The following is a 139,202-nucleotide window of genomic DNA, read 5'->3' as shown; positions in this document are numbered from 1 at the left end:
AAGCATTTACGCAAGAGAGAGCTGAGTCAGCATTAAGTCACACTCAAGACCCATCATTTATACAAGTTTGGAATGTGTTTTCCTAAATTAAGCTCTTCCAGTCTCTGTTAAACAGAAACAGCTTTTGCCTGAATTTCTTCTGACATTAATTCAGCTGACAGGCAACTGCAAAACATTCCTCATTTGGACTAGTTAAGCCGAAATCTAGACAGTCCTGAGAACTGGAAAAGCAGGAAAGCTCACCCTCATTTTCCGGGAGGTAAATTCGAGTCAGTTCTACCGCAGAAGAGACGTTACTGACTTCAAAAGGCACATCAGGGAGGTATCTGTGCCGTCAGTAAGTGAACTCTTTGAAAGTCTGGCCCGTGATGACCACAAGTAAACTTTTAATCCCAGTGTCTATGAAGTCAATTTTAAGTGAAAAATAATTCAGGGAGAAAAGCCCCGCAAGCTAAAGGCGCAGGCAGCAGCGCTGCAGAGCCCCCCGCTTCCCCCGCGCTCCTCTCAGGGCCAGCGCTGCTTGAATAAAGAGTAGCACACCATTAAAACACATTGATGGAATTCTAATTTCTGCCCAAAAGAACCTTAATATAAAACCTACAAAACACTGAGTTTTATACTAATAGTTTTTACTATTAAAAAAGTTTGATGTCTTTATTATTTTTATTCTTTCAGGAATTTTCTGTCTACGTAAGTGTCATGCTGCAGAGTTACTCAGATGTGTGCACAATTACGATGGCTCTTACTAGCAGACAGTCACTACTACCTAACATAATGCAAAAAGCATGTTTGGGTCCAAGTCAGTATGTTTTAATGTCTATTACCCAAGGAATATGTAGAGAACAAACCTCATTAAAGCAGCCAGGACATAAAAAGGTAATGCACATGTTTATTTAAACTGTTTCTCCTGCTGTTGGATCTACATCTAGATAAAGCTGCAGATTTAAGTTATATGGATCTAAGTCGCTCTCCTCTCAGAGCACCTGGCAGCAATTCCACCCAGCAAAACACAACTAGGAAAACAAACCAGTTTTGTCAAAGTAAAAGAACCACAATGGACAAGGCCTGAACTCCGCAGCACGTCACTAAGGCAGCAGCTCCTGCTGCTTCTCACATCCCTTCATGCCTGGAAAGGCGGCAAAATAATTACAGATGCACTGACCAATTTGGGTTATTTTCATCTCCTGGTTTTTCAGGCCTTTTTTTCCTAAGTAAGCACATGAAATAGATCAGCAAATTCCACCATTTACTCATAACACGTGAAGGTAGATTTGGCAAAATAGGCTGGTAAAGCTTCATATCGCATTAATGCGTGCCAAGGGTATCCTTTCTGAACTCTATTTCATGAAGTATCACTTCCAGTTCACGGAAGAGTGATCAGCTCAGATTTAACAGCAACTTAGAACCGTGTAATTGCAAATATTTCGTGCCGGTTCTCCACGTTCACCACACTAACTATAATTTTCTACATGTATGTGCTCTAAGACTGAGATGACCCTCAGTTTGGTACTGACTGGCGTGAGTGCTTGCAAACCTCAGAGCAGGCAACGGCTGGCCCCAAAGGGGGGACTTTGGGGTTCGTTCCTCCCAAAAGCCAGAAAGGCAAGGATCAAATTAAACAAAAAAGCAGCAAGGAAGCGTTGTGGTTCAACCTCAGTATCTGAACCAGCCTGGGATTAATTCCCAGAGCTCATTTACTCTGCACTCCCTTTCACAGCCTTGGTATGTTTGTCAAGATCACAACTGGTTTCCTTACCCCTCGTCTCCACTCTGAGCATTGTCTGTGCTGTAGATAAACTGGTAGTGTTAGAATGGCTAAAAACTGTTCCTGTGATTGCTATTCATTTTCATCCTCCTTAGGAAAGGCAGGTTACCCCCATGGAGAAATGGCGCTAGATGTAATTTGTGACTCATGCAGCAATTCCAAGAAACACCTGCGCTGCCTGAAGCCGGATCCCTCACATCGGAGGAGTCTGCAGTCAAATACACATACTTTTAACAATCCAAGATGTTTCTAGTAAAGGTCCACACATACCTGGCTTTGACGGTATTGATATTGAGGGCACATTTGGTAGTGGTACTGTCTCGGGACCACTTATTTCCAGCAAGTTTTTGTCTAGTTCTTCTTGTTCTAGTTCCTCTAGTTCTGCCATGAGTTCATCCTAGTTTTTTAAAGAAGGAAAACAAAGCAAAAAGAATAAACTAAGTTGTATTTATTAGCAAGTAGATTTAGGTGGTCATATTATTAAAGAAAATAGCTTCAACACATAGGATCAAACTGAGGAGATGGGGAGTCCGAATCTTCATCTGAGTTCATTCTCAGATCAGGCCATCCAGACCATTCCCAGCACGAAGCCGGGTCAGAGCAGCTGCCTGCACTGGCACAACAGCCACTAACAGGTTCTACGAGAGATTTTACACCCTCAGTACTACACCAGACACACACAATATGCAGATATGAACATCCCCAATGAGTCACCACCCCTGGAGGTGTTCAAAAGTTGTGCAGACGTGGCACTTAGGGACACGGTTTAGTGGTGGACTTGGCAGCGTTGGGTTAATGGCCAAACTCTATGATCTCAGGGGTCTTTTCCACCATAATTAATTCCGTGCTATAAACAGAGGCGGATTTAAAGCATACCTCATCAAATTCTTCCCCAAATCCTACTGGCTTTGAGATGGCTGTTGAAATCTCATCGGCCAGCTCCTGCTGTTCTGCAATGTCCTGCATTAATTCATCTACTTTATCAATATCCCTGTAGAAGAAAGCAAAGAGTTCAATATAATTAGGCACTCTCCCAATCAGCCCTTATGACTGTATTTCCTGCGTTTTGTAGCAATGCCACACCACCGTGACATTTTACAAGGTCCTTTCCCAAAACATATATTGCATGCAAGCCTGAATTTTATCCCCAGTCTCAATAGAATTATGCACGTATTTTTTATGTTTTTCTTAAAAGCTTAGCTCACAGAAGGTATTTACAGACACTTCATATGAAGGGGTTGTGTTCTGCATTACTGCTATTAATAATTTGCTCTGTTCCCTGATCCAGCATTATCACATTATGTCTACAATACTTGCTTTTGGAGCAAGTACGACATTCCCACAATGCTGTATTATTGCTACATACACCAACTCCGCTGCACAGAAAGACGTTTAAGCCTCCCCTTGAGGCTTAAAATTCTTGCTGCCACCAGGCGGATCTGGGACTGGTGCACCCTCCCCTTTGCTTTAGGCTACACCGGTGCTGGTTCTCTGTCGGACAAAGGCAGCGGCTTTTGTGCCATATAAAATTATGTCAAATTGAGAAAGCACCCATAGATGTGTATTTTGTTCAATATGACCGTATATCTAGTATTTCGGTTTAAGTTACAGCCTTTGAAAAGAAGATTTTGCTACTCCAGCTCTACCTTTGGTTACAAACCACCTGGCATTGAGCAGATCAACCAAATCACAAACTAAAGTTCATACAGAAAGACGCAGAAGGGAGCGACTTACATGTTGTCATGAGCAGCTTTCATAGCTTTAGCAGCATAACCCATATTCTTGAGCACTTCAGTGTTAGTGTTGGCATTCTCAAGGGCTTCCCTCTGGAATTCGATGGTTGATAACGTGCCATCGATCTGCGCAAGCTGCTTCTCATACCTCTTCTTACGCTTTAGGGCCTGAAGAGCAGCTGAACAACAAAGAAAAGAGCAGGATTTGTGAGATTTGTGCCCAGAACAGCCATTCACATTTTGTACCAAATGCCACTCGGTACAGAGAAATGTTCAGCACGTTCCGTTGTGTGGTGTTCACCTTTTGTCCTAGATAAATGAAGTTGCCTAACCCTTGCGTTTGCCTCCTTCAACACAGTTGTCGGAAGGTGGCCAGGCCCCTGCTGTCCATCCCCTGCAACGTGAAGGATTCAAGCCCAGAAGCAACTCAATGACCAGTCGCCCGGTCCCTTGTAACACACCACAAAGCAAACCACGCTGCAGCGAACAGCTGCCTGCCAAGCGCAAGCTGGTCCACATTAATTGAAGTCGTGTATCCTTGCTCTTTGTGAGAACTGTGGTCACAGTGGGCAGTGTGCAGGGGACAGTCCTCAGGACCCACACCCTTAATTATGCCTTTTCTGCTCCCAAGACAGTAATTACACAGGCAGGCAATGTAATTTAATAGCCAGCTTTAATTACTGTGGAACTGCTTTTGCAGGACCTGTAACTGTATATTAAGCTTAAAGCATTTATTCTCTAACGTAGCCAGAATTGCCCACAACCTGGTGCTAGAGGGATCAGCAGCACATTTATTTGTCTAGAAACAGCTGATTTAAGTCTTCCAAGAGTGCGATAATTTCCTTATCTTGGAGCAAAAAGCTGCATGAGATTACAAGATCCCTGGGCCAGACTCTTGCAGCGGCTTCTGCAAAGAGCCTGATACTCAGAGGCTTGAAATGAATAGAGACTTGTGCTCATTCTCACCATGCCATGGCCGTGTATTTCTTACGGAAATTTCTTATGCCCTCCCTGATCGTTCCATTTTCTTATTTACAGTCTTCAACTGAGGAACTGCAGCATACCATTTTAAATTTCACATTGATTCGACTTTCTGTGATGGTCCTCCCTGGAACTCCAGCGCAAGTTCCACGCTGACCGTTGGACCGCGGTGAATAACAAGACACCGAGGGTTTCACCGTTACACCCAACCTGATAAGCGGGAACTCGCGTCAGGGTTTTCGGTCACTTCTCTGTCTGACTCACGAACGCTCACAAGTGAAAAGGTGATACACTCATTTGTGCACAATATCCTCCGTCAGCACTCAGCCTGAACAGCATGACTGCTCACCCCAATAATGTCACTTTGTTCTCAAGAAATGCGAGCTGTAAGAATTTAATTTCATGGGGTTTTAAGTATTTCAACCTGTATAGAAGCAAATTATTAATACGGCTGTTGTAAGCCTTTTTTTTCCTTGCGGTCTGTACAGCAGTTTGTCAGTGAAACGGGAAAGATGTTCACTACACTAAAAAGTCAGCAGACTGATAAAAATACAGTTTTCCCATGTAGTACTGCAAAAACCAACAGCCCTCCTGCAAATAATTACCGCTTACACACGTGTAGGACAAGTGGTGTTAATTGGATATATACGTATATAGCGATTCTATTGAATTGTTTTAAAATATCATTAGTAGAAAAGTATAGATTGGCACATTAAACCCACAGAAGAACGTAAGCCTGTGTTCTTCTGCACACCTGCAGCTCCACGTTTTGCCAGCGAAGACATATCTGAGGAGGAGCAGCAGGACTGGTTCAGAGCACTGGGAACAACCGGGAACGCAATCTGAGAGTTCCACTCAATCCAGAAACACACTTGTTACGAAGGTTCACGTGTTTTGTGAACCCAGAGAGTTTGTCCACAAGTGCCTATCGACCTCCTGCCTCTGCGAAAATCTGCTAAAAGTCACACCGATACCTATAATAGAAAGAAAGGGTTTTCACCCAGAGGAAGACACCCGGGTTAATAGCTCTCATTACTCCAACTGAGGGGGAAAAGTAACTTATCTCACCTCTAATTCCTACATTCTCTCTCTGGCAAATGAGAGAAGAAACGGCAGCAGCAGAGACACCACTGCGAAAGGATGTAACTGTCTGAATATGGGATGAAAAAGATCCGCAGCAGCCACAAAAATAATGGAGACCAAATGCCAGCCACGCCAAGATAAATACTGCGAGATAAGTGCAGAGGAGTTCCCAAACGGGGTCTCCTGGCCCTCCAGCAGAAATCCCAGACACTAGAGATGATTAAGATAATCAGCTTAATACCGGCTGGCTGTATTGCGCATCATATTGTGTATCCATCTCTAATTTGCTCAACAGAAAGAAGTGTCATTATTTTTGCTGCTTCTGAAAACACTTTTCCACCTTCTGGCACTTGTCTCGGCAGCAAATTTAATCACCAGCAACGTCCTTGTTGTCCTTGAATTGGGATAAATAAGAGGCACCAGTAGGTGTAAGAAGGAATTTGCCTTTGCCTGCAGTAGAGTAGCTTCATCTTGGGCTGCAACTGCTCATCCCTCCTTCTATTGAGAATTAGCAAACTGCCTACAATATCTCAAAGAAGTTCCCGAGAAGGACAAAGGTAATTTAAAGAAATTCAAATCTAAGAACTCTGTTGAGGCCGTCATAATATTCAGCATTTCTCTTATGTCTCATCTGCTGAGGTTATGTTATTTTGATATGTGAACATTTAAACTTATTTTCCTGAAAGCTCAGATTCCAGCACTAACGACTAAGGGGAAAAAGTTGAAAACACAAACCTTTAGAAACCCAAAAGTTATAAAACAAATAAAACAAAAAGTTGATACTTCTTGAATCAACCCCTATGAACTGCCAACACCGCAGCACGTGTCTCCGGGCCAGAACCGACTTTCATTCTGTTAATGGTGATCGCAGGCTCTGGGGCAGGAGCCGGCTGAGCAATAGCAGCATCACCGATAGCACTGCCAGGGAAGCACTTACCACAGCAACTTTCTGCCACGCAGTTTTCTCCCAGGACATTGCACATGCTGAGCCCACCATGGGGATGCTAAGAAGTGATTTCAATAAGGTTTCACCTTCAGGGAAGCTGGAATGACTGTGCACAGTTCCCACTCAGCCCATTATGAAGTTTTCATTTGTATGGACCTGGTTTATTTCATAACATGCAAGTTTCTGAATGTCAGTTGCTGAACCTGTCACCCTGGCATTTAAGTGTCTTTTCAGCCCCACTACATCTGAGCGACCTCTGTGCCGTCACCTGGAAGTAAACATGACATTAAACTGGAATGAGCTCCTGCTGAGCCACAGAGAGCACAAATATGCATGTTCAGTAACAACACACCCCCACAGCAGTGAAATAGCTGTATCAGAAAGGGGGACTCCAAAAAGACAGGTTTTATGGTGAAATATGTTGCAAGGTGGAAGGTGGATATAAACTCCTGAGTGGACTTACACTAGTGGCACCCGGCACAGCACCAGGTTTCCCTCCCTGCTGTGATCTTCACATGGAGCCAGAACTTGAGCTCTGGGTTTCCATCAGAAGAGATAACGCTGAAACAGATTCTGGAATGGTTATATATCCAACACAGTCAGAGAGGAAGGAATTAACCCATTGCTTTTGCTGTGTCTCTGTGCTATTTCTCTGGCTTTGTGAGCCAGCTCTTGTAGGATGAGGCGACAGCCACAAGGAAAGGAATAAAACTGGAGCAGCAGTGATTAAGATCAGCTTGAGCTACCCTGAAACCAAATACTAAGGCCAAGAACTCCATAACCGCAGCAGTTCGATTTGCTCCATGAACATTAAGTGCCTGATAAAACATCCCAGCTTGGATCCAACAACGTCACGTGGGCAAACTGGAGCGGAATAAAAGGATGGAGCAGCAGCTCAGTGCTTCCAAACCGTCCAGCCCACGGCTGCACGCCGCTTTTGTTAAAGCAAAAGTTATTTTCAGGGCAGATTTAAGATCCAGTAAGATACCGGCTGACTGGCATTCAAACCATGCTGTACTACTGCGACTTCCACCTGCGAATTTCACCAAGTCCACTACCCACAAGCTAAAGCACAAGTGTTGAAGAGCCTCTTGAGGAAAAGAAATAAAGGGAAAAAACCAAACACCAGAACACAGGCTGTTTGCAAAAGAACAGGCTGAACATCTCCATGAGGTAACAAAACACAAACATAGCCCAGCTTCTCAGAAGGGCAAAATAGTAACTTCCACGTTTCCAATGCTGTGTGAAGATGATCAGTCTTCTCCGCAGTAGTTTTTCATCCCACGGACAAAAAACGACACGCACATTAAAACCAGAACAGCTGGTCTCCCCAACACGCTCTAGAAACAGCGCAGGTGCCCTCACACCAACCCAACACGTGGAGATTGCTGCCCGGTCCCTCTATGGGAGCTACTTTGATACCGTGGACTAATGTGAATGAATTGGTAGAGTGAAGGGAAAAAAATAAAATTACTGCTTATTAAAATGACTGGAGTTCCTTCAGAAGGCACGGTGATCACAAAATTGCCATGTCTGTGCAACAGAACAGAAAGACCCTGAAAAAAGGAGCTTTTTATGAAGAGTTTAAAACCTCTCTTGCCAAGAAACAACATAGACTAAGGAAATTGATACTCATTAGTTACTCATTTTAACTTTGGAATTTCATGAGGAGTTACGCAGCCTGGATATCCTAAATGCCAGTTATGAAAAATACACAAGGAAAGTAAGTTCACAAAGTAATAAAAACCTGCATGTGCTTGGGGCAGGCACAAGAACTAGAGGCCTGTAAGTTTCTGTGCTGCGGGAATTGGTCAATGAGCCTTTAGAAACCCCGCTCGCTTGGCACCGAAACAATCGCCCAGTGTGCTGGAGAGCAGAGACCGTTTCCTTCTGTCACCCTGAGCGCGCCAGACGCTCGTCCTTCCTCTGGGAAAACCACAACGCCACGCCAGCCTTCCCGAGGCGGCTGCGATTCCTCAGGTGAGCTCCCCCCTGCTGCAGACACGTCTGCTCTTCTGCCAGCTGAGCAGGGCAACCCGTCCACAGGACGCTTCTCTCTGAATGCAGCGATACACAGAAATCCTCAGAGGGAAAACCTGCAGTGCTGGAGAACTAAGAAAGCTTCAGGATTCTTCAAGCTGCCTTTTTAAAAATTTGATCCAACGCTTTAAAAAAACTGAATCCCGAGCTTTTGTTCGGTTTTACTTAAAACACTCAACTATATCGAAGTATTTCCATTAAAAAGACTGTGATTTGCATCAAAATTACATAATTTCTGAATTATAAACCAGCTGGAAGTCAGAGGGGGAAAAATCCAAACAACTGCATACAAAACAATGCAATTTGCAATGCTCAGCTGATGACCGACATGTTGAACCCAGAATGAACGAGCAGTCCATCAGTCTGTCCCGAGGGGAGCTCAGTGCCCAGCCAGTGAGCAGGTAACCAGCTGCCTTTCCTCACAGCCCAGGAATAAAAGTTGGCCTTTTAGTTTCAGAAATCCTCTGGAAAAAAAGAAAACCATCCCTAGCCCTTCTCCTTTCCACAGCTCCCTAATTACTCATCAGGATCTTGTCCTTCTGTGAGACCTCAATTAGTGTGACCCAGAATCCCAGCAGTGAATGGGCAGGTTTTTCTCCTTCCTCCACCTCCAGAGAAATTCAATCTCTCCACTACCCGAAGCGCCCAGAGCACACGGACGGGCAGCACGCACAGAGCTGCTATTACAACAGAGCCAGACAAGGACTTGGGCAACCAGGTGGCACAAAGAGAAGTTCAGGAGAAGTTAAGCAGGACCAGCATAATGCAGAGAATGCAGAAACTGCAGAAGAGGAAGGCTAGGAAAAAAAATGTATTTTAGTTCTCCTTTTAAGCTCATTACCAAGTTAGGCCAAAAAAAACACACTGGAAACTCACGCTTATTAAAGCTGTTGTAATAAATTTGATTTCGAAACTAACTTAGTGAGGCTCAAGTCGGGCTCTGCTGCGGACCTTCAGGAGACACCTGTGGCAGCAAGTGAGGCCATGAAGCCACCGGGCACCCCGAGCTCGCGCCATTCGCACCGTCACCCAAACACAGCGCGACCGGGAAGCCCTGGTGCAGCAAACTGCTCTGAGCTTTGAAAGGAGCCTTAAAACGCTGACTAAAGTAGTGACGTGAAGCAGAAACTGCTAGTGGTAGTTACCGTAAATTAACCCCAGCTACTTGACCGCCGGTTGTGTATCAGCGGCTCTGCACCTCCTGCTTCAAGCTCTGCCCTCCTGCTGGAACCCAGCACAGCAAGGGCAACATCAACACAAAAATCTGAATTACACTTTCCTGAAAACGCCACTTTTAATGATGGCCATAAAACAAGCAAGAAGCTCATCAGAGCACCCAGATACACACCCTGACAACTTCTTACCTTCAGGCTGATATTCATCAATATCCAGCACTGCCTGCAAATACATCATTAGACCTCCCTGGAAGGGCCCAGTTCCACCTGCTGAACACCAGTCTCTAATATCTAAGCTACCTATAGCTTTAGGACACCCTAACAACAACGAAAATATACCTAACTAAATCCTTATATTAAGCAGGGTCTTGGTAAAGAGATGTGTTTGTTAGAAGAAATAAAAAAACAGCAGTAAAGCCATGCTAAAGCCCCAAATTAAGTAGAGTCTTGGTAAAGAGTTGTGTTTGTTAGAAGACAAAACAACGAGCAGTGAAGCCGGGCCTTAGTGCTCGCCAGTGCGCGGCTTTCCCAGCGCCCCCGGCCACAACCAGCGACTCCCCCGCCTCTGCTTCGCAGCGTGTCCCCGGCAGGATCCGCACACGGACAGACGGGCCGAGCAGCGGTGACACCGACATCACGCGGGCGTGACGCGGCAGCCGCGTTACAGCCCCCGGGCGCCGGGCGGGGAGGCCGCGCTGGGGCGAGCCGGGGAGCGGCCGCGGGCCCTGCGGAGGGGCCGCCACAGCGCCCAGGCGGGAGACGGAAGAGAATAAACGCAATAAAGTACAGAGCGCAGCGGCACACGGATGTCTGAGCTGCGCACAGGGCACAGCGCCCCGCAGGCCGCCCCCCCCGACCTGTTGCCCGGGGCCCGGCCCGGCCGCTCACCGCGCTTGTTCTTGGTGCCGTGCTTGCGGGCGGCCGCCAGCTCTTCCTCGATCTTCTTCTCCAGGAAGTCCTGCTTCTTGCTGAGCAAGTCCTCGGTTTCGCGGAGCTTCTGGATCGCATCCTGCGGGGACGGGCCCTTCCCGGCGCCCTTCCCGGCGCCCGTCCCGAACAGCTTCCCCAGGAGCCCCGACATGGCTGCGCCGGGCCGGGCCGCCGAGGCCGCGCTGTGAGGCGAGGACGGCCGTGAAGCACCAGTGCCCGCTCCCCTCGCAGACCGTCAGCCCACCGGCAGAGCCCGGGCCGCCGCCGCTCCAGGACTCCCCGCACCCCGCCCGCCGCCCCGCCCCGCCGCGCCGCCCCCGCGCCGCATACAGCTCCCGGCGTGCCCCGCGGGGCCGCGCCGCGCCGGCAGGCGGTGTCCGCCCGCGAGGGCTGCTGGGAAATGTAGGCGCGGCCGGAGCGAGGCGCGGGGCACGCCGGGAAGGGCGGGGAGGTGCGGTCTCCCGAGCGGAACCTGGAAGCGGCGTCACGGGGCGCGCTGACGTCACGGCAGCGGTGGCTCTGGGGGCGGGAGGAGCCGCCGCCGTGGCGGGCAGGGGCAGGGTCCTAGCGCCGCCGTTGCGCTCTGCCGGCCCGGAGGCGGGAGCTGGGGAGCACACGGCCGGGGCAGCAGGGTCGTTCCCGGCCGGCGCCTCAGCGGTCTCCTCGGGCCCGCGGGGCCGTAGGAAGGGCTGGGAGGAAGCGGGCGGGGAGAACGAGGCCGCTGCCGCCTCCGCTTCCCCCACGGGCTTTCCAGGGCTCCGCCCGGGGCGGGACCCCAACCCACGGAGATGTGGGGCCGCGTGTGCTGGGCGCGGCAGCAGGTGGAGCTGAACAGAGCCCGGGCAGGCGGCTCGGGATAAACGGCACACTGAACAGTCCGCCTGTCCGGCCAGCGCCCGGGAGCGGAGTCTCCTGATCCCCGCGGTGGGTCTGGGTGCGACTCCCGGGACGGCGCCTCCTCCCCAGGCTGCTCCGCCCGGCAGTGGCCGCACGGTGCTGGGACAGCCCCCGTGTGCCGCTCAGGCTGCCACCTGCACATAGCCCGCTACGGTGTCCAGATGGCAAAGTGAAATCTGTTGGTGAAAACTTCCCTTTCTCAACTTGCCAACTTTACAAAATCAGGCGCAGTTGCTTAATTGGTGGTGACTCATCGCAAGCTCTCTATTTCCTGGACACTAGTCACACATTCTGATTAGTGGATGCAGGATGGATATAATTCTGCACTATGTGACCAGAGTGTCCAAAGTCCAATGAATAAATCAAGTTTTAAGTGCCGCAGCCTGGTACCAACCTTTACAGGCTACTTGCAACTTCTGTTTCTTTGTGCTTGGCCCCTGTAAAAGTAATAAACAACCTCCTTCCCAGTCAGAGTGGTGGTGTGAAAACAAGTTAATAACAGGCTCAGATAATACTGTTTACCACTAGAAATCACCCCCCAAAAATTGTTGCTTTTGAGCAGGGTCGGATGAGTTAGCACACTGCAAAACAGGCCGAGACATACACACCAAATGGCAAACAGGAAAAGTGAACCAAAAACCTGCTTATGGGGCAAAAGAACCTGTTTGTGCCCCCAGCAACTGAGAAAAAGCGCTGCCTGGGTGATACAAAGAGCCTCTGTATGTACGAGGTGGGAGTCCAGCAACAACGCTGGGTAATGGAACGAACTCTACCTTGCTAATATAACAGCAGATACGCAAGGAAGACAAAAAATACACAAGAAACACATAGAAACAACTCCAGGCAGGAAATGGAGGAGTGCAAGGGGAGGCAAAGCTGCCACCCGCCCTGTTCTCACAACCACACAAGCATCTGTGGTCAGAAGTGGAGGCTGAGCACCATGGAGCTCTGTCCTGATCCAGGACCGGCTCCAGTTCTGCCAGGGGATGGCTCTGGCCTGGGCTTCTCCAGGAGCTCTCTATTTGAATTCTCTTTCCCATGTGAAAATTTAATCTGCAGGCAGTATTGTTACATAGGGGAGGGGTGTTCTTGTTGTTTTAAATAACTGCATTATTTTTCTGTTCCGCAGCAGGGGCAGCGAGGCTCCAGGAACCTCCTCCCCAGCACCTCCCCAGCGCTGCAGGGGTGCCAGGACCTGCCGTTGCTCCCGGGGGACAGCGGCCACCACGCCTGCAGGCCGTCCCATCAGTCCCATCCTCTCCTCTGCCCGTCCCCTGGGGCTGCGGCGTCTGTCACACACGCAGGACTCACATCCACAGAGTTTCCAAAGGCAAGAGCTGCGCAGCCTGTCAGCCCGGCTTCTCTTCTGATCGGAGACCTCCTTGTGTTATCTCACACATAATTGCTCTGAGGTTAATGCTAGGAGGACAATCATTATGTTCAAGCTAAAACTGGTATCGCTTCAACATTACCATGCATGCAAACACGTATCAAGCAAACAGGGCGCCATCTTTCAGCTCCTGTGTCGCACAGTCACAGATGAGGCTGTTTTGTGGCTCTGCTTCTATTCCTTGAATTACACTCAGCATAGCCAGTAGAAACCAGCATCTCATTTGGACCGGCTGGCCAGCGCGCAGAGCTGACGGAAAGCAGTGGCCAGGAAGGAAAGCCAGACCTCTGAGCGGGAGGAGTGCTGCACCCACACAGCACTGGCTCAAAATAGACCCGACTGCAGCACCGCAGCGAGCGCCAGGGACCACATAATGACACCGTACAGTGTGGGGACAGAGGGGCGGGAAATAGGAAAAGTATATTTAGCAAACTATTTCCTGATACTGTTCCCCTTCTGTGAGAGACAGGTACTTAAATATTGTGGGCAAATGGACTCTGCCCTTCGAAGCAGACAGGGCATTTCACGGAAGCACAGAAACACCTAAGCAGGAAGGGCCAACCGGAGGTCCCCAGCCCAGCCACACGTGTCCACCCAGAGCAGGATGCTCTGTCAGAGCTGGTACTGAGATCTCAGGGACTCTTTGCAGCCTCCTTCCTTTGACCACAAGTTATAAGTTGCCACGTTCCAAGATGGTGAAAGTCTGGAGCACAACTCTTATGACGCTGAGGGTTGGATCGTGGGAACAATTTCTTCCCCAAGGGGCTGTGGGGCATTGGAACAGGCTGCCCAGGGCAGTGCTGGAGTCACCAGCCCTGGAGGGGTGAACAGACGGAGAGGAGGTTCTCAGGGACATGAAGTAGTAGGAGGGCTGGGTTAATGGCTGGACTCAATCTTGAGGGTCTTTTTCCAACCAAATGATTTATATATCCCTGTTACCTCTCGTCCCATCCCCGGGCACGTCTGAGGAGTCTGGCTCCACCTTCATGCCCTCCTGTCAGGCAGCTGGAGGCAGCAGCAAGACCTGTCCTAACTCTGCTAAAGCCTGACCACCCCCTCCTCCTTGGGAGCCCCGCACCCCATCTCCTAACACCCACCAACACCAGGAGGTACAGAAGCATCAGAAAAAAGTGAAACGGGCAAAAAGCGAGTTAGGTGAGTGAGCGAAGTCAACTGGTGGTGGGACCCATCCTGACAGGAACCGTGTGACAGTCCTCTGGGGTGACAGTAACCCCCGTATCATTAGACGGGGTGCAGCCTGGGAGCAGGTGCTGCCAGGAGGACACACCACGATGGACGTGGCACTAGCACGCTGTCTCTGCAAGCTGCTATTTTTAACATCTTAATATTTTTAAGATTTGAGCAGAGATACCTCCTGGGTTTGGAGCTCCTACCTGGGAAATCAGAGAGGAGAAGCCAGAAATGGTTCCAGTCACACCAGATTTTTCTTGCTACCCAACCACACCAATTCCCCACCTGCCAGACTAACAACTGGCCAAAAAGAACGGAGCTCAGGGTACATATAAGCTGAGGAGCGGCTGAACGACTTGCACAGAAGGACCCTGCAGCACCTGGTCCACAGCTGATGCTGGAAAACTGGCTCCTGGATGCATCACAGGTCTCCTGTGTGACCCTGGATACGTCACTGCACCCAGGCCTCAGTCTCCCTTGCTGTACACACGTGTCACATTTAACTGTCACAAGGACTGACTCACTGATGTCTAAGGCACTTGGAGATCCTTGCATATGGAGAAAAACCATGAAAAGAACACACACTGTGGAGAGAATGTTGACCCAAGAGATGGGCCGACACGCACCTGTGCTCCCACCCACCAACTCCACACAGCACATGAGGTCCACGGTGTTTATAACACATGTAGTACAGACAAGGTGATCTTTCTACTGCTAGAGACAGAGAGGAGAAAGATACCAGAGATGAGTCTATCAGGGTATTTCTGAACAGTGTTCCCAAAGGATCTCAGGATGAACTTGCTTCCACTAGGAAGGATCAATTGTTTGCTCTCAGAAAGGCCACCCAAATACTGGGCAATACAGCTTTTAGGCCGGAAAAACCACAGATGGGACAGGCTGTGATTTGCAAAGCCACTTGATTTCAGCAGCTCCGTTTGTTGCAAGTCTGCACGCTCCTCCTTCTTACCCTGATTCAGGGACCTTAGTCTTTCTTGCCCTAGGCTGGCCAGTGACACAGAAGGACAAGAAATAACGGAGCTATTCTCTTCAGTGCCTTGTAGCCGTCAGTGGCTTCCAAGCAGTTCTCTGCCCAAGGACGGGAAGAACAAGTGGAGATGAAAACCATTCTCTCCCATGTCCATCTATCTCCAACAAGAGCTTTGGTCTTTTTCACTGGGATAGATTTCAGCACCGAGTGTGACAGCCCCAGCAGCAGCCCTCAGCCACACAGTGGCTCTACGCATTGTCACTCTGTCGTTTGGATGTAAACAGGGACAGCCAGCATGGTGCAGGGGCCGTCGGAGGCAGCCTGCAGCTCTGTTAGGGCCAAATTGGACGCCATGCTGTCGGGCTGCCCAGGAACAAGGTCCGAGTCTGCAGCTCCTGACCCACCAACCACGATGGACAGGACTGCGTCCGACTCCTGGAACGGTTCTTTGTTTGGGCCGCCATCAGGGGGACTTTCCCCAGCAGCACCGTCCTTCAGCTCTGCCAGAGCCAGCTGGCTGGGCAGGGACAGGCCCGCCTTGCGCCCCCGCGCCACCCGCTTCTTCTGGGGCTTCCTGAGCTGCAGCTCCTTGTCCTTGGGTGATCCCAGCCGGCACTTGTGGTCCTTCATGTACTTGTGGCGCGTGAAGCCTTTGCTGCAGGTGGGGCAGCGGTATTTGTAGTTGCCGGTGTGCGAGCGCTGATGCTCTATCATGTGGGCTCGTCGGCTGAAGGACTTGTTGCAGTACTGGCACTTGTGGATCTTCATCCCTGCACAGAGCATTGGAGGAGAGAGCTCAGTTAGAGACCCTGCGCCCAAAACCTGCACCGCACCGAGGGACCACATGGCAGCTTCAGCTCCTCTTCCAAGGAGATGGTCCCTGATAGAAGGGAGGGGATTTTGTGCCTGGCAAACTCGCAGTCAGAAAAGGGTGCGTGGCTACACCTTGAATCTCCGTGTTTGCAAAGGGCTAAAACAATAGTTCTTACCTCAAGTGAGAGGATTAAATATCACCAGAAAAAAAAGTGTCGGGTAATTGTCATGAAAATGCCAAACAACCTTAAACTCTGATTTTTTTTCAAGTGCATTTGGCAAGTAAAACAAATCTGCTTTTTTTTTCCCTCTCAAGTATGGGAATGTAGTCTGAAATCAACCACCCACTGCACTGTCAGCACAGTCTCATCTGATCACGCTTTGCAGGGCTTTAGACATGACAGGCACAAGAAAAGACTTTCAGTGTTACCCCAAGAAACAAAAGTCTGAACGTTCCCTAGGGCACGGGAATAATTTGTCTTTATTAGGACTGGGAACACATAGAGAAGGGAATCAAATCCCAGGAGATCTCCTTTTGAATGTGAGATCATATTGAGGAGGAGTGGACAGAGCACTCTGGATATTCATTTGATAGCAAACACCGTAAGTAATCCAGCTCTGCTTCTGCATCTTGCCAGCAGGTGCTGCCTGCAGATTCATATTGCCTTAGAAAACAGACCCAAGCTTAAACACAGCTGTAAGTGCAAGCTCACTTAAACAGCCCTGCCACAATAGAGATAAAAAAACCCCTATAGCTAATAAATGATGTGAAGAATTAAGGCTATATATATCCAGGAAACACTGTACCACACATGGTGGAAAGTTCTCCCCAGGGAACCACAGAGCAGTGGTGTTTGCTGAGCGGGGGGTAGGGGACGCTCCAGGGAAAGCACCTGTAAGAAGCACCTTGTGCTTCTGGGGGTGTAAAGCAGAATCAGAGTTTGCTGTCTCTTGTTTCTCAGGCTTTCTGTCTGTAACACACTCCTGTGGCACCACTGTGAATCCCGGCCACTTTGTCCCCAGCCCCTGGCAGCACGGGCAGAGCTGCACTTACCTGAGTGGGACAGAATGTGGGCCTTCAGCTTGTCGGGCCTGTTGAACTCCTTATTGCAGCCCGTGTGGCTTCTGTAATGACAGTAAATGCTGGTGAGCAGCATGAATCAACTGAAGATCAATGTATAAACAGATCCACAACCCTCCTGTTTACCAATACCCCATGGGTCCCTCAGTGTGGTTTCGGTAGGAGCTCCACTGTTTCAGCCCTTCTGGAGAAGGGCAAGAAGTAAACAGGCTGCTACAGGGATACATGGCTTCTATAATACACATGGTGTGTGTCTCACTACGAATCCTCCTAAAAACTGCAGGTTCAAGAACCCAGATGGTGACAGAAGTACTTCGGAAGGAGCTACAAGGTGGCTGGAGCAGGGAGAAGTCAGTCAGCCTGGGCCGTCTCAGCGGGCCCACGGCTGTGCCACGGATTTGGGAAGGCACCTTACAAACCTGGTGTTCTCCGGCTGCTGCGTTAGCTCGTGTGTTGCCAAGTGGTTTTTAAGACATGGTAACTGGGGAGAGCCCATCGTTCAGGCAACCCTGTGCCTTGTGGTCAAATAATACTCCTCTTCCCCAGTGCTTCCCAGGTGCAGCCCTCCCAAGCCTCCCATGAAGGCAGGCATTATTTTACAGGGCTTGATGAACTGAAATGAAATTATGTGGCCCCGCAGGAAGTCAACATGAAAGAACGGGGACTTCTGGGCTCCCAGTTTGACAGCACGCAGCATTCCTGCCTCCCCAAGAAGCAGCGCATTGGTAGATGCCACATGTGCACCCTGTGGTACCTGCAGGAGACTTGCCTTCCATGCCAAACCCCATCCCAACCCCATGAAGACATGCTGCCATGCTGGAGACATGCTACGTACGAGAAGGGACATTTGTATTTCTTGAAAGGCTCATGGATCAGCATATGTCGCTTGAGTTTGTCTTTCCGATTGAAAGCTGCATCACACACTGAGCACTTAAAGGGCTTTTCACCTGGATAAAAAAGAAGAAAGAAACCAAGAGTCAAGGAGAGTCCAGTCAGGCTAAACACGAGCCAGAAGTGTGACAAGGTGGCCAAGAAAGCCATCAGCACCCTGGCTTTTGCCAGCACTGCTGTGGCCAGCAGGCCCAGGGCAGTGACTGTCCCCTGTACTGGGCAATGGGGAGGCCCAATCTCAAATCCTGGGGTCAGTTTTGGGCCCCTCACACCAAGAAAGCCCTTGAGGTGCTGGAGCGAGTGGAGAGAAGGGAACGGAGCTGGTCAGGGGCTGGAGCACAAGTGTGATGGAGCGGCTGAGGGACCTGGGGGTTCAGCTGGAGAACAGGAGCTGAGGGGAGACCTTCTGATCTCTGAACTGCCTGAAAGGAGCTTGGAGCCAGGGGGGTCGGGCTCTGCTCCCCAGGAACAAGCTCCAGGAGCAGAGGAAACGGCCTCAAGTTGCGCCAGGGGATGCTGAGGTTGGATCTTGGGAATAATTTCTTCCCCAAAGGGCTGTGGGGCATTGGAACAGGCTGCCCAGGGCAGTGCTGGAGTCACCAGCCCTGGAGGGGTTGAACAGACACAGAGATGAGGTTCTTAGGGACATAGCTTAGTGACAGCGTTGGGTTAACAGTTGGACTCAATCTTGAGGGTCTTTTCCAACCAAGATGATTCTGTGATTCCCTAGAACTCGTATTACTACAAATGACTTATACAGTCAACTCTGTTACTCTGGTTATCAGGAGAATGGCGAGGGCATCACAGTACAGACCAAAATACAGAACCAGAGAGCACCGCAGTGTCGCGGAGCCCGTACCCGAGTGGATGTGGGCGTGCAGCTTGAGGTAGTGCTCCCGGCGAAAGAACTTCTTGCAGATCTGGCACTTGAACTTGCTGCCCCCGCCATGCGTGGGGATGTGGCGCCGCAGGTACCTCTCGCAGGGGAACACCTGTTAACACGCAAAACCAAAACTAAGAGCCAGCACCGCACAAGGGACACCGCTGAGCCCGCGGGGCATGGGAGGTATGGTCTGTACATAAAGCACCAGAAGCTCACAGTAACTGCTTTTTTGGAAATGACATGCTGAGGAAACCTTTAGTTTGCATAAGGAAAATCCAGATAGAGCTTAAAAAACAAACAAAACCCAAACAAACAGAAAAAAGCACCACCTTCCTGTCTTTAAGAAATGCATCAGATGAAACCTTGCTGCTAAATTTTGTACCACTATACTGCTGAGGACCAGCACCCCAAACAGACACCCAGTCTCCCACTGGAACCAGCAACAGGGTAAGGACCCCCAATAGTCAGTACCTTCCACTAGTACCCGCAGTAGTTAGTACCTTCCCATACTGTTAACTTCAATTACTGCTTCTTGATTATCTATTACCAAAGGCCTTTATAAAGCCAGTATGAACGGTGCCTTTGGCTAACGGGGATACTGGAGACACCCAAGCTAAGTGAATTCCCAGCAGCTCCATGTGTGTCCTGTGCTGAGGACCCAGAGCTGGACCAGCACTGCGGGGGGGGGTCTCACCAGAGCCAGGCAGAGGGGCAGGATCCCCCCCAAACCTGCTGCCCGTGCTGCTGGCAATGCTGCCCAATGCATCGTTACATACACGTCCTAGACTGGCTCAGGCAGCTGTCACTCACCCACCTTCTGGCAGTGAGGGCAGGGAAAGTTGTGCGTTGCCGTCTGCAGATGGTGCTCCAGGGCTTCTGGGGTGGAGTACTTATTTACACACTTCACACACCTGAATGCGGAGAGAAAGGACACAGCCTGTGAATGAGGCTGCGGCCAGCAAACCACACACGGCCGGCAGAGCCCAGGCAGGGCTGCCCAGCTCACCAGCCACCTTCCAGGTTGGTTTTTGACAGGGTCAGTTTGGTACAGACAACACCGCCACCACCCAGGTGCTCTGAAACCTCAGCAGCCCCCATGGCCAGAACACACTCATACTTAACATCCTTCACCAGGGGGAGATGCTGGGAAACTGGGGAAGTTTTCAAATTGCTAGTGCTCTTCCACACAGCCAGCCATGGGAGCACCCAGGCATATATTCCACATTGCTTCCTCACGGAGACAAGCCCTAAGTAACTACTTCACCTTACTTAAAACACCTCATTTCATCTGCATTGCACAGAGAGCAGCTCCCAGTGAAGTGGCTGAGAGGGGGGTTACAGCCCAGCAGCCATGTTACCCATGGCTGGGGCAGCCACAAGGTGACACTCTCCCGTGTGGGGTCTCCAGCATCTGACAAAGCTTCAGCTCATGCCACCACCTCTCCCACTCTACCTGGGCCTCCTCCACCAACCTCACCTGTTCTCAAACATCCTGGCAGAGTTTCTGGCAGAAACCTCTGCCAGAGCCGCCTGACACTGGTCAATGGGGACATGCACCATCGACGGTGAATGCAGAGGCACTTGCACAGCGTATCTGCTGTGAAACCCCTTTTCCTTAGATCAAACTAAAACCTCCTCAAACAGAAGCAGTGTTCTCATCTCAAAGATTCCTGCTAGCAAGCTGTAGGATGAAGCTCCAGAGTGTAAGGATAACTAGAAGTCATGGACTACGCAAGAAGTAGCAAATTATTTATTCCATGAAGCTCCAAGGTGACTTCAGGATCCTTTGGGCTTCCTACTCTTCCTGTCTGTCTCTACAGGCACTTCAAAAGCTCCAGATGGCTCTTTGTGAACTCCTCACCCCTTCCCTCTATACTAACAGAAAGGTCTTCCCTAGTAAAAGACCCCGTGGCAGCAAAGGGATAGGAGAAATAACTCATTTTACCTGGGCACAGCTCCTACAACCCACACACCCTTTGCTGCAGGTGTTTACGAGTCGTAGAAAACAGGCTGGGAACTGGCCTTCCTGGGTCTCTTGCCCAGCCCAGCACACATTCAGTTGTGCCCATCTCATTCTTGACTGGTGATAAGAGCATTTATAGTCCTGATCTCACCCTTTCACTGTTGTTCTGAAAGGTTCCTTGCACTCAAAGTGCTTTGCCCCAGCAGCCTAGTGCAGGGGCTCCCCAAGTGCCACCTGGGTGCCCAAAAGAACCGTGGATGCTGGACACTCCCCTCTTCCCTTTAATGTCCCCACCGCTCTCAGCCAAACACTCTCTGCACCCACTCACTCCTACAAGCCTTGTGAGCACCGATTGCTACTGTACTTGTACACGGCCACATCCTTCTTGGGGCTGTGCTGGGGCAGCAGGCTGTGGGAGTACTGGTGGACGCCCAGCTCATACAGGGAGGGGAAGTCCTTGCTGCAGAGGTGGCAGCGATAACTCAGCTCCTCCTGGTGGCTCTTGATGTGCTCAAGGAAGGACTCCAGCTTCTGGAAGGTCTGAGCGCAGGTTTTCACCACACACTTGTACACCTGGGCGAAGAAAGGAGAGTGACCGCAGCAGCACACTGTGGGAACAAGCAGGGAAAATCCTCTGCCTCCTTTTTGGAAATCGTTGCCACTGGGTCATTTACAAAAAGGGACCACTGTCCCTTGAGCCACTGTGCTGGAGGACAGCTGAGCTGATGTTACGAACGAAGCAGCATTGCAGTTCCTGGAGCTTCCCAGCGCGGCCACGGGGCTGTTGGCACCCTGTCAGGACACAGCAGTGAAGCCCTGCCCTGCGCTGCAGCACAACACGATGTGCGGGTAGAACATCCCCTTCCTCTGAGGAACAGTCTTTAAAGAGCAGTGCGGAGCAGCTCAGCGTCAAAATGTGGCTGACACCTCCAGCTGAAGACAACAGCAGAACCTCCTGGGAGCTGCATGTTCTGCAAAGGCGGACTGCCAGGGCACTCCCCCAGGACACCACAGTGGGAGAAAGGGGTGTCGGTATGAGTGCCTAAAACCACTCAAGCGGGTCCACAACATCCCAGCAGTGACTGTTGCACAACCTGACAGTTGCCACCTACGCTGAAAATTTTGGACTTTGCTTCTTCTCTAGCCACCCAAACCTGCTCGGCTGACTTCTCACTCAGCAGGGCGGAGGCAGCGGAGCTTTTCAAAGCCACACTGACCACACAGCTGCAACCCAGACATGCAGTGAGCCAAGCAGCATGCGAAGTGCCGGCAGCTTTGCAGAGCAAGAGGCTCAGGACAGACCCTGGGAGCTGGTGTGCTATATGAAGCCCGTCCCAACCCCACCACCAACACAGCACACCCTCTGTCCCTACCTGCTCGTTCTTGTGCTGTGTCATGTGCGATTTGAGCTGGAAATAGGTGTTGAATTTGCTGGGGCAGAACTGGCACTGGTAAGAGCTATCGATCAAGACAACCTGCTTGGCTTCCAGTTTGCCTGCCTTGCTCTCATCCAAGGGGCTCATGTCTTGGGGTGGTTCTGCTGGGTTCGTTGAGGGCTGAGTCAAACCTGGAGAAAGGGAGAGACAAAGTCACAGCCTGACCATGAGACAGCTCGGAAAGCTGCTGTGCAAGTGCCACGCTGCCAAGACACACGAGGCCTGACTCTGGGGACAGGCTCTTCCTTCTTAAGACAGATTCTTTAGATCAGACAAATCTCACTCTCTAACAGGGTCGCTTTAAATCTTGTCTACAGATTCCCAAGGGCTCTGACTACTCCGTCTTCCTCTGCTTGACCCATTCTATTTTTCCAGGGACGCAACTGTGGAGCAGTCAGCGGGGCAGGCCCCTGACAGGGAACCAGAGCTGGATTCACTCCCATCTCCGGCAGGAGACAGGAGGTCACATCCAGCCAGCAGCAAACAGTCCGTGACGTCTGCACAGAGCAGCTCCAGTGGGGCCTTTTCCTCAATGTGACATTGTCCTCTTCCCCACCACAGCTGGAGGCACCCAAGGATGTACCTGCTAGCTGAAGTTGAGCAAATGTGACTCGCTTCTCTAGTGTGTGCTGCTAAACCCCATGGGAGGAACACAAACAGCTCCTGCCTCCCCTCCCGCCCTGTGTGGAGGTGCAGGGATGTGCAGACTCCTCACACCACTGCTCTGCCCCCGGCATGTGCCATCCCCAGGCAGCAAACCTGCATTCTCCTCGTCCTCTGGCTGGCTGGGATTCAAGGCCATGACCTGCACCGTGATGGAGTTGCGGGAGATGGTGCACCCCAGCCCTGGAGGCCACACTTTATGGGTTTGCATGTGCTTCTTCACATTGGACTTCTGAGCGAACGCTCGGCCGCACACAATGCACTGGAAGGGCTTCTCGCCTGTGTGACTGGAGGCAGAAGGCAGCATGTCAGCCGCGGGCAGCGCGAGGGCGCAGCACCAAGGCAGGGACAGGGTGGCTGCTGCAGGACTGTGCTGAGCACTCTGTTCAACCGATCAGCACCCAGACCAGCCAAACAAGGGCTTAAAGACTTGATTAATCAGAGTTAGTGGATTGTCAGAAGCCTGGGGAAACAAGCCTGGTGCACAGGCAAAACACTCGCAGTCTGGGGGTGACAAGGAATCAAAGGAAGAAGTGGGAGAGGAAGACAGCTCTGCAGCATCATGACATTCACTGCCAGGGTTTCCACACAGATCTCAGGGACTCCACCACTTTCTCAGAAGTACAATCCTTCTTCCCTGTCACTCCTCCTTCCCCTGCACACGTCTATTCTAGCTTGCAGCCCCTGATCTCCCTGAATTTGCTCTTCCCTGTCTGCAGCAGAAAGGTCTTTCTACCCTGCCCTTTTGCTGCAGGAGAAAACACAGACTCTAACACACAGAGTCTGTCATGTGAAGAGTCCAGGCTGGGAAGGGGAGCAAAACCACCACTTGTTTGTTCTCATCTGTCCCAAGACCAACAAGTGCTGCAGAGGGAAACTGAAGATTTCACCTGCCTCCTGCCAGACAAGAGCTCTCTTGTCAGAGCTCCCGATATAGACATTGAGCTTGGCCTACGGTTGGCTAACACCATCAAACATGAAGACCGCAGCTTGCTAGGGAGGGAGAGGAAAGGGCAAAGGCAAGCAGCAGAGATGCTGCTGCTCCAGAGACCAGGTGACAACAGGTCTGGCTTTCAAGGTCTCATCAGTGAGGAAAACAAGTCTCCAGTCACGGCCCGTAATCAGCAAGAAGATTACATCCGCGATTCAGCCTTCACCCAGCCACTGGGAAAAGGTGTCCCGGAGGAAGGGGGATGAAGGATCACCTCCCAGCGCTGCCCAGATTCTGGGACGTGACAAACACAAGGTCTGCTGGACTGTGCAGGCTCCCTCAGAGTCTGGGCTAGTAGCACTGTTACCTTCTGATGTGCTGCTGCAGGTCGAAGTTCTTGGTAAAGGCCTTGTCACAGTAAGTGCATTTCAGCTTGGGGGACTTGGGTTTGCCTGAAAGAACAAGAGCGCACACAGAAATGAGAACACGTGGCACAGCACTGTCACCTCAAGACACGCCTATTCAAGGCCAAGAATAAAGGGCTTATGAAAGGATAAGATCTGCCTGGCCAGACTGGGTGGAGGTTACAGGCATAAATATTTATTTAACATAGCCTGAGCTAACTCTAGAAGTCCTGAGGAAAGTAGTAGTGGAAGAACAGGGCATCCCCTGCAGGCACTAACTGCTCCAGGGACCCTTCCAGTTGTGCTACACAGCACCTACTTCAAAGGCATGTTAGGCATTGGGAAAAGACACAGGATTAGCAAGAGGAAGGGCCCCAGGTCTGTGTGTCTCCCATGAGCTCCCCAAGGTCAGCCATCAGCCAGCACACAGGCATCCACAAGATCGGTCAGTCCCATTTTCTAGCTACTGTGATGGGGTATAAACCAAGGGCCTGCTGAGCCCTTGGGAAGAGTCTTCAGGGCCAGGCCACATCCAGCCCACCTCCTGTGGCCAGGCAGATGTCCATGGGTTACACAGACCAACCTCTAACACTTTATTTGACAGGATCTCCCCACTTCAGGTGTGATCCCACAGGTGTGCAGCTGCACAGATTTAGCACAAGCTTGCCCACGTGGTAGCTCCGTGAAAGTCCTTCACATGTGCTCAGAGGTGACAGACAAGAAGCACGGCCACACTTTCACCTGCTCCTGATAGCCTGGGGCAGAGTATCGTGCTCCTCCTCCAGTGCCACTGCATTGCACCTGGAGCGCCTGTGGCTCAGCAGCCCACTGCAGGACACGCACAGACGGGTGCAAAGTGCTGTAAGGACACCTACCTTCCTGCAGCCCGCTCTCGTTTTTGCAGCGCCGACTTTTGGCAGCAGAGGCAGAATCAAAACCAACCACGCCGCCTCCTCCTGCGCTGGTCAAAGGTGTGGGGGTGCTGGTGCTTTTGGGCTTGAACCCCTGTTTCCCAGGGCTGTACACAGGAGGGGAAGGGTACACAGGACTCTCCACACACTGGCTTGGTACCTGCAAGAGTGCCATTTATCAGAGGAAACAGCTTTGCTACACAGAGTCACATCGTGCCCTGCCCTCCATCCCACTGCCACACCAGACTATCAGTCTGCGTGAGTTTTTCTGCCTCCTGCCAAACTGGATCAAATTTCTGGTTCCCTAGTCCAGCTACTTGTCTCTAACTAAAACAAACACCCTGCACAGTGTGAAACTCTCCTGCTGAAAATCACAAAGTATCCAAGAGTTATTACAGCAGGAACACAACAGCAAATAAACACTCTGAAGGAGCGGTGGAGTCCCTCATCTATGTCCTATGCCTAGAAGAGTTTCTCATGCCTCTGGAGGTTACCAGAATGATCAGCCCTGACCCCGTGGGTTGATGTGGTTTGAGGGAATTTCTGTTGCCCACCCCAATAAATTAACACACAGCATGAAGCATCAAACATCCCCGTCCATTTCTGACACTGACACTGCCAGATCACATGCCAGCCACAAAGATAAGGCAGACAAACCTCTGTCATGCTGTTTCTGTTGTGAATGGTAAGGTTAATGCGGAGGCTGTGAATAGCTGACCCACTGGTAAATCCAGCCCTGCCTGTGTCTCTCTTTAAGAACAGCTGCCTTGTCAAGCCTGTTAATATTTAGACTGGCTTTTTTCTCTCCACTTAAGCCTGCAGTGCACAGGGCAGTGCTCTGCAGCGCCCTGGGACGTGAGACACTCTCCTCAGCTCCCTCTCACTCCCTACACCTGCACGTATCTCTCGACCACAGGTCTCCTAAGCCCACGCCAGCCAAGCTCTCCATCCCTCTCAACCATTTCTCTTGGTCTCAGGAACCTCTTGCCAACATCCTTCTGTTCAGCACCCTCTCCCAGAGGAAACAATCATTGTCAAATCACCTAATAGATTTTCCCAGACTCTAATTCTGCATTTCTAGTCCAGGTGGCTCTCGAGCAGCCCTGCTTGTCGGCAGAGACCCAGGAGGACCGAGCCCGCGCAGACAGCCCCCAGCCTTACCTCCATGGGCGGGTAGGGCGGCATCCCCAGCGTCGGGATCTCCACGGCGCTGTTTGCTGCCAGGGGAGCCGGCGCGCTGTACACCTCCACCACGCCGCCGCCAGCGCTGGGCTGCCCCGGGGCCCCCAGGCTTGGGGGAGGAGGTGGTGGAGGCTGAGGAGGGGGTGGCGGCGGGGGAGGCGGCGGCGGGGGGGGCTGGGACAGGTAGCCAGCCCCAGCGTGCATACTCAAGCTGCTCTGAAACCAGAACGGGGAGAGAGACAGACAGATAAAATGTTGAAAATGCAGCAGTAATGGGTTGGAGGGGCTGCTCCCTCACACACGTCCCCAATCCCAATTCAAAACAGCACAGTGACAATGTCCTGACAACGCAGCCCTGTCCAACGGCCAGGCTGGACCACACTGTGCTGGCATGACCTGCCAGTAGACATCATCTCACAGAATCACAGAATGCTAGGGATTGGAAGGGACCCTCTAAGGATCATCTAGTCCAATCCCCACCATGAGATCTACTCCAAAATCCAAGCGCTCAAGCCGCACTGCTTTTTTTATTGCTTTGTTTTTAAAGCTTTTAATCCTTCTGGTTACAAAGAAGATTTTCAGAGTGTGGCAAGTGCATACAGCCTGGCCAGCCATGGGGGGAACCCAAAACAACCATCCCAGGAGGAGAGGAATCTATGGGCCAAACCGACTAGGGCTCTGGAAGCCAACCTTTGTATGGGGGTGCAACAAAAAGCTGGAGAGACCATGTAACAAAGATTTGGGCATCCAGCAACAAGGACACCAGGACAGAGCAGGACCTGGAGCTGTCCTGTCACCTACTCATCGCTCCTTCCCGGGCCTGGCTGTCACCTCGGGAGGTGCCCAGGATTCAGCATGGAAGCAGATCTGTCAGTCTGACTGACCAACAGGACTCTCCTTTGCAAGCGTGGCCTCACGTGTGCCCCTTACCTGCACCTGGGGCTGCACTGTCGGCATGGGCTGGTCCAAGGATGTAAAAGCAGACATGGCAGACATCAGCACCTCATCGCTAACTAAGATGTTCCCTTGCACCAGGGTCTGGATCAAAGGTGATGGAGGAACGGTGATATACGTAGAAATTTGCTGAAAGGGAAAAAAAGATGCACTGTTGACCAGCAACAGGACAAAATAATAATCAAAAAATGATTGCACTGCTTTTCACTGAACCTCGGAGTCTCTTTGGTGAGCCACAGTAATTATCTACAGCTTCCTGCTGAGTCCACGGTAGTTTCTAGCTGCAACAGTAAGGCAGCTCCAGAAAAATTATTCAGAAAAGGAGGTAAAAAAGATCATAGTGGCTTGGGAACGTGGCCACTGGTTACAATTCAAATCAGGGGTTATTAAACAAGATCTGGAGGACAAACTGGTGGCAGACAAGTTCAGACTTTTCCTGGGTGCTTTCCCCAGCTAGGGATGCTGGAGAACTGAGGGAGGCTGCTCTGGCTGCAGACACTGAACATCAGGCTCGTCTCTTCAGGCTGGAGCCAGATTATAGGAGGGGAAGGAGACTGTCCCATTTTCTGGGTGGAAACAACCCACTTTTGCAGCACCATCCACTGCCACTATGTTAATTCGGAAAAAACCAGCTGGTTCAAAAGCACTTTGGAAACCACCACGCCTGCAGGCACGGTACATCAAGCACAAGTGACTCTCTCCTGAGAAGTCTGTTGGGAAGAAGAGCTACTCCAGAGAGGATAATTGCTTAACGCACGTCACACCACATTACCTGAGCTTATTTGCGGAAGGCTGAGAGGGGGGATGCGGGGATGAGGCTGCCAGATGCTGCCTCCTCTCCAGCCCACGAGCCGGATCACAGCCCAGGGCACAGCAAGGGCCGTTCCACCCCCAGCACCACACAGCGAGCACACAGGGATGCGGCCAGCCTGCCAGGCCATGACACCGGGGCTGTCCAGTACAGCCAAAGCCTGGCTGTAACACAGACACGATACAAACCCCTCCTGTTATGAAAAAACCAGCTATCAGAGGATACCTCACTGCAGAGGACCCACCAGATTTAACCATGAGATGCAAAACCAACAGGACCGCAGCTGAGCCTCCCAGAAGAGAGGTCAGTCATGAGGTGTCCCTGATCTAAAAGTGATGCCCAGAGCTCCCCCCTCCCCAAACCATGGCAGTGGCACAGTCTCTGCCCACACCACGGTACCTGCCGGCTGGCGCTTGGAGCCTGCTGCACCGACGTGATGGACGGGGTGTACACACTGTTGTTGGCCAGCGAGACCGTGGCGAGGGAAGGGGCGTTTCCCTGGCACTGCTCTCTCTTGTGGGTCATGAAGGCAGGCAACGAGTTGAACTGCTTCTTACACTTCCCACAGAGGAACACGTCTTCGTCATCTGCAATTAAGAGGACCAGATCACTGCTCAAGGCTTTCTTCTGCATTCCCCAGTGCTATAACTAGTAACCAGAGCCATAGGAGAACAGACACCTTTTGGATCTTAGCACCTCCAGGACATCACCATCAGAAGAAATAAGCTGCACAGGCCAAACTGTCCCTCCTCCCCAGTCCCAAACTCTCCCTAACACCACCTGATGCGATTTAGCCCGTCTCTCAAAATCCACCATCTCCCTGTGACAAACTGAATCCCATTGTCTGTCTTCTCATCCCAAAGACATGAACAACCAACCCAGTTCCTGTAGCATCCTCTGCTTTTAGTCAAAACAGTTTCTTTCCAAAGCACCTGCCTTATGCCAGCTGACGCAGATTTTATTACTCAGGTTGCACAAAGGAAGAGCAACAACTTGGATCAGGGCGCAGCTTTGTGTCAGACTGCTAGTCTTTGGCACTTGCACTTGACATTGGAAGCAGAAAGAAGACAACCCAGTTACCATGTCCTAGATGAAATTCGCAGTGTTCGCAAACCACACAAGCACACACCATTCTGCACTTCACGAGGCTCTACCTCCTGCCTGACTCACGGCTCCAGCAGAACATTTTTGGGGACACAGACTGTAACTCCAGGGGATAACTTGGTACCCACCCAGCGAGTCCTGGTCGAGCACTGTGAGTTTTCACGTACACATGAACAACCAGCTCCCGTATTCATTCACACAGGTGAGGTACTTAATGACTGAAGTCGTTGTACATCCCCAGAGGATAAAGGATTACATTAAAAATGTGAACAGTAACAAGCACTAGTGGCAGAGAGAGTGGCTGCTCCCTCCTTTCATGCCTTTATTAGAAAAGTGCAGTCAAGTCTATTGTCATGACCATCTCCAAAAGCATCTCTGCTCGCTGGGGCACTTGCCCTCTTCCTCCTGCACTGCCAGCTGCTCTGACAGTCACAAGTGTATGCTGTAGGAAGAAACCTGTGGCTCCTACCCCTCTTTGCTCTCTCGTGGTGCCACCAGGACTCACCCATCGACTGAATGGCAGTGGACGAGCTGACATTTTGAGCAGATGGATCCGCTACACCTCCCTGACCGTCCAATAAGGACTGCACAGCCAGCACCGTCTGATTGTCCATTCCTGAAAGGAGACACAAGCACGGATGGTAAATTGGGCACAGCCCAAACATGGAGCGCTCACGAGTCATGGGGGAAGCCGCTCACCAGCTGCTGCTGTCTTCTCCGCAGAGCCACTCTCACCTTCTCATCGCCCTTTGCTCCACAGCATTAACTGTAACCTAAAGCAACACCCCCACCTGCCTCTGCACGCTCCTTTGATATATGGGGGGAAGGCCCAAAGAGGGCTCGGGTTCAAGCATCTGCTGCAGAGCAGAAGGATGCTTACAAATGGGGTATGAAAAGAGCTAGGAAGTAGATATTTGGGATGTCACGGACCAGCTGGGGTAGCATCCTGTGTGGATCTGCCTGGCAACAGTGTGACACAGGACAGACACCGCTGATTTTGCTGATGACAAAATCCTTGGTGTGCAGCGACTCTCTCTCAGCAGCAGTGTTAGAAAGGCCGCCCAGTTTCCAAGACCAGCATTCCTGGATCTGATCAGACACAGGGATATGAACTACAGGAGGATTTAAAAACAGCTTTAAGAAGGAAATACTAAATGTGGGTTCTTGGGAGATGCTTTGGGGGGGAACCTGCTCAGCCACCAGTTGCCACCCAGTATTGGGACACGCAGGAGAGCAAGACTGTGGCTCCCCCACGGGCTCCTCTGAAGCAAGAGCTGCTGGTTGCCCTCTCTTGTTTCTGTTTCCCTTGGGACTCCAGGAGAGCACACACATCCAGCCAGATTTGTTGTCAGAGTCAGCTCACTTGCTCTGGCACAAATATTTTTTTGCTACAGCTGAAGTGTCCTAAAATATTCCAGACAAATACAGGAGATGGGGACTGCTCATCTAGGGAGACAACCTGGCCAGCAGCACCTAACTGATGGATCAAGTCCGACACACTCTATTTAGAAATCAGATGTAAAGACACATAGAACAACCTGATTACAGAAAAAAAAAATAGTGAAAAGGTTTTTATGCACCACTCCTCCCTACCATTCTTTTAAGACATGGAACCCAAGAATAAAATAAATTGCATGTGAGGGTTGTATGTTCTACCTTGAAGGTGAAAAGAAAGGTGGAGGGTTCCTAGGTTGTCTTTTACTTTTCTTCAAGATCTTTGCAGAACAAAACTGTAATGCTCTCAACTCAGAATTATGTGCCACAGTAGAAAGAAAAATCGATCAGTCCGATCATTTCCGAGTAGCGAGGCGAGGGCAGCTCCTGACGAGAGGCCGCTCGGCAAACGGCACCAGGAAGGGCAGTTAAACGCCGTAACAGGTGACAGCAAAAAGGAACCGCAGCAGCAACTGCTTCATCCTCCCATCGCACGTTCCTCTTGTCATTTTAAACTTGCTCCCAGGCAAGCAGGACGTTACGTTCCCAACAGGGAACACCCATATAATCCACAGCATTTTAAAGATACTCTAAATGCTCACTTCTCCTACATCTCCAGTGTGAAGCAAGTAACACTATGACTCCTTGAGCACCTTTTTTATCATTTCACCAGGAAGAGGTTGCAAACGCTGCTTGTGGCCCTGGCAGGGAGGCGAGCGCTGCTCTGCAGCTGCTGGGGAGCAGAGGGCACGAGCAGCTACTGGAAAGCAGCGGATGACGCTGCTTCACATGCTACCACAAAATTCCCCCTGTGCCTATGGGAACCCTTCCACATAAATCACAGGGAGGCCCAGCAAAGCTGCAGGTCCAGTTCTGCAAGCCCTGGCTCGCACAGAGCGCTGCAGCCACCTCGCAGCACAGCCCCGCCGGCAGAACAGCACTGGAGCACTCCTGGGGGGATCTTCTGACGCCGATGGAAGCCCTGCTTTCAAATGGACTTCCTCTCCTACAAAAACCCTCCTGTTCGACTGCAAAGGCAGCGCTGCAGGCTCTTGTTGGCACAGACGAACCAGAGAGTGAAAGAGAGCAGTCATTCTGCAGTAGAAATAAGCCAGCAGGACACAAAAGAAAAAGGAGGATCAAAAATTCAAGTTTCGTATATTATGGGGATAATTAAGAACAGCTTGCATCGACGCTTGCACTCTTGCTGTGCCTGGCACTGGACAAGTGGGTTTCCTTCTGGAACACAGCCAGATCTTCCAAATAAAAAAGCCACATGATGATCCTGCTCGCAGGAAGAAGCTTCAGGAGAGTCCAGGACCTGAAGACAGGTGACAACGGCGCAGCAGCATTGTCAGTGTTACATTCAACCTTCTGCCGGAGAATAGTGGCCCAGGACAACAGAAATACGTTGCACTTCATTCATTCGGCAATTTGTGCAAATGTCCGTGGAGTCCCTGCAGTTTCACAAGGTAAACACATGACGCCACGCTTAACAGAGGGAAATCGCCAAGTTCAAGGTTCAGTAACCCACGAAGGCAGTTATTTGGTTACACGGATGCCGTTCACGGCCATCCACGGATTCCAGGAGAAAGCTTTGGATCGATCTTGCACTCACATCTCTCAGTTTAGAGAGAGAAACAAGCCTGTCTGTTTCACCTAGGTGCTACTTTCCCCTCATGGCCTTAATTTTATGCATCAAGTCCTTTTTTCCTGCTGACACGAGCACCAGGTGCTTTAGTGGCGACTGAAGGCGCGTCTCTCCCCTACCGCACTTGCTGAGGCCACGGCTGCTCTCAGCACCGCACACAAATGCCAAGTCACCATTGACTTGTAATTGAATCAACAAAACAAAACAAACAAGCTCAGCTACTAAAAGCTGCCAATTACTGTGGGCTTAAAAAAAAAAACACGCTTTTTTTCTTAATTTGATGAAATGTTTCGCGCTCCTGAATTCTGCGATGAAACTCACACAATGAGGAGCTGATTGCAAAGAGGAAATAAGGAACCTGATTATACACAGTGCTGCCAAATGCACCAAGTAACCTGACAAAATAGAGAGAAACATTTCTTCTTTGCTCTTCTTTCTGCCGTTGCTATCGCAGGTGCAGTTTGCAGAGCACAGGGTGACGATCACAGTGCAAGGCCTTTCCGCTAGCAGTGTTCCCACATGTAAAGGGAAATACGTGAGTAATCCAATTTAGGAAATAAATGCCTTGTGATATAGATTTTCTCCAAATGGGCTGACTCTGAGCTCAGTATCAGGCTGCCACAGCTTAGCGCATCCAAGAGTCTCCTTCTGATGGCACCTGTCTGTAACACACAGTGTCCCAGTGCTAAACTGAGAGGAACACAAGCGTGACTCATTCACCTACACAGCAGACAGGTGCGGGGAGGATCAGGGACCCCAGTACACAGGGCACGGTGGGGTCCCAGAGAGCTGAGCACAGGGACTGATGGGAGGGCAAGGGGCACATGAGTGATGGGGGTGTCCTGGGGACTGGTGATCCCCTTCACTGGGCACAGAGACAGGGGGGACAGGAGTGCCACAGTGTGCAGGGCACAGGGGCAGGGAGGTGATGGGCTGCCCTGGGGTGGGGGCACAGGAGCAGGGAGGCCATGGGGCGCCTAGGGGTGCAGGGAGGTGATGGGGTTCCCAGGGTGGGGGCACAGGAGTAGGAAGGCAATAGGGTGCCTGGGATGGAGGCCACAAAGGCAGGGAGGTGATGGGGTGCCTGGGATGGGGGGTACAGGAGTAGGGAGGCGATGGGGTGCCCGGGATGGGGGGTACAAGGCAGGGAGGCGATGGGGTGCCCGGGATGGGGGGTACAGAGCAGGGAGGCGATGGGGTGCCCGGGATGGGGGGTACAGAGCAGGGAGGCGATGGGGTGCCCAGGATGGGGGGTACAGAGCAGGGAGGCGATGAGGTGCCCGGGATGGGGGGTACAGAGCAGGGAGGCGATGGGGTGCCCGGGATGGGGGGTACAGGAATAGGGAGGCGATGGGGTGCCCGGGATGGGGGGTACAGGAATAGGGAGGCGATGGGGTGCCCGGGATGGGGGGTACAGGAATAGGGAGGCGATGGGGTGCCCGGGATGGGGGTTACAGAGCAGGGAGGCGATGGGGTGCCCGGGATGGGGGGTACAGAGCAGGGAGGCGATGGGGTGCCGCGGGGCACCGGGCTATCGGGGCTGCTCGGTGTGCAGGGCACTGGGCCGGGCGGTGCGGGTGCCCCGGCGCACGGGGCGGGGGTGGCGGGGGTGGCAGGGGTGGCAGGGGTGGCAGGGGCACACGCCGGGGCAGGGGGGTGACGGGGTGCCCCGGGTGCCGCCGGGGGATGCCCGATGCGCTCCCGCCCCGCCCCCGCCGCGCGCACCGCCCGCCCGCCCGCCCCGGGGCCGCGCCGGTGCGCGCCGCCGCCGCGGGGGGAGCGAAGGGGGAGCGGGGCGCGGTCTCGCGCTGCCGGGAGCCCCCCGCGCCGGGCCAGGCCTCACGGGGCGGCCTCACCGCGGGCCCTCGTCCCGGGCGGCGGCAGCGCGGTGACGCGACGCTGGGCTGGGGGGCGGCGAGCAAGGACAGGCGCATCCCCGCTACCGGCCCGGCGCAGCCCAGCCGTGCTCGGCGCGGCGGCCCCGTTACCTTCCAGCGCCTCGAAGATCGCCTGCGCCATCTTGGAGCCGGGACGGCCGCGACCCGCCAGCCGGAGCGGGCACCGGGAGCGGTGCTGCCGCCCGCCGCCAGGGGGCGCCCTCCGCCCGCGGCAGGGCCCGGGGAGCGCGGGAGGGGCGAGGGAGCGGCCCGGGGTGGGGACCCGCGGCTCTGGGCACAGACACACCGGGCTGCGCGGCGGAGCCTGGCGGGGCTCTCGCGTTTAACTGGGGCCGCGGCGGAGCCGTGCTTCTGGCAGCGCCGCGAGGGCCCGCGGAGGCCGGGCCCCGCGGAGAAGGGCGGGAACTACACGGCGGTCACACCTGCCCCGCTCAGGCTCCCGGCGCGGCGCCTGCGAGTGCCCGCCAAGCCCCCGCCCCGCGCCCGGGCCGCGGGAGGCGCGCGCCCCCGGCCCCATGACCCGCTGCGCTCACACCCCGCGGCGCCGAGAGCGGCGAGCGCAGCCCCGCCCCCTCAGCGAGGGCACATGGGCGGGGCACTCCGTGCCCTCCGCATTGGCTGCAAGGTACACGCTCCCCACCAATCAGCGCTTTAGATGTGTTGCCTATTGGCCAAGAGCGCCGATAGACAGCCAAGAGAGCCTATACGCGCGGTGGGCGGGTCCCCGCTCCCGGAAGCGTGCTCGCTGCCGGCGGCGGCGGCCGGAGCAGCGGGCGATGCGATGGCCGGGAGCAGTGAAGCGCTCCGTGCGCTGCTCCGCGCCGCCAACGCGCTCCTGCAGCAGCGCCGGTACCGCGCCGCGCTCTCCGTGCTCAAGGGCTTCCGCAACGGGGCCGTGTGAGTGCGAGGGGGGGCGCGGGGCGCGGGAGGGGGAACGCGGACGGTGTCTCGGTTCTGCTCAGTCGCCCGGAGGGTCGCGGCAAAGCCATCGTGTGCCCTCCTGTCCCGTGAGGAGCCTGGGGCTCTTGTGGTACAGGTTCAGGAGAGGCGTTTCCACCTTCTTCACCAATAACCCGGTTGTAACGAGGTTTGGGGTCCCCTTTGGGCCTGGCTTGTTGGGGTGCGTGTTCTGTTAAGCCACGGCGCCTAGTTTGCTGTGCTGCTGGGCTGACTTACTTTAAAGTAACATATAGTTACTTAAGCAGCATCTTCGATCTGTCAATAGAATATAAATACAATCGCTTGACAGCAAAATACAAAAAGTTTGTATTATCTGTTCCTTTTTGCAGTTATGGAGCAAAAATTCGTGCCCCACATGCCCTGGTGATGACGTTCCTGTTCAAGAGTGGAAGGTACAAACCCTGGTTCTGTATTTTTGTGTTGCTGCTTAGAAGGTTTTCATTCAAACATTCCATTCTTTGTGTTTCCAGAGGGCTTAAAGAGCAGAAAGATGCATGAGCTGTGGTTGTAGCCCGTTGTTCTGATGGTTACACGTATGCACACACATACACAAATGCTCAGGGGTCAGCCACTGTGCAGTGGTGATGAGAACCAGGGCAGAAATCAGCAGGAGCAAACAGCAGCGCTCTGCTCTGCATTCCAATAAGGGAAGTCAAGCTATAGCCAAGCATGTTATGGCTTTCCCTGCTTATGCCGGAGGTTTGCACTTTGTCAAAAAGTAATGAAAAAATAATGAGGAAAGAAAAAAAAGGGTTCCTTGACTATTCGTAGAATTAGTCAAAAGCACAGCCCACAGCATAGGTAGAGCTTTTGAATATATTCTGATGGGTGAGCCAGAGTTGAAGGACTTGTCCTCCTTCACAAGCAGACGTTCTGTGGGGTACCCGACCTACCAGTCTAACAGGCCAGAGGGGTGGAGTGTGCAGGCTGAGGGACTGCAGTGCTGTTGCCTTTTTGCTCTTCTCTTTTAATTGTCTGTTTCTTTTCAGTTTAAGAGAGAAGCTGAAATTGATTGCTCTGGCTACCTACACTCATTCCCGGAACTTGGCTTATTTTGTGTTCATCTACAAAGGGTTGATGGCATTACAGTCCCGGCTACTGGGGGGAAACATTCCATTTCATTCTTTCCTTGCAGCCTGTATTGGAGGTTGGCTGGTGTTTGGTGAGAACAATCCCATCAACAGCCAGGTAAATGTGTTTGTTGAAAGTTTCCTTGACAAAAATCCCAACAGATGGATGTTTGTGTGCCAGGAAAGGGATTGGTATGGCCTGGCATGTTTCTGGTGGTTTTTATCATGTAGTGTTATTCTTTTATCATATTACTCTTTGCACAAGTTCTGGTTTTGGCTGCTCTGTATTCAAATCCTAGCGGTGGTTGTGTGTTTCAGTTATGCAGTGCCCTGCAAGAACACACCTCCTGTCTGGTTTTACTGTGTCTGGCCTTCCAAGTGTGTATCTGCTGGGCAGGTCGATGTGACTGCTCTGTCAGCTGCTCTGGGACTCTTGTATCAGCAGCAGCATTTGAGGTGACAGTGACTGAGCAAAGAAGTTGTGCAACGGCAACGATACATTGCATCTAGTGTAACTCATTGATTACTAAATTAGATCACAGAAGAGAAGCAGAACTTTGAGGACACGGGGAAGACACAAACATCTCCAGTTATAAAGACTGTTTGATACATGAACCTACAACCTGTTCAATGTTAAGTGGAGTGAATTGTTTCCACCCCTCTTGCTTGCCTTGTAGCTTCTAAATCACTTTACCTGGACAGTATTCACCTAATGTTATTTGGGTTTTCTCTTCACACAGATCATTATGTACCTGCTCTCTCGTATCCTATTCGGCTTGTCTCGGCTGGCAGTGAAGAAAGGCTGCATCCCACAGCCAAAACACGATCCCTTCCCGCTTGTGGCTGCTCTGGTATGGGGGACAGTTCTCTGGCTCTTTGAATATCACCGGGAAACTCTGCAGCCTTCCCTGCAGTCCTCCATGACCTACCTGTATGACGACAGCAATGTATGGCATGACATTTCTGATTTTCTCATTTATAACAAAAGGACAGACAGCAAGTAGGTGGTTCCTTGTAAAAGACCTTTGAGTGGGATGGCACCTTCCAGCAGCTAAGGGAAAAGATTGTTCTGTTGCTCTTGACTGGTGATTTTTTTAAATTAACATCTATCAAGCACAGTTGCCTCCTGCAGACCAGCCAAAATATTTTAATCAGTCTTCTCTTGGCTCTGTTTAAAGCAAGGAAATACCCCACAGAAACTTGTTGCAGTCCTCAGTGAGGGTAAAATGCCTTGGGAATCTTGAGTTAAAATAAGTTGGTGGTTTGGTTTTTTTTTAAAGAGGCCTCGTTTTCTCTACAAGTATGCGTTTTCATTTCTTAAAGACACTAAATATACTCACAAAATGACAGCCTAACAGTGGGGAGTATGTCTAATCATGAAAAAAAATGTTCTAGGGATTGTCTGAATGCTCGCAAGACAGAACCAGTTGTGCTGCTGTGCTCACTGTGGTGTGATGGAAGTGAGGGACCTGCTCAGGTCTGAAAGCTGGGACATCATTTCTTGATTACTGTGGATAACTGGAAATATTGTTTAAACTATCACAAGGACAGCTGTGTACTCCTAAAGAGCATTTCTCTGTGGTTTTCCCCTCAGGGAGACAATAAGATATATGAGGATAAAACTGTTAAGATAATCTGATACAAGCCTGGTAAATCAGGCTCAGGACTTATTTTTGCTTGGTATCTTTCATGCATTTGGGCTGAATCTGGCCCTCTGCAAAGTGCGCTAATTAATACCGTGTAATTATTTTAAACTTACTTGTAAAGTTTTTAAAAGCTGCTTGAACTAAATACCAAAAACAGTTACGCAACTTAAGCTCCTTTGAGAACAGGCTGAGGCGCGTTGCACGCCCTCGGATATCACACTGTCTGCTTTATACGGAGAAGCAAGTAACACTTTTAACAAGCACTTTTATTTTGGTGGAAGATAAGCACATGGGTTTCTCTTGAGTCCGGAATCTGCCCTCGGCAGCAGTGCCGTGCGTCAGCTGTGATCAAACTAACGCATCTGTAGTTTGTGCAGCCTTGTTGCTGAGCCAGGTTGAGGCCACAGGTGAAAATACAAGTGAATCTTCCTCTTGAAAATACACTGCAGAGCCCCAGGGATAGCACAGCACATGCTTGGGAGGAAGATTGACTAGATGGTTGAGAAAGAACAAAAATTCCCTTAAAATAATAAAACAAGCTGTTAATAGTACAGAGCACTTAGACTATACCATGATTGTAACACTATACCATTCACTTAATGATGTATGTTAAAATACATTAAAATAATCCCTGACTCGGTGGCTTTATGTGGTGATTCACAGGAGAGTCACTAAGCACCTTGTGCTAACCATTCCCTTTTGTCTCAATCAGGACTATTTTATTCGTTCCTTTTATACCTCTCATTTCAAAAAGGTCAGTGCTCCCTGTCCCCATCCACTTTTCCATCCTGACCTGACCCTGTAGTTTCCTCATCCCCCTGATGCTGTTCTTCATTATCTTTTGCAGACTCTGTGCTCTGGGACTTTGTTGTATTTTACGGTAGGACTGAAACGGTACATGTAAGTTCAGGTAGCTTCTGAGTAGCAAAAAAAAAACATCCCAGTTTCTTCTTAAATCATTCTTTCTTATCCTCCTAAGCTCTTTTATTACTATTTTGCATCTTCTGAGTGCTGCTTTGCTCTTTATTTTTTCACTCTCTGTGTCAACAAGAGGGAGAGTTAAATGTTGCCATCCCCCTGCGTTGGTGCTGCGATATTTGGCATTGAATCGTGTTCCGAGTGTCTCAGATGGAGTAGGAATAGAGTCTTCTGGCTCTTGAACTGAATCTAATGCTGGATCTACCTGTGTTTGCAGTGAGATCTTGCAGCTGCCTTGTGCTTATTCCATGTAAATCTGTGATATATTTCTCTCTGGTGCCCACAACAACAGTTACCTGCAACTTTTAATGTCACTGTCTGTTATGGTCTGGACTGGCTACTTGAATTTGCACATGAATCAGTAATTAATCAGACCCCAGGAAAGCTATAGAAGTTTGGAATTGGTTTTGTTCCTTTGCAATTAAATACTTCAGTGCAGATAAGCCTAAAGATTCAAATACAGAACAAATACTGAAGCTGCAGGTGAGGTCTGATTTCTTTATAAATACTGTATCTTTATTTGCAGCACTGCTGGGTATCTGAAGCAGCGTGAGTGCAGCACTCTGTTTTTATGTCAGAAGCCTCAATATTGTTCCAAATAAGAACGGTAACATTCTGCTAATATTGCTGAATTCCTACAAGCTTCAATGGGATTTCAGAAAACCCTTCCAGAATCTCACAGCCATGGCTTGAGAATTTCTCCCTGGAACTACCAGACTTGCAAATCCCTGACCGTGTATAATTATTGTAGCAAAAGATGGTGAGGCTGGTTATGTGAACCGAGTGCCTATGAGAAGTTTTTGAGCTTTTTAATTTATAGCTGGCATTCCTTTCTCTGAAAAAGGCTTGTGATTCCCTTAGAGGCGAAATAATTTCCTTCTAATAGTTCTGCTGCTGCAACCATGTGGCTGCTTGTGAAGCGCTTCTCTGGCCGTGTGAAGGACAAGTGACCCGTCCCGTCCTTTTTACACTACCGTAGTGTGTTTGTCGGCAAAACCAAGCCAACAAATTTTCCGTATCAACCCGGCAGCGGTGGCCATCAGTCGCCCTTGCTTCAAAATGCCCTTTTTCTCTTGGGAATCTATCGCCAACCTCACTTTCAAAGCCAATTGTGCCCGAGCATCAAACCATCTGTACTTGTGCTCCAGGAACCAGCTGCCGTCCCTGGAAGACAAACCACGGCTGGTCCCGGGCGCGGGTGCCGCGTTGCAGCCGTCGTCAGCCAGCGATGCGGACGGTTGGTTTTCCTGCTGCGCCGGGGCAGGACGTTAAGCTGCAAGTCACTTCTTTCCCCAGGGAAGTAATTGGAACAGTTTTTCAACGGCACCAGCCCGCACTGGTGTTCCTGTGACCAGATAGCTGGGGATGCGCCCCGTATGCTCCCGAGGTGTCGGAACAATGCGGGCGTGTAGTCAGGAAGTGAACTAGAAGTAATTTGTCTGAGTCAGACTTTTGGGATACATAAGTTCCACTCCCTGCCCTCCCCCAGTGCATTGTGTGAGGAATTGAGTCCTCTGTTTGTGCTCCTTTTTTATTAGCATTAAAACCAAAAGAAATAAAGAGACAGTTGGGAAGCCACCTGTGAATCGGCCAAATGCTGAAGAATCACAAAGAATTGCCATTTTCTCCCCCCAGCCCTGGTGGGGTTTGAATTTCAAGATGAACATGGTTTTGTTTGTCTCCATCAACTTATTTCACTGTGTTATTTCTTTCCCAGCACCTGTGAGGTGCTGAGCGCCTCTAAAGAGGAGCAGCGTGTCACAACACTTAGCTCAGTTTGTCAAAAATGAGGATTTCTGGATAAAATCAAGGTGTTCATTTTAAAATGATGCTTCTCCTTTTGGACTTTAAGCCTCTTTTAGAGGCAGTTTTAAAGGTTAATGAATCAAACTGATCAAAAGTGTTCAGCAAGCCTTCAGTAGCAGACTGACTATACTGAGCTATTAATCATTTATTTTATGAAGGAACAAAGCAAACGCGGGGTTATTTACTGCTGCTGCATGCTGCCCTGGCATACCCACTGTGCTTCCCTGCTCTTTGGAGGACAGCTTGTGAGCTTGTGTGCTGGCCGTCAGCATCGCTGAGGAACCCTTTCCGGGACAGTTACATTATTTAACAAAGGTGAAAATTCAATGGGTGCGTGACATTTGGTTTAGGTGAGGTTTTCTGTGCTGTGTTTGATCCTTTCAGTTAAGGGGAGGATGTTTCTGAAAGAAAAAGCTTGTGCTTGTCTAATTAGGGCCACGGAGAAGTGTTCTTGGGAGTTGTGGCTGCTGTAAGGTGCAAGTCTGTGTTCGCAGTGTGACAATGTCCTTTGTCCCTGTCGCCATCCCTGTGTCTGGGCAATAACCACAGACAGCTGGATCGGGGGAGAGGCTGCAGAAGAGCTTTGGTGTTGCTGTTACGAGGCTTTCTTGCCCTGATAGAGTAGTTCAAGCTCTGCTTTAAACCGAGTTGAGCGGCAGCAGAAGCGTGGGGATGGTCTCTGGCTGTTGACAGGGACCAAAGCGGGGTGTCCTTGGGGACGCCTGTGACAGCAGAGGGTCCTGGGAGCCACTGTGGGTGGCTGGTGCTGGTGGAGTGACCAGAGCCCCATGCGGATCCTCTCACCGGGAGAAACTGCTGTGACCCAAACCCATTTTCACTGCATCAGCACAAACACGACCTTTGGATAATCACCCGAGCCACACGCGGTTCCCTTTGTGTTTGTTTTCCAGGACCGTGGCAACCTGAGCAGAATGGGTTGGGTCTGTGCTGCTGGTTTTGAAATCCAGCAGATAAGGGAGGAGAGAAAATGAGGCCTAATGCTGCGCAGCATAATGTCTGTCTGGCGCTGTTAATATTTTAGAGGTGCTAATCTTGAATTTTCAAATTGTATGTTCATACAAGATTGTTGGAGGATGTAACTTTTCTTCTCCACTTCAAAGAATTTTCATCTGTCTCATTTCCGTATGGGACCAATGATGAGGAGGGGGAAAAAGAACTTAAATGCTCTATAACACAGGTGGCATTACCTCTGCTTTTGGTATATATTTTGTTTTCAGGATTGCTGTATAATCCAGGCTCTGATTTGCTGACAGTGCAGAATAAAGCTAAGAACATAAACTCAGGTAACTTGTAATTACACCAATCAGAATGCTTGTAGAGAAATATCTCAGTTTTTGGTTTCAAAATGTGCAAAAGAGGGGACGGTGGGTTGTTGAAGTAGCTCTGTCCACTATGAATTTAGTTCTTCTTGGACAGTCGGTGTAGTACATCGACCTAAGGTTTTGTGCCGGACTAATTTTTACATTATTTCTGTATCATCTCTTTTTGAATATCACAATGCTGTGCTTTCTATAGTAATAAAAAAACTAATTGTCTTTTTATTGTCATCATTATTAAGCTAAAATATATGAAGTAATGCTCAATTATTGCATGTTACTAGTCATGTATGTAGAGAAATTGTGCAGAGAGTGCATTTTTGGCATCGGTTGTGCTTGTAGGCAATAGCCAGTGCTGCTCAGACCGCGCCAGCAGCTGTAACTAGGGCAGCCTTGGCTGCAGAGCCAAATGGGGGCACTGCCATCCTGGTGTTTCTTTTGAAGCATGAACTTCCTGTGCTGTGGCACTGTTTGGATGGCTTAGCACGGCCACGTCGTCAGATCGACTGAGTCCAACCGGGGCTAGACCGGTTCTTACACATACAAACCGGACACACTCAAACGTGGTGTCAGCGGGAGGGAGTGCAACCAGCTCCTGCGCTACAGCTGGCAAAGCGTCCGTCTGTCCCACGGGGTGTTCCTGGGGTGACGTGGTGACAGGACAGACTGCTCCTCGGTGCCTTGCGGTCTGCCAGGAGCGCAGGTGAGTGGTTGCAGAGAGAAGTCAGCTCTGTCGGTGGCTGCCAGAGCAGGGCGCAGGTACAAGGCGCTGGACACCGCTCTGAGCCTGCTTCACCTGTTAGCTAAACAAAATAAGGACATACACAAATGGGCAAGGACAGTAAGTGTGCTTCTGGGACACCTCTGGTAAGGTTAACAGAGCGCAGGGATGCAGGTTTGCATCCTGCCAGCTCTCCTCTGGTCTGCGCCTGCTGCCACGAGATGATTTTGGAGCGTAGATACCAGCTCCGAGTGCAGCCCCGCTCTGCGCTCTTCCTTCTGACGCCCCTTCTGAGCCTGTCTCGATGTGCCAAAACCCACCCAAACTGAGTGATGGCTGCTGGGTAAATCCAGCTGGGGTACAAAGTGTGTGAATCGCCATCCTGATCCTCTCCTGACCAAGTGGGGCCGTGGAGACAGGGCTTTATCTTTGTGCAGCACCCGCCGGACAGCTAATCTTGGGAGCGTGTCTGCACTCCTCAGCGGGGCTGGCAAGGCCGGGACGGGGCCGCAGCTGTGCAGGAGACGGGATTCATCTGCTTTCCCTCATATGCATGCAAGAAAAGCCACTGCCCTTCCTTTTCCCACCAGCATTTGCCTTTCATTTGTCTTCGCAACAGCCCTTTTTCAGCGCTGCCAGCACTAAAGCCTTGGAGAAGTTGCAGTGCAGCCAGGCAGCTCGGGGGAGAGGCGGGCAGAGCACAGTCCGCTCCCCCCGAATAAGCTCCCGCATGAATTAGGGGGAGAAAGAAAGGGAAAAAAAAGCCTTTGTGAGCAGAGCGGCAGCAGCTGGTGCAGCAGCTGTGTCCCAAACCCTGCGTCACCCCAGGAAGCGCCCGGCCGAGGCTCCCGGGGAGGGGGCGAGCACTGCCAGCCCTTGGCTCCCACTTGGCATTGGGGGTTGCTTTTTTCCCCCCTTCCCAGATGGAAGAAACATTAACTGTGTGCAAACATCTGGTCTAACTGTTGCTTATGCTTCACAGTACTGATGTTATTGCAGTGCAAGGGCTCCGGAGAGCGGCCCCTTGAATACTGGAAGGGCCAAGCGTTAATTAACTGTATTAATTTCCTTTAAGCAAGGCAGCATTTCTATTTGCTCTTTGTTGATGAAGAAATGAGGCACGGAGAGGTGATACAATTGGTCATGGATACGCGATATGTTACTGGTGTATTTAAGGATGTAGGAATCCTGGGAAATCATGGTGCTACTCTATGCTGGGGAATTGCAGCCACTGCCAAAGTATCTGGCTTAAAATCCCTTAAAGTCTGAAACCTGTTAGGCCAGCACAGGAGCGCTGCATGTCAGGATCTGCTCCGTGGCAGAGGAGTTAACTCATCGCTGTGAATGCCTCCTGCATCCCACGCACCGCTGGAAAAAACACCCTGTCTCCTGTATCCCAGGCAGGTGGGGATTGGCCATGGAGCCGAGGCCAGCGCTGGCCCACAGCCCTGCCTGGCAGTGCCCAGGGGCTGGGGGCCCTTGAGGATGTGTGGGGCAGCTTGTGGGGGGCACAGAGAGGTTAAACCCCGGGCTTGGCTCAGAGGGGTTTTGGGTAAATGGCCAAGACCCACATTCTGCCCATGAACTTGAACATCTGTGTGCATCAAGATCAGCGTGGCCAGCAGGCCCAGGGCAGTGGCTGTTCCCCTTGACTGGCCGGTGGGGAGGCCAAACCTCAAATCCTGGGGTCAGTTTTGGGCCTCTCACACCAAGAAAGGGCTTGAGATGCTGGAGCGAGTGGAGAGAAGGGAACGGAGCTGGTGAGGGGCTGGAGCACGAGTGTGATGGAGCGGCTGAGGGACCTGGGGGTTCAGCTGGAGAACAGGAGCTGAGGGGAGACCTTCTGATCTCTGACCTGCCTGAAAGGAGCTTGGAGCCAGGGGGGTCGGGCTCTGCTCCCCAGGAACAAGCGCCAGGAGCAGAGGAAACGGCCTCAAGTTGCGCCAGGGGAGGTTGAGATTGGATCTGGGGAACAATTTCTTCCCCAAAGGGCTGTGGGGCATTGGAACAGGCTGCCCAGGGCAGTGCTGGAGTCACCAGCCCTGGAGGGGTGAACAGACACAGAGATGAGGTTCTCAGGGACATGGTTTAGTGACCATGTTGGGTTAATGGTTGGACTCGATTTTCTTTAGGGTCTTTTCCAACCAAAATGATTCTATGATTCTGTGATCTCTGGGAAAGGCCGAGTCTTTAAATGCAGGGTTGCTTTGCTAGAAGGATGTATATATATTTTTTTCCTTTTAAAATTTTGCCCTCTCATGCAGCAGCCGTGTTATCAGCGCCCTGCACGCAGGAGATGCTGATGGGGGGAGCTGTCTATGCCGTGTCTCGTGGGTGGATTATCATCCGCGGTGGGGCCACTCCCGGCTCTGCCTGTCGTCCCCTCTCGGGGGGCGGTGGCGGTGGCAGAGAGGGGGGGGACAGCGGCGGCGGCCGCCGCTGTCCCCCCCCCCACCTCTGCCACCGCCGCCCCCGACCCCGTCCCGCCGCGCCCCGCCTCGCTCCGCTCCGCACCTACGCGGCGCCCCCGCCGCGTCCCCGACCCACCCCCCGATTGGCCCCCTTACCTTCTTGCGGCGCCGCCGATTGGCTGCCTGTCAGCGCGTCCGGCGCGGCCACCCGCCACCAATAGGCGGGCGGCACCGCCCGTCTCTCCGGCGGTGCTGACCAATAGAATAGCTCGCCCGCGGAACGCGGCGGCAGGCACAGCCAATGGGCGGGCGGCGGGGAGGCTCGCGCCGCTTTCGCGGCAAAAAGGATTTGGCGCGCAAAGGCGCGCGCGGGGCTGGCGCGCCGAACAATACGGCGGCGGGCGCGGAGCCGAGCGGAGCGGAGCGGCCCCGCTCCCCGGCATGGGCCGCGCCCCTGCCCGCGCCCTGCCCGCCGCGCCGCCCGCCGCCCCGGCGGCCATGTGAGCCATGGCGGCGGCGGCGGGTGGCGCGGCGGGGCTGGCGGCGCTGCTGGGCAGCGCCTCCCCGCACCTCCTCATCGTCTCCGCCGCTGAGGAGCCTGCGGGCGGCGACGGGCACCCCGACACCGACCTCCTGCTCTTCGCCACGCCGCAGCCCGCCTGTCCCGGCGCCGCGCCCAGACGGCCCGCGCTGGGCCGCCCGCCGGTAACCCCCGGGACAGGGACGGGGAGGGGGCGGTGCGGGGGCGGGGGCTGCGGAGCTCGAGACCCTGCGGGTTCCGGCGGGGCCGTGCAATGTACGGGGCCGTGCGATACTGGACGGCATCCAACCGGGTTATCTACCGTGCCGTGCAATACTGGGCCGCATCTAGCCGGGCTATATACCGTGCTAGAAAGTGCTGTGCCAGGCCGTGCTGTTCTGCTCTGCGCTCTACTCCGTGCTGTGCCGTGACACAACCTGCTGTACCCTGCTAGGCTGTGCCATGCCATGCTCTATACCCTGCCCAGCTGTGCCGTTCCGTACCGTGCGGTGCCACGCAGCCGACACCTGCCGGGCGCGGCCCTTCCCCAGCTGCTGCTCCGGAAGCCGCACGCCCGGGCGCTGGGCCGCGCTTTGCCTCCCCCTTCTGAGGCCCACGCCTGCTTTGGGGTGCTTCCCGCAGCCTGGTGGGGCCCCCCGTGGCGGAGTCAGCCCCCGGTGTCCCTGCTGGTGTGTGTGGCAGCTGCTCCTGTCAACTGAGCCCTGCCGGGAGCAGGGGCTTCTGTACCCTGCAGTGCCCCTGGGGGAATCCCTCGGGGGTCCCTGACAGCCACCCTCCGTGTCTAGCACTAGGGGGGCAGTGGGGCCATGGCAGTGGCTGTTCTCTATGATGAGCCCTATCCCTTGCAGGTGAAGAGGAAGCTGAACTTGGAGACGGATCACCAGTACATAGCGGAGAGCCTGCCAGTGGGCCGGGGCAGGGCCAGGAACCCCGCTAAAGGTACCAGCCCTGCTCCCCATGACCCTCCAAACTGGCCCAGCCCAGAGCGGTGGGCTCAGCCGCCCCATTCTGTTGCCCACGGCCTGAGCTGCGCCTCTGGGCTCATCCCTGGCTGCTTCTCCCCACCCCTTTGCATCAGTTTGGAAAGGCTGTTCCTGGGGCCAGACTGTTTCTGTCCCATGCTGCTGTCCCCTGGGCTGGTGGCACAGTTGTCCTGCCCATGTGCTGGGCACCACACCAGCTCCGTCCTTTCCTGTGGGATGTTGGTGCAGCATCCTAGGTGGACTCACCTCGACCCTCCATCGTCTCCCCTCAATACCTGCCTGATGCCTCGGTGTCACAACCAAGCTTGTGCCCATGACTGAGCAGGAGTATTGGAGCCCGTGCTGGGCTGCAGGATCCTTCCCACAGAGGACATTGGGAGCTCACCCTGTTGCCCTGGGAAAGCAGATGGGTTTTGTGATGATAGTCCTGGTCTCTCCTCCATGAACCACCTGTGAGCTTGTGGGGGGTGTCATGGGACCTCTCAGCTCCAGCGCTGGCTAAATCATGGTTGTCCTTGGTGGCTGGCAGGTGCCAAGTCTCCTGGGGAGAAGTCCCGCTACGAAACCTCGCTGAACCTCACCACCAAGCGCTTCCTGGAGCTGCTCAGCCAGTCTCCTGACGGCGTGGTGGACCTCAACTGGGCGGCAGAAGTTCTGAAGGTGCAGAAGAGGCGCATCTACGACATCACCAATGTCCTGGAGGGCATCCAGCTTATTACCAAGAAGTCCAAGAACAACATCCAGTGGCTGTATGTCCCTTGGCTGGGCTTGTGGGGGTGTAGCTGGCTGTCTCCTGGCATGGGGTGGTCCCCTGGGCCAGGCTTAGGGTGGAGCAGGGTCTTGCTGGGATGAAGAAGCTCAGAGCGGTGTCACCAGAGTATCTGCTTGGGGTTGAGTGGTGGCTTCCCGTTCATGTGGTCCTGCGTCCAAGGTCAGGGAGGGGACTCCAGGGCTGTGCCCTACTGGGAAATCCTCACAAGGCTGATTCCCTGGGTATGGGGTGGGATTAAGCCTGGCCCAGGTGGGGGCAGTCATGGTGTGGGGCAGGGGGAGCCGTGGGGTTTGGCTCCTGATGGCCGCGCTGCTCCTCAGGGGCAGCCAGGCCACCGTGGGAGCCCCCAGCCGGCACCGGCTGCTGGACAAGGAGCTGCGGGAGCTGCAGGCGGCTGAGCGGCAGCTGGACGACCTCATCCAGATGTGCATGGTGCAGCTGCGCCTGCTCACCGAGGACCCCGCCAACCAGCAATATCCTTCGGTGCGGGGCTGAAATGGGGCTGCCTGGGTGGGGGGGACATGGTCAAGCCCTATGGTGAGCCTGGCTGGGTAAAAGCCTTCTCGTGTCTGCTCCTTGACCCGTCACACTGCAGCCTACGTGACCTGCCAGGATCTCCGCAGCATTGTGGACCCTTCAGAGCAAATGGTGATGGTTATCAAAGCTCCTCCAGAGACCCAGCTGCAGGTCTCAGACCCAGCGGAGGTGAGTTGGATCCACCTTCTGCTCCCCACGTCTGCAGAGCCCTCAGCAAAGCCCAGTCCATGCTCCTCGAGCATCCTTGTGCCTCATCTCATTCCTCTCCCCTTTCCCCAGGCTTTCCAGGTCTCCGTGCGAAGCACTCAGGGCCCCATCGATGTCTTCCTCTGCCCCGAGGACAGCTCGGGGGTCTGTAGCCCAGTCAAGAGCCCCTTTAAAGCCCCCTTAGAGGAGTCGTCTCCCAGCCGTCCGCAGCCCAGAGCCTCCCCGCTCCTGCATCCCGCCCAGGACGCCAACATCCCGCTGCTGCCCAGAGAGCAAGGTGGGCAGCCAGGGCTGGGGACAGGAGGGACCTGGGGGCCAGGGGGGCCTGGGGACAGGGATGCTGGCACGATGTTACAGGGGCTCTTGCTGGTTTTGCAGCTGTGAGCCCCTCTGCCATTGGCACAAGTGAGGAGCTGGAGTGATGCTCGGTCACCTCAGCAAGGCAGAAAGGCAAAAACTGGTTTTTGAGGGGTTTTTTAAGTATGATGGGATTAACGGCTGCTTCCCATCCCCACAGAGACGCTGCTGGCGGGGACGAGCGGGCTGCCCGGCAAGTGCCCGGTGGAGGAGGCGAGCCTGTCTCCGCTGGCCTCCATGGACGCCCTCCTGGACCAGAGCAGGGAGGATTTTTCGGGTTTCTTGGCGGATGAGTTCATCAACCTGTCGCCGCCGCAGACACAGGATTACCACTTCGGCCTGGAGGAGGGCGAGGGCATCAGCGAGCTCTTTGACTGTGACTTTGGGGACTTCACGCCCTTGGACTTCTGAGGCTCTGCCCAGTGCTCGCCGGGGGCTGCCAGGCGCGGGGCCCCCCGGGCAGGCAGCCCCTGCGGCTGCGGCACCGCAGATCCTCTCCCGTCCCTTTTTGCAATATTTTCTTCTTACCCTGCAGCCCCCGAGCGCAGGGGGGCACGGCAGCATCCCTGGCTCCAGCCCCACCAGGGGGATGCCAGACTGGGGGTCCCATTTCAGGGGACCCGCCTGCATAGGGCCCTGATCTTGGGGGGGCTGCTTAGGGCAGAGCCACTGTCCCCCCGCCAGGTGCCCGTTACAGAGCTTTAAGCAGTCCTGTGTATAGGTTTGATTAATTTATTATTGTCCCCTGGGGACAGCATTTAATTTCTCGGGGGGATTATGGGGGGGCTGTGCAGCAGAGTGGGGGTGCCAAGAGGTTTTGTCATGCTGGGAAAGGGGTGACGGAGATGTGGGGGGTGCTGGGTGGGGGCTATCCAACCCCCCGAGTGTGGGGGCTGCCTGCAGCCCAGCTGAGCGTGGGTATTTATTTATTATTTATGGTGCGTGGGAGCTCTCCCGGGACACGGAGGGGCAGGAGGGAGCGGGGGGATGATGCTGGTGGGGGGCACACACAGAAGGTCCCGCTGGGGGCTCACCAGCACATCCCAGCTTTGCTCACAGCCGAACTGGGGCTGCTGGCGAAGCCACCGTGGTGGCAAGTGGCTGCGGGAGGGGGAAAGGGCTGGTGGCCCCAGGCCCATGTGCGTGTTCCCTCGGGGTGGGGGACACGCAGGGGTGTCCCCGGGGGCACATCTCTGCAGGTGAGGACCCAACGCTGTCCCCAGGCTTTTCTTCCCCTCCCCGCGCAGCCGCTCAGCCTTTCGGCCCATCTCCCCTTGTGTGGCCCACGGGGGCTGGAAGAGGCACAGGGGAAGAGAAGGGGGTCCCAGGGCCAGGCTGGAGACACACTTTCACTTTTACTGCCTTTTAACAAGCTTGTGTTCCTCTGAGCTTCATGTTTAATAAAGATTTCTACTGATTCCAGTCTCTTGTGCAGGGCTGCACTTGGATGGCTGTGGTGGTTTGGACACAACCCAAGAAACCAAGGGGTTTGGGGGTGTTTTGCGGTGGTTTTGTTTCATTTTTCTTTTCCTTTTTGAACTTGAAATGCAGGAGCAGGGACGTCCCTGCAGGAAGCACTTCGGTCCTCTTGGCTTGTTCTGCGTTTGCGTTTGCAGCTCCTCTCGTGCCCCGCTTTTGGGGCAGTGTTTGTGGGGGGTGTCAGTGGCTCCGTCTGAAGAGGTTGATGGAAACATGGGGCTGATGTGAAACCAGTTTGTGCCCCCCCAGCACCAGCTGATGGCCCAAAGCTCAAGGTCCCCCCGTCCCTGCTCACTGGGGATGAGCTGGCTGCCAGTGGCAGCTCTGACCCTGGGTACCACACATGCTCTGCAGCACACTGTCCCCTTCCTGGGGACCGTGGGGACTGCCCAGCAGGCAGCAGCAGGCCGGGGGTGGCCATGGCCCCCACCCCGGTGGCAGGCGGGACGTGCCACTTCCTTCCCGTCTCTGCGCACTCACCTCCTCCTGCCTGTTTCTCCTTTGAGCAGTTTGGTAAGTATTTTGTCCCCTCCTGTGCTGTGAGGTCCCCTCGCTCCCTCACAGGCAATGGGACCCCCGGTTCAGGCTGGGCTGCTGGCAGGTGCTGGGGTGACACAGCGATGCTGTCACCACTGCCCAGCATCCCTCCTGCCCCCACCCTCACATCTCCATCCCCAAGCCCAGTCCCAGCTCCTCTTGCTGCCACGGGGCTGTTGTTGCTGAGGGACACGTGGACAGCAGCGTGCTGGTGTCCCTGGGTGGGGGTGACAAAGCAGCACAGCTCAGCCCCATCCATGGTGGCAGCTCCGCTCTCAGTCCCCATTGTCACCCCGCAGAGCCTCGTGCTGTGCTCTCTTTTTTGGGGGGAAAAAATACAAGGAAGGGGGCCAGAGGAGCCGTGCACCACAGGGTGTGAAGCTGGTGGTGCAGAGGGCGCAGGTCCCAGGGCTGGTGCCTCCCCAGGGGTGCAAGGCTGGAGCGGGAGCTGTCACCCTGCCGGTGTATTCGAGGAGTGGCTGAGCAGTGATGGTGGCTGGACAAACGTCCCTACAGCCACCTGGGACCGGCAGAGCTCCCTGGGGAGCAGGGGACGTGTCATGCTGTCCCCAAACCCAGTGTCCAGGAGAGTGATGGCACACACAGCCTGTCCCTGTGCTTGAGTGGGATGAGCCGGTGGCTCCCTGTCACACTGTCACCCTATCGACTGGGGCTTTTTCAGGCAATTAAACTGAAAGAGCTTTCCCGCTGCTGCATCCTGCCCAGCCTCCCAGGAGAACCGGGGGGGTCGGGCATGGTCCCCTGTCCCCTGCCTGCTGCATCCCTCTTTACAAGGTCGTTATTTGTCACCTGAGGTGACCGAGGTACTGAAGCTTTTATGATTTACTGTGGGGCGCCCAGCCCAGCCATATGCCAACGCATCCTCATCCCTGCGGTCAGCAAGACCTGGCCCTCCTCCTTTTCCCCTTTTAATCTCATTTTTGTGGAGGGTCATGGTGATCTGCAGCGCTGCCCGAAGGGTGAGACCCTAGCAAGGGGAAGGTGGCCCTGGCTTTCACAGGAGCCTGGGGGCGCAGGGAGAGGGGAGGGGACCCAGCCCAGCACCCTGAGCTCTGTAAGGCTGTTCCTGCGAGTGAGCCAGCCCGCAGCAGCACAGCTTTTCCCTTTCCCCTGGTGAAGGCGAACCGCTCTGATGGCATCCACTGTCATATTCCCTTAATAGGGAACCTCATGGGAGGATGAGCCCTTGGGACTCCTGATCCCAGAAAAGGACCATGTCCCCCACTGCGGCAGCACAGCCCATCTCAGGGGGAACGTGTTGGTGGCTCCACGTGAGCCAGAGCACCACAAAAATAACCGCTCAGCCTCCCAGGGATGATTCATGATGCAGCTGAGGGGCTTCCCTCCTGCTATTTTGAATCACTGGAGAAAGAGATGATTGCTCGTGTAGAGGCTCTTGTTTCGGAAGGCCATGCAGCAGCTTTGGGAAGCGACCTCGAGTGCTGCTCGGTTTTATGAGCTGTCTGTATTGCAGGTGCTTTTCTTCAGCAGGCAAAGTGGACACAGCATGGGAGATGGGTGCCCTGCAGGTCCTCAGCTCCTGTTTGCTCCCATCTCCCTGTCCCCAGCAGGGACCTTGAATGGACTGTACAGCTCTGGGGGTGCCCAGTGTCACCGGGTTGCGGTGGCAGCCCCATTGGCACCAGCAAACACCGCAGCAGGCAGGCAGGTGTCTGTGGGCTGAGCTGTGCCTGATGGGGACATGGTGCTGAGCCCATGGTTTGGGGGTCCCCTGTCCCTGTGCTGTGAGGTTTGGGCTCAGAGGAGTCAGTGGAGCCCAACGGGACAGGCTGGCAGTGGCCAGGGAGCAGCATTATGTGCTGACACAGCGTCAAGTTTGCCAGAATTTATGCCATTGATCTAATGTCCCTTCTTGGAGGGTCAGGGCAGGTTTTGGGGGCTCCACAGGGCCCCATAGTATAATACATCTGCCCTGGGGTGCTGTGTCGCCATCAGCGCTGCTGCCTGCTTCTGCATCCTGCCCCACACCAGTACTGCCACCTCCAAAACCCACTCTTGTTTCTTTCAAAAGCAAGTAACACAGGGAGGTGAGGTGCAGCAGCGTTGGTTCACGAGATGTCAGTAAGCCGGTGCTTTGTTTAATTCCTGCACGGTTGTTGTCCTGTGCACCCAGGACCTGGGGAGCAGAGCCGAGCTGGCATCCTCTTGCTGTCCCCCTTCCCTGTTGGTGGCTGCTGGGGCACATGGAAGGAGCTGGGGACACCCACTGCCTCCTGCTCCTGGCAGAACTTTTGCCCTGGACTTGGCCCTCAACATTTTCCAGCTGCTCCTTCCCACGCTGAAACTCATCTTGATCTTGAGGAGCCCCGACAGGGACCGAGTGTGGATTTGAGCAACATGGGAGCCTGGAAAGGCCCCCCTGGGGCTTTGCTGTGACCCACAGCAGAGTCCGGCCATCACCCAAGCCTTGTCCTGTGTCCCTTGGCGGGGTGATCCTCTGTCCTCGCTGCCGTAGGACCTCCCATGCTCATTTCTCTGCTACCTCCCTCCTCTTTAGTTTGATTTGACGGAGGCCATCGACAGCTCCAGCTCTTGGATGCCTTTGTGCCTCCGGGGGACAGCCCAGTGCTGTGTGCCCTGGGTGCACATGCTCCCCGGAGCCCTTGGGTAGCCCCAGCAGGTCCCAGCTGTGCTTTTTCTGCCTCTTTTCCCTTGCATGCACCCAGAGCAGCCGGGAGATGGTAAAAATAACCACGATGCATCATTGCAGCCGCTGCAGGCTCCCTGGGGGAGGAGGAGAGCGGGCGAACCACACACGCTGCACCTCAGTCACGTTGGGCTCAGGACGTGTCTCAGTTTGGAGAGCTGGGTTAAGAGAAGCCGAGCTCAGCAAAACGGCTCAGCCTTGAGACATCCCATGAAGGGAGAGGTGCTGCAGATGGAGGCAAACCTGGCGGGGATCTTGCAGTGGCACCCCCTTTTTCCTAAGTGAAATCCCTGGATACTCTGAAAGGGATGGGGAGAAGTCCAGCACCCCAAGAAGTCACCGCACCCCAAGAAGTCACCGCACTGCATGTACTCTGGGAGTGTTGTGAAGCTCTGCGTGGGCACAGCTTTATCGAGTTTCTTTATCTAATTATCTGTCAATTGTTTGTGAAAACCTTCGAGGACAAGCTGCGGTACGGACGCGTGTGTCTGTCCTGAACCTCTCTGTGTGCACGGGCTGCGGGTGCCTGTGCCAGGCGGGAATGAAGGCAGCTCCTGCCTCCTCCTCCTCCTCAGCCAGCTTGTCCCCCAGCCTTGCAGCCCCCTGCTTGGGGTGGGAAGGGGGTTTTAGATCTCCTCGAGGTATTAGGGACCAAGTGTCTCATGCTCAGTGTGCTGCATGGAGGAGACGCAGAACTGAGCACCGACTGCCCAGCACTGTGGGCACGGAGGAGCTGCCACCACTAGAAAGTCATTTGAGACTGACCTGGGGGACAGTGGGACCACCCATGGGCAAACTCGGGCAACCCTAGGGCCAGCTGGCTACCAGGGCTACGGCAGGGTCAATGGTGGCCATACTGGGACCACCTATGGCCAGACTGGGACCGACTGGGGCAACCAGGACTACTGTGGGGCTAACAGTGACCATATTGGGACCACCCGTGGCCAAACAGGGATCAACCGGGGCCACAGCGGGTCCACGGGATCAAACCGGGATCAGCCCATGGCCACAGCACCGGGTGGCGACCACAGCCCAGCCCCGCGTTCCTCGCCGCCCCGCCCCTCGCCCCTCCGCCAGTCAGATGCGCGGTCGCAGGTGCCAATCAGCATCCGCGACCAACCGGATGGCCGCGGGGGCGGGCCTCCAGCGGAGGCAAAATTGCCTGGCGGCTGCGGAGCCGCTGGGGTGAGTGCGGTTCGGTGCTGCGTTCCCTAGGGCAGCGGATTGCGGGGCGCCACACCGGTCCGTACGGCAGCGGATTGCGGGGCGCCGCACCGGTCCGTACGGCAGCGGATTGCGGGGCGCCGCACCGGTCCGTACGGCAGCGCATTGCGGGGCACGGCACCGGTCCGTACGGCAGCGCATTGCGGGGCACGGCACCGCTCCCTGCGGCGCCGCACCGGTCCTTACGGCAGCGTATTGACAGGCACCGCTCCCTCCGGCGCCGCAGCGCCCGCTCCCGGCGGGGCCATGATGGCGTGTGCGGAGCTGCTGGCCGTCTGCCTGCTCTCTGCCGACCGCGGCCCCGCGCCCCGTCGCCAGCCTCTCCCCATCTTCCACGACGTGAGTACCGCCGGTACCCCGGCCAACCCCTCCGTCCCTCCGCGGGGTCAGCCCGGACCGCGGTGCCGCCTCTGGGCTGTGCTCGCAGGTGCCGGGTGATGCCCCTTTCCGGAGCCCCGGCCGAGGGACCAAACCCGAGGGACAAACGAGTGGGCTTGGCTGCTGCTCCAGGCCTGAAGCTGCGAATCAAGGCGTGGGTCACGACGTCTCAAATAATGCTTAATGTTGTGTCCTTTTCCTGAATTATGGGCCTCTGAGTGGCCAGAAATAGCCCTCTCCTTATGGAGAGTCGTGACATCCTGTCTGTCGTGACTGCTGGAGCAGGAGCTGTGTGTGGCAGGAAAGCTGCAGAAGGTGCTGTGTAGCTGTTGCAAGCCGTGGGATCCCACAGATGGAGTGTGTCCCTTGCCTGCTGCAGCCCCATCCCTGCTGCTCCCAGCACATGGGAGTTGTTAAGAAGCTGCTGTTGGTGCAGGTTGGGGGTCAGCCTGACATCCTGGCGGCTGTGGGTGGCTTGAGGGGGGTCGAAGATGCGGATAGTGGCCGTCTTTGTTTTCACAAGACATGTCCTGGCGTGATGCTGCCTGTCGTGCCCCGTCTCCTCAAGGCTTGTGATGAGGGTGCTCCTGTGGAGATGGAGCTGTGTGCCCTGGTGCTGGGTTCTCCTGCTGTGGCACACAGCACAATGGGCGCACCTGGACAGCCCAGGATGGTGTCAACTGTCATCTCCATCCTGTCCTAGTCCAGGTGATGCCACCCCCCCGTGTTCCAGTTTATCCTAGAGAAGGGGAGCAGGAGATCTGGGGCAGCACTTTGGGAAGGTGAACACCAAGCCTGGTCTGGTCCTCCATCAGGGAGACCTGCTGGCATCAGCAGGGAGTAGCTGGAAAGTGCGGCTCCCTCAGCCACGGTGGTGCTTGCAGCTTCCAGGGGAGGGTAAGGGGTCTCTCCTGCCATGGGGGGATGTCAGATTGCAGGGCTCTCCAGCCAGCATTGTTAACCACGCTAATTACTTGGCTGATGGAAAACGGGCTGGAGGGGGTTGGTGGTGACAGCTGTGTTCCAGCTCAGCTCCTCCAGGCACTCGCTGAGTCCCACATCTATCCCTCAGGGCATCATTAAGGCAATTAAAATGGGAAGTGTTAACAGCTATAGCTGCTGCTTTCTGGCGGCTTCCTTTCCTCTTCTCTGTGGCTCCCTTTGCTCTGGCCTCAGCCCCGGAGCTTGGCAGGGTGAGTTTAACATCTCTGCTCTTGGGTCTGGGCAGCTGGCCGCTCTCCAGCCGCCCTGCCGCAGCGGGGCAGGATCGTGGCCAGCCCCTCGGGCAGCGGGAGGGACGGCTGCCCGGGACACATCCCAGGATGCGACCGGTGCGTCTCCTGGGACCGGAGCGCAGATCACTGGCCTTCAGGAGAGGTGAGAGGGAGGAGGAGGGCTGTGCCTGCGATGCTTCGCTGCGGGCGCGGTACGAACTGCAGTGCTGCCATCGTAGTTGTTTCTCTGTGCAGACCTCCAGCAGATTTGTCCCCCAGGCTGGTGCTCAGGGCTTGCTTACTCTTGGTGTATGAGGGGTTCAGAGAAGCTGCTGGGACAGCCGCTGTTTATTGCCGTTGTGGCCGCAGCCTGTATTAGCCTGCGGTGGGTCCCTGAGCACAGTGTTCCCAGGGCAGCTGTCCTCTCCCCAGCAGCCAGCGTGTCCCTGGCTGTGTGTCCAGCAGCCGCGGTTGCTTCCTGCCCTGTAGGCAGGGAGAAGCCCTGTAATGTGCCTCCTTCCTGGGATGTGAGGGACTCATCCCCACGTAAGTACTGGTTTGGTGCTTCCTCCGTCGGTCTTGGTGTGTCTGCAGCTGCAGGCACCGTGCGGGCTGCGGCCACTTGGACGCAAGCCCCAGAGCCAGGGCTGAAGGAAAATGCCTCTCTCAGGTTTGAGGCGGTGTCCCCATGTTCCGCAGCCTGCCAGTCCCCCGAGGGCAGGCGAGGGGTTGCCGGTAGGGCCGCTCCAACAGCTGACACAGACCCGATCCCACTCCCTGCCTGGCTTTGCATCACTTTTCCCTGGCTTTGTCCCGGGGCTGCCACCTGTGCCGGGCTCTTGCACAGGGAACAGCGCTTACCTGCATTGCCATGTGTGTGCCTGCGCACTGGGGGGGCTGGGGGTCACCCCGTGGAGTGTGGAAGTGGCTCTGTGCTAGTTTGGCTTGGCTGGGCTTGGACGGTGCCTCGTGCGCAGGAGCCATCGGTGCTTTCCAGCACGTGCGGTGCTCTCCGAGGCACCGCTCTGCAGCCGGGGCCAGCTGAGGACGGGCTCGCTGGAGGCAGCGAGGAGCCCCAGCATCCCTGGGGACGTGGAACACACATGGCCTTGCCTCGCAGGGCTCTCCCAGCTGTGCTGTTTGCTCCACATTTAGTTATTTTGAGCTTCAGGCAGCTGTTGTGGGTGCACTGGCTGGGCTTTTCTAACGCACCACTGGAGCAGAGGGTCCCATGTGTGATGGAGAAAAGTCAGCTGAGGTTTCTGCTCAACCCAGGCTGGGCTCACACGGGATTAGAGACCTTCTCAGCTCCATGGGATCCCTCCTGAAATTGTCTTCTCCCTCCTAGCCTGCAGACAGACCCTGCTGAGCAACACCAGCCTGGGAGAGGGAAGTGTTTGACTTGAATCTGCATTTTTCAAGTGCCTAGGTGACACTGGACTGCCTTTGGGATGACCTAGCTGGCCCTGGTGACATTTGGAGTCATAGAGATGTCACTGAATGAGCCATGTGTCCCTCCGATGACATAGAGCTCCACAGGATTAAGCTTTTGCCTCAGTGGAAAGTGGGGTCCCCCAGGCAGAGGGAGGTGACGTGGTGGCACAGGCAGGTGAGACCTATGGGGAGCCCTGGCATGAGCAGCCCTGCAGCCGCGAGAGCCCTGAGGCACAGAACCCTCTGGCTTGGACAAAGTTTTGCTGTGAAACCCAGAGAAATGCGCAGCGTGCGTGAGCTCCTGGTTTTAGCCACAGGGAAGGACCAGGGATCTCCCTGCTGGGACCAGCATCAGAAAAGTTGCAGTTGCAAGTCCAGTTGCAAGCGAGCGGCTTCCTTAGGAGTGAGCGGTTTCTCCGAGCAGTTGTTTCTTCACCTCAAAGCAATTTTTCAGGGACATTTCAGTGACTAGATAAGGACTTGTGCCATCAGAAGGTGCAGCAAAGCGGTGCAGAAGGGAGCTGGGGGTGGAGGGGGTAGCTGGCAGCGACGTGTTTTCCTGCAGGAGCAGAGCTGCTCTGGGGGCGGTTTCATTCACCTCCGCTTCGCAGGTGCATGGAGAAGAATATGGTAAAGTCCTCTTTACCGTTTTCCTGGCTTTTTCAGGGTTCGGAAATGATGTTGCTCCTTACTGGGGTCAGCCTAGAGCTGCCAGCAGTTATTGGGGAAAGAGGAGCCAGGCAGGGATAAGAAACCCCGGCTTTCTCCTGGGCCATAGGCAGAAGCCTTATGGTTGGGAACCTGGGTTGAGACCCTGAATTGGAGCAGCTCTTCAGCTGTGCTCTGTGGCACAATTAGTTACAGATTAATTAATTAATGAATTATTAATTACAGTGTGTGTGCATGTCGAGGTGGCACAGGAAGGGTTGTTGGGAAGGGTGATTACAAAGAGCAGGACAAGAGGTGCTCCTCGGTGCAGCTGCTGGAAGTGTCAGCGGTGATGCACAAAGTGCTCCCGTTACAGCGTGGATTTACGGTTAATGTTCTTCCATTTAAAGGTCTGAAAAATTAAACGCTTTTCATCACAAGGGTGTAGCAAAGCCCTTTCTACTTCTTCTCCGTGTTGCCTAAAAGATGCTTGGTGCGAGTGCTGGGCTCGCTCGGGTAGTGGCAGCTGTGCTGAGAGCTTTGCGCATTGGAGGCAAGAAATGGTTTACTGGAGGCAAGAAATGGCTTTAATGGTTTGCAAAAGGGAATTTTCCCGGAGCAGCCTGCACAGCCCTGGTATTGGGGCTTCTCCATGGCTCCCTGGGTGCCGGGAGGTGTTTTTGGGAGGTGGTTTTGCCGCCGGGGCCGGGTGCTGCCTGGCTTGCCGTCCAGCCGCGCTGCTCTTCTTGCTGCCTCACTAAACCCTGTCGTGTTTTCTCTTGCAGATTTTCCGGCGAGCTGACAAGAATGGTGAGTGCTTTGTTCTGCCGCTGCCTCCCCGTCCCTGCCCGGCTCTGGGTGCAGCAGTGCAGCCCGTTCCCCACTGGGAGGTTTGCCTGAAAGACGGTTGATAGGAGCAAGGAGCTCTCTGGCTGCAAGAAAAATGCTTTTCTCATTTGCCTGGAGGAAGAGAGTGGAACAAAGAGCCTGGCCAGGGGCTGGGAGGTTGGCTCCCCCAGTTCAGATGTGCTCCCCAGTTCACCATCCATGAATCACACAGGGCAGAGCCTCTTCTGAGCTTTTCTCCTGCCCGCAAGTAGTGAGAAGAGAAGGCAAATCAAGCTGGGCATTAGGCAGCCCAGGGGCCATCGGACTCTTTCTCTGTCCCTTGCAAGACTGATTCAGTCTCTGTGCTCAGTCTGGGGTTTACATGTGCCCCCCCGGTTGGGGGGTCCTGTTCCTGCACATCTGCTGGAGCCCCTGGTGTTTGTTACCTGTTTTTAACTTGGCACCCATAAACCAAGAAGTCCAAAATCATAAATCATTGCTCTGAGCCTTCCTACCCCTACTTGGGCTCTTCTCCTTCATGGTAAATTGCAGGCTCCAGGAGCTGCTTCTATTGCAGATCCAAATGCAACCCGGGAGCTGAAGTCCTCCAGGGGGAGGAAGGGAAAAGCTCTTGAGTCAGTGGAGAGATTTTCTTTCTGTAGAAGCCTGATACTGTCCTCACTGTGCAGTTTGTAATGGGCTCTGCACATGGACTGTCACCTAAGTACAGAGTGTCCGCCTGTGTTTGTGAAAACGTTGCGTGGTGTCTTTTGGAAGGGTCCGGAGTTCTCACCTGAAGTTCCAGCCGCAGTGGCCCCACTTGCCAGTGCTCCTGGGTTTGTGATGGGGACGGGTGGGACGCGTTTCCAGCAAGAGATCTGCACTGATTATTATGCACAACATGCCCAGTGATCCCACGCTCCTGGTAGAGAGGCTGCTGGGAGGATCGCTGGGGCCTGTGTGCTTCTTTCTGCAGATATATAATTATTCTTCCCTTTTTATTTAAATGCAGATGATGGGAAGCTGTCGTTTGAGGAGTTCAAGAACTATTTCGCTGATGGGATCCTGAGCTCGGAGGAGCTGTGGGAGTTGTTCAGCGGCATTGACAGGCGTCACTCGGAGTGAGTACTGTGGTGACACAGAGGAGAGGAGATGAAGGAGATTATAAAACTGCTTGACTGTAGATGGAGGACATTTGGAGGCGGGTGCAATAAATAGGGTGAGATAAACATACCTCTTGTAATACATGGATGTTAAAACCCATTGAACACCAGCTACGAGCATTGGCGATGAGAGAAGCCAGACATTTTGAGATCAGTCGTTATCAGATTTACCATAGTTCCGTAAAAGCAAACATCCATTTAAAATTACATTATGTTAGTTTGAAAATCGTATTCCAGAAATATACAGCTCTCCAGAGCAGGTTGCGTGTCTGCAGGAGCGTGCGGTGCTGAGAGGACGACGCACAGACTGCGTGAACTCGCAGGCTGTGCCACTGCTGACACAGGGAGCTGCTTTTCACTTATGTAAGAGCTGCTTTCCATCAGAAGTGGGCCTTACGAGGGTAACTGTGAATTTAGGCCAGCTACTTTTAAAAAAAGAAACCCCCAAAGAACAGGAGAAGTAACTGCACTTAGCCCCAGTCTCCTCTTGGCTGGCGCTATCCTAGGGGAGTCTGGCTCAGCTGGTTTCTCATCTCTGAGATCCGGGTCCCTCTGCCGTGCCGGCCACTGGGAACGAGGGTGTTTTGGCACTGGGAGAAACTGGCTGCTGATAAAGTTCATGTCTGGGGGGTGCTGGTTCAAACGGAGCGTTGCTGCTGGGGAGAAGGGGGCTGCAGCTTCTCCTACACTCAAGCAGCAGGTTCAGCTCCGGCTTGTGCCGCTTCCCTGGCGCCGCAGGAAACATCTCCTGCACCTCTGCGGGCAGGGAGAGGCGGCTCAGAGCAGCCCCAGCTGCACACGCTGGTCCCGGGGCTCTGCAGGCAGCCAGTGCAGCGGCACAGAGAGCCCGCGGCACGCTGAGATGCCAACAGCCACTGGGTGCCACCAAGCAAAGGACAGCGAACACCCAGGCTGCGTGTCCCCATGTCATCCACCCAGGACGGGGGGAGTGGCGGTGATTGACTCCTGCTGCGTGTTGGGGAGATGGGTTTAGCGATGCCCCTGCTTAGCGATGGGGCAGAGGAGGGGGCTGCAGTGGGCAGCCCCTGCTGCCGCTTTCTTTTAAGCCTGGCTGCCTGTTGGTGTTGTTGTGCGGGTTGGGTTTGTTGGGTGTGGGCAGCAGGAGGCATCTCCTGAAAGTCCCTCTGCCCCTTTGGGCTGTGATCCCAGGGAGCGAGCAGTGAGCCGTTCCCTCTGCAAATTCTCCTTTCCTCCAGCTCAATTTTGGGGTGACCTTGGGGTCACCACCCATGCAATATTGCTGGAAAACACCAGTTGCAGCGAAGCAGAGAATTTTAACCATGCTGTTAACGGGATGGTGAAGATCTCCTGATTTACCATTGCTTTCAGGTCGAGCTTCTTCCGTCTGTCCGGAGCAGATCAGCAGGACTGACGGAAGGCCCCGTGAGAGCGGGCTGTGGGACCACACAGGGCCCTGGCTGCAGCAGTGCTCCCTATACCGCGTTACCCGTAATGACGGTGCGGTAGCTATGACAACGTGGTGGTTGCAGCATTGAGCTGGTGACATCTATTAGCAGGGCGTGATCACTGGGGCTTTGATCTCTTTCTGCCACGAGGAACAGAAGGGACCTTGTGGACAGAGCTGGTTTCCAAATTCCTGCATTCAGTGACTTCAGGGCGATGGAGGAGATGCCGTCCCTGCAGCCCTGCGAGGACGCCCTTGTTTCTGTGAGAGCAGAAGGGAAAGTCCAGCCCTGAGGCTGTTGCAGGTGTCATTCTTGTTCCTGTCCCTCGCTGTGATTTGGTCCATGTGCTCCATGTGTGAGCAGGATGGGACGTGGGAGGCGGCAGCAGGGAACTGTATGTGATTTCCTCAGCTTCATCCCCAGCTTGTTGAGGAGGAAGAAGAGGTGCGACATCCCAGAGAAGAAGCCTGGTGCTCAGCTTATTGTCTGGTAAGAGGCATCCTGCCTTCCTACCAACAAAGTGGGGCAGCGCCGTGTCTGCCAGAGCGCTCTGATCCCGATCAGAGGTGTGTGCCCGCGGGGACGAGGGACTTGAGGGACAGATCTGTCCCCAGGGCTGCCCAGCACTGCTCGCCCACCGCGCAGCAGCAGGTGACCGAAATCAAGCCGTAGAGATCTCTGTGGCTCTGGGTATGAAGCTGGACTTTCTGGCATTCATTTTCGGGGTGTGCGGCTGGGCTTGCTCTCTGTACAACCGCTTTTGTCTTGTCAGGGCTGTGTGGGTGCCCTGCTGTCCCCCCGATAGGGGCTGCACAGCCCCTTCCTCCAGGCTGCCACCTTGCATTGCATTTGGAGGAACTCCCTGTTTTTATGAGCTGGCTGCTCGGTCCACCGTTTTCGTTCAGCTTGTCAGAAAGCCCCACACCAGCACTGGCACTGCTGCAGAACAGATTCTTCTTCCTGAAAAAGTTCTTCATCCACTGAAATGTCTGGTTGAGAAGAGACAAAAGTTTTCGAAGGGATGAAGAGCTCCGTTGCTGCGGTTTGCTCTCCGAGCAGCCGTGTGTCCGGCTGCAGCCCCGTCAGGCGAGGTGGCAGCACATCCCAGGGTCTCATGGGGACAAGTTAACAGAGAATCAGTCACAAAGGGCTCTGGACCGAACTTTGCAGTGTTGCACAGGTTGTGTGCCTACCGCTCTTTGCAGTGAAACCTGCCCAGGGAAGTGTCACGTGGACCTCGCGTGTCTTTCTGTCCTGTATCTGTACAGGTCTGGTGAACCCTCCTTTGCTCGGGGGTGGTGCGGTGGCGATGGCAGGATTTGGGCACAAACTGCCCAGGGCCCGTGTCTGACCTTGAGCCACAAGTGCAAGGGGTGCGAGCACTGACCTGGTGAGTTTTAAATACTCTCAGTGGGAATAATCTTGAGTCTCTGGGTCTGTGGAAGAAAGGACTTGTGTGAGCTTCCCCACCCAGCCTCTGCCAGTCTGTGAGTGACGGGGAGACTGAACCACGCTGGGTGGCACCGGGGAGGTTTGGAAACCAGCTGCGTGGTGGCAGCCGAGGTTCCCAACATGATAAATGGTAAAAATAAAAGATTTCCCATCTGCTTTGCTGAAGCTGATTGCTGTTTTCTTGCATAAATTCCAGGCACATTCTGACAAAATCCCAACAGCATAATGATGACAAGATCCTTCATCATCAGTTCAAGCTTAATTACAGTTAATCAGTGGTTTGAGCACAGTCAAAATACAGCAGTGTGGCAATGTGGAGAGTCTCGGGATGAGTGCTTTGGAGGCAGAGGATGGCTCTTCTCTTGGAGTGGGAGCGGGGCTGGCAGGGAGAGGAGCGGGGCAAAGCTGCCCTGCAAAATGCGTCAGGATTTGATGTGCAGGCTCCTCACACGAGCTCCTCCTGGTTTCTGGGATGAAGTAGCTTCGGGTGGCATGGAAATGGCCCCATGGGTCCTGCAGTTTGTTTGCTGCGCTCTTCCCTGCCCTGACTGTGCCCTGGGGCTGCCGTGGGGTGCGGGATGTGCGGAGAGGTGCCTGTGCAGGGTTGTGACAGGTTGGGCTGTGCTGGGACAGGAGTGGATCTTCTACCAGATCTTGGTGATCGGTTCAGTGTTTAGCTATTCAATTGATTGATTAGTTAATGTTTATTTTTAAGCAGCAAACAGACTAGAAGGAGTTATTTAATAATCTCTGGCCTCCCCTTGGAAGCTGTAGGGTTTGTGTTGGTAGTAGTTCTTTCTCACAAGGACACCTGCTCACTAGACCCGAGCTGAGCAGTGACGTGAGCTGGTGACCCCTTCTTCTTCCTCCTGTTCTCACTGGGACGATGCAAACATCTGGGTAACGTATGCACTTGGTGTTTCACCATATATTTCATTTTCTTATGCCCGCATCCCCTCTCTTGTGAATTTTACCCATCTTCTTGGATGGGAACCAGTGGCTGCAGTCACTGCTCTGTGGCACGGGTCTAACGAGCAGCGCGCGGTCGCTGCGGTGTCGGGTCTCCTGCGGCAGTGCAGCAGCAGCGGCTCTGCAGCCTCCAGGCAGCTTTCAGAAATACATGGAAAAATTAAGAAAGAGCAAGACATTTTCCCACTTTGAATTCGTGTTTCAAAACACAAGCTGTGGCCGGGTGCGCGGAGCTGCTCAGAAATGGGATCAGCAAAGTCTGATGGAGTGGAGTCGGCAGAAGAAGAGGCTGTGGTTTTGCTGATTATCTGTATTGCCTCTCAAGGGGAACACTGTGTTATTTTTTTATAATCCACTTTAAAAACTGTCTGCAGTGCCAGGACAGTGCGCCAGCGCCCTGCCGTAATCAGCTCCTGCGGTAGGTGTTTAAAATAGATGAGCCAAATTGCATCCGAAAACTGGCTGTCTCTTGCCTCAGAAGTGCCTGACGCATTAGCTGGACAGAGGGGTTTGCAGTCCCGCTGCTGCAGGTCTGCACTGACGTCTCGCACCGAAATATTTTGAGAATTTTAAGCACTATTATTAAAGTACACTAAGTGGAAGCCCAGCAGAAAGACAGGCACAGAAAGCAGCCTTTAATGTTTTGGGAGAAGCTGTAGGAAGATTTTGCTTAAGTGATTACACCTATTCTTGGCATGGCATTTAGGATACTTCCCACGCTCTCCTCTAATTTTACCTCGGTGCGTTTTTGCCCCTTTGTCTTGTGAGCAGCGTCAGCGATGTGCCTGTGCTTTGGCTGCCCCGGGCAGCGGCACTGCAGCCGCCCTTGTGCTTGGAGCCCCGCGCACTCCCGCTATCACCAGTTCTTCCATGTGTGACAGCACTTAAACTCTCTTTTGCCTTCTTTTCCACTTTCCCAATCAGGATTAAAAATGGCTGTGATCATTTAGGGGCTTTGAGAGAGCAGAATTTCTTGAGCTAATTCGAATAAGTGATGTCCTGGGGCATTTCTCTGCAGGTGATGCTGAGCATCGCCAGCATCTCCGCCACCGTGGCTTTGGCTGTCCAGGTGGATCCAGACGCTTCTCACAAACCCACAGTTCTGCTTGACGTTGCGTCTCAAAGACATATGGCTGTTTCTGGACGTTTCCTTCCCCACTCCTGCCCCAGCAGCACCTTTGTTAGCAGCAGGAGGGGCCCGTCCGAGCCCTGCGGGGCTGCCAGCGTCGATTCTCCAGGGCAGTGCTCCCTGCCACTGAAAAGGGGTGGGGGGGTGGTCCCCGCCTCCAGGTTTTTCCACCCAGATCCCTGCATTAAGAGCCTTCACAGCAGGAACAACCCCTCTTGTGGGCTGTGAGGCTGTCCAGCCCCTGCCCTGGGAGCCTGAATGCTGCCCCACATCACCTGGGGGGAGGAGGATTGTTGGGGCACAGCTGTGGGGTGGGTGGGAGAGGATATTTCCCGGTGCCATGGGGCAGCCCTGTGGGAGCCCCTGGGCTGAGGACAAGGGAGGCACGAGGAGGAGTCCTGGCTGGACACTTGGCCCTTCTAGGGGAAGGGGTTGGCTTCAAGAAGCATCTTCTGGAGCTCGCCAGCTCTGGGGCTCAGCACGGGCGCTGCCAGCCCAGCTGCCCAGCCGGGGGCGCAGGGCGCTGCCGGCCTCCCGTCCTGCTCCTGGACCCTCTCCCGGCATGTTCCAGCCCCAGGAGCTGGTGGTGGAGCAGCTTCGCTGGCTCCTTCAGCCCCCAGGCGGAGGTGAGGCCCTGCAGCGCTGCCCGGGGCTGCCCCAGCTCCCGACCTGCTGCCTCTAAACTTGTGCAGCTTTTCATTTTTCTAATACAGCTTTTGCGAACATGCAGGAGGAGCAGCAAATCCACCAGGGGCTCAAAACAGGCCCTCAAGACCCTGCTCACCACGACTGTTTCTCCCAAACCAGCCCCACCGTCTAACATGAGCTTGTTTTTGTTTCTTGTAGCAACGTGGACACAGAGAAATTGTGCGGTGAGTAGGCTTGTATTCCTGCCTCAGGGGGCTTCCCGTCCCTCGGGTCTGCGGGGGCACTTTGTGCGTGTCTGACCTGGGCAGGGCTGGGCGGTCAAGTGGCATTGACAGTCCCTGTGTCCGAATCCCCGCATAGAAGGTAGTTTTCCTAAGGGGATGGGATGTTTGTCGCTGTGGATAGGTGAGGACTCTTCAGCGGGGAGTGTGACTCTGGACAGGGACACGAGCGCTGTCCTGCAGCTGTGTGTGGGAAGCAGCAGGGGAGGCAGGGATGGAGGCACGAGGAAGCTCACCGTGGTCTTCTCTCCTGCTTCAGATTACTTCTCGGCATATCTTGGAGAATACAGGAACGTGCTTTCAGCCCTGGAAGCCCTCAACTCCGCGGTCCTGGCAGCCATGGACAAAACCAAGCTGGTAAGGATGGGACCTTGGGAGAGCGGTGGAGCAGGTGGGTGCAGAACAGAAGCCGTGGTGACCTTAACTGCTTGCTTAGCGTTAAACTGGGCTGACAGGGGCAGCAAATGTGGCACCTCCCAGATCAGCGGGGTTCCCTGTGTGTGCTTTGGTTGTCTCCATGTGCAGCAAGTGCTACTGCAGCACAGCGTGCACATTCCTGGAGGAGGGGGAGCCACAGGAGAAGGGTAGAACTAGTACTTTGGTGCTCTGGGTCTGTCTTTGGGCTGTTCCTCATAGGGCTCTGGCAGTCAGTGTATCAACAGCTCTTTGAAGACCGCTTGCCTGGGGACACTGTTTCTGGGAGCATCGCTGTTGTGTCCCCAAGCCAAAGTAAGAGCTGTTCCACAAAGCGGTGTGGTGCCAAATGGGGACTCCAGGGTTGAGCCTGCTCTGGACTGACCCCGGCAGGTTGTGCTCAGCACAGTCTGTGCAACAAAAATGAGCTGTGGTGAGGAGGCAGGAGCTGCTGCGGTGGGAAGGTGACGGTGAGGTGCTTGGGAGAAAGCAGGAAAGGGTGCAATTCATTGACTGCCAGCGTTGTGCCCTGTTCATCCCTGTGGTGAATCCTCTCCCTCTCCCTGCAGCTTGTACCGATGGGAGGCAGATTAGAGGCTGCTAATTAGAGTGAGCAGCCTCCTGCTTTGGGAGCCCCCCTGCCTCTGTGTCAGAGGGCAGAGGGCTGCAGTGCCATCATGGGCTAAATACGACCATGAAAAAGCAGCAGCCGGTACTGGCAGGGACCCTCCCAGGGACCAGCAGCCCCCTTTGCATCTGAAATGTATTACACGGTTTAGCTGTATGTGCAGCTGCTGCAGTTTTCCAGCTGTGGGAAGGGCCGTCCCTTTCTTTCCCTTTGGTGCGGCGGTTCGGTGCTTGGTAAGAAGCAGATGAAGGACATAATCCGCATGCACATCGTCTGCTGGCCTATTGATCGCCCAGGAACGCGAATCAGGATTGGTCCCACTGTCAGCTCTATGGGTCATCTGGGGGTGTTGGTGCCTCTGCAGCATCAGTCAGGAACTCACCCTGTCTTTGAGTTTCCCCTGGTCAGATCCAGCCTCAGCAGCATGTCCCTGTACCCTGGGAAGTTTCATTCCAGGAGAGGGAATCACTTGAAAATGCATTTTCTCTTTGGTTCAGCTGCCTGGCCCCCTTCACAGTTATTAAATGCAAGTCTAGGGGGAGAGAATGAATCCCCTTCAGAGAGCTACACTTTATTTCAGTTCTTTTCTAGTTTGTTTCGGTTTGTTTTTTTTGGTAATGAATTTGTGTATTCATGTATTTCTCCAAAGGACAATGCAATTACTGCCTCTTCCCAGTCCTGCCGTGATATATTCATTCACTTCATAGTTTCTGGTGCCACGGGGGTTCCCTGGAAAACAGAAGCAGGTTTTCCCTGTTCAAACAGATTTTTTGTGGGCTTGCTTCTCCCCTCGTGTTTGGATCTGCCCGGAGCCGGAGCAGCCCATGTTCACAGCGCTGCTCTCACCCAGGCACGGTCTGTGCTGATCCGGGTGGTCCTGAGTGCCCGATCCAGATCCTGGCCCCCCTGGGGAGCATCTCCCTGCGCTTCCCTGGTCCGTGGGGCTCTGTGCTGGGGAGGAGGCGGGAGAGGGCGGCACTGCAGCCCTGTGGTCAGGGCACTGTCAGAGCTGTGGGAAATCTGCTGCTGCTGGACGCTGGCAGAGATGATGGATGCTGTGTGCGTACCTGCGGTGACCTGAATATATTCACATGTTTGTATTTCCAGAATGGGAATCGATCTTGGGTTATTATGGGATTAGTGGGTTTATTAGGTTGGTTTTTAGCCAGCGCTCACACCTCACTCAGCCCGAGGAGGGGACAGAGAACAAAGATTTCCCACAGTACACATCTGTTCGTCACTTCTCTCGATTCAAACCCCTCTAATGCCACCACAGCTGAGGAGTGGGAGCCCCGGTTTGGCAGAGATCACCTTCCTGGAAGAGATGAATGAAACTTGGTCCTGGGGAGCTGCTTCTGCTGGAGGGGCAGCTGTGCCTCACCATAAAGCTCTGCTGCCGGGGCGGGCTGTGGAGGCAACAGATGCTAAAGGCTCTTGTGTCCCTTCCTCTTGTCCCAGTCTGTGTTTCAGGCAGCATCCATGAGTCCTGGGGAGACAGGGATACCCAGGCTAGCCAGAACCAGGAGAAGGGTCTCACCAGTTGAACCACAGCATCTCTTGGTTAGGGCATGGTCTGTCCTGCTGCCACAGGATTCCTCAGCCCTGCATCCCCCAGGTACTGCCCCACAGCCGTAGAAAGGCTCATGTAAACAGGAGCCCACTTTACAACAGGAAAACAGACAGCATGGGCCACTTGGTTAGCACAACAGAAGCAGAGCCAAGAGATGCCCTGGGTTTGCTCAGACCGTGCTAGGGCAACGAGCTACAGGGAGGAGAGGGAAAGAAGGAACCCAGAGCTCAGAGGAAATGTGCTGCAGTGCTGTGTTTGGGAGCTGTGGTTTGAACCAGTGCTGCCAAAAAGCCTTTTTGGTGTTGAGGATCCCACCTCCGCATGTGCCATCACTGTCGCTGCAGGTCAGGTACCTGGGCTGGATCAATGGTGTCTCCTCACTGGTGTCCCCTTGACTCACCGCCTGCCATGCACAGTGTTGGCTGTAGGATGAACACTGTGACAGAGCATGGGAAGTGCGAGCTAGGGTTGTCTTTCTCACTGTGTGACTGTAGTTACCGTAGGAAATAGTGTGTGCATGGGCAGCAAACATGCTCGTGATCTGTGTTGTGGATCCACAGGTTGGCAGGAGGAAACCAGGTCATTAGGGGTTTCTGCACTCCCATCCTTCCTCACTGGGTTGGTAGACACATGGTAAAAATGCCTTTTGAAGAGAAGACTCTTCTTCAAATTCTGTCATTCCCACTTACGTTTGTAAATATAACTTGATAGCTGTGCTGCAGTGTACTAAATACAGCTTATCTTGTGGCTAAGCTTTGCACCTGCAATATGATAGCATCGGAGTAAGAAGTGAATTGTGGAAAAACCTTGGGAAACCACCTGATATTTCTCACAGGGGACCTGTGTGCTAAAATCTTTCCATTCTCCAGTTCGCAGACACTGCAGACTGGCCCAGAAATACCTCTCCAAGTCTGGCGCTCTTATTTCTCCTTTGGCAGGAATTATGCGATCACCTATTCCATTCTGTTCTCAAGCTTAACTATCATCATAAGAAACTAATAAAACCTCTCAAAAGTAGAATTATAGCAGCTCTTGGTAACTCTGGGATTTTCATTTGGGTCAATGGAGTTGAAATACCAGTTTCCAACCAAAAAGCCTTGTCTCGTGCTTGCTGAGTTATTTCCTCCGTGACTCCTGTCCATGAGTCTTTGCTGTGAGCAGGAAATGCTGTGTTCTCTGAGGCAGATTTTTGTGTCGAACCTCTGTTTGCGGAGGTTTTGAGCTGCATGGTGCAACATCTGGCAAGAGGGTTTTGCTCGGAGGGAGGCGATTGAGCAGTGCCGAGGGGCCCGGGCAGCTGAACTGAAGGGAAGGTGCATTTTTCAATTGATTCCCCCTTACCCAGCATGAAATTTTCTAAGTCAATGCAGAAGGGCAAAACAGCATTTGTGGCTCTCTTGAGAGACAGTGATTTCCATCCATACTCTGTACCCGGTGCTTCAGTGCAAGAGCAGAAATCACCTCGCACAGTAACGTTGCCCAGTGTGGGCGCCTTGTCCCCCCAGCTCCTTCCTCCAGCCCTGTGCTCCCTCCCTGCTGCTGGAAGGAGCGCTTTGCTGGGGCAAGACCCCTTCCCCATGCCGGCAGCCTCCAGCAGCAGCTCGGAGGCCGGTGCTGCTGTGATGCTCTGGATGTGCACGGCCTCGGCGCTCGGCTGCGTAGCGGCTGCGCCGGGACAATTCACAGCACCAGACGCGGTTGCGTTGCTAGCCTGGTTGGACATGTGCTTCCTGGAGTGATGGATGCAGAAATAACCCGGAGTGTAAATGAAAAACTGTTTACTTCTTTTGGAGTGCTTGAATCGACTTCACGCTCCTGCAGCAGCGCAGGAGCTGCTTCTTGGTCGCTGCTGCTGCAGCTCTGCCTGGGGCCAGGTCGTGTCCGGGAGCTGCTCGCGCTGCAGCAGGAGCCGTTCCCCACTGCTGGGATGCTCTGAGCGCATGGCCGCCGTCTGCCTACTGGAATATCTTGTGCACGTACGCGGCACCGTGCTCCTGGTACTCACCCTTTGCGATCCACGCGTGCTGGAAGGACGTGAGCGACGCGGCCATTGAGCCCCCCAGCCAGGCTGCTGTGCGTCTCTCCGGCATCGCCAGGACCCGAATCCGGCAGCCCGTGCCGTGGAACAGAGCGTTCAGCTCTAAGCACATCCTCTCGGGAAAACCAGGAAACATGGAGGAGCCCCCGGCCAGCACGATGTTATCCACCGTGTCCTTCCTGGCGTGGTCAGGTACCTTCTGGAGACTCTGAAAGGCCAAGTGGTGTAGCCCTGGGGAGCTGTGCTGGAGCAGCTGTGGTTGGAAGAGCGGCTCGGGGCAGCAGAACCGTTCCTTGTCCAGGGTTATCCAGTGCCCATCAGGGGTCTGAAATCTGGCTGGATGATGGCAAGCCTGGTTGTGGAGGTCTCCTTCATAGTCTGTGGAGACATAGCAGCATTGCTTCTTCAGTTGGGTCAGCGTCTTCTTCTTCAGGGCCTTCAGCACGGAGGGGTCATTGGGGCTGTCCAGCAGCAGCCTGTGCAGGTAGCCCGAGAGGTGGCCACCGGCCACCCCGAGGCAGTAGGTCGCCTCCCTCCAGGTCTGGCCCAGGCAGACGGAGGTGACGTGGGACACTCCTGCCCCAGCCTCCACGGCCAGACCAGTGACTCTGCCGTAGGCGCAGAGGGACAGGAATGCGGTGTTGGCCATGTGCAGGGCTGGCACCCCGAAGCTCTCGAACAGCACCTCTGCCAGCTTCTCCCTGTTGGTGGAGGGGCAGGATGGTGAGTCGGCCATGAGCACAGGCTGGTCCCCTGGCAGGACCTTCAGGCCACAGAAGAAGAGGTGGCTCCACAGGTTTTCCATGCCATCCCAGTCCTCAATGATGCCGTACTTGATCGGGTAAGTCCTGGGTGCTACAGCAACGCCCGCCATGCATTCAGCAGGAGTGGGGTGCCGCTGGGTCTCCCACGTCATGCCCGCGCTGCAGGGATGCATCGACACAGTCTTTAGCACGAACTTGGGCTTATTCTGGCCTGCAAAGCCTGCCTGGGTGAAGCTGCTGCCGTTGTCTATGACGACTGCAGGTTTTGACATGACCAATACTCCCGAGGGACACCCTTGCCCTGTGGTGGAACAAGAGGAGTCTTGTAGGAGCAAAGCAGGTGAGATACCTGCTCTGCATCCCGGCCCCAGCCGAGGGCTCTGCCTGCCCTGCCCGTGTCCGAGCTGCCTCAGCCGTTCCTCCTGCCTCCTTGCTCCCTGCCTCGCTGAGCATCCCGCTGTGGTACCTCCTCTCCATCCCGGGGGCTGGAGATTTGCCCCGGGCCCTTGCATCATCTAACAGTGCACAGACAAATCTCCGGGTGGTTTTAAGGAAGGAATTGGAAACTGGACAGGAAAGTGGAGTGATTGGACCAGGCTGGAGGGAATGGTGTTGCCAGCAGAACCCATAGCACGTGGAAAGGAGCTGTGCTGTGGGCTGCAGATGTTCTTTGCATGCAGATTTTTGCTTGAGGGGATCTATGGTCACAGCTGGCAAAGGAAGGAAGGAGTTTGGGGTGCCTGTGTGTGTGTCCAGGCACCTCCCCGGCTCGCTGTGCTTCTCAGACCTGCTCATGGGTCATGGTGTGCACTGTCTGGGTGCCCCCGGTCCAGCTTGCCTTCTTGCCAGTGTGCACAGTGACCCTTTCATTCTCCCCAGAACTTCTGATGTGCCCCCCGAGCCCTCCCTGCATGCCCCTGCACTAACGCCCGTGGTGTGTGGGCAGGGGACGCACAGCCCGCGTCCCTGCGCGCCACCCCCCGGTGCTGCAGCGCGGATCAGCCATCCGGCAGCCGTCACTTGTGCCCTGTGGGTGACGTGGGGCTGGGGTGTGAGGCAGCCCTTGCACAGGAGCGAGCCAGTGGGAAGAGCTGTGGGCAGGTGTGCGTTTGAAACGCAGCAGAGATCTCTTCCCATCAGAGCCAAGAGGCTCAGCACTGTCCTCCTGGGGTGAGAGGCCACCAAACCAGCCCGGTGACCTGCGCTGCGGGGGCTGCCTGTGCCCAGGGGGTGCTGTGGGTACTCCTTAGCCTGCCCCAAAGCCATAGAATCACAGGATGGTTTGGTTGGAGGGACCTTCCCAGCTCCCCAGTGCCCCCCCTGCCATGAGCAGGGACATCTGCACCAGCTCAGGGTGCTCAGAGCCCCGTCCAGCCTGGCCTGGGATGTCTCAGGGATGGTTCAGCCACCACCTCTCTGGCCAACCTGGGCCAGACTCTCACCACCCTCAGGGCAACAATTTCTCATGTCCAGCCGAAATCTCTGTCCCCGCAGCCGTGTCCCAGACCCCGGTGCAAGCAGAGCAGAGTGTGAGCTGCCGGGCAGCCGGGGCTGCTCTGCCTCCCCAGAGCCCTGCGCAGAGCTGGGGGCTATTTCTGCAAGTGGCTTTTACCTCAGGGTTTGGGGGTGTCCATGAGTGGTCCCCCCAGCTCCAGGGGCTGTGCCAGCCTGTGGTGCTGGGGTCACACCATGCATTCCTTACTGTGACCTCACAGGTGAGCAGCCAGAAGATGTTTTTGTCCTACAGTGTCATTGTATCTTACAATATGTTGAAATTCAGTTGGAATCCACCCTGTTGGGTTTATCTAAGGGCTGACCCCTTTCAGATGTGACTGTGCTCGCCCTATGCAGAGCTGGGGGGTATCTGACAGATCCTTTTCCCTTCCTCACAGAGCTACGAGACCTCCTCGAAGATGGAGCAGTTCCTGACCCGCTTCCTGCTGCGGGAAACCATGCAGCAGCTGCAGTCTCTGCAGGCCTCGCTCGAGTGCGCCGTGGACACCGTGGAGGAGCAGGCGGGACGGGAGAGGTACTCGTGGGACGTGCTGGTCGTAGCATCATAGAATGTCCTGGGCCTCCCTGTCTCTCCAGCACCGCTCGAGAGAACCGATGGGTCCCCCTGCGAGGGACATCAGGGATCTGCCCTTCCCAAGCCCGCTGGGATGCTGACCCCTATAGGGACTCCAGCCTCCTGTTTGTATTTTATTCTTTCAGAAAGGACATAAAGAAATCTGAGACCTCGCTTGGCCCGAGGTCAGGGAGACGATGCGGGCGCAGAGGACAGAAGAACATCTGTCTGTCTCCAACGGATCCCTATTCTGGGATGCTCACGACAGGTACCCACAGCCCGGTGTCCCCGGTGTCTGTGCCCTGCTGGAGCCTGGAGCGGATGTGGGAGCAGCAGCAGGGACAGGGGGACGTGTCTGGACAGTCTGGACTGTTGCAGCTTCTGTAGGATGTTATATATCTTGAACAGTGGGGAAAGTTTCAGGAGAAGAGTCCAGTGGGGGGGCTACAGAGATGCTGAGTGGTCTGGAGCATCTTTCTGATGAGGAGAGACTGAGAGAGCTGGGGCTGTTCACCTGGAGAAGAGAAGCTGAGAGGGGATCTCATCAATGTTTATCAATATCTCAGGGTGGGTGTCAGAGGATGGACCAGACTCTGTTCAGTGGTGCCCAACGCCAGGGTGAGGGGCAACGGGCACAGACTGGAGCACAGGAGGCTCCATCTGAACATGAGCAGAAACTTGTTTGCTGGAGGTGCCAGAGCCTGGCCCAGGCTGCCCAGAGCGGGTGTGGAGTCTCCTGCTCTGAGACATTCAAACCTGCCTGGATGTGACCCTGTGTGATCTGCTCTGTGACCCTGTGTGAGCAGGGGGGTTGCACTGGGGGATCTGCAGAGGTCCCTCCAGCCCCAGCCAGCCTGGGATGCTGTGAGACGACCGAATCATTTTTTTGGTTTAAGTCAGAGGTTTTAAAGGTTTCTGAGTCTTAAGCAAGCTTTTGCTGTGAGAAAGGCTTTTTGATGACAACTCTGCCCTTCCCCGTGTAGGTATTTGTGTCGAAGACAACAGCCAGTGGATGGCGCAGATCAACAGGCTGCAGCAGCTCATCGAGAAGCTGGAGTGCAAGGTGCGCGGCAGAGGGGAGCTGGGCTGGGCACCCACACCTTGGCACTGCTCTGGGTGGCACCGGGACCCCTCCTTGTGCCACTGGCCCTGGTATTTGGCCCTGGCATCGTTACAGAGCTGCACCCATTCCCCAGACCTGGGCTCTCAGGGCTGCTCATCCCTTGCTGACTCCAAATCCCCCTTGATCCTTCAGCTCTGCTGACCCTCCCCTGGCTTCTCTCTGGTCCCTGCTGATCTGACAAGGCAATCTGGAGCCACCAAGCCCCACAGGTCACATCCCTTCTCTCCCCTGCGTACCTGGAGGAATGGCCCCAGAGCAGTACTTGTCTGTCACTCTGAACTCCACTGGGTTGTGGGTTATTATTGCTTTTTGTCTTGTTGCAAAGTTCTCGCAGTAACGATGGTTTTCCCTGGGGTGTGAGTGCAGAGCCCACGCCTGGAGCCACTGAAGGAGGAAGCCATGTGCAAAGGACAAGATGCGGTAAGTCCCCGTCCTGCTGCTGGTTTGCAGGTAACCCCGCGGTGTGCACGGGTCCCCACTGCTGCACACACGTGTGCCCACACAGCTCCTGTCCCCGAGACCAGAGTCACCAGGTGGGCTGTGACGCTTGATCTGGGGGGGACCCGCTGCCCGGGTGGGAGTCAGAGCTGAGAGCTGCGCGTGGGACCATCCCGGGGCAAATGCGGTTCCGTCAGTCCATGGCAGCCCCAGGCAGCGCCCTGGCCAGCCCAGGGTGCCCAAATGCCCCAGGTTTGCTCTGAGCTCCTGCAGACCATGCAGAGCCCCAGTGAAGGGTCCTGAGGCCCCTTTCTGCTGGGCAAGGACACGGGGAACTGCAGCAGCCCCAAAGCGGGACCAGGGGTTGGAGCATCTCTTGGTGCAGTCCCCATTGTAAAGGCAACCTGCCCAGGTAGGAGAAAGCCACTTTATGTTGGCTTTGTCCCCTGCAGCACGCTGCCAGCCCCTTCTGTAGTGCTGTGCTTGCTTGGCACGGCATTGTCTCACAGCCGGGTGGGAGCGGGAGGGGCAGGTCCATCCCGATGCCGATCACCCGCTGTCCCCTCACAGCACATCCTGGTGGCAAAGAGGCAGATCTCGGTGGCGACGAGCGGCATCGAGGAGTTTCGCCAGGCATTCCGGTCCTACATGGAGGTCACCGCCGGGCAGAGCAGCTGCCTGCAGTAAGTGTGGCGGGCAGGGGGTTGGTGGTGGCACAGCTCGCTCAGAAACGGGCTTTAAACGTGGCACCCTCGGCAGACAAAAAGGATCTGTTTTTCAGAGTGTTTTGTGTGCTGATGGGTACGTGGGTGGGCTCGGCGTGCGGAGCTTTGGCCTCGCGGAGAGGATGGGGCAGTGTCACAGCTGCAGCGGTGTCTGTGCCTGGGCGCCAGCCCAGGTCCTGCTGCAGGATCCCCCAGCAGGACCCACTTGTCAGGCTCTGGCAAGGATGAGCCTGGTTTTTACGTTGGCACAAATGGCAGCGGCATGCACGTGTAGGAGAACGGGGGAAAAGTCAAGGAGAGAGCTCGTGTCACAGCATCGCGTTGTGTGAGGTGTGTGGGGTGCTGGTGGGATGTGCCGTGAGCACCTGAGGGTGCAGCCCCCTGTAGCCCCCCTGTGAGACCAGGCTCTGCCCCGGGGCTGCAGATAGAGCTGGGGACGGCGCCCAGGTCCAAGTGCAGGGACGTGCAGCCACCGGCGTGTCCCTGGAGGTGGCACAGCTGCTCTGTGAGCGGCGCTTCCCTTCTCCCATGGGAGATTTCAAGCCTCTTGCAGCGGGAAGTGTTCCCGCTATTCCCTTTTACAGCCTCATTTTTCAGCTCTTCAGTTCCAACAGCACAAAATTGCATTTTCAGTCCAAACAAAAGGAGGATGCTTATTGTGACACGTGTGGCAGAGAACGGTGTTTTGGTTGGGAACCCATGGGCTTTTCTGTTGTGAGATCTGTGAGTGCAGGTGACTGTGTAGCGTTGCTGGGCCGCCTCTCCACGAACAGTCTCCCCTCCTGGTGAGGCTCCGCTGTCCTGCTCCACACCAGGGGGTTGCCAAGGGACACTTTGCTCTCGGCCAGCTCGGTCCCTTCCTGCAGCCCTTGGCAGCGGCTGGAGGAACCGTTCCTCCTCAGCTGGAATTGGTGATGCTGCAGCTGAGCGCCAGTGGTTCCCCAGGCCCCGCTCTCTGTGCCCTCCCTCCCTGCTGCTTCCATCTTCCCACGGGCTGGAGGCAGCCCCAGCCTGTTTGTGCAGCGGGAGGGAGCGCGGGAGGCGTTGCCTGGTGCAGCAGCATTGCTTTTTGGGGCAGCGAGCTGTGGTTTTGTGCTGTGGTCTCGGGGCAGCTCTTTGCCCTCGTGCCTCAGTTTCCCTCCATGTGAAGGGTGAGCGGTAACGCGCGCAGCTCCTCCCCAGGGCAGGCAGGATGAGCTCCCTCGCCAGGCTGCGCTAGGGGTGTGTTAAAGAGTAAATAAAACACGCTGGTTTCTGCGCAGCAGCACGATCGGTGTAACCGCTGCAGAGCTCCTCCGCTGCTGGAGCTGCAGAGCCTCAAGGATTTGGGTTTGGGATCCCCTGGAGCCACGTGCTGGCCCTGGCAGCCACACGTTGTGGCTGTGTCCAGCCTACTGTTTGTAAGTCTGGTGGAGGAACTGGAACACCGGAGGTTCCATTTAAATATGAGAAGAAACTTGTTCCCGGTGAGGGTGTCAGAGCCTGGCCCAGGCTACCCAGGGGGTTGTGGAGTCTCCTTCTGTGCAGACATTCCAACCCGCCTGGACACCTTCCTGTGTAACCTCATCTGGGTGTTCCTGCTCCATGGGGGGATTGCACTGGATGAGCTTTCCAGGGCCCTCCAACCCCTGACATTCTGGGGTTCTGAGAGGCTCATGTGCAGCCTCTGCTCCGGGCTGATGCGGCCATGCCCCCGCGCCAGGCCCTGTCAGCGTGGCTCCTGTCCCCACAGCGTGTCTGCCTGCAAGCTGACGGACGAGGCCTGCTTCATCCTCTACGAGTTCTGGCGGGACGTGACTTCGTGGAGAAGGTTGGAGCCGTTCCCGGTGCAGGGCTGGGGCTGCATGCGCCCGAGCGCTCCGGGTGGGGGCTGGAAGGGGTTTCCCCTCGGGGGTCCCCTGGGAACCCCACTGGTCCCCTCTTTGCACCGCCGGTCCTGCTGCTGGCTGCTGACCCAGCACGGCCCCAGCCAGCGCTGTTTGCAGCAGAAGGGGGTGAACACCCCGACGGGGGCCTGGGGAGCGGGGCAGGAGGGGATGTCCCGCTTTGGGGAGTGCAGACGCAGCCTTGTTCCCCGTGCGTGGGCAGGGATCCCGTGTATCCTACAACTCTCGTACAACTGGGAGACACAGCCAAACCCTGCACCCCCCGACCCTGCACTCCCCGACCCTGCACCCCTTGACCCCACACGCTGTTTTACAGCCACTTGCAGTCCAGCTGCAGCAAGACTTTCCAGCGGTCCATCGTCAGCTTGCTGGAGTCCCCGGAGCTGCTGACCACCATGCTCTTCCCAGGTGAGGGCGGCCATGGGGAGGCCTGGGGAGGGTGTTCTGCAGGGAGCAGCGCAGGGAGCAGGAGCCTTGGCTCTCTCCAGACCCGTAAATTGATTTGGGGTTACCTAAATTGCATTTTTTCACACAATCCAGAATGTCAGGGGTTGAAGGGCCCTGGAAAGCTCATCCAGTGCAATCCCCCCATGGAGCAGGAACACCCAGATGAGGTTACACAGGAAGGTGTCCAGGCGGGTTGGAATGTCTGCACAGAAGGAGACTCCACAACCTCTGGGCAGCCTGGGCCAGGCTCTGCCACCCTCACCCCCAACAAGTTTCTTATCAAATTTAAGTGGAACCTCTGCCCAGTGATGCTGAGGTGGGGGAAAGATGCACGTTCCCCACAGTACCAGTGGAAACCTGGCCAGGCTGTGAGGAACGAGGAGAGCTTGGTGACAGATGAGATCAAATTAAGCCCCAGTTTGATGTCACTCTTGGGTCTTGCATAAAATAACACATAACGCAGATTAATTTGGCCAAAATCCCATGCCCGTGGTGCTCCTACTGCCCCGCTGGTCCCACTGCCCGTGTTCCCAGTGCTCCCCTCTAAGTCACCGCGGCCTGAGCGGACCCTGCTGGGGTGGTGGGTGCTGTGGAGCCAGGGACCAGGGAAAAGCCTCCTCGAAAAGCCCGATCCCTGGTGTCTGCTGCCCCTAATCCCCCTCCCCTTTTTAACACTGACCGCACACCCCTGTCCCCCCCCTCCTCCATCTCTCTCCTCAGCCTCTTGGTGGATCATGAACAACAACTGACCCCGGAGCTGCTCCCAGGACACGGCCGGTGTGTGATGGATGGGGAGCCCTGGGCACAGCCCTCGCGTTTGTCACCTCCCTGTCCCTCGTCCCCTCCTGCAGTCGGCGGTGGCTGCCTCCCCATCATCCCCACCCGTTTTACCCTTTTTTTGCTCTTTTCATGTTTCTTTATTCCCCCCACCACGACAGTGTCTGTGCTGCCCCAGGGGAGCTGGGCCCCCCCAGCAGTGCCTGTGGGACCGTGTTTTGAGGTGGCAGCCTGGCCCTGGGGGGAGCAGCGGTCTGCCTGTCACACCCCAACACCCCTCAGTCCCTCTTGGCCCCCAGCTCCTCTTCCTCCCCATCCTCCTTTTCCTCCCGGCTCTGAGGAGAGGCCGAGGCTCCACAGGGTCCTGGGCTGCACAGATTGCTAATAGTATTTTATAGAAAAAGAAAATCAAGTATTTCTGCCCATGCCAGCACCCTCTGCAGCCATTGCAATGGCTTTGGAACAAACGTCACCTACCCCATGCCCGCACTCTGCCTGTCCCTGACGCCTGGTGTGCTCAACACCGGTGCCTGCACCCCAGCCCCCCAACCTCTTTTCCAGCCCCCCAGAAACGTTACATTGACTGTTTCTTCCTCCATCCCCATTTGCAGCGATTAAAATGCAATGAATCTGTGGCAGAAGGAGCGGTGGCCCCTGGGCATGCTGTACCCTGGCACTGTGGGGTGTTGGGGTGCAGCCGGGGTTGGGGGTGCTGGCTTTAGCCCAGGAGGAGCAACCTGGGTTTGGGGTGTGGGGAGGGGGACCCGGCGCTATCTGCAGAGCCGGGATCAGGTAAACCCTTCGTTAAGCGCTCAGACAGGCCCCCTGAAGCCCTGTCCCCTGGCAGGCTCAGCCTGACCCCACTCCCATGTGGGACTTGTCCTCCCAGTGCCTGATTATTTACCTAATTATTGATAACTGCTAATTTTCTGGCTGGAGGCTGTGACAGCACCTTGCAGGCTCCTCTACACCCCTGTGAAAAGAAAATATGCTCAGAAAAGAATATGTTTAAATATGAACCTAAAGAAACCCAAAAGGCCATGGCTGAGGGGTGGCTCTACCTGCGCTGTGCTTGGGGCTCCCATGGCACCTGCTCCAATGTTGGGGTGGCCAGAGCACCCCAGCCTGGCCAGGAGCCCCGACAGCAGCCGGGGCACAGCAGCAAACCTCGGATCCTTTGAGAGAGGAAGGAGGAGCTGGATGATGAATATAGTCTTTTTATTGACTACTTCTGTGTAGAACAAACTAAATACATCTGTAACAGTTTGGGTTCCTTTATACAGTACATTAAATAAGTTATGCACAGGAATGAAGTAACAAATTTCTATTACTGAATTAAATGTCAAAAAAAAAAATAGAAACCTCAACCCACTGTCTTCCCATGTCCAAATTTCACATTTATCATTCCATGTTAAAAAACAAAAAGAGAAGGCAATCGTTCTAATCGTGACTGTTAGTTTTTCATTCATTTACACTGGGGTTAATTTTAGTACACGGCCACCAAAGTTGCATGAGAATTATGGAAGACAATCTATTTACAAGCAATTTCTTCCGGCCCTGCCCTTTCCCCATCCCACCTCGTGGCACCACTGACCCACACAGCATGGTCAGGACTGGGACGGTGCAACTGGACTTTATTTACCTGAGGCTGCTCCGAGTGTGTCCGTGTCCCCTCAGGACAGGAAAAGCCCTTCAGATCCCGGGGATGGGGGTGCAAGGGCAGCCCCCACCTGGGGGAGCCCAAAGCTGCTGCCCCTGCTCCTGCATCCTCCTCCCCGCTGCAGCCCCGGGCACAGACAAGGTTTCCAAGCTGGTGCCTGCGCAGTGTGAGGCTGCCATGGTTTAAGGCTCACCTGTTGCCTCCATCACCTCCAGGCTGGGTGACACCTTTCCCGGGCTGGGTGACACCCCGCAGCAGGGCTGCACCCCGGGGTGCTGGGCTCCAGGTGCCAAGTCCATGCTGAGGGCTCTGCTGCAGCACCAGCTCCTGGGGGCCACAGGAGATCACCCCAACTGCCACACAAGAGCTGTGTTGAACACCAGGTGACAACGTGGCCGTTTTTGCATAATAAAACCTTGCAGCCGCAGGAGTTGCCCTCTGTCCCTTGACAACAGCTTCTGGAACAGCTCTCCCTAAGGGACGCGCTGGTCAGCGGGTCGCTCGTTTGTCCCTGGGCAGCCAGCTAGACCGCTGCAAACTCCGTGACGACTCATTACATCTCCATTATACACCTCCAATTGAAAAAGTGATCAAAAACAATTTGAGAATGACTCGCCTCATTGGGCTCCAGCCCAGCAATCATACACACCGAGTCGCAGATCCACAGCTTGGCTGAATAGCCGGTGCTCCAGAGCTGGGTTCTGTGTGGCGTGGGTAAGCGCTGTGGCCACACGGAGCACATGTGCCCGTCCATCCCTTGGCTGCGCCTCCGTGAAGCACCAAGATGAGCCCCCCGCACCCCAAACCAGCCCTCTCCAGTCGGTGTCACTCACCTCATAGGGTCTGTGCAGCTCCGAGTCCCCCGTTCCCTGAGCGGTGGGTGTCCCCACACCGAGCGGGGCGTCCCCGCAGCACCGCGCTCTGCGCCTGCGGGTTTGGGACGGTCTCCGAAGGCCGGACAAGGTGCTGTCTGCACCATGGCCCTGGGGGGGCTGGGGGAAGAGCCAATGGAGGACACCAAGTCCTGCATTGCTTTTTTAAGTAGTTTGGCCAACGCACGTGGAGAGAACAGGCTCTAAAGAATCCATCGCGATCGCAAGAGGATCTCTGTGGTTAAAAACAACGGCAGTAACTCTAAAACCAACAGCTTCCATGCAGCGAAAAAAAACCCAAACAAAACGCTTTCTGCATAGCAAAGTCACAGTACCCAGGTGGGAAGGGCAACAACCGCTTGCAACCAATCTGGACTTGCTCTGCGCTTCCCCCCAGCAAAGGTCCCATCCAGGGTCACATGCAACTGTCTGTCCCATCACAGAATGGGATTAAAACCAGGTCGTCCCGAAGTGACCAGCCGTACCTCCCTGGTACTGACATTTGGTTTAGAGCAGGCAAATCCTCTCCTCTCTCTTTGCAATCATCAGCCACCATCCTGCAGGCAGGAGAAGCGGCTCGGCTTTTGACATTGCACTAGACAACAAGATGCTCCTGTTGGGAAATCAGCTCCGGTCTGTTCACAGCAACAACCGGCCAGCACGGCCACCCGAGAGCCAGGAAAAAATAGAGATGCATATTATGGAAGAAAGGTAGCTGGAGGAGGAGGAGGTGGCTCAGACACCTCGGGAAAGGAGCCTGAGCACGTCTGACCTGTGAGGATGGGGCACAGCATCTCCTGCGTGTGCTGGCAGCGCTCTCCACCGAGTCCAGGCTCGCCGAGCGAGTGTCCTGAATGATGCTCTGCTAACTGAACGATGCTCTGGTACCCAAATGATGCTCTGGTGTCCCCCTGCAGAGACCAGCAGCGGTGCTGCAGGCAAGGCCGGCCCAGTGCTTCACAAGCCACGAAAGGAAAAAGGCAGAATGAGACGGCGAAGCCCAAGTGTTTGCGCTCTGAGGAGGTGGCGCGATGGGTCAAATGTGCCAAGTGATACAAACTGCTGTGGATTTCTTTTTTCAGCTTAAAAAAAAAAAACCCAGGGAAGCTAATCAAATGGACTGAACCAAAACCTGCCCTTTAGAGCCCGTTTGTATCTATTGCTGTCACGGATGCCGGGGTGGAGGAGCGGGAGGTGGTCGCCGAAGTCTTCTCGAGGGCTGGGCTGGGAATGCCGTCGAGGCTCTTGGCGGATCGGCCGGCGGGCAGAGCCAGCGGTTTGCTCTGGCCGTGCAGGCCTTGCCCGCAGATCCGGTGGTGCCTCTCCCAGTCCTTGTGCTGGCAGAAGGAGCCGCAGTACCGGGCGATGTTGCAGCCGCTGCACGTCTCGCTGGCTTTGCGACCGCAGTTCCAGCAGCTCTGCAAGACCAAAGACGCCACACTTTAAAACGTGTTTAGTTTCCAAGAGCTGCAGGACAGTGCTGACTCAACAGCTCATCCCCCTGTGGCCCAGATTTAGTAATATTAAAATGAGCAATCCATCAATTCCTGCTATTTCACAGCTCTTTGCCAAGGGTACTAAACCCAGCTCCTCTGCTCTGCCCAAAACTGCCTGCCAGACCGCGCCGGTCACATCCTCTCCCCTATATTCACCCTAATGCATAGAGGAAACAGCAGGCAAGGGCTAAAAAACATGCTGCAGGTGCTGCTATTGGGTCTTTTTATTTCCTGTTTTAAGCAGCTCTATTTTGGTATCGCTCCCAGCCAAGTGCTCTCCGCAGGGATTACAGCGTGCTGCACAGGCACCATTTGCTGTGCACCCTGCCTAGCTGCACAAGAGGTCGGAGCGAGCTAATTTGGAAAAGAAAAAGCTCATTTAAAAGCTTTCCAGCCAGGTGGAAGCGCTGCCGGAGCCCAGACTTCAATCTGGAAGCAGAGCAAAGCCCCTCTGGCCGCCGGGAGAGGCATCAGCTGGTGGGTTCCCGGTGCCACCGCCTCCCGAGCTGCGCGGGGCGAGGGGCCAGCGCCGGGAGCGGCTGCAGCTGCTCCGGGACGGGAGCGCAGGGATCAGCTTTCCTGCAGCTGGACTCCGCGTTAGCAACCACAGACCGGGGAGGGCGAGCAGAAAAGCAGCCTCTGCCGGAGCCCGCCGGCCCCAGATCCCGCCCAACCGCGCAGCTTCGGCTGGTCGCTGTGTCTGCCACCGCGAGCAAAAAGCTGGCAAGGCGGAAAGCGAGGTGGTGGGAGATGTGGCCCCTGTTGCGAGGAAGGGCAGTGGGATTCCCCGCAGCCAGGGTCTGCGCTGGAGCCACCAGCTCCCGGTGGTGATTTACGGGCTGGCAGTGAAGCACCAAAGTGAGCTGGTCAGGAACGAGCCGCTCCGGAGCCAGCGCATTCCCGAGGCTCCTCGCTCCGCCAGGAGAAGCAGGACCACAAAAAAACCCTGTGGTAACTCCAGGAAAACTGGGTCACTGCTTTACAGCTGTTTATACTTCAAGCGCTGTTTTAAAGCTGTATTTCAAAGGTTACACAGCGTACCAGAATAAGTGACAGCTTTTCAACGTGGCTTTTGAGAGGGCTCTGGGGTCTGCGGGGCCCATGTGGGCAGGGGGATATTTGGCTGCTCCCCAGGTCCCACACCGCTCCATGGGTTATTTCCCTGCTTTTGCCCTGTGCAGAAATCATTGCTTGTCTTGCTTCTTCCCCTGCTTCCCGAGCAGTTCTACCCACTCTCATCATACGTTTACCAACCGGCGCATCCAACCTTCAGTGACTTAATCAGAAATATCACAGTATAGACATATTTCTCTGTAATAACACCTTGTATTTACACGGCACCTGCCGGCACCAGAGCTTCCTGAGCCCCCGTCAGCAGGGTGAACTGAAACCCAGCACAGTCCTAACAGACATTAACTCCATGTTCCCATCAGATTTGTGCTTGGCAAAGCCTCTGCTCTTGCGTTTGTGCAGACAAAATAAAATGAGAAGCAAACCACATGTGGCTGGGCTGTGGTGGTGCAGGGATCAACCGTGTAATTCTCCTTGCCCAGTCCAGCTGAGATCTCTAAAGCTTAACAAAGTGAGAGCCTCCAGCTAAGGAACACTGAAGGTAATTAAGGATTGAGGAGTAGAAAGAAATTCTCTAAACGACACCCATTCAGCACGTGTCACTGGCTGTGACAAACTAAGAGTCATCCCTTCTTTTCCAACATGCAAATGTTTCATTAGGTGTTACGAGGTTTAGTAACTTAATTAAGCTGAGTCCTTTCCCATTAAAATAAAAAGGGTTTTTTGACTCTCCAAAGGGAAAGGGACAGGGGAGCTGTGGGCTCTGGGTCCCTGCTGGGCAGGACATGGACACTTTGGGCGCCTCTGAAAGTCCCCTCCCAGGCTGTCCCCGGCCACCTTACCTCCGTAGACTCCTCCTGTTCATTTATCACTAAGAAAGCGTCCTCGGTGGCCTGGCGCTTGGCGTCCGCGATGGTCTGCTCCATCCGAGCCCTCTCGGAGGCAATCATCTCAAACGCCTTCTGCTCGGCCTCCGCCACCGCTTTCTGCACCTCCGACATGGCCTGGCGCTTCACCTCGTTCACGGCTTCTTCTGGAAGAAAACAGCAGCTTCACCCACCCGCCCGAGGAGCCTCGGAGAGACAAGAGAGCTGTGAGGATGTGGCAGCGTGTCACCTGCGGCGGGGATGCCCACGGGCAGGGGGATGAAGGGACGCGGTCATGACCGCCCTGGGATCCCCAGCGCATAGAAGGAGCAGAGCCCTTCAGAAAACCCAAGTTGGGGGGTCGGCAGCCAGATGTGCACATCCCAGGGCTTTCCTGCGGCTGGGCTGCTCCCCTTTCCGCAGAGCGAACCCACAGTATCTGTGCTGACCCGGGCCGATCTGGCAGCATCCCTCGCCAAGGTCACCAGCAAACACTTACCAGCTTTTTTCCATATCTCTTCGGTGACGTAGCCTGTTCCCGACCTGCTGCTGAACTCCCGCAATGAATCTGTCGGGATAAAGGAAACAGGGAAAGGTTGGCAAAGCCTCGTCGCACCCGATTGCTGCTGAAGTGCCCGGCAAGTTCCCAGCTGTACCTCAGTACATCGGTGGGCAGGGCAGAATTAACCAGCTAAAACTCAAAGCAGAGGATTCCTACAGTTAAAGCCATTCATCAAACACTCAGATGATAAATTACCACATTTAATTAGGGCCCTGCATAATTTATGACACTGTATAACCCATTTCCATCTCCTGGTAATTCATAACAACAGGCAATGCTTATAAATATAAACCATCAAACATCTGCACCATCCAGCAACTTTGCACATCAATCTACACGACCAGAAGTTTATGTTAAGGGCAGCGCTTTCTGAAGGGTCAGAACAAAAACTGCTTATGTCAAAGGGTGGTGGGAAACCCAAAGCACCGCAGGAAGGTGCTGAGATTACTTAAGCCCGCAGAACACCTGGGATGCTTCTTGATATTTACCTGCAGCTTCCCACAACAGCAATGGGGCTTGAAAATTAGCCCCTAGGTCCTACAAGGGGAGAGAGCATCAACAGCTTTCCCGAATTATTAAAAATACATATACTTCTATTTTTATTATTGAATGATCAAGGGGATTTTTTTCAGCATTTGATTTGAAGCGTATGTTTGAATGGAAGTTCGAACTACATCCAAATGAACAAAATCAGCAGTTAAGTTTAGACTTTTTTTTTGTATAGGGTGAAACCCCTGCACACTGGATGGGAAAACCAGTCAGCTTTCCTAAAGTTAAGTTGACTCATGATACAAAAATAGAATTAATAACTCAGGTAGTAGCTCTTACACTTACAGCCGTCTTCAGTATTTTTAGAATTACTAGACCTTGACATTTAAAATCCTTTTGGCAAGGCAGACTAGAAAGGGAAGAGGGAGGGAACCAACCACCTCTCCTGCCTTTTCACTCCCAGTTTCTCAGCTTTGGATGAGTTTGGCCCGGTTTGGCGAGCAGATCCAGCTCAGTGACAAGATGCCATCCTCCTGGCACCAGCACAAGCTGCTGCTGCCCAAAGGCGCCTTCAGGCATCAGCAAATGCTGCTTCCAGGGGCTCACACAGGAGCTTTCAAGTGTCCAGTGACCTGTCACTCTCCAAAGCTTTATGCTTAGATACTTAGATATAATAATCACTTTATGCCTAATGTCATAGAATCATTTTAGTTGGAAGAGATCCTCAAGATCATCAAGTCCAACCATTAACCCAACACTGGCACTAATCCATGTCCCTGAGAACCTTGTGTCTGTGTCCGTCCAACCCCTCCAGGGCTGGTGACTCCAGCGCTGCCCTGGGCAGCCTGTTCCAATGCCCCACAGCCCTTTGGGGAAGAAATTGTTCCCCGGATCCAACTCAACCTCCCCTGGCACAACTTGAGGCCGTTTCCTCTGCTCCTGGCGCTTGTTCCTGGGGAGCAGAGCCCGACCCCCCTGGCTCCAAGCTCCTTTCAGGCAGTTCAGAGATCAGAAGGTCTCCCCTCAGCTCCCATTCTCCAGCTGAACCCCCAGGTCCCTCAGCTGCTCCATCACACTTGTGCTCCAGCCCCTCACCAGCTCCGTTCCCTTCTCTCAACTCACTCTGGCACCTCAAGGGCTTTCTTGGCATGAGGGGCCCAAAACTGAATGGTGACAAGCTTTGCTGTAATTAGACACCTGCTCAAAACCACGCTGGCTTACCGCTGCCGATGGAGTCGGAGCTGCTGGGGCTGTGCTGCCGGGAGCCCAGCTCGCTGCCCTTGCGCGGCTCCGTCTCGCTGCATCGCCTCTTCCAGTAGTTGAGCTCCTCCCGGTCGGCCTCCTGGCAGCGCCGCAGCACGGCCATGGAGCGTCGGGTCTTCTCCACCATCTCCATGATGCAGTTCAGTGCCTGCAGGGAGCAACATGTCCTCAGCCTCACTGCCCGCTCAGGAGGTCATCTCCCCAATTTCCCATTGGAGGCACCACGAGGTCATTTCACAGGAAGGAGCTCTGAGGGCAGTATTTTGGATGATGGAGTATTCAAACAGGTGGGTGAGATGGGGTCCCGTATCCACAGGCCCAGCAGCGATGCTGAGCAGCACCAGGGGAGGGAGGGGATCACACCTGCACCACGGAGCTTCACTCAGCATAGCAGGTTTAGGGCCACGCTTCTAAAGTTGGAGGTGAAAACCCCCCCTTTCCTATGGGAACAATGTGTCCATGCAAGGGCTGGCTGTGCTCCTGGTGCCCTGTCTCTGTAGCCACATCCCAATGCACAATATTCAGCTACAGGGCCTCTACTTCACACCCCCACGAAACATCAGCTTTAGAGCATAAGGGAGCACGGGGTCCCTGCACCTGTGATCAAAGCTGAATTTCAATGTGTTCTCTGTGGGGGAAACACTCCAGTGAAGCGTTTGGATGAGCAGCCTTGCTCAGAGGGAAAAGGCAGAAAGTCTGACAGAAGTACCAAGTCTTGCTGTTGGTACCCAGTTGAGGCCCATAAAACGCTGGCACTCGGGAAAAAAAAGTCTTTAACAAATAATGATGGATTTATTTATTTTGTAAGCTCCATGTCCTTTATGCACACAGCGCATATGCACTCCTGTCAGTACAGCGCTGGCCCGGGCTGCTGCTGAGGAGCCCCGCGCAGGGACAAGGGTGGGTTTGGCTGCTCCACCAGCCAGTGTGGCACATGGCTGTGCTCTGCAGAAGCTCCCCAGCTCCAGACACCTTTTCCAGAGTAATTTTGGCTTCTACTGACCATGGGCAGAGGCAAAATGCCAGGAAAGTGCCCTCCCCACCATCCACCTGAAAGTGTTGGCTATGGCACCACCAACAAGAAAATCACAAATTGGAGCAGGTGGGGCTGCTGTGTCCCACAGAGCTTCCCACACCTCCCCACGTTCCTTACGTGATCGAGATGCTTCCACTCGTCAGCCCACTCTCTCTCAGTTAGGCGATGGTCCACCAGCTCGTCCTGGTATCCGCCATTCAAACCTGCAACAAACCACAGCCAGAAGAGCGATGAGATGGACAGAGAGCTTTCAGAGCAAAGGTGGCCCCAAAGCAATAACCAAGAGCTGTTTCCAGCTATGTATAGCTGGGATTGTAAATACATCTCAGGATGGTGGCTCTGCAGGGGCAATTCCATGCCTGTACTTTTATCCTTGTCTGTGCCACTGTCTCAGAAGTGCTACATCCACTCACGGCTCTGGATCTGACCTGCTTGGGGAGCCAGTTCCCTCGTTATAAACCCGCAGGGGCTCAGAGCTTGTGATTCAGGCTGCGCTGTTGGAAACGCAGCATTCGCCTCCCACACACCCCCGGGGAGAAACGGGGCGAAGGGTCAGGCTGTGCGCTCCTCCTTTAGTCATCTCAGCAAAGCTCATTTCTCCTTCCCTGCCCTCCGCTCCTGCCGGCTGGGCTGGCTACACCAGACACACACCACGTCCTTCCTCCTCATCCTCCAGATTTTACATGTATACAGGGAAACACAAACTCTCAATCTTCCCATTTTTAATCTCACATGGTTAGTTGTTTTCTCTGGATTTCCTGCAAAATCTGTGCCGAAGACATGCCCAGGATTACACAGTCCTGGGTGTGAGTGACCAATGCTAAAGCCCCACAGCTCCTGCGACTAAAAGCCCTCCAGGCTTTCTTACCAAGACCGCCATGCCTGTCCCGCATCTCTCTGTGCTCCAGCATCTTGCTGGGATCCCTGTAGAGGTGGGAGGTGGCAATATCTTCCAAGGTGTAGTGCTGGAGGGGCGGCGGGGTGGGGTGGAACTGCCCCCCCGGGTTCATCAGGGGGATGGCGAGGGCAGGGCTGTGCCGCGGCGCGGGGCTGATGGTGCACACCCGCTTGGCCGGAGGCTCCGTCGGCAGCGGCTCCCTCTCAAAGCTGCTGTCTTCCCTTCTGCAACCACACCAGCAGAGGTATTCGTTAGCGCCGCATGAACGTACTCGGAAAGGGAAAGACGCAGATTTGGAATGAGCAGAGTTTGGGCAGTGATGATTTTGCTGCGGGGTAACGGCAGGGAGCTAAACCAAACATGAACAAATTCACAAAACAACCCTGTCAAAGAAAAAGTTCAAGATGCCCAAGTGTTGTGATTCATCTTTCTGAGTATGAATGAATTAAAATTTCACAGTTTTTATAAATTTGAGGCATGCTCCACATAATTACATAACAATTTTTAACTTGGAAAAAGTGATGAAAATGAACTGCATCCTTCCCAGCCCTGATAGTGCCCCCGCTTGGGGACAGAACTGCTCCGCTCTCCCGCGTGGGCCTTTCAGCGCTACCCAACAAGTCCTCCTGGGACAGAACCTGCCGGGAAGAGGATCCCAACCCAAATTCACAGTGCAGGAGAAGCAACCATCAGTGTCTTATCAGCAGCCAGCATAGCTATTGGGAGTGATAAAGTCCTACACTTCAGCCCTGGATGCTGCTTGAAGCTTTGACAGTACCAAAGCAGAAACGGAAGTCATGACTTTACTGAGGAGAGTTTGGAGAAGAGCTACAAAGACGCTGAGGGGTCTGGAGCATCTTTCTGATGAGGAGACACTGAGAGAGCTGAGGCTGTTCAGCTGGAGAAGAGAAGCTGAGAGGGGATCTCATCAATGTTTATCAATATCTCCGGGTGGGTGTCAGAGGATGGACCAGACTCTGTTCAGTGGTGCCCAACGCCAGGGTGAGGGGCAACGGGCACAGACTGGAACACAGGAGGCTCCATCTGAACATGAGCAGAAACTTGTTTGCTGGAGGTGCCAGAGCCTGGCCCAGGCTGCCCAGAGCGGGTGTGGAGTCTCCTGCTCTGAGACATTCAAACCCCCTGGACCCACCTGTGTGATCTGCTCTGTGACCCTGTGTGAGCAGGGGGGTTGGACTGGGGGATCTACAGAGGTCCCTTCAACCCCAACCAGTCTCTGATTCTGTGATTTCACGAACTTGGCAGAACAATGAAAACTACTTTTTTTACCTGTCCGGACTGTGCCTCTTCCCATTCCCATTGACCTCGATGAGCAGCTCGGAGGAGTCCGTGGGGGACGTGGTGTTTGTGTTGAGCAGGATGTGCTCGTGCTGTGCCAGGTACTGGGACGGCGTCTGCTTGGCAGCCCGGGCGCAGTGCAGCAGCTCCCTCTGCAGCAGCGGGAGGTTGGCCTGCAAAACCAGCACAGCTCTGGCTTATTCAGGCTGCGGACAGGCAGCTCCAGCCATCCGCAGAAGGTTTGCTCCACGCACACAGCCTCTCAGAGCAGTAACACCTACAGCCTGTGGCCCTGGCTCAGGATCCCCCAGCTCCTGCTGGCTGCACTGTCAGATTTACCTGGATTTTCTCAAGAGCTGTGGATGACCTGACATCGGTGCACCCAAAAAACACATGTCACGGGAAGCGCTCTGTGCTTCCAGCATCTAACCACAAGCTCTGTGTAGCAGCACTTCAAATGTTCTAGATCTGAACATGTGCAAATAAGATTATAGGGTCAGAAGCTGCCGAACAGAACTTGGTTTGTTTCCTTTATCCGCGACACACAAGCAAACATATGTGGCACTCGTTAGCTTTCTTCAAGCCAGTCCCACATGGCCACTGCGACAGTCTGTGCAGTCTGTCTTGGACTTCAACAAAATTGCTGTGTGGCTTGAAAGGAGAGCTTTCCCAGCAGTGACACGCTGCCAAGCGGCACAGACCGGCACACGGAGCAACAGCAAACCCCCCCAGCTCCCTCTCACCTTCAGAAAGGGGATCACAAATGGCCGGAGGGGGAAGTTTGTTGCCTCTTGCAGCTTGCAGTGAAATTCCTCAATTGTCACCGTTGAGTTCTGAGAAAATAAAGTAAGAAATGAAATGACAACTTCTTCTTATTTTTAGACATGTGGGAAACGGCTCCAAATGAACAGAACTGGAAGGGAGACTGCATCTGCCACTACAGGACTGACAATATTTGCATTGGATCCTGCCTAGTGCAGCCAAGAAGACTCAGGCCAGTGGAGCAGAAACGTGGCATGAGGCGAGGGCTGAACGCTGCGCACAGCCGGCTGCTCCCAGCCCAGCACCCTCCCAGCGCCGGGAGGCAGCAGGACCCGCTGGCATCTCCTGCATCCCGGCTGGGCGCCTGGGACAGGCTGTGGGGACCCAGACAGCGGTTCCAGCTGCTCTGAGCGGCACATGGTCCTCTCCATGTTCCTCCCTGCAGCTCACCCGGTCACAGCCACCAACCACCAGCTCACCCACCGGCACGTACCCCCCGACCTGCACCCCTGGGGCTGTTCAGGCCGGGCGCTCCCGGGAACAAGCAGCATTTGATAACTTGCATGTGCAAACCTGCAGCAATTGTCACAGGTAACTACGTGGTGAGAACAACAGTCAGAGGAATGTGGACAGCTTATCATTTCATAGAAGCGTAGAACAGTTTGGGTTGAAGGGACCTTCAAAGCTGCCCCAGCGCCACCCCTGCCGTGAGCAGGGACACCTTTGGTAAGTAACGTGGGCAGACACGCACTCATACAAAGCAGCAGCACACCAGGAGCTCACACCTCCTGCTTCGCAACACCAGCTTTCCCATCCTGTGCAGACCTTTTGCAATAGCCAACCTTGCCTGTTTAAGACATGCAAGAGCAGCCCATAAAGAAGAAAAATGCCCATTAAACACATCACTGCTTATCATAAATTAAATCTTTGAAGTATCATTATATTTTCTATACACACTCGGGAGCAGAGAAGGACCAGCTTTCCAGAGCGGGTCCCTGCTAGCGACAGGACCCTGCCTCTGCCATGACACCTGGCTGCCTCGGCAAGCAAAGCACTGTTGAGTTTGAGCACAGTGAAACCAGCACAAGCACCAACGAAGCAGCGGCTCGAACTGGCATTTCTCTGCATGGAAGCACATTAGAGGTATGTTGATCTGAGATCAGGGTCAGGCAATCATAAATCCGCACAAGCAAGAAAACACCTCCCTAGTACAAAGGTACAGGGTCCCCTGAATTGTGTGAAAAGTTTCCTTTACGAGAGGAAAGGGAGAAGTCCAGCATAGCCCATGGCTTCCAGCCAGCCCAATGCACCAGCCTGTGGCCTTTACAGAAAAGCTTTGTCTGAATCCTTCCAGCTTTCCATCAGTTCAGCTGCACCCAAGCTCATGTCAAAGCCACCGGACAAACAGCTTTTTGAAACCCATCAAAGACAAGAAAAAAAGAAGCCAGCAAGTTTACCAGAGGGCACAAACATTGCACAGTCTTGCCCAGCCAACAGCTCTGCCTGTAAAGACATGAACAGCTGATGCTGTGTAACAGGGGCAGGCACCGGCTGTCTGGATCCCATCGCCAGAGCGCTCTGTGCTTACCACTAATGCCAGGACGAGGGTCCGGACCTTCTCCCCAATCTCCGGGGAAATGTCATTGCCAAACTGCTGCAGGGTAGTGAGGAATCGCTTCAGCTTGCTGAGCTGCCGGGCGCCACACGTGGCTGGGAGCTGCTGGTTCGTCAGCGAGGAGGAGGAGGAGGAGGAAGGACCGTTGCTAAAGCGCTGGGGTGGGGATGGTGCCCCGTTCAGAGTTGGGGGGGAGTGGTTTATTCCATTGGGCACTGCAAATGGGAGACAGAATCATAGAATCATTTTAATTGGAAAAGGCATTTAAGATCAACCAGTCAAAAAAATAACCTCACTCTGTCACTACCCCATGTCCCTGAGAACCTCGTGTCCGTCTGTCCAGCCCTCCAGGGCTGGTGACTCCAGCACTGCCCTGGGCAGCCTGTTCCAATGCCCCACAGCCCTTTGGGGAAGAAATTGTTCCCAAGACCCAACCTCAACCTCCTCTGGTGCAACTTGAGCACAGACACTTCTGGCAGTGTCTGAGGCAGCCCAGGAGCACGCGGGGTCAGGCTGCGTAAAGCCGAGGCCACGGCTGATCAAGTTGTGCCATACACTCAGCATGAGGAATTAAATGTGCTTTATCTCAAAGCTTATGGCCCTCAGCACAAACTACCGATCGGCGTTTTCTGGTCCGCGTCAGGCTAAAAAGTACAGCAGATGATCCAAGGATCCTTCCCAGCCCCATTGTTTACAATAAATCATCAGTGCTCATTACAGCCGGGGTCTCATTAACAGATACCGCAGCTCAGGTGCCTCCGCCTCGCCCCAAGGATGCTGACAGGATCCTGTCCCGCTGCACCCCCTCGGGGATTTACAGGGGGTTTCACAAACATGGGTGCTGTGTTCCAACGTGGTCCCATCTGCAGCTTCTCCTCCTGTAAGCAGCGAGTGTGTCGAAACAGACTGAAGGGCTGGAAGTTCGGGAACTCGGCAAGCGATTGGAATAAATTGTTGACATCCCCGCACCGCCATTGTGCAATCTAGAGCCCTGTCTGAAGAGCAGCTGTGCGCTGGGGGCCCAGCTCAGTACAGACCCATAATTTTAGAGGTGAAAAGTACATCATCACAAACATAGTTTTAGCTGATCCACCAGGTTATCCTTAAAAGTCCAGCTCTGAATTCCTAGCACTGAAGAGAAGGAACAAGCTACAACAACCATTTCGAACAGCAGTGTTGAGAGGAGGAGCGCTGAGGTCAGGGGCACGCAGGGCAGGGGAAGGCGCCTGCCATGATGGAGCAGCAGTTTGCAAAAAACATGCCAAAATTTCCACTGCAGTTCTGTGCCGACGATACCAAATCCTCATGAACCCGCTAAGGGTTTTTCAGAGAAAAAGACAGGAGGTACTCGAACAGTTAAACCACTCTGGGGCATGTGGGGTCAGAGGCTGGAGAAGCTCCACGCACCTGGACCTGCCGTGGTGAGCACCGGAGGGAAGCCGAGCAGATTAACCAGAGTCAGTTAAGATGCAAGGGAAAGATAAGGCTGAAGAGACCATCAAAGGTGGTTCCTGCGAACCAGGGGATGACGGGCTCTTCTGGGACATAACAAAGATGTGTCCTTACACAGACAGAGAGGTGACAAAATGAAGGCGAAGCCGGGATGGAGAGGACAGGGAGGTGCAAAGGCAAAGCGAGCTCATGCCTTTTCCTATGGAGCAATGCAGCCTGAACAACTCCTGTTCACACTGGCTTCCCCAAATGTGCAAAGGGACAGGGGTGTCCTGCAGAGACGGCATGTACTGGCAGAGTTCACCACCATGTGTACCAGCAAACGCAGAGCTATGTGAAAGGCAAGGCTTCTGGCAACTCCTCATAAAGAGCACTTATTTCACAATAACAGTGTCATAAATAGGAGGAAAGCCACCCAGAGAAGCTCCTCTCCGACAGCACAGGACTGTGCAGCTCCATGCTCTCCAGCAGCTGTGACCGAGGCGCTTTATCCCCTTCTCTGTTTTGCTTCCTCTTATTCTTTCAAATTACATATTAGGGAGATCAACGAGCTCTATTTAAACCCTGGGAGAAGCCAGGGCTGCGCGACCCACCCAGGGGCTGCCGAGGACGGGAGCGGCGGAGGCCGAGGGACCGGGCGATGCCACGGGCCGGGTCGGGGCTGCCGTTAGCTGCAGCCCCATAACCGCGCTCTGCCTCGTCAGGTTCACCCCGCCTGACCCCCCTGCAAACGGCGTTACCGCAGGGTGCCGGCAGTTATCTGATCCCGCGCGCCGCCGGGATCTGCTCCGCCACAGACCACGGGCCGGGCCGGGGCTGCTGTTTCCAGCTGAGAAGACAGCGATGAAGCGCATGAGGCCGTGTACCGGGACTACAGCTGTGGGGACAGGAGGATGCTGAAGTCCTGGGAACATGGAAGTCATCATGTAGGGCTGCTCTGTTATATTCTGCCTCAGGTCCTCTTCTCCAACACACGTTACTGATCCGTAGGCAGGCACAGCCTTCCTCCAGCGTGCTCCTCCTCGCCTGCCCAAGCCACGGGCTTTTACAAGGCTGGGTCTGTACCCACGGACTCTGACAAAAACCCCTTTGGTGCAACTGAGAAGTATAAAGAGAGAATAAACTTCACCACGAGTCACATCTCTCATCTCTCTTGGAAAGAGCAATTAAGTCATCTGCAATCAGCAGATCCAGGCTCCTTGGCCCTTAGCAGTGTGCCAAGCAACCTCATTGGAAAAATTAATTTCTGTCACTTTGCTAATGGTCGTTTTCTGCCTGAGCAAAAGGAGAGCCATTAAAAACCCCTCAGCGCATAAAGATGGGGACAACGTGTCTGGCAGGATAACCCAGCCATTAGTGCTATTGCCAGCACCACGCAATACATCAGCGCGTGGCCTGAAAAGAGGCTGGATTGTAAATCTCGGAAATCCACTGCCAGCGTGAAACTGAGATATCCCAGACACCACCGTGAACAGCAAAGCAACGCAGAATCAGCCAGGGAGACACTCAGCGCGGGAGAAAAAGGGAGAGGAAAGCCTGGAAAATACTTATGTGCCACGTGCAGGGGTCAGGTAACTCCATGCCCAATAAAGTAAAGCAGCTTTGCTCTGGAATGATGCTTTTTAAAATACATTAAATGGCTTAAATGTCAGCTAAGGGAGGGGAAAAAAGAGTGTGTGCTCTTTCTAGGGTGTGAGAAGAGGCTGTACATCCACCCCGTCCACGGAGCCACCTCCGCACAACACCCTGCCACAAGAGGTGGGTGAGAGGCTGCGCTACGGCTGAGCTGGACGAGGATCAACTGTGGCTTCATGGGAAAGATCATCAAGAGAAGATGGAGAAAAGAGAATCCGGATGGACAGCAAAGAATTTCCGAGGCTGGGAAATTAAAAAAAAAGAAGAAAACTTTCTAATCTCAGCTGCAGAAACACTGTCTGCAAAGTGAGATACAAGCAGAGCGGGAATTAACTCCTCCGAAAGATACAGTGAAAAGCTCAGCTCTTGGCTTGTTTGAAGCCAACCTGATAAAATACTTCAATTTCTTAAGGAGTTTATGGTGGCAATCAAGGCTGCATCTGCAAGAAGAAGGTCTCAAGGAATCACCACGAGTAAGGTAGGAGCAGGTAGGGGGGCTGGGGAGGAGTACAGACCTTGTTATATGTCCTGCATACATAGCAGGAAAGCCCCAGTCCCCCCCTTCCTTACAGCCAAGCAGCATTGCTAAAGCTCCCCGTGCTGGCGAGCAGCCCTGGCCGATGGCTGAGACATCCCCGCTGACTTCTATAAGCAGAACCTTTCCTCCTGGCTAGAGCTGGTCCCAGGGAAAAGCAACGTTCCTGGGGTCTTACATGCAGTTGGGGTGAAGGACACCGGCCGGGGGCCACCGGGGTTCACGGGGGGCAGCGGCGGCATGTTGGGAGGAGAGGACCTGGACTGTATCTTCACTTCCACAGGCGATCCGGGCATCACTGGCACCCTCTTCTCACCTGCAACTGTATGAAGAGAAGGTGGTAGTGCTTAGTGAGAGTCACAGACCAGCATTTCCCTGCCCAGCACACAAAGCACATAGCAAGGGTGAAGACAGGGGCGAGAGGGGACAGGAGGCAGGCACCCAGCGTGCAGAGGGTGTCCCAAGATGCTGCCGGGCAGGCTCAGGGTGCCCATGTTCACCATCCCAGTCTCCCAAACGCATCTTCTTACCCCTCACACCCCAAGATGCTTCCTCAAAGTATTTCTGCCTGTTTGGTTTGCTTTCCCCCGCTGCTTACGACCCCCTTGGTACCCCCAGGTGTGCTCACACGCATGGGGCAGAACTGGCGAGGGGTGCCGAGGTTTAACCCCCAGCCCTGCTCCCCAACCAGCAAAACCAGGCTCTGAACCAGCCACCTTGGCAAACAGCGCCCTGACCAGTTTGGCATGTTTGCTTTTTAAAAGCAATAGTCATAAATTAAATGTTCCTGGACCTCTTTTCCCTTGCAAGGGGTGGATCTCACTGCAGCCCGTGTTCACAGGATCCCAGAATGTCAGGGGTTGGAAGGGCCCTGTAAAGCTCATCCAGTGCAACCCCCCCATGGAGCAGGAACACCCAGATGAGGTTACACAGGAAGGTGTCCAGGCGGGTTGGAATGTCTGCACAGAAGGAGACTCCACAACCCCCTGGGCAGCCTGGGCCAGGCTCTGCCACCCTCACCATGAACAAGTTTCTTCTCCAATTTAAAAGTGGAACCTCTTGTGTTCCAGTTTGCACCCATTGCCCCTTGTCCTGTCACTGGTTGTCACCAGCAGAGCCTGGCTCCATCCTCCTGACACTCCCCCTTTCCATATTGATCCCCAGGAATGAGTCCCCCCTCAGTGTCCTCTTGTCCAGCTCCAGAGCCCCAGCTCCCTCAGCCTTTCCTCACACGGGAGATGCTCCACTCCCTCCAGCATCTTGGTGGCTGCGCTGGACTCTCTCCAGCAGTTCCCTGTCCTGCTGGAACCGAGTTCTCTCACCAGCCCTGAGACAGCTCAGCCATGCAACAGCCACCCAGTTTGGGGGTGTGCGGGGAGCATCGGTGCAACACGGCAGCAGCTGTGCCAGCAAGTGACCGAAATGGTCACGGCGTTGTAAAAACGAGATTAAATCGGCTCCACACTCCTCCTCTCCTGTGCGAAGTCTCTAGTGTCTAATCCAGCCCTGGATCACATCAGAGCTGCTTTCTCAGCCTCTAAGGGTCCCTCCTGAAGACTCAAGTTCTCCTGAGACACCCCAGCTCAGCTGAGCGAGGTGGCTGCACTCCCAGCTCCAGCGTGGCTGGAATCAGCCTCAAAAGACATCCTGGGGGGGAAATGAGAGAGAAAGAGGAAATACGCGCTCATGCAAACCTGGGGGTTTTGCGTGAAGTTTTTTGGGGTTTGTTTTGTTTTTAAAATCCAGACAGCTCAACGGACAAAGCCTAAAGCATCTCCCACAGTGCAGCTCCCATAGGAGCCAACAGCCCCCTGTCCCGGGATGTCCGTGAGGCGGTGCCGCAGCTCGTGACCCTGGACAACGCGACACGATGCGAATTGTCCCTCCAACACCGCCGTCACCGCTCCCTGCTCCTCCAGCCGCCGCTCGCTTTGTTCAATTAGGTCACTAACGAGTTGTGACCGTGCTCCAGCAGTATTAAAGCACACACTGCAATCTAATCAAATGAGATTACAATCTATTCCGTAAGCCACAGTTTTTACAAATGTCTGTCAGCTGTAAGAAACTCAGCTTTCAAGTTCTGGCAAATCAATTAAATGCTGTATTCCCGTAAAGTGGGGAAGCACGGAATAGATGGCAAAGTTCTGCGCTGAAATACAACCACTAAACCTGCTGCTTTGCAACTCCTGACAATAAAAAAGCTGCTTTCGAGAGCAAAAAATCCATGACTTGGCGCTCGAGCCCTTCGTGCCGCTGGCCTGGAATGGGGTCCGGGAGCCACCGGCACCTGCGCTGCCACCGCACACCCGGCACGAACCGCCTCGGTTATTTTCCTTATGGCAAGTCATCGTTAACGCCGGCAAAGTAACAAACCAAGTTCATTATGACGAGCAGGCTTTTTTGGCTGTTTGCGGGACAGTCTGTGGAAGAGGGAGCAGAAATGAGGGTATGCCCACGAGAAGTCAACACCTTCCTTCCTGAGCTCACTCCAACAGCGAAGAAGCAAACAGGACTGTTAAATTTAAAAGCTTCCTGCTAACGACCTGGGGCATCTATAAACACAGATAAAAACCACCTTCCTAAAACTCCTCATTTTTAGCCTAAACACATCCATTTAATGAGAATCATGTGAGCAAACCAGACTGCAAATGAGGACTTGATTTAGCCTTGAGTTGATCTGGGTCTAAAAATGAGCCAGTGAGATGGTCCCTGGAGAAACGCCACCTTCGCTGTTCAGAAACCTTTACCGGCTCACCAACGTTCCGGCACGGCCTCCAGACACACACAGAGATGCTGAGATGCTCCTCAAAACGCCTGCAAGTCACTCCACCGTATCAGCCATCTGGAACCACGCTAGAGAGTCAAATGCCATAATAGATTTTTAGATGATGCTTTACAAAGAATAGTCTTGTCAATGACTGAATACTCCAAGTGTCAGAGCAGGACACCTGCCTAAACTGGAAACATTGGGTTGTTCCCCTTCAAAAACTCCTCCTTCCAAACCCTACCTGGACTTAGTCTTGGCTTGATGCGAGACAAGTTTCATCTTCTCCAAAAGCCAACGAAGCCTGAGGACCAGATCTCAGCGCAACGGGAGCCGCAGGTTCCAGGTGCCGCGGAGCTGGCTCAGGACAGCTGTAGCACACATAGCTTTATGCTGCGTGCCCTATATATTCACGTGTCCCATTTAGGGAGCCCAGGTGTGCAGGAGACCAGAAAGCCCCAGCACTTTGAATACACCTGAAACCCTTCATCCTTCCGCTCTCCCCTCACACGCCTAAAGGCCCCAGTTTTATTTGTTTCTCCACATTGACTTTCAGAACGCACCCTATTGCCTTTGCTGCTCCAGTTCTCATCCGAGCGTAACAAATTAAAAAGGAGCATATGCTAAGATTAAGCGCAGCTAATGACTTTTCTTTTTGGAGAGGAGGATGAGCTAAGTGAGACAACAGGGCAGAACACCAGGAGCAAACCTGGGGTCTCGACTGCTCCTCGGAGAAGTCGCGCTCCTGGGGACCGAGACTCCAGTTCTGCAACACAGCAGCACGTTGCAGAGGGGGCGGTTTCAACACCCACTCGAAACAGATTTAATCACACTTATTTTCTTTAAAGAAGGCTTCCATCTTTAGTGTTTAGTGCAAAGACAGTGCTGCTGTGATGGGTAAGCTCTGAAGAACAGCCAGCATTTACTCGCATTGCAAACTGTACATAGAAGCTGCTTTATTCATCCCTTCATGCCTGTGGGTTTGAGAAAAGGCACCAAAATATAGTCACAAGTTAGGGAGTGTCTCAAGTACACTGGAATTTAAATTAATCCTTAAAATGCCTTTGGCAACTAGAGAATAAACTAAGTGGGAAAAATAAATAAAAACACTCCATGAGGAAAACAAAACGTTTCCTTCCCCCAAAGAGCAAGAGGAGGACCTGGAGAAGAGAGCCAGGAATAGCCCTGGCTGGCAGACAGACACAGTCTCCTCCCCATCCACTTCTCGAAGTTCAAAATATAGCTCTGACAAACGGCAGAATAATATCAGCATGGGAGATTTAGATTTATTAAGAAAAAGCAGGTCGGGAACCTGCATCGCATCCTTGCTGGGGCCACGACTCCCGGGCTGCATCCCCCCCCCACACACTCCCGTCTGGAAGAGGCGATGGACAGTGATGTAGAGCCCGGGCCAGTGATGCTCCGGAGCCAGGCTTGACCCCGAGAGCAAGGGATGAGGGAAAGAGCCACTGCCACGGTGCAGAAAATGCGGATGCTCTGTATGAATTTACACCGGCTGTTGTGCTCTTCTTCCAAGTAACAAGCAATAGGATGAAATGGCCTCAAGTTGCGCCAGGGGAGGTTGAGGTTGGATCTGGGGAACAATTTCTTCCCCAAAGGGCTGTGGGGCATTGGAACAGGCTGCCCAGGGCAGTGCTGGAGCCACCAGCCCTGGAGGGCTGGACAGATGCAGAGATGAGGTTCTCAGGATGTGGGTTAGTGCCAAGGTTGGCTTATGGTTGGACTCGATGGTCTTGAGGGGCTTTTCTAACCAAAATGAATCCATGATCCTATCTGCATGGGTACAATTTAGCACCATCCAGCGGCCCCAATGAGCGAGCACATGGAGCATGCACAGGCTCCAGAACCCTGCTATCAGCTCAAGCCAGCAAACCTTTCCTTCTCCCTCTAGAGAAATGGATTTCAGTTTGTGGTTCCTGGTTGGAGGGCACATACACCATGAGCACCGATATCTTGGAGGCATTTTAGACACAGGTGTAGGGTTCCCCTTGATTCATGGTTGCAAGAGTTAAGGAGGAAGGAGGGACCTGCCTGGCCTGGAAGCGATTTTGTAGATCTCCTTTATAAATCAGCCGCAAGGACTCTGAACCGCTTCTCACAAACCCGCCTGCCAGACTGAAGCACTCCAGCTTATCATGCTTCAGCTTTTTGCAGAAGTCAAACCACAAAACTTATTGGAAGAAATAAGATACAATCGCATTAAACATGAGACAGCACCGTATAACTGGCACTTGCACACAGATAAGGGTTTGCTTTTTCCTTTTACAGTTTGCAGGATGGGGAGAGTAGACTCAAAAATCAGACCTCGTCAACAAGGCTTTGACCACTAAGTGGCTACATTGAAGCCTATAAATTAATAAAATTTGGGTTGAATTGATGTCTTTTGAACAAAAGACTGTGTACAAGGGGTTCGCCCAGTGGCTCAGAGTCTGAGGAGTGAAAGCATGCCATGGTTTCACACAGAAAGAGGTTTAATCAGAGCAGATGTTTTCAGTTTTCATCTAGAACAGGTAGAATATGCTCATAAAAAGCCACTCCTCACCTCAAACCCTGCGACACAGGCTCGTCCTGGAGCCAGTGGACAGACAGACATCTCCAAAGGTCACTCAGCCCATCCCAAAACATTCACCAAAGCACGGGAGATAAGCCACACTCCAGCACCTCTCCTTACACGGGCTCTACCACCTCAGCTGATTACTCGCTCTAGAAGCATCTATGATAATTCACCTACAAATCAGCAAGACGAACCCTTTTTATAAACAGTCCTTGGAACCAGGGGCTCGTTTCCCCACCGTTTACATGGGTAAGAGCCTCTGGTTTAAGACGGAGCAATGCAAAGCTTGTATAAATGGGTAAAGAGACTGTTTGAAAGAGGAAAGCAAAGGAAGGACACATCTTGGTGGCCTCTGGGGTGGCTGGCAGGGCCCGGCTTACAGCCCAGGAGAGCCGGTTTAAGATAATCAGCTCAATACATCACCCTGGAGAAAAAGCCAGGGAAATGGCCCAAACCATCCGTTCCCGTTCAAACACGTCTGTGCCGAGAAGGACACGCTGCAGTTGGCTCGTGTTGTCGCAGGGTTCCCTGTTGAGCGTCTGAATGCAAACGAGAGGCGGCATCAGCGTAACCTGACCTGATAATGTAAATAGGGTGAAATGAAATATGGTTTGCCACCTCCCCAGCTTTGGCGAATGTTTATTTTGAATAACATGCTTATCTGCTCCAACTGCTCACCATCTGTTTTCAGTCTCCACCAAGCTAATATTTTTCACATTTAGGAACTGAGAAATGGGAAGAATTACATTTAAATTTTATTAACATCTTTCCTCCGCTCTAAGGTTGCCTTTCCCTCCCCTTGACGGCTCTAAGCCATCTGTGGAGCACCTCTGCAGTTCTCCGAGGCATGCAGATGAGAGGTTATCTACGCGCAAGCAAGAGCATTGCTACTCAGACGCCGTTCGCTGCTGCTCCGCTGCAATCCCCCCATCACCCGCTCCAGCCAGCTTCGCCCCAGCTCAAACTGAAATCGCATCGCCCAGTAAAAAGCCAGCGTTTTATCATTTTGCAGCATCACGGCATCAGAGAGCGATGGAAAGGGAAGGCTGAAGATAAGCATCAAAACAAGGCAGCCGATACAGCAGCCTCAGGGAAAAATAAAGGATGACTGGGTTAGCTGTAATTTAGTAGACAGGGAAATGTTTAGAGGTTTTGAGTCAAGATTACATTTCTATACAAATATTGACATTTATTTGCACATAAGGTGGTTTCCAGAGGTCTCCCTTTGCTTGAGTCAATAAATGAGAACATATCACCAGATCTGGGTGACACATGTCGCATAAACAGGTCGGCAGCAAATACTGGTCAGCTGAGGCCCCTCTCTGTCCTCCTCCCCCCACGCCAAAGCGCGGAGTTGGCCAAGACGATACTCCAGCATCTGTTGCAGCGGGGAACTTATGTGATGATACTTCCTCCGCCAAATGCGATCAGCCTATTTTTACCCTGTTTAGCTCGGTTCCATAGCACATCCCGGCTCCTGAGCTGTGAGATGCTGTGGGAGGGGAGAGGACTCGGCACCTCGCAGGAGAGCCTCGCACCACACGGGAGGGAGCTGCTGCGCCCGGGACAGGCGCTTTATAAATCAAAAATAAACGCGTGTATCTCCATCGCCATCTATTCCTCTCCCACACACAGCTGTTTCACTTTAAATCTCAATTCAATGTGAAACTCAGATAGGAGAACTTGAAAGAGCAAAGTACGTTATCGCTCGCAACCAGTCCAGCAATCAGTTAATAAGGGAAATAAGATTAATAATTTATTCCTGAAGGCAGACTGCGGATCTCTATCGGTCTTGCCCTTCAGTGATTTTTATGAAACCCTATTAATGTCCCTGGCTGTACAAAGTGACGGGTAGCGCGGGGTGGACTGCAGAGCAGTTCTGCTGTGCTCCCACCTGGCTGAGATGGTGGCAGTGCCGGCTCTGCGCTCGCCTTGGCCACGCCAGCCCCATCGGCACAAACCACCCTGCCTTGCCCGCTCCGGGTTCCTCTTGGCCCACGGACCCACGCCCTGGCCACCGGTGCAAACCCACGGCTGCAGGATCCAGCCCACCAACTATTGCCTCCAGCAGCCCCAGCGCGGGGTACACAGCAAACCCCCCAAATTCTGGTTGTCTCACTTCTACAAGAACACAAACCACTTTGGTGTGGCACCCCCTGCTCTCTTTTCCGTGAAGGAACGAGGGAATAGTTACTCAGACCATAAAAGCCATAAAAACCATTTACATGCGGCGCAGCAGCCACCTGGGAGCTCTGGCCGCAGCAATTCCCTTCCCATGCTGCCAGTGCCCATCTAAGTAAGTCTTGGGGACCCAAGTTCATCTCATGATGTCCCCACCAACACCTTTTGCTCACCGGCGGCCTCAAAGGGACACAGTGACCCTTCCTCATCCTCACCAGCCACCCCGAAGGCAGGGATATGTTCTGAATATATTCCTGGAGAGCAAAGCCTACAGAGCAGTCAGTGTTCCAGTGTTAGCATGGGGATGGCTTTGGGGATCAGGGGAACTGCTCCTCCTCCCCCAAAACCACCCTCCGACTGCTCAGAGCCCCTTGGCCTGGGTTAGAACCGGGGACAAGGGCAGGGGAGCTGCGTTCCAGCAAAGTCAGAGGTGCTCACTAATTCATTTGGGTAGTCACTGCTCAAGTATTTTGCTAATTTTTCATCATTTCACTGTTCTGTCTAAAGTTACAGAATAAAGACTTTTTTCTTTTTAATCACCCACCACTATCACGATATTAAGAGACATTTACTCCTCTGCGCTATTTACTTATTAGGCTAAAGCGCTCCGAATGAAAAATGAAAGCAGTTACAGATATCAAACAGGCAATTATCACAATCACGGAAAAATTAGTTCTTAAAAGTCTGAGCCTGGCGCAGCGCTCTCCAAACCCCCCAGCGCGGAGCGAAACCACGGTGGCGGGAGCAAACTTTCCAGATGGAAACATCTGTCTCTCATTTGCCGCAGGGAAGAAAACACCAGGAAGATGAATGGCTCCCAAGTCCGGTGGAGCACAGACACAACACGTACAAAAGGGAGACCGGTTCGGAAGAGACTCGGAGCAACAGCTGGCTATCAAAGACTTATTTTTTTTTAAATGATTATTTTGTGGGGCTTATGCATATGGAGAAATGTTATGTCAGGGAAAAAAGAGCCTTAGTTTCACTTATGGGAAATGCAATGTACAGCAGAAGGAAGAATTGAGCTAGCCACGCTCATATGAATAATACACAGCACTTTTACCATCTCAGCTTCTTTTAGGTATGAAAAGGCATTTTAAAAGTTGGCTTTAAGTGGTTCCCTCCCGAAAGGGTCTGAAATCACTCGGTGCCCAGAGCAGCAAGGTCATGGATGGGGTGATTCGCTCCTCTGGGGCCAGAGAGCAAACACCAAGTTTACTCCAGAGGGTAGAAAGTGATACACCATGTTGGAAACCTGAGGCTGAAGGACAGGACCAAGCTCCATTCCTATCGCCAGTGTTCTTGGACCGCGGCCGCAGTTCAGGGACCGCACCTATAGGGGTTTTGGCGACGCCATGCAGCCCAAACCGAAGCACCAGACGCTGCTGCACGATGTGGACCGAACCTGCTGGCTTATACCCGGTTTGGCAGCACGGTGAGCACCCCAACGCCAAAGCCACCAGCTCTGTCACCGCTCCGTGCATCTGTCACCACGTCCCTCCACAGCTTTGACAGCCCGCAGCAGCACTTCTGGATTGTGGAGGCATCCATTACAACAACTCTTATTTCTAATTAGCAGTCTAGTCCTTGATACCTATTCAATACCCATCAGCTGACATAAGGCCTCTCTGGAAGAGCATCGGGCTGCTGTAAGCAGTAATAACAGCGTTAAACGCGGTTAACTCGGAAAGGATTCACGTTTTGAAAAAGGAGAAACTCACAACTGTAAAACTTGAGGCATTTGCAAGCGCTGGTTTTAAAATAAAGTTGCGCTAAGCTGTGCCGAGGTATGAAGAAAATAATCTGCTACCAAAAATCCCATAGGTGATATAGAAGAACAATTTATCACCGTAATTTTGGGAGTGGAAATCTCTTTTTCCTCCTGCTTAGGCTAAATGCTGTGGAGTAAACCAAGCTGCAGCTTTCATACCTGCAAAAATGTGACCCAAAAGGGAGAAAACACAACAAAACAAGCTTCAACTTTCGAATGCGTTTTCCACCTTAAAAGAGGCTTTGAGACAGCCCTTAGCATATGATTTTACCTAGCACTCATAAATGCTTTTAAAACTTGCATTGCTGGCCATTTAACAAGCAGCTCCACCCTTCCCCTGCTCTCCACATGAAACACACACACACTCAGCTCCATTTTGTTACCTTCATAGCTAACCCAGCAGTACCAGAAAAGCAGTGGCAGAGCCCAGGGAGCAATGTTTAATTGGCATCATCCTCTTATTACTAATTAGCTCTGAGGGGCTCTTCACAGCTCCTAATGGTCAATAGAAATATATCCACTGATTGAAAGGAGCAGAGATGCTGGAACTGGAAGCCAGGCTGTGGTGGCACCACCGCGACAGCCCTCGCCGGGCTTTCTGGTCACACATACGGGTCTGGAGGAGCCTCGGGGAGGCTCTGGGCTTGTCTCACCCGGGTAAAGCGTTCCCGGAGGGTTCTGGCTGTCGTGCAGTTTCTCTGCAGCGCATCCTGCACAAGAGCCTCTTGCACAGACGTTGCAATTCGAGGCGTCACAACATCAGTGCTGCTCATTGCTTAAAATCCACCAGCAAGACCTCGACAGAAGAGGTTTAAGCCACAAATCCATCTCACCACTGCTCGAAGAGCTTCACTTGCGAGCCTGGGGCCCTGTGCCTCCTCAGCTGGCCCGCTTTATTCTTCAACAAAACGGTTTGGAAAAGGGCAATCTGCAAAAAGCATTTCGGCGGCGGCAGCGCTGGGGTTTTGCAGCAGCACCGTATTCTGAGACACCAGGCTAGCGACCTGTCTTTTTCACTGCCTGGTGCTTTATATCCAAGCCTTAGATTCAGTATTAAAATAGTTTCCGTAGGAAAAATAAAGTTGTGAAAGAGGAGGTAATTTTCTAGCCAATTCTGTAAGAAATTTAGGAGATCTCAAAAAAGATGCTGTTTCTGGGTCAGTGCAGCAAGTTCTTTTGCTTAAAGCTTCCCACCAGCGGTGCCTCTTGTCCAGATATAAAGCAGAGTCCAACAAAGAGTCTCCCTTCTCTGGACAGAGTGCTCACCCATCGCCAGGCAGCTCCAGGGGCTGAAGTTCCACCAAACTTTATATCAAAATAGGCCAATTAATTATTGCTGTCTACAAGTACCTGAAAAGAGGTTGGAGCTTGGAGGGGGTTGGTCTCTTCTCCCAAGTAACAAGTGATAGGATGAGAGGAAACGGCCTCAAGTTGAACCTGGGAGGTTTAGATGGGATATTTGGAAACATTTCTTCCCCAAAGGGCTGTGGGGCATTGGAACAGGCTGCCCAGGGCAGTGCTGGGGTCACCAGCCCTGGAGGGGTTGAAAAGGTGTTTAGACAAGGTTCTTAAGGACATGGGTTAGTGATATAGTTAGGTTAGGTTATGGTTGGACTTGATGATCCTGAGGGTCTCTTCCAACTGAAGTGATTCTATGATTCTATGAAATTGATCAAGAAATCATGGAAAAGACTTGGGAAGTCTTTCATCCCCATTATTTACAACTTCCTACAAATGCCAAAGCCCGAACTGTGGACACAAGGTTCCTCAGCCCAGCGCCCGCCGTGGCTGCACCAGCGCAGCCCTTGCAGGGCCGGCAGTGCTGCTCACACTAACACCCGCCTCGCTGTCCCGTCAGGGCACCCAAGGCAGCCAAGACTCGCTAATCACACCATAACTCCGGCTGGCTCGCTTTAGAGAGCGTCTCACTCACTTGGGCGCTAAGCACATTAACTGCTGCCCAGCTAATATTCGCTCCCGATCAATGACACACACAGCAGTCCTGCCAAGACGACAATTCTGCCTCTTAAAAACACTCCTCACATCACTAGACAAATTGCTCTTCCCCTTCACCCCTTAAGCCCATCAGCACGTGGGAAGCTTTCCAGCATCCCGTGGAGCTGGAAGCACAGGAGCAACACATTTTGGGATGGGTTTTAGAGGTGTTTAGGGGCCTGATGATACAGATGTGCACCCACCCAGCTTTGGGAGTGGGGACACTGGTGCGGCGCTGGACCAGGAGCCATCACCTCCTGCAGATCCCAGGCACGGAGAGATGGAGATGAGCAGGAGAAACAGTCAAGTTCACTGCTTCTGGGGCTCTTCAGGGAATGAACCCAGCAGACATGGACATAGAATAGCACCACATTAGTTGGAAAAGACCTTTAAGATCATCAAGTTCAGTGGTTAACCCAACACTGTCAAGTCCATCACTAAACCCCATGTCCCGGAGAACCTCATCTGCGCGTCTGTCCAACCCTCCAGGGCTGGTGACTCCAGCACTGCCCTGGGCAGCCTGTTCCAATGCCCAACAGCCCTTTGGGGAAGAAATTGTTCCTAAATCCAACCTCAACCTCCCCTGGCGCAACTTGAGGCCGTTTCCTCTGCTCCTGGCGCTTGTTCCTGGGGAGCAGAGCCCGACCCCCCTGGCTCCAAGCTCCTTTCAGGCAGTTCAGAGATCAGAAGGTCTTCCCTCAGCTCCTGTTGTCCAGCTGAACCTCCCAGGTCCCTCAGCCGCTCCATCACACTTGCGCTCCAGCCCCTCACCAGCTTTGTTCCCTTCTCTCAACTCACTCCAGCACCTCAAGCCCTTTCTTGGTGTGAGGGGCCCAAAACTGACCCCAGAATTCAAGGTTTGGCCTCCCCAGCAGTAACTGTCTCTGCTGTGTTCCATCCACAGGCAGCTGAGGTGGAGATTCTCCATGGACAACCTCTGGAGATTCAGCGATGCACAGGGACCACAGAGTGACGGTGTTGGCTCAGCTGCTAATGCACTTGCTTTCAAAGCACCGTACTGCAGCATAGCACACAGACAACTTTCCAACTCACCACTCTTAGGATTGCCCTACACCAGTTACTAGTAACCTGCGTTAGCCTGGCCACCAACTGCTGCACGAGGAAAAGACACAGACGATGTTAACCAAGAAGTGCGACCACCAAAACTGCAAACCCAGGAAATACAGAGCCCACCCTACAAACAAATAAAAACCAGCAAAAGCCCACGTTTGTTTTAAACTGCTATTTTCCTCTCCCGGTCACAGCAAAGCCTGTGACACAGTGCCTATAAATTTCCTCTAACGATGCGGCGGCGAGGCACAGACCCATCTGTGCTCGGGCACAGGTGAGACTTTTCACTATGGTGTAAGTGCAGCCTGCCTTTCAATTACACTCACCAGCCCATTAGGCAAATTAGATTTGCATACGAGAGGATAACTAGAAAGTCAAGAAATAGGCCCTGAAGTAAAATACGTTTTATAACCTACACATCCCTGGGAAGATGTGGACAGCAAGGCTGCCGTTCAGCCCAGGGCTGTGTTTGATGTTGATGGTCTCCAGGTTCCTGCTCTGAGCGCTGGCGTGTTTTCGAGGACAGTCTCTCCAGCAGGCAGAGCTGAAGCCAGACAAAGACATCTGCGCATCCTGCATCCCCACCTCCCCCCAAATATGCCCATTTCTGCAGGGCTTTGCACCACTTGCAGGTTCTGCCTTGTAGTTTGCTTGACAGTAGATTAAAATATTACTGGCCCCAGGGAATTTAAATTGATTCCACCTGGGTTTCAATAAACACACCACTGAACAACAGAATTATTTGCAGCACCCTAAAAAGGTGCGCCAGCGGTGTGGGATTACACTGGTGTCCCATGTCACCGGGGACATTCGTGTGGACTAAATGGTCCTGCTCAGGTGATCCTGACACATTAATCTGCTCGCATGTACTTTTTTATTCCTGGTGAGTGTATGCAAACCAGAGACAACCTAGCTCATCTCCCAGATTCCAGATGGCACTTGCAAACCTTGTCTGTGTATCAAATGTTGTTTTTTAGATCAAGTGTCCTTGGTTGACAACACAGAACTTCATGATGCTATCTTTAGAGAGGCCTCTCTGCAAAGAAACACCCTTGGAGCATACGTTACAGGGAATATGCTAATGTGGAAGGGTTTGTTCAGCGGACGCAAATGTATCTGGAGCTCAGATACGCCAGAACACGCCGAACCTGCCTGAAGATGAAGGGTTATCCAGCTCCTCTCTTAACACTGAGCCCCTACAGAAAAGACACGTCAACAAGTGAAGATTGCAGGGACAGGTTAATGTGCATCGCTGGAGAGGTCAGGATGGGCTCACAAAGTCCACTTGCACACAAGAGCTATGCTCACCAAAATCCTGCTACATGAGTTAGAGTAGCTGAAAACAGACACCAAAATCAGGGGCTTTTTCATTCCTTCATTTCTCCTACAGGTTTAGAGATCCTTACCCTGTTCTCCTGTTCATCTAAATGCAAGAGCCTAATAAGAAATAAACCCATGGTTTTCTTCCTCAAGGTCTTCATTTCCTCCTCCAGATTCCATGTAAAGATAAAAGCAGCACATGCAAAGTACGTTGTGGTTTTTTCAACAGCCCATTAATAAACAACAAAACTCAACAAAACTTTCAGTTTCACACAGCCCTGAGACTGTAACGTTACCCTCAGCAAAAGTATCAGTAGCAGTGGTTAAAAATAACACCACAACCCCCCAAAATCCCACCACCCTGAGTTGTTTTCTATGCTCCTTAGCTCCGAGAACAAGAATCGTTACCTGCATGTGAAAAAGCACGAAACACCCCAACCTGCACCCACCGAGCAGCGCACCCGCATGGCCAGAGGGTGGGAGAAGACACAGGCGGCGGCAAACAGAAAAGGTTCCGGCACAGCTCATGCCCAGGATCAGAAGGTGACACCAACAGCAGCGAGGTGGCTGAAAAGAACATTTCAGAGCAGCGACATCAGGTAAAGCAGCTTCTTTTGAAAAAAGAAAGTGATCCAGGAGGTAGCTCCTTCCATATTGCAGGCGCTCACAGTAAACACCATATGGCCTGTTAATTTAATTAGGGAGAAGAAACCCCCGAAGTTTGAGATTTGACTTTGAAGGGTTTAAAAGAAGCATGAAGAAAATTGCTCAAGACTCTCTCTTAGGTTGTCTCGCTAACTTCATCCACCCTTCTGACCCGCTTTACCTTGTGTCTCTCTCTCTCTGCACCGCACAAGCACCTCTAAGGGCGGATTTTTTTGTTTCTACAAGTCCATAACTAGATATGCACAATTGCCACCATTGCACCTGCATGGCTGCTTCCCAGAACATCGGGTGGTCCATGCCAGGCAGACGAGGCGAGATGGGTCCTTATCGGGATGGAGGTGCCTGCAGTACAGAACCTGAGGACTTCAGTTCAATCCATCTCCTCAGATGCCAACCAGGATTTTTATTCGAAACCCTTCTCACAAACTGCATCGGCGGGTCCCACCCATCACCGCAGGATGGACCTCGAGGTGGAGGTCAACCTGACAAATCATGGAATCATAGGATGTCCGGAGTTGGAAGGGACCCACAAGGACCACTGAGTCCAATTCCTGCTCCTGCACAGGACAAATGCCAAAGAACCGATGCTGAGTCTCACAAGCCATAACGGCTGAGGTTTGTGGGGCTTTGATGGGCCTGGCAGAAAGGGATCTGGGGGTGTTGGTGACAGCGGCTGAATATGAGCCAGCCTGTGCCCAGGTGGCCAAAGAGCCAACAGCACATTGGCTTGTGTCAAAAACAGTGTGGCTAGCAGGACTAGAGAAGTGGTTGTACCACTGTACTCAGCACTGGTGAGGCCAAACCTTGACTCCTGGGGTCAGTTTTGAGCCCCTCGTCATAAGAAGGACACTGAAATACCAGCGAGAGTGCAGAGAAGGGAACGGAGCTGGTGAGGGGCTGGAGCACAAGTGTGATGGAGCGGCTGAGGGACCTGGGGGTTCAGCTGGAGAGCAGGAGCTGAGGGGAGACCTTCTGAGCTCTGAACTGCCTGAAAGGAGCTTGGAGCCAGGGGGGTCGGGCTCTGCTCCCCAGGAACAAGCGCCAGGAGCAGAGGAAACGGCCTCAAGTTGTGCCAGGGGAGGTTGAGGTTGGATTTAGGAACAATTTATTCCCCAAAGGGCTGTGGGGCATTGGAACAGGCTGCCCAGGGCAGTGCTGGAGCCACCAGCCCTGGAGGGGTGAACAGACGCGCAGATGAGGTTCTCAGGGACATGGTTTAGTGCTGGAGTTAGGTTCGGTTATGGTTGGACTCGATGATCCTGAGGGTCTCTTCCAACTGAAATGATTCTATGATTCTACTCCGACTGACCAACCTCCAGGCTCGGACAGGCCTTTGTCACCCAGGCTGTTCAGACAGAAGGACAAGGGAAAGCTTTGCTCGATGCCTCCGGTGCTGAGCCCAGCTGCCCATCTCCTCCCCTGCTGCCTGGCACAAAGCAGCTCAGGGCTGCATGGGCTGGTCCCTCATCCTGGAACACGACCCAGCCGTCCTCGTCCTTGCTGGACATGCTCTGTGCCCCTGCAGAGCAGCCTCATCCTCCAGTCCCAGGCAGGACATCGAGAGATGTCCCCCGCCTGCTCTGCTGTTCCCAACTGCAGAACATCTCCAGGCAAACCCCCGCTGCCCCACGCCGCTCCGACAGCACGAAACCCGGAGGGATTGCGGGGGTTTTGGCTTTCATACAACCTGCTGCCCTGCAGATGAACCGGACCAGGAGAAAATCACATTGCTCCTAGCTTTCTGTAACCCCAGTTGGTGTGTAGCTTCTCCTTGGCTCCTCTCAACTGTTGACTATGGTCACAAATTAACAACCCACTTGTTCAACTATTTTTTCCCTTCCTTTTCTTTCCAGACCCAGGTTGGGATCTGTGTGTCCCTTTCATAGGTACGTCACAGGGATACGCCAGAGACCAGACTGTCCCATTTTCTAGCCAAAAACCCCCAAAACCCCCAAATAACCAAACATCTAAAGCCCAGCAGACTTCTTCCTGCTAGCAAGAAAACCTCCTCTCAGGACACTGCAAACATTTAATTTACTACCAATTGCCCTCTGGTTATTTTACATTTATGGGGTGGGGGCCAAAGAAAGGAAGAAGGAGGGAGAGGGTGTAATTAGCTTTGCTTGTAAAATGTTCATCCCAGTTGTAACAGCAACTGGAGCCTATCGGGGGCTTAATAGATTTCAGGGTTTTGTTCCTTGTGAGTGCTGAAGTGTCTGTGCGGGGTGGGGGGAATAAAAAAGAGGAAAAAAAATATTAAAAAAAAAATCAATAAGTAGATCCTACTTCTTGCCACAACCCCATATGGAAGTAATCAAGCACAAGGGTGGCAGCTGGGGCCAATAACAGTCACCTGCAGTTGAGGGACGTGGGGGTTTGGGATGGGTTTTTAATGCTAATTTCCTGCAGAAACAATGAGGGAGCGGGCGCAGAGTGGCAGCCGAGGGCGGATGAATAGGGACCAGCCAGAACAATGGCTGCACCTGGTGCCGGGAGCCGCGGCGCAGAGCCGGCACGCGGCAACAGCGCACGGCACATCTGTTCCCCCACAATAACCCGCTCCCCCCGACGCTCCGCCAGCATCCCGAGTAATACCGGCTCTTTAAACATGCACAGCTTGCCGCGGAGCAACAGGTTTGGGCTGTGTCGGGGCTGCAGTGTGCTCCTCCTCCTCCCCGAGGCTGCGGAGAGCTCAGTGATGGTTGCCAGTACTTCTGGGGCTTTCTTGGTTTATTTTTGGTGAAGGAGATGCCTTTGAAAGGGATGGTTTTGTAGCATCCCACTGTCAGGTTGGGGTGTCCTGGGGGGAAAACTGACTCTTGGCTTTGTAGTTTCCATAGGACCAGAGAGTCACGGAACAGCAGATCTGCAGCAGTCCTGGTTCTTCTATGTGGTCTTCTGAGCACCTGTGACCGTCCTCCTTCAACAGCACAAATAACACCACGGACACGAAACGGAGCACGCCAAGGAAATTCAATACACATTATTCTAAAACCTTAAGCTTGGCTTATACAAACGCCAACCGCCCAGCCTAATAAAAGGCATGATAGTTACACTTTAAAATGCTTTGAAACCTCTGAAATCACTATTGTCCTTTCAGACGTAGGACGCCAACACACAAAGCGGCGCTAAGGTCAAGGTCTTGCCTCAGAAAATTGCTTGCAGACCCAGGGGCTGAACCCAAGCGTACCGTGCTGCACTTTAACTGCGGGTTCATCGCTCGCCAGTTCTTCCCAGCTTCTGCTCTCGCTCCAAACAAAGGTTTTTCCAGCCATTCCCTGAATGCTGCATGAATTAAGACAGTCTCCATCATAAAAATAAAAGTTGAACAGGCTCCCGGAGACCTGCAGTGATGCTGCCCCCGGGGACCGCTCTGGAGTGTCTGTCGAAACACATTTCATACCTAGTGTCTAACGAGCAATCGGATATTGAAATAGTCACTAGACGCTAGTATAAAGGCAAGCTTCCAACCTAGCCCAGAACAAGTACAGATAAGCCAACTCTTATTATGGGAAAAAAAACCCAACAGGCAACAGATTACCATCATCTCTGTTCAGGTTTAAGAACTAGACAGTGCTGCCTTAAATCTGCTACATATGCCCAAGTCCTCAAATGACTTTATTCAGCTATCCAGCGATGCTATAAACATCGCACATACGTGTCAAACAAATCTTGTTCTGTGTCCAAACCCTAAAAAAAACCAGAATTGGAGAAAACAAGAGGCCACCTGGCTCGCCCAAACCGGCACATATCAGTGCTGCCTCCTGCAAAATGCTGCCTCTGGTCACTGCCTTTATGGGGCAATTTGGGACCGAAGGGCCAGTTGCTGTGAAAACTCGGCTCCTTAGACACACCACGCTCTTTCCCTCTTGCCTACTGTCCCCCAACGACAACCTCTCCAAGTCACAATCCACGCTGAGCGATACACAACAAAGCCCTGTAAGGCAGCAGTGAAATAATTTGGGACTCGCACTTGATCTGACAGACAAGGCAGCGTTGAGAAGCGAAACCCCGCTCTGTCAGAACACTCACTCTCTAAGAGTGAGGGGAATAAAATGGAAGAAAAAAACCAAAACGAAACAACCCTAAGAGCCTGACCCACGGTTCACATAAAGAAAACTCCCTTCCTTTTGGCTTCGGCGAGTTTAAACAAGTCTCTGCAAAAACCAGCAGATGCGACTTGCAAAAATAGCAGCATCTTGGAAGTGAGCAGGGGCCGTGGCTCCAGTCCCCGAGCAGCGCAGAACGCGGCCTGGCAGCGCTGCTCTGGCCTTCTCGCTATTCAATGGAGTTTCTGCTCTTCTCCTCGGGGCATTCCCTGTGTATTAGACTTCTCAGATTAATGATTTGCCTTCAGCAATTCTGCTCCTTCCTCCGACCCGTCAAATCCTTCGCTTGGCTTACCGCACTGCCCTGTGGGCAATATTTGCTCAAACTGCCTTTGCTTTACCCCCTTTACATTGTGTCTTACACTGGAATCTCTTAGTTTTGCATTATTTGCAGGTTTCTCTAAGTGATGGATGTAGTGGGGTAGGGGTACCTGGCTGGGGAGGACCCACATTTAGCTGAAGTGTAAGTAGTCCCCAAAATCAGACTAAACATCTTCACCATATTAATGGTGAAAATCATGCATTCCAACAGACAATTCTGAAAGAAAACAAGTCTTCACTTGGATGTGCTACTCTATCTCTGTAAAATTATCACAACTAGCCACCGAGTTTCAAGCCACCCTCCTCCCCAAAATACAGTCACCTCTGTCACCTAAGCACTCAGCTCCTCAGGGACCCCAAATCCTTTCCAAAAATAGAGGAACTCGAGAAGAAAAACAGCTTCCCACAGGGCTTGAGCAAGACACCGGCAAATTAGTTGTTTAATGGCCAAATCGTACCGCCCCGACGCCGGCAAAACTTCCGCTTGCTTATCAGAGCCCGACCTGCAAAGAAACCGCAGCAGCAGATGCTCCAAGGCGCTGCGCTGCCCTCACGAATTCGGGCAGATCTCGGCAGAGCCGCAGCAGAGGAGCACGGCTCTTGGCTGTTAGATGCTGTCACACTCTCCACAGCTTTGCTGGGGATTTTCTGTCTTTAATTTATCCTTTGTGCTGGTGCGCTTTGAGACGCAGAAGTCGCAGAGCACTAGGAAGCTCCTTCTGCCTCCTCTCTGGGGACAGCGAGGGACGCACAGGAGGTGTTTGGTGTGTTTGTCGCAGCTGACTTACAATATATATATATTTTTAAAAGCCTTTACCCAAATGCTTGCATGCTGCAAGAGAAGGAAAACCTTAAGGTGGCTGCCACAGCGGGCAAAGCAGAGCAGCCTGGGCTGCGGGGGAGCCGGGCAGGCTGCACCGCGCGTCCCGGCAAACCCTGGCATTTGGCACACTAAAAGCTAACCCAACACAGCAAAGTGACCCAAAGGGCATCATCCTGCACCACACAGCATAGGAAATATTCCCCTCTCTTTTTCCAGCGTGATAGCAAACGACACTCAGCCGCAAACTTTGAGCGCTGATTTTGGTGCATCTCCCGCGGCTGGGCAGGATTTCTCCGGCACATAAAATAGACTGCGAGTACTGCCACACGGGAGCCGAGTGCTGCGGGGGGGACAAATAGCCTGTACTATTTAGCAGAGTGCATACCCGGGGCGGCTCAGCAAACGTGCAGAGGGATCTTTACAACAAGCTACCCCCAAAGGGCTAGAAGAGCAAATTCAACTGCTGAACCTTCCCAGGAAACAGGGAGAAGGGGAAAAGGGCAGGTTTAAAATACACATGCAGGACCGGGAGATTACAATGGAATAAAAGAAAACACAAGCAGTCTGCACACAGCAAAAATACATAGGGCAGAGAGGTCTGTTCCGGTATCACAAAATCGATCTGAGAAATTCAGATGCTGGTCGTGTCAGTCGCTGCTCGAGGAGCGCAAAGACAAAAAGGGAGCAGCCCCTGCCACAATGCAGAGCAGCACCGAAAACACTGAGAAGATCAAGGAAATTTGGGAGCCGATGTTAGAAATCTGCCTCTGCATGTCTACCCGCCCAGCGTCGATACCAGCATGCACAAACCAGAGTACGGCTGGGCACGGGGGAAAACCACATTCTGCTAAAACACACAAAAACCTGCCCGCATATCCATTTTCCCAGAAAACGCTGAATCCCAGCCTTCTGCTCACGGGCTGGGGTGAGGAGGAATGAAAAATAAGGAAAAAAAAAATAATAAACCATTCCATAGCAACGTAGAGCGAGCTCTAAGGCAGCTTTCCTTAGAGAGTTTAGTATTATTTCAGCTGCAGAATCCAGGCAGGCAGCCGGCTCCTCTATGGAAGTTTCCCCCAGCAGAGCCACTGCAGTCGCCCAACGCTCCCACCCTCTCCCCTCTACCTGTGGCCCGAGGTTGAGGCTCTTCCCAGCTCGCCAGCAAAACCCACGTTGCTCTTCCAACCTACCTGGGGGTTAAACATCCCCCCGAGCATCCCCCACTGCCCCCAGATACGCTGCGCCCTTCCCAGTCCCGTTTAAAAACACACCCAGCTATTGCTTACCCTAAACAGCACGGCTGCGAGGATCCAGCTGCTGTTGAATACACCTAGTCGCTTTGAAATATAAATAAAAGCGCTCTTCCTCCTCCTCTGCTCCCGATAGTCGAGCGCAGCCGGAGCCCAGCCTGCCTTCTCCTTTCATTAGCTGGACATGTGTCAGGTCCCGCACATCTGCGATTTCTCACTGCCTGGAGCCGCCTGTCCGGTTCCAGGGAAACACAGATGGATCCCAGATGGGAAGGTCCTGCCAAACAGAGCAGCTCTCCACCTTGCCAGAATACCCGGCTCAAAGGCACACACCCCGGGCTCCCTGCCTGCTCCCTGCCTGCTCCCTGCCTGCGCCGCGCTGCTGCCAGGCTGCTCGCCAGCTGATGTCACCAAGCACACACCTACCAGCGCCTCGCAGCCCGCCTGACATTCACTTCTTAAATACGCGGAATTTGTTTATGGCCGGCAATAAGAGCGAGCCGGCGGCAGGGCGGCGAGAGGAAAGGGGAGCTTCGCCGCCGCGGGGCGTTTCCACCCAAAGTCGGGTCTGCTTTACGCAGCGCCTTCATCTTAGCCCTCAATTTTGAAATTTGGATAAGCTGTTGGGTAAACTAGCAAATTAATTTTCTGAAGGTTTCCCCATGCACATAAATCTTCCCTGTAAAGTCCCCTCCAAGCCCCAGCGCCGGAGTTTGCAGCACTGGAAAGCCAGCATGTGTTACTAATTAGAAGCAACAACAAGATAACAAGATACTGATGTTGCAAGGGTACCAAATGAGGACTGGAAAATTCAAAGGAAGAGCAATTAAATGTGTAACAGATTACTCGCATCGAAGAGGAAGTGTTAAAGGAAAATGTAAATCCGAAATGTTTTATACAGCGAGTAAATGCCACCAGGGATCTCACAGCAGTAGGGGAAGCTCACAAAAGAAACCCTCCGGACACAACATTTGACCATTTTCCCCCCCTTACCACACAGACGTGGCCACTCTGCCACCGCAAAACCTGCTGGGCATTTTGAGCTGCTGCCCCCGGGCGTGCAGCGATGCCGCGGTGGAACCACAGCACCCAGCGCAGCCCCACACAGCCGCTCACCCACTCCCCCAGTGGGATGGGGGAGAGATTGGGAAGGGTAAAAACATGAAGACTCGTGGGCTGAGATAAAGGCAGTTTCATAGGCAAAGCAAAAGCTGCACACACAAGCAAAGCAAACCAAGGGCTTCATCCACCGCTCCCCACGGGCAGGCAGGTGTTCGGCCATCCCCAGGAAAGCAATGGAGCACCACGGGTAACGGTGACTTGGGAAGACAAACGACATCACTCCAAACATCCTCCCTTCCTTATTCTTCCCTCAAACTATATACTGAGCATGACGACATATGGGATGGAATATCTCTTTGGCTAGTTTGGGTCAGTTGTCCTGGCTGTGCCCCCTCCCAGCCAGAAAGTCCTTGACTTAGTATAAACCTTGCTTGGCAATAACCAAACCATTGGTGTATTATCAACATGCTTCTCACGCTAAATCCAAAACACAGCACTATTACCAGCTACTCAAAAGAAAACTAACTCTCTCCCGGCTGAAACCAGAACAACAGCTATCAACTGGAGGCCCCTGACTAATCCCATCAGCCCAGCACCATTCACCGCAAGCCGGGCGCTGGGGAAACACGGACTTTCACAACAGCATTCCTCACTGTGCAGATGGGCGGCTGAGATACTGGCCTGGGGAACAGAACCCACCCCTCCAGGTCCTGCCCAAACCATCCTCCTCCCAGCTCTCGTAAAACCACCCGAGAAGCGACGTTCGCATTTTGTTTGCAAATCAGGCACCAACACACGTGAAGATCTCAGGAGGGATCCAGCACTCCAGTCCATATTCCTCTGAGCTGAGGGGCTTCAGGTCCTGGTATGATCCTTTCCACACCTTTGCAAGCAACACTAACTCTCCCTCCAGCTACTTTTTGGAGAATCAGAGACATGCACACCTTTCCAGGACAGCAAACTAAGAGCCCACCGCTGCCCAACGAGAGGGATGCCGGCTTTTTAAAGGCCCAGAAACCACATGAGCTGATTTCTCCACACTTGGTGTAAGTGTGACAGGATATTTACTCATTCACCGACAGCAAAATGCTTCTTTTAATGAAATTTCCAGTGCTTTGGTAGGCTACTCCTAACTGCCAAGCCATGGCTATAAAGAGCACTGCCCCCCAGCATCCCACCTAACCCACCACCCCTGCCTTCTCTGCCTCTTGCTCCTAATTAGTTTAAGGTACCTCTGCTTCCCTTTGGGAGGGGAAAAGGCTGTAAAAAGAGGGGAAAAAAAGTGCTTTAAAGGAAGCATTAAAAAGCAAGCAGGCAAAGCACATGTTGATAAGGACACAGGATCTCGTCCCGCAGAGGCAGGATGGTAACTGGGAGGGGACGCTTGGGCAGGACACTTTTGGCTGTTGCTGCCTTGGTTGGGTGAGCACATCGCTGCAAAAAGCAGCCTGGCACAGGGGGCACAGCTTTCCAGGCACCCTCCCACCTCCAAAACTCAATTAAAAACAGCGATTTCATGTTTCGGTTACACAAACAAAGAAGTGAATCCCAATGAAGTACCAGCAGATGGGTACCTGGAGAACACTACGAAGTGATGCTCAGGCAGCCAAACAGGCTGGGAACAGGCAGATCTGCCGGTGTCCCCCGGCACCCGCTGCTTTGGGCACCCTGCTCCCCACTGGTTCGGCTGCTGCCAAGGCACCTCCAGAAAATATGTAATTTCAGAAAGTTTGGCTCGCTGGGGTTTCCGACACTTTTGATGAAGGTTGCGCAAAATACTAAAGCTCTCAATATTTCATAAGCCGAGATGGAAAAATCATCTCTAAATTAAACAGACAATGAAGGGAGACAAAACACAAGCCCCAGAATTAATAAAGTTATTTTCCTATGGACTTGTGTCTCACAATTTGCTCCCCGGCGCCTCGTGCTGTGAGGTCCCTGGCCGGGGTTGTCCCAACCGCGATGGCTCTCATGTGGATTCTCTGATGTCTTGTAAGGAGTGGGCTCATGTTGCAGCTTTGCCCCCAGCAGAGATGGTACCAGGCAGATGGACACAGCCCTACGCTTAAGGCATTCGGCATCACACACCACTGCTCCCTGTCCAGCCTCATCCCAACAGCACCAAACCAGCCTGAACTTGGCCAGCAAATTCAAAATCTGAGCTTGGTCTGAGCATGAGAGAGAAGGAAGATGGTATATGAGAAAAAGAAGATGCTCAAGAGATGCACTCCGGGAGCTGCAAGGTCTCTGGGTCAAAGCCATATGAGAAAGCCCTCTTAGAAGGTACGTGCAGTGCCCTGGGGCTTGGGGGTTTTATCTGAAGTAAGTAAATAGCACTAGATGTTCCCTCACCTTTTTTTTTAATCATATTTTAACTTAAGGACTTCAAAAGCTTGTAAACATTTCACTTTACAAAAGCTGTCCCCAGCTATGACAACTGGGTTGTAACTACCATTTGTGACCCCACAGGCAAGTAAGTCTTTTCCTTATTTTTACAACCTAAAAGTAAATCAAAATATACAAAACTCAGGCTGCTATGAGTATTTTAAGTATAGTTACAATGATTTGACTTCATAAACCTCTGTGAAAACATACACACCATTTACCACGGCATCTACAGGTCAACTTCTACCAAAAACACAACATCTTCAGGACAGGCGTCCCCAAGTCTGGCTGGAGCTGGGGTAGGAATATGCCCGAGCTCATGGTCCAGCCCCAGAGTAAGGAAGATACATGTGGTTTTGGGGCCTCAAGGCAAAAAACTAAAGGTGGGGACACCCTAGGTGGAATCCGTTGCGAAGCCGCCTTTGAACAGCTCACCCGCACACCATGTGCTGCTCAGCCACCGCCTCCACAAATGGACGCAATGCATTACAGAAGACACTAAGATATGTCATCTACCAAACTCGAACATGGCCGGTATGTAACCAAGAGGCTCCCCAAATATGCGCTAAAATAGCTTTTGTAACGCAGACATCACACTGCAGTGGAAGGAGGGGCTGCAGGCAGCACACAACGCCTTCCCCGGCTTGCCCATTAATCGGCTTCTGCTTTCTTCTCATGGGAATGTTCCATGGAAAGAACGATGCAAACGAAGTTTGAACACTGGGAGCTATTGATACCTGCTGCTCAGTGCGGTTTCTGAGGCAAGTGAGGAAATCTGAAGAATTTTTCCAGTTTCCAGTGGAATTTTTATGCCTATCACAAGCCATTGCCACAGCAAACACAAGAGACACGAACTACTGATTTCTCTTCAATTCCACCCATATTTCATGATGCGGCACAGCTTTATTTTTCTGCCTGCTGTGTTCTTACCTCGGAAAGAAGTTTCACTCGTATGCACAGCAACCCTGGCAAGCCTTTGTCTCTTCAAGCTGACCACTTTCCATCGCACACAAAATAAACCCAAACGCACCAAGGCAGCCAAAGCCATTTACCGGGCTAAGTGGAACCCGTAAATCCATGCTAACTGGAATCTGATGGAAACCAATTGGGATCCTCCTCTTCCTCCAGGCTCGGGTCTGGCAGGAAAGTCCAACATTTTATTGCCTTCTTTATACCTTCCTTACAAGCTGGGGGGGGCCAAGGAGAGGCTGCTCCCTTTGAAGCGATGCTGGTGGGGTTGCAGGGCTCAGTAGACAGAGACATGGACCCCACAAACCATTCCCAGCAAATTTATCACATTTAACAAACATCCTCTTTTCAATACATCCATTATTTAAATTTGCACATGGCAGATTACGCTAACAAGCTTAATTTGTCAAGTAAATCTAATCAACTTGCATCCTTCAGGAGCGAACACGAGTGGCGTTCGGCTTTTGTGCCATTTCAATAATGCCCGGAGAGGGGAAAAAAGCATATTAAAAGTTGGCTTTAACTGGGATGGCAGAATTTGCACCCTACAACTATAAGACACTGCAAATACACAGTGGGAGGAGAGATGCAACAAGGAGTTAAGCACGACCTAATCAAATCACTGAAACTTTAACTCTGGCCACTGATTTCGAGCTGGGGGGGGGGAGCATCTAAGCAAAAGTTACTTTATTCTCGCTTATATGACCACATATGTGAAGAAAAAACACTGACATCCCATCCAAAAAATTCCCCCCCCAAACAACACAGCAATCCCTAAATCTAACACCCTTGCTCTGATTAGAAATCCAAGCCTCTGTAGCTGTCATGGGTATTTAAACCAAACACAAAAATATGGAAGAAATGAATAATCCTATTTGGAGAGAGTAAAAACCAGCCTGCAGAGGATTAAGCCTCGTCCAACAGCGCTGCAGCTCCAACAGTATTTTCCAGATCAATAGCAGCTCCCTTCGATTCCAGAGGTTTGTTCAAACACATACAGCCAGTTGTCATTTTGGTGACTCTCACCTGTAATTGCCCAACAGCCCAGGCTGGGATCAGGGGCGTTTCAGGCTCTGGAAGCTGTGTTGCCGGGGCGCTGTGCTGCACTGACTTGGGCACCATCCTGCTCCTCCAGAAAACCCAGTTACCTGCCCAGATCAGACATCTTTACCCGAGTCCTTAGAGGGCCAGCCCTTTAGCATGTGTTTCTGATGATGTGCTTTGGGAGCTGTGTCCTGGAGCAGACACCCCGCTCTGAAGCCTGGGCTCCCGGTGCTCCCCACCACCTCCCCTGGGGAAGACCATCAACAACTAAGAACACGCACATTAAAGTTTATGAAAGCAGGACTTGTTAGCAGAACTTGCAGTTTTGGTCTTGGCCCAGAAAGGGCAGCGTTTACAAACAAAACTACGAGCAATAAAACGCATGTGATGGATCCCAAGCCCTGCAGCAGGATCGTTATTCCCCAGCTCGTTTCCTGAACCTCCCTCCACCCGTGACTTCCCTCCGCGGGCTGTGGCTTTTCCCCTGATAACGGCTTTTCCTCCTTTATCTTGGGCTCCTTTCCCCCTTTATCTTGAGCTTCCCTCCCCTCCCTGGATGGCACGGGGGGGGGCTCTGGTCCCTGCCTGACCCTCCAGAGGAGGTGGCATGTCCCCATCTCATCACCTGGCATGGGGCAGGCACCAAAGGAGGCTGCTTCTCTCGATAATTACCTGTTGCTAACTTGGTAACCTTGATTAAAAAAATAAATAAAATGTAAATTTCTCACCCAAACCATAGCCTGTCTTGGAGATGCCTCAGAAAATAATCTGCTGTTATTTTGTTCATTTTACTAAGTAAAACCACCAGGGCAGGGTTTTAAGCGGGGCTTTCAGTAGCATCCCAGTTTGGTGGCTTTGCAAGTTCAGCACTGCGCAGGGCTCCCTCTCTTTCAACCTCATGAAACAACACCACCACATTAGGTTTTAAACGGGGATTTTTTGGGGGGGTTGTTTTTATTTGGGCTGGATTTATTTATGTTTTTTAAACTTCTTTTTTTCCCCCCTTCGAAGTCCCTCCTTGCCAGCGTCCTCCCTGCTGTCAGCTGGCCCTCTGGACCTAACAAATGGGGAATTTGGGGAAAGGAAAAGAAATTAAAAACAAAAAAGAGAAACAACCCAGCGCAGATCTTTGCGCCTGGCCCGGCATTCCAGCTCCCCGCTCCCGGCTCCATGAAGTCTGATTTAGTAGCACTGCTGGGAGCTATTAGTTTACGAAAGAACCAGCACGCCCACCCAGGCGCAGACGACTGCGAGAGGCTTCTCCTGCACCGCTGCCATGTGCCTCCCATTCCGCCCGGAGAAGTCGGAAAGGTTGCGGTTTCGCTTCGGGAAGGGAGCCAAGGAGAAACCAGCACGGCGGCGAGCGAGGGGTCGGGCTGGGAAGGGCTGGATTTCATCCACAGCCCAGTGCCGCCGCATGAGAAAGTATTAATTAATGGGATGCTTATTAAGAGAGTTCAGCCTCCATCCAGACCTTCCTTTTACCCTGCCTGTTGCTCCATGTTCTGTAACCACTTGTCCTTTCTCTTAATCACAGAATCCCAGAATGTCAGGGGTTGAAGGGCCCTGGAAAGCTCATCCAGTGCAATCCCCCCATGGAGCAGGAACACCCAGATGAGGCTACACAGGAAGGTGTCCAGGCGGGTTGGAATGTCTGCACAGAAGGAGACTCCACAACCCCTGGGCAGCCTGGGCCAGGCTCTGCCACCCTCACCATCAAGAAGTTTCTTCTCATATTTAAGTGGAACCTCCTGTGTTCCAGTTTGTACCCATTGCCCCTTGTCCTGTCCCTGGCTGTCACCAGCAGAGCCTGGCTCCATCCTCCTGACACTGCCCCTTTCCATATTGATCCCAGGAATGAGTCCCCCCTCAGTGTCCTCTTGTCCAGCTCCAGAGCCCCAGCTCCCTCAGCCTTTCCTCACACGGGAGATGCTCCACTCCCTGCAGCATCTTGGTGGCTGCGCTGGACTCTCTGCAGCAGTTCCCTGTCCTGCTGGAACTGAGGGGCCACAGCTGGACACAAGATTCCAGGTGTGGTCTCCCCAGGGCAGAGCAGAGGGGCAGGAGAACCTCTCTGACCTACTGACCACGCCCTTCTAACCCCCCTTCCCCGACAGCACCGAGAACCCCCAGCATCCCCAAGAGTTGATCCTGAAGGTCAGCGTGGTCATGTCCAACCATTTTAAGCCAATGTTATGCCAAGCTCAGCCACCCATGCGGGTGTTTGCTCCTTGCCTCTGCTACCCACCCAGAAATAAAACACGTATCAGCCTTTAAAAACCACACAGCACAGGGAACCAGGCAGCTCTTCTCCCCTCTCCCAGCTGCGGGAATGCTTGTCTTGGCACTGGGAGAAGGAAGGTAAAGCGTTTGGCTCGTTAGCCACAGCTTTATCAGCATTACAGGGCAGAGAGAGCAGCTCCCAGCCCCATGCGGGATGAGGCTCAAGAGCTGAAATCCAGAAGGGCAAAGTGTTAAAGGTACAGGGGAAAAAAACCACAACAACTCATGTGGGGTGTGTGTTCCACCAGATCTCCTCTTGGAGGCAGAAATAACAGCAAGATTAAGTGATACGGGTGGTAACGTGCAAAGCTTTCTAATAGCTGCCAGAATTCGGCCAGTTCGTTATCCAAAAAGGCCTGTTTTTGGTGTAGGATGGAGTTAACTCCCCAAAAATGCATATTAGTTCTGTGGTGGGAGATGCAGAGAGAAACAAGAAGAGAAAGCAACGGATGAAGCGTCATTTTAGAGCCATGAGTGTTTTGAGATTCTTCAACTGGCTTCTATTAGGACTGCATCCTGTAAATAGAATAAATACATGGAAAGATTCCTTTCCAGAGGTGCAGGGGAAGCAGCAGGTTCCCTCCCATGGCCCTGCCATTCCATTGCCACAGAGGCGCTTGGGCACGGCTCGAGGAGAACCAGGTGTGATGAATAAAGACCTGAAATGTTATTACTTTCATCTTCTGTCGGAAGCAGAGCCTGGTTGCAGATTTACAGCTCCTGTCAACAGGAAGTTCATGTTTACAAGTTTCCAGGAAGAAAACCCCAGCATTCCTGTCCTATGCGGTAGCTCAGTGGGGCTGCAGTCTCACGTGGGAGTTCTGAGATTGGTATGCTAGACAGGAACGAGTTTTAGCCATGTAAAACACCCAGACCAAAAGATAAAGATAGGAAAAAAACCTGAAGGCCAGAAGGAAAACAATAATTCAGCAATTTGGTGGAAAATACACAGCAAGACAGCAGAGCCACGACTGGAAAAATAGTTTTGTAGCATCTGGGATTCACACTTCAAAGAAACAGAAGAATTTTAAGAGGATGAAAAACTATATTCAGGCACTAATGTGAATTTTTCTCCTCTGGTGGAAATCCCTTGTCATTCCCATTGCACTGCTCCTCCAAGGGTCGGCAGCCAAACTCAGCCCACGGTCACACCGAGGTGGCCCCTTCCCTCCCAACGTGGGACCATCGTGGTGGCTGCTGGTGATGCCGGATCCACCAGGATCCACCACGATCCATCCTCATCCCGGAACAAACCCAGATCGAGCCACCAGAGAGGTCTGCGTGCCGGTGAAGCCACAGCCCATCAGCAGATCCGCGGCAGCTTTCTGGGTTGCGCAAAGTCGCTCCAGCACCCTGCGCGTCTCCGCAAACGGTGTCAGCGCAGCAGCTGCTGCCTCGCGAATTCACACCCGAATTGCGCAGCCATTTCCTCGTGCAGGAAAGCCACGTTGTCAGAGCAAAACTTCAGACGCTAAACCTCAAGCTGAGGACATCATTCATCGCCTTTGGCAAGCAGAATCATCCTCTGAAACTTGGACTTAAATCTTCCCCTTCCATATAGTCATTAAAGAAAACCCACACCAAAAAATTCAGAAATCACACAACAAGGAGACATCAAGACAGCCAAAGGTCAAGCAGCCAGCGCTCTACCAACATGCCACAGAACAACATTCGAACCCATATATATTTATTTAGGCCACGTTGAACAGTTTAGTAAATATGTTTACGGAGTGCATAGGGCAGTTTCTGATCTGAGCACATGCTGGTCCCAGGGAATGTTTCTGTCTTGACAAATGGACATTTTTCCAACAGAATAATGATTCAGTTAAAAGATTCTTCTGAAACAAACTCACCCAACTAAACACAACAAGTACAGAAAATCAAGTCTAAAAAAAATACAGCGAGTGTCTATGAAGAGAAACAGCTGAAGAAAACCAGGCTGACAACGCACAGCCCACCCACCCTTACAAACTTTCAGGATTTAACATGCAAAAGCTCGAGACCAACCCAGCTAAAGCCCATAATAGCTGGAGGCACCAGCCCCCACCAACAGCATCAGGACTGTGCCGGACACTGTAGCTGCCCCAGCACAGATTTGGGGTGACCCACCTCACCCAGGGGTGCACATCGCCACCGGTCACAACAGCACTTTCCATGTCAACCCACCAGCACCAACAGCAAAATTCCCAACGAGCTCAGAGACACGGGGAGGAGAGAGTCATGCAAAGCCCCCCAGATTTGTATTTCCATCCTAAGTGCTTAGGGGGAATCACAACATCACCGAGGAGCTGCCTGCCTTGTACCCAAGCGTTTGACATCCAGGTGACACCATCCCTACCCAAAAGGACAGGAGCCATCAGATCCCGTATCATTTTACAGAGATAAAGGGGGAATTGCTCCCATTCTGCATGCTGGGCAAGCTCCCCGCAGTCACGGAGCCATCAGAGCATCCCCAGTCTCTGTTTGTTCCCACAAACCTGGGAAGTAAGATGCCAAAAAACACGCAGGAGGGTTCGAAGAGAAGACTTTTTAACAGACTGAAAGGAGCATTTGGTCAGAACATCGCATCGAAGAACTCAGAGCTCTTCCACCCCCTCCGTGGATGTACGTACTCACACAACTGCCAAGAGCTACAAGAAGTGAAGTGTCTGTACGTTCAAGTTAATTAACAGGGGAAAGAGGAAGAGGCCAAAACTTACCTGCAACGCTAAACTCAGATTTACTAAACTTGAAACTTAAAGAGCTGTCAAAATCTTCATTTTTTACACCACAAATAAAAAAACACAAAGTCTCAGGAGAAAGAAAGGGACATCTTAATTTTAAAAAACAATAATAAAAACCTGGAGGAAGAGACGAAGAAGAGATGTTCATCAGCTAAGCTGCTTCAAAGTGGGGTTGGATTTGATGGCACAGGCAGTTAAAAGCAGCATTCTGGAAACAGCTGATTTGATTTGGCATTGTTGCTATTAAGAGAAGGAAAATAAACCAGCTCGAGCATACATTTACTTCCTCTATCATTTCATTAATCCTACCCAGAGCCATGGCTGAGGTGAAGTCGTGTTTATCACAGGCAATTCTGCTTCAGGGTGTGCTCTGCCCAGGTGAAACAGCCCAATGTGGGGCTGCTCTGATCTTCCCCCAGCTGTGTTTTGCTGATGGTCCTGAACGTCTCCACCTGTTTCTGCAGACGGAGCAGCTGCAGTGAAAGGCGAACACCTGGGCTGCGCAGCCCTGGCCGCCACGCAGGGACAGCAGAGGAACAGCAGCTCCTGCCCTGCTTCAGGCCTTATCAGTATTTGGACTACAAATGCTGTGTTTGTGGTTAATGAAATGTTGTGCACTGAGTTCAGCACAACTCATTTACATACAGCGAATGACCATGGTCATCTTTCCACTCACCAGCCACCACAAAACGCCTGAAGCGGGTGAAAGAGATGAGCACCAGGTACATCACTGGTCCTACTCATGGCTGTAGGTCACAGATGCCCAGCAATCACACACTTAGAACAAGCAGCACGCCTGCACAACAGCTTTGGGTTGCACCAGCACAGCCAGGTGGGACTCACGATGGGCTGCAGCTTCTCTAGGTTGTTGCAGCTGAACACGGCCAGCACGACGTGTCCCCGGCAGCCGGGCTTGTGGGACCTCGGCTCAGCACAGGGACAGGGACAGACAGAGTGCACGTGCTGGGAGCTGCTCCTGTTTGATCTGATGTTCCAAGCTCTAGTGTGAGTCCTTCGCGTTTTACTTCTCTACACATCTAGTAAACAGATGACAAATACATAACCTTTTTAGAAGGGTGTGTTACAACAGGACAAGGGGTGATGGTTTTAAACTAGAAGAGGGGAGATTCAGGTTAGACATGAGGAAGAAATTTTTATCATGAGGATGGTGAAACACTATCCCAGGTTGGCCAGAGAGGTGGTGATGAACCATCCCTGGAGACATCCCAGGCCAGGCTGGACGGGGCTCTGAGCACCCTGAGCTGGTGAAGATGTCCCTGCTCACTGGGGGAGCTGGGAAGGTCTCTTCCAACCCAAATTATTCTGTGATGGGATGGTCAAAAGATAAGAAGTGTTGGAGGTGCAGCCCACTAAAATACTTCCATGTGTTCAAGAGTCCAGTTGAACCGACATTCATAAAAACTCCTCTTGGGTCCCATTTCCCATGACCCGCCTCCCTCTGTCTCCTGGGTACTCAGCCTCCCAGTTGCCTTGGCCGCTTCTCAGTACATCTTTGCAGGCAGGAGAAGTTCACCGTGAAAACCGAGTGTGGCTGTCTTCTTGACCCGTGCAGAACAGCTAATCCCAGAGGGATAAACCTGCTTTAATGAGGAAACAATAGGACCTTTGATAAAGCATATGCATTTTTGAAAAGCCCTACTAAAACATTCCTTAGTCTCTGGGACTGGACGACGGAGCTCTAAAATGAATTTTGTATGCGCCTGTCTCAAGCTGTGTAACATAACACGGGGCAGAGGGAGCAGACTGCTCGCTCGTTTGCAAGACACCGTAAAATCTATAACAGCGCCGGAGGCAAATTTCCCATGCCAATTGACATCTGCGTGCCACCCCTTCAACAGAATGCCTCATCCTTGGGCTGCTGGAGGAGCCAGAGGACACCACGATCTCCAGCTCATCCATCTCTTCACACCAAAAATGGGACCCAACATAGCAGGAGCTGACCTGCCCCCAAGAAAATGGACTAAACCCACCAGCTGGGTTCATACAGACCGACAAACAGCTGTGAGACGGCAGGAACCTTGTCAAAGCCAACCCAGGCTGCAGCTGAGCTTGTGACCTCCAAGCTGAACCTTCAGGCCTCTGAAAAGCTGAGAATCAGCACCAGGTTTTACATTTAAAAAAAAAAAAACATTAGATTTTAAAACAATTCCTAATTACAACTTGGGTGGAACCTCATCTGGGTGTTCCTGCTCCGGCCGGGGGACTGGACTGGATGTTCTTTTGAGGTCCTGCCCAATCCCTGCCATTCTGGGATTCTGTGATCAGGTGTAGAAATCCACTTTATGCTTATTGTACAAAAATCCTCAGGCACTTGTTTTCTGACCTCGCGAGACCTTGCTCTGGCACCACAGAAGAACCCAATGAACTGACATTTCAACACTTTCTTTTAACCTCAACTATAAACACACAACTGCTGAGAAAAACCAGTGATGCTTTGACATGACACAACCAGTCTCGTCGAGGGATAATTCCTGCGCTTGTACCAGTGACTGGAATTACCAGAGCTTTGCCAACAGCTTAATGAGATGGAAACTCACGCTCCCACTGCCAGAATTTGTTTGTCAGGCTGTAAACTATTTAGATGCCCCGAATATTTTGCTTCTGTGCTATAAAACAGGTGTGAAGAGGTGCATCTCCATTCACGGAGCCGCCGCTCGGAGCAGCCCAGCGTTTGGACAGGACCACGGGGGAGGGATTTAAATTCCTGGCACGGTGCGTGTACACAGGCGGCCCTGTTGGCTCATCCTCACCTCGGTTGTTTCTGTGGATCAACACACTCATCCCGTGTTGGAGAAGCAGAGTTGGCACAGAGAAGTCTACTGCACATGGTCACCTGAAGAAGCCCATGTATGCTACCGCTTCTTGCTTTTTCTTTGAGGATATCTGGAGAACTGGTATCTCCCCGGCCTTCAGACTGGAGGGACAAGCAGCAGCTACTCAGGCTCAAACAGGAGATCAGTGTTCAGGCTGACACAAGTGATCTCAAGCGAGGCTTGAAGGTTTGTCAGTGCTGCCCAATCTGCGATGGTTTAGGAGTGGGAGTGCATCTCTGAAAGAACGTTCTTGAAGAAGCAGCAGTTTCTCAGGAGTTTCTCATAAAGTACGGCGTGTATCGTTACTCACCACGGGAAGGTGATCCATTAGCATCTGTAGTGCGAAGAGGGAAGCAAACAGCAGAAGGAAAGCAAAGCGCTAGAAAGGATTTCTGGCTAGAATTCGATGCTTTACATCTTTGCGTGAACACGGGCGGCGGGCTGCAGAACGCCACGCTCGCATCGCAACTGCAAAATGGGCACAAGGCTTCCATCCAACTCGGATTTAATGGCACAGAAGATAGATCCGCTCTTTGAGAAAAATCCCAATTGTTGATTTCTATTTTGTCTGGCGATGGAGCACAGTATTCCTCCTTCCTTCCTGCCAAAAGTGGTGGTAGTACCATGTACTTTGAAGTAATTACAGAAGCTCATCCCAGAAATGGCTGCGTTTCAAAGTACGGAGGAGATGCAAAAGTGGGGAGTGGCTCCCTGATGGATGTTTAACCTGTCTCAGACCTCACGGTGAAAAGATGCTCTCACCAAACCAAACCAAACCATCGCTCTTTGCTTCCAATACCTGTCCAGTTTGTTTCCGCTTTGCCTGCCTGACCCTGCTATGGCTGGAAACTCCAGAGCAGCCATGGGCAGGAGCTGCCTCGCTACAAGATGCTCGGCTTGAAACAGGGTTTTTTAGTGTTGAACCGATGTCAAACTCCTTGGAAAAACTGGCCAACGTTTGACTGTGCCAACCCTGCACCCCCCTAAATACACAGCCTGGGTTTTGCAGTACGCTTGGAAGTGTTCAGTATTCTGATTATAGGTAAAACAGCCACAATTATCCAAATAAAACTATTACTATATTGCGCCTTAGATCATAAATAGAACTTAATGGATTTTATTACATCCCAGGAAGCAAGAGCTACAGAAGGAAAAGTATCGCTAAGAGTGCATTGCTACTACCTATCAATTTCTCCTAAACACTCAGCACTTAAGAAATACCCAAAGAAACACACTGCTCCCACAGCATAACTATTGCAAATTCCCCTCTGAGCTCTTCCCTTTTAGCCAACTCACATGGTACGTTTCAGCAGCTGAAAATTAAAGGGTCACAATATTGAGCCTTCAGGTATCAAGTTCACAATGGAAACAGCAGCTGACGTGGAAAGGGTGCTGCTGAGCACGGCGGTAATAATTCTGTTGCCTCGGAGCTGGAAGCAGCTCCCTAACACAAAGTTTGTTATTTAACTCAGTGAGAAATGAAAGAAAATGCCACAGCCGTGGATTTATTCCTTACACAGCCTCTTTCAAATCATACTCCAAAACTGGAGCCACGCCAGCAGTGAGACTCTTTAACTCAGGCTGCAGCATCCTCTTTAATCCAAATAACTCCCCTCCGAGTGCCAGTGGATGCAGTGTCAGCGACAGTCTAAATAAGGGCTGCTTGTCCTTCGAGTCCATGCAAGCTCTTCTGTTGCAGTCCAACCTCCAGAAACCTTCACAGGAGCCAAACACAGCTCTGTGCCTGGGATCCACCAGCAAACAACACGAAATCATGGAATCGTGGGATGCTTTGTGTTGAAGGAACCTCCCCAGCTCCCCAGTGCCCCCCCTGCCATGAGCAGGGACATCTGCACCAGCTCAGCGTGCTCAGAGCCCCGTCCAGCCTGGCCTGGGATGTCTCCAGGGATGGTTCATCCACCACCTCTCTGGGAACCTGGGCCAGGCTCTCATCACCCTCATGGGGAAGAATTTCTTCCTTACATCTCGCCTCTCCCAGTTCAAAGCCATCACCCCTTGCCCTGTCACTACATGCCCTTGTAAAAAGTCCCTCTCCAGCTTTCCTGTAGGTCCCTTTTAGGAACTGAAGGCTGCTACACAGTCTCCCTGGAGCTGCTCTTCTCCAGCTGAACACCCCAACTCTCAGCCTGCCCTTCCAGCACAGTTGTTCCAGCCTCAGATCACCTTTGTGGCTCCTCTGGTCTCTCTCAACAGGTCTGTGTCCTTCTGATGCTGGTGGTCCCGGAGCTGGACGCGGGACTCCAGGTGGGCTGTGTCTGACAGCCACCAGCCCAGGCGACCTCACGGACAAGGACAGGGACCAGGAGGGCGCCTGTGGGGCCACGGGCAGCCAGCCAGACCCACACCTGCTTCCCGTCTGCCCCTCCTCACACCATCCAGGAAAAGCCATCTTGCCACCCCAGGGAATCCCCACCTCTGCGGTGACAGCCCCGGCCTGCTGTTATCTCCCAAACAGATGCATTTATTCTCTTGAGAGCCTCCCACGCCTTATCTAGCTGGCAGTTTCCAAACGTCGACCGCCAAGTCCAGCTAAAACCACTTTAGGCTCTTAAGGGAACTATTGCTGCAGCGCGGGCGCCCCGCGGCAGGTCCAGCCGGGACGGGGATGGAAAACACCCCCTGCACCCCGTGCCCGTGCTGCTGTAAACAGGACCTGGCACGGGAAGGGATGTACAGTTTACAAAGATCTCTTGCTTCAAGCAAATTTGCCTCTCAACACATGGCCAAACTCTCACGCAATAAATTAACTATTTGGCAGCCCCTGAACTAGCGCTGGAGCCAAACCAATTAGGGTTTAATGTGATCCCAATTTCCTATTTCTGAGATGGGGGTCGAGGAGGGGGGGACAGAAGGGGGAAGAGGAGGGAGGGAAAGCGAAGTAAATCCCCTCCTGGTTTATAAATCCTTGCTAATCATCCCAGATAAACCTGTCACCCACAGCTCTAAATCTGTATTTGCACTTGCGTGCTCCAAGGGACGCGATGGGAAAAGGCGCATTGGACGCAGCCAGCCTGACTCCTGACATGTGTTTTCCATACTTGGGAAATTCAATCATTTAAAAAATATTTACCAAGCTTTGTCTTTAATTAGAAAAACATGACGACGGATAAGGCAAGTTATTGTTTCTAAGTTATAAATGTCAGAGACCCTAACGATGTCAGAAGATAAACCCCATTACCGAGCCACGTACACGCTGCCAGGGCAGAAAATGTTTTGAAGGTTTTTTTCATCTCCCCTCAAAGTTCAGATCTTTACAGTCACAATTCAGCAGCAGGTTTTCGGCCCCTACCAAATCTAATCAGGGAGGAGGAGGAGGAGGGAAGAGTCCTGCCTGCGGATCCGCTGGACAGGGTGTTTGAATGCAAAAGAGCTTCCACAGCAGGGGAGGAACTGGGAGCCATTTGACTTCTTTGTGTTTGAACACCCTGACTACAGCACCTCCCCTGCACGTGCAGTTACCTGCCCTCACCTAAGATAAGCAAATGAATCTCATCCCAACCCGGAAATGCCGCAAGCGGAGATATCCCCATCCTTTAAAAAGGTGTTAAATTAAGTTTCTGCTTAACCAAGACCCACCAAAATGTTTGCTCCAAACAATATCGCCACAAAATGCTGTCTTCCACAATACTCACAAAAGAAAAGAAAGCTGACCGTGCTCCAAGCAGACAACAGAGAGCATCCCGGAGCTCTGACAACATGCGACCGCACAGATGGAGCCCACACTACAGCTCCGTTTGCTCAGGCGCCGCTGACCAGATGCAAAGAGCCTCTGCAGACAGGATGCACAACAACTTAGCAGTGTAACGCAAATATTTGTTGGCTAACAGACACAAAACATAGATGGGATGTAAGGAGGCTAAGCACTGGTGTGCTCACCACTCATGGGAAGAAGCCCAGAGAGTCCTTGTCAGCCAGGCGGGAGTCAGGGAAGGTCCCTGGATCGTGTCAACCCAACCACCCCCCACCAGTCCTTGGCCACACCAGCCTACTCCCACTTACACCCACCACGTACAGGCTCTCCTGTCTTCTTTCCCCTAGGATTTTATACCATCTTCTCTTATCCCTGTTGCCACCTGTCAGAAATGGCGTGACAAAACGCATACTGAAGCCAGACGGGAATATCCCAGGTGATACATTCGGAGCAACTTGCTGCTGCAGCAACTAGGCGCACGATTAGCAAGTGACAGACCAACTCCCGAGAGATCATATGCATTGAAAAATGCAGAGGTATTTAGTTCAGGGAGAATCTGGTAGTGATGCCAACAAACTAGTGTGTCTATCGAGTCCACTCAAAGAGCAGCAGGAATTCTGCAAACATTCACTAAGTATTCATCCAATTATTTTATGACATCCACTGAAAAAACAAGCCAACGCTACACTTTCCATTCAAAGCCATACCTGTAATGAGAGAATTCTGTAATATTTCAGAAGGCTTTAAAGTGTCACCTGTGGACCCAAAGCCAAGACAATGGCATGCCATTTATCTTCTGAAAATATACTTGCAACCCAAGGTTGAGTGCCATTATCAACTACTATCTTAAATATCGACATAAATCTACACTGGAGAAAATCCCTTCCTGAATAGTCTGATCCTTTACATTATACCAAGACTGCAAAGCCAGTCTTTGAGGAAAACATATGTGCAGAGTTTGAATTCCAATTGCCAGGTAAGTTACTACCTGTAGAAGTTAGTGCTTCTCCCTCTAGAGGGACATGAAATGGAGTAAAGAACATTTTAGCTGAGCTCTAAGGCCAGGGCTGATCACCCTGGAGTGCACAAACACAGCCAAACCGATGTCCAGCGACACCTTCGCAGCTGAATCAAACACAAGTCAGTGTATTTCACTCTCCTGAACTCCAGTGCAAGGGAAGAGAAACATCTTAAGCCTTTCATTTTACAGCGTATGAAAATCAAGACTAAGTCCCTGAAAGATCCATTTTAATTTCTGCCCATTGGAAATATCCATGTAAGATCCCAAAGCTTCGGAGCAGTCCCACATTTCTCCTTTCCTTACAGATCACTAGTTTCACACTGAGCACTCATCCACTTCTCTTAACTCACACCCAAAGAAATCAAGCAACCTCCCAGCATTGACAGTGACTGTATTTATAATACAGCAGAAATCACTGGGCTAATCACCAAGGCAATGCATATAATTTGTGCTTATAAAAAATATGAACCTACAGCTGATTATTCACTTTCTCGAGCCCAAAGATAAAATCCAGCAGTGTTTTTGGACAGACAATAGGCCCAAGAAGTAAGTGATGTCTTGTGCCAGCGTTCAGCCCGTTCAATAACTGGCACTAACAGGACATCGTTACCTGCTCTATCTATAACGCTGGCGCAGGCTATAACGCATCTTTATGTGCTTATCCTTATAAAACAGCTGTATGGCTCACCGGGGTTACCATTTGCACTTCACCAATGGATGCTGAGCCACAGTTGTACTAAAGCTGCACGAGAAACGATGCTTTAACTGCTGCTGAGTCACCCGAAGCACCCCAGGTGACTGTCACCCCTCTGGCCAGGGGTTATGGCCTTGCTGTACCTGCTGGCATCAGGTCAGCGCAATCGCCTCCTGACCCGGTTCTGTCAACAGGACCCAAATGAAAAGCCCTCCTCTCAGACAGGGTTTAATATTGCAAAACTGAGTGGCTATATACACGTTTATACGTTCCTGCCACGATCCAGAAAAACACTCAACTTGCCCAAGGTTGCAGAAAGTGCCACAGCTGAGAGAGGAACTGGCTTCACATACCCACCCTGAAGCTACAGCTTTAGGCACAAGGTCTCTGCCTCCCTTCAATTGTTTTTAAGTAGGGTTTCAAACGCTCTTCTCCTTCCAGTGCTCAGACTAAGAGAAATAGAGAACACGACCAGTCACTGCACACACCATCAAGCTGCACCATGAGCAGACACAGCGGGTGGGATTTGTTTCATTTACCTCCTTGCTGCCGAAGCCCAAGCTGGCTGTCCTGGACTCCCCTTGCAGTCAATAAAAAAGCCCAGGCAACTCCAGCTCATAATTCATCTCATCCTGAGAGAGGTGTCCAAGACCGATGAGATGAATCAGCCTCATAAGTGCCTGTTCCTTCATTGAGACTGCAAAGGGAGCTTGGAGAAAGGGGATGAGGCACAGAGGGCTGACTTCTGGACAGTGAGGCTAAAGCAGATGATCTCACCCCAAGCTCCTTCTGCGGGGCCTTTTCTTCAAGGCACACAAAACGAACAGCCCTCCCTGGCAGCGAGGTTTGGAGCCAGTCAATCAGGTACCAGGGTTCTGCAGAGCCACATAGATGTTAACACAGATTACTTGCAGCTCCCATTGCAGTTTCCACATTAGCTTCAGCATCTATCTCTACGTTGCTTCCCTGTGAGCAATCATACCTCATTTGAAAATTCCCTCATTTCCTCTGAGCTCTGGGACGTGCTTTTAACTGCTTTCCTCCTGTCACTGAACTATGACTTATCAACAGAACCATGATCCAGCCAGTGGGTAAATGGCCTGTCCAGGCTGTCAGTCTAGATACCCGGTACCCACGGACATCGTGGCTCCGTCTGGCACCTCTCTCCTCAGCCTGGGACGGCTCATGGTCCATTCCTGATTGTGGATAAACAAATGCTGTGTGCACAAGCACCAATGAGAAAAATGACCACGAGGTTAACGTGGTGAGAAGCAGCAGCTGACCATCCACCCTGCTCCCGGGCAGCAACAACGCGCTCCCCTGCTCACCTCGCTGCAGTCAGACAAACCTGTTTCGAGAAATTAATGAAAGTGGGGCTCCAACTATTCACCTTCCCAGCCCCAAGTAGCAGAGGATGCTGCAACAGACTGACTTCATGTTCGTACACGCGTGTGCCTGGTCAATGCCCGTCCCAACGCGAGCTCTGGGTCTGGCCGCTGCCAAACCCCCCAGCGGCTCCTGCCACGCCGGGGGGTGCCGGGGGTCCGGGCAGCCGCCCTGCCAGCCCTGCCGACCCTGCCAGCCCTGCCGACCCTGCCAGCGCCAGGGACGGGCCACAAAACCCAGCCGGGACGGGTCACAGAACCCGGCCAGCCCGGACATTAAACACAACCCAGCGGCCGCCCCGCAGGGCTGCAGCCGGGCTGGTTTACAGGTGGGGGTCCCCCCAAAGTAATTCCTGGCCCGGCTGCCCGACGCTCTGAGGAAAATGAACCACATGCTGAGAAATACACACCAACCCAACAGGAATATTTTACATTTTTGTATATAAACGCGTGCAGCTGGAGGAGCGCGGAGGGCGCAGCACCGCTCCCCGCACCGCGTAACCGGGCAGGGCAGGCCCGGGGGGGCCGAGCCCGGCGGCGGGGCCGCCCGTCCCGCTGCCTCCCGCTCTCCCGTCCGCCCCCCGGCCCGGCCGGGCCGAGCCGAGCCGTCCCGTCCCGCCGCCCCCGCCCGGCCCCGGCCGCCCCCGGCCCCGCTAGGCCCTTCGCCCCCGGCCGAGCGGCGCCGAGCGGGTCGGCGCCTGCCTCCCCCCTCGCGCCGCGGCTCTTACACTGGCAGCCGCCCGGGATCCCCACCATCGCCCGGCTCCTCGGCGCCTCCTCCCGCTCCCCGCCGCGGCCCCGCCGGCCCGGCCCGGCCCTTCGCCGTGACGCTACCGGGGGCGCGGCCTACCCGGCCCGGCCCGCCCCGCAAGGCCGCGGGAGGCCCCGGCCTGCTGTGGGGCGGCGGAGTGGGACGTCGCTGTTTGGTCGGAGGAGATGCTTTCGGAATGAATTTAATGATTAATTTTCGCCTAATTGTGGTTTATGTCGTCCCCAAGACCATCTCACCTTCCCCTCCGCTCTGCGCTGTGGTCTCCCCGCTAACTCGGAGTTGTGGCAATACCCGAGGGCTTAGTCCACAGCCCCGCACCGGGGCCTTGGGTGTTGTAGCCGAGGTTGGATGGATTAGGTGGCCAGGCTGGCTTGGACAGACATCAGGCCCTGGAGATGATGTTTCAAGCCTTACAGGAGAAGTGAGATGAAGAATCATGCGCTGGTTTGGGTTGGCAGTGACTTTTGAGGATCATCTAGTCCAACTTGTACTTGGACATCTTGTACTAGATGAGGTTGCTCAAAGTCCCATTGAATCTTCATGCCCCAGTGATGGGGCACCCACAACTTCCGTGGGCAACCAGTGACCCACCAACCTCATCATAAAAACCTCCTGCCTTGTATCCAATCTAACCTGACCCTCTTTCAGTTTCAAACCACTGCTCCTTATTCTGTCATTACAACCCGTGGTAGTATGCCTGTCTCTCATCTTTCTTACAAGCCTTTATCTATTAGGCTGCAATAAAGAAAAATGAAGCTCCTTCCAAGGAACAGGGAGCTCCGTGGTCCTTCTGTGGAAGGGGGAGAACTTGGAAAGCCTTGCTACGAGCTCTCATGGGCAGGGCTGGCTTTGTTGGCCGGGGAGTTTTGTGTGTTAGGAGATCTCCCAAGGAATGCTGCTTTTCCACAAATGCCCCAGTGAGTCTGGCCCCAGAAAAACACATTTAGATTTACATGAAAAAACACCCAGAAGTTAAGTCAATTATCCGTGTCAGAGCTGAGACGTGAGTTTAGACTCTGGCAAAGTCCAAAGCTTGAGTGTCAATTACCTCTGGTAGGTACCTCAAAGCTCAGAAATTACGGAGTTCATGATCATGAGAGCAACGCCGAGAGCCTGCGAGTCCTGCTC

At 53.2% G+C, this 139,202-nt stretch overlaps 6 protein-coding genes across 17 annotated transcripts in view; 2 read left to right on the top strand and 4 right to left on the bottom strand.

The window, feature by feature from the left end:
- The window catches only part of CHMP4B (charged multivesicular body protein 4B), a 12,453-nt gene extending 1,520 nt beyond the window's left edge, over positions 1-10,933 (bottom strand). The window contains exons 1-4 of the mRNA XM_080354538.1: positions 10,612-10,933; positions 3,500-3,677; positions 2,642-2,756; positions 2,036-2,162 (exon numbers count right to left, since the gene is read on the bottom strand). Coding sequence (XP_080210664.1) covers positions 2,036-2,162; positions 2,642-2,756; positions 3,500-3,677; positions 10,612-10,804 — 613 coding nt within the window. The 5' untranslated portion in view covers positions 10,805-10,933. The remainder of the gene's footprint in view (positions 1-2,035; positions 2,163-2,641; positions 2,757-3,499; positions 3,678-10,611) is intronic.
- Positions 10,934-14,862: 3,929 nt separating this feature from the next.
- Positions 14,863-30,675, bottom strand: ZNF341 (zinc finger protein 341). Its single transcript, XM_080354814.1, has 15 exons — positions 30,077-30,675; positions 29,652-29,762; positions 28,442-28,629; positions 27,208-27,360; positions 26,257-26,493; positions 25,060-25,255; positions 24,148-24,232; positions 22,946-23,136; positions 22,124-22,317; positions 21,115-21,323; positions 19,602-19,698; positions 18,764-18,896; positions 17,849-17,960; positions 16,987-17,057; positions 14,863-15,889 (listed from the first exon to the last, which is right to left on the bottom strand). The coding sequence occupies exons 2-15, from the start codon at positions 29,758-29,760 to the stop codon at positions 15,378-15,380; spliced, it is 2,487 nt and encodes an 828-aa protein (XP_080210940.1). The 5' UTR covers positions 29,761-29,762; positions 30,077-30,675; the 3' UTR covers positions 14,863-15,377.
- A 4,215-nt stretch (positions 30,676-34,890) lies between these two features.
- Positions 34,891-49,236, top strand: PXMP4 (peroxisomal membrane protein 4). Of its 10 annotated transcripts, XM_080354941.1 has the most exons (10): positions 34,891-35,026; positions 35,419-35,481; positions 36,079-36,277; positions 36,900-37,010; positions 46,448-46,538; positions 47,112-47,331; positions 47,675-47,827; positions 47,945-48,059; positions 48,171-48,375; positions 48,616-49,236. In XM_080354941.1, the coding sequence occupies exons 1-10, from the start codon at positions 34,911-34,913 to the stop codon at positions 48,864-48,866; spliced, it is 1,524 nt and encodes a 507-aa protein (XP_080211067.1). In that variant the 5' UTR covers positions 34,891-34,910; the 3' UTR covers positions 48,867-49,236. The 10 variants fall into 10 exon arrangements, 8 of the variants coding, with proteins under 8 accessions (XP_080211067.1, XP_080211068.1, XP_080211073.1 ...); XM_080354945.1 differs by lacking the exon at positions 34,891-35,026 and having other exon boundaries at positions 35,449-35,481; positions 36,225-36,277; XM_080354944.1 differs by lacking the exons at positions 34,891-35,026; positions 35,419-35,481; positions 36,079-36,277 and adding exons at positions 38,518-38,559; positions 38,653-38,705 and having other exon boundaries at positions 36,951-37,159.
- A 5,135-nt stretch (positions 49,237-54,371) lies between these two features.
- On the top strand, positions 54,372-79,220 carry NECAB3 (N-terminal EF-hand calcium binding protein 3). Of its 3 annotated transcripts, none has more exons than XM_080354537.1 (13): positions 54,372-54,723; positions 58,844-58,868; positions 59,899-60,007; positions 65,873-65,898; positions 66,215-66,312; positions 73,262-73,398; positions 73,584-73,705; positions 74,421-74,500; positions 74,927-74,980; positions 75,569-75,681; positions 77,456-77,533; positions 77,926-78,017; positions 78,777-78,942. In XM_080354537.1, the coding sequence occupies exons 1-13, from the start codon at positions 54,631-54,633 to the stop codon at positions 78,803-78,805; spliced, it is 1,056 nt and encodes a 351-aa protein (XP_080210663.1). In that variant the 5' UTR covers positions 54,372-54,630; the 3' UTR covers positions 78,806-78,942. The 3 variants fall into 3 exon arrangements, with proteins under 3 accessions (XP_080210663.1, XP_080210662.1, XP_080210661.1); XM_080354536.1 differs by having other exon boundaries at positions 77,426-77,533; XM_080354535.1 differs by lacking the exons at positions 77,456-77,533; positions 77,926-78,017 and having other exon boundaries at positions 78,777-79,220.
- On the bottom strand, positions 70,523-71,641 carry ACTL10 (actin like 10; the record flags this gene model as incomplete). The annotated part of the gene is made up of 1 exon (XM_080354929.1): positions 70,523-71,641. One exon carries the CDS (start codon positions 71,639-71,641, stop codon positions 70,523-70,525), a length of 1,119 nt encoding a protein of 372 aa, XP_080211055.1.
- Positions 79,221-82,490: 3,270 nt separating the features above from the next.
- CBFA2T2 (CBFA2/RUNX1 partner transcriptional co-repressor 2) lies at positions 82,491-138,125 on the bottom strand. Its single transcript, XM_080354534.1, has 11 exons — positions 138,031-138,125; positions 96,523-96,666; positions 92,696-92,937; positions 91,089-91,178; positions 90,337-90,518; positions 89,017-89,270; positions 88,266-88,351; positions 87,071-87,260; positions 85,298-85,366; positions 84,775-84,965; positions 82,491-82,783 (listed from the first exon to the last, which is right to left on the bottom strand). Exons 1-11 carry the CDS (start codon positions 138,056-138,058, stop codon positions 82,505-82,507), a joined length of 1,755 nt encoding a protein of 584 aa, XP_080210660.1. The 5' UTR covers positions 138,059-138,125; the 3' UTR covers positions 82,491-82,504.
- Between the last annotated feature and the right edge of the window lie 1,077 nt (positions 138,126-139,202).

Source organism: Nesoenas mayeri (assembly GCF_963082525.1).
Source record: "Nesoenas mayeri genome assembly, chromosome: 16".
Lineage (NCBI taxonomy): Eukaryota > Metazoa > Chordata > Aves > Columbiformes > Columbidae > Nesoenas > Nesoenas mayeri.
This window is presented reverse-complemented; position numbering and strand designations above follow the sequence as displayed.

Coding starts and splice junctions, on each gene's coding strand:
- CBFA2T2 (XM_080354534.1), bottom strand. CDS start 138,058: ATGGTGGGGATCCCGGGCGGCTGCCAGT. Junction 96,667..138,030: donor GATCCCGGGCGGCTGCCAGT/GTAAGAGCCGCG, acceptor CTCTTCATACAG/TTGCAGGTGAGAAGAGGGTG. Junction 92,938..96,522: donor GTCCTTCACCCCAACTGCAT/GTAAGACCCCAG, acceptor TCCCATTTGCAG/TGCCCAATGGAATAAACCAC.
- ZNF341 (XM_080354814.1), bottom strand. CDS start 29,760: ATGGACAATCAGACGGTGCTGGCTGTGCAGTCCTTATTGGACGGTCAG. Junction 28,630..29,651: donor CACTGCCATTCAGTCGATGG/GTGAGTCCTGGT, acceptor TCTTAATTGCAG/ATGACGAAGACGTGTTCCTC. Junction 19,699..21,114: donor AAGGATGTGGCCGTGTACAA/GTACAGTAGCAA, acceptor CTCCGCATTCAG/GTGTGTGAAGTGTGTAAATA.
- NECAB3 (XM_080354535.1), top strand. CDS start 54,631: ATGATGGCGTGTGCGGAGCTGCTGGCCGTCTGCCTGCTCTCTGCCGAC. Junction 54,724..58,843: donor CTCTCCCCATCTTCCACGAC/GTGAGTACCGCC, acceptor TTTCTCTTGCAG/ATTTTCCGGCGAGCTGACAA. Junction 75,682..78,776: donor GGGCAGAGCAGCTGCCTGCA/GTAAGTGTGGCG, acceptor CTCTCTCCTCAG/CCTCTTGGTGGATCATGAAC.
- PXMP4 (XM_080354941.1), top strand. CDS start 34,911: ATGGCCGGGAGCAGTGAAGCGCTCCGTGCGCTGCTCCGCGCCGCCAAC. Junction 46,539..47,111: donor GGCCAGGAACCCCGCTAAAG/GTACCAGCCCTG, acceptor GGTGGCTGGCAG/GTGCCAAGTCTCCTGGGGAG. Junction 47,332..47,674: donor AAGAACAACATCCAGTGGCT/GTATGTCCCTTG, acceptor GCTGCTCCTCAG/GGGCAGCCAGGCCACCGTGG.